The following is a 121,896-nucleotide window of genomic DNA, read 5'->3' as shown; positions in this document are numbered from 1 at the left end:
AGACAAGGGGGTGGGGCTTTAGAAAATCAAGAGTTTCAAGTATACTTTCTATTTCCCAGGCTTAATGAAGATGTAGTGTAAAAATAAAACTTAAAGTGTGTGTGGAGGGGCACTGAGGCTGAGGAGATGAATTAACAGTTAAGAGCACTGGCTGCTCTTCCAGAGAACCTGGCTTCAATTCCCAGCACCCACATGGCGGTTTGCACCTGTCTGTGACTCCAGTTCTAGGGGATGACATCCTCATACAGACACATATGCAGGCAAAACACCAATGCACATAAAATACACATAAAGTAAAAATTTAGATTAAAGACAAAAACATAATGAAAGGAACTTGGGCAATAGCCAAGCTCATTCTTACAGGATGCCTGATCTCTGGTATACATTTTCCTGATGTTAAAATTTCTGAAATCAGGTTTTCTTGGGGGCAGAAGTCTGTTTCAAATAAACAAACCAACCTTGGTTTGGGTTTTCTTAGAACTTAAAAAGCACTGTGCCATGGAAGAGAAGCTGCCACCAGGAAGCTATCCCGGGAGCTGGGTATGGTGCTTTGAACCCACTGACCCAGCACTCAGGAGGCTGAGGCAGGAGGATTTCCCTAGACTACACAGAGGCTAACCTAGACTACACAGTGAGAGCCCATCGGAAAAAGCAAAATAAAATAAAATAATAGGGGTAGGAGGGAAGAAACTGAGGTTTCAGGAGAGAAGGAAGCCTGGCCCACAGGAAAGGTCATTTCTTTCTCCACCCAGAGTGACAGAAGAGAGTGACCATCACTCAATTGCACAAATGGGAAGGTAAACCGGAAAGACACACTCAGCTGAGCAGATCCTTCTGTCTTCCCACTAAAGCATGACACAGATTGTGGAAAACCCTGCACCTTATATGGCTGACCCCATCTTCAGGGCAGACTACAGTCATGGGCTCCCCCATGAGTCTTGCACCCTGGGGGGTCTCCTGAACTCATGGGAGCCTTAGAATTCTACCCACACTAGTCTGACATCCTACTCACATAAAATCCTCACCCAGAATCATCTGAGGAGAACCCAAGCAAGCCATAAAGTCCCTGAGAAGACAGACCCAATCTTACAAACACCCAAGAGCTTCTGAGAGGCCACTGTGGGCTAGGGATGGGTGTGTCTGCGTGCAGATGGAGCCCAGAGGCTGGGGTATGGGAGTAAGAAGGTACAAACATCTTCATAGTAAGGATAATACCCCCTCCCCAGGGAGGCATTTCACTCTGAAAAAGGAACCAACTAAAACATCACTTTATTTTTATAATATTAAAAAATAAGTCTTTGATATATAAAAACTGGCCAGAATTTTTTTTACTTGTTACATAAGAATTGTCCTCTTACATGTCCAGACTATCACCGGATCTTTGTCTCGGGTAGGAGTTAGGGTTAGGGTCCTGAGTATGAACGAAAGGAGGTGCTGGGGTCTGGGAAAGCACTCTGCAGAATAGAATACTCTCAGCCTCCATTTCGTAGAAGTCTGTACAGCAGGCTACAGATCTCCATGTACCTTTCCTGACGTGACCTGTGAGTCGCTTGGTGTGTAACAAGACATTAAAGACTGGCCTCTCCGTGACCTCACCCCAGCAGCCGGTCCTGGCAGGTAAAATCCCAGAAGGCAGAGATGTAGACAGGCCCCATCACTTCTGCAGGGGACGGAGGATCCTCCCTAGGGTGGCCCGCCCTGAGTCCTTCAGTCTGAGAGAGGATCTTTCCCCTGTCCCTCTGCCCTTCAGTGGGGTTTCTGCGTTGGCACTTGAAGCCCCAGAAGATTCAGGACACTTCTTAGAGGTCCTGGCACTGCTGGCCCTCTTCAAAGTGCCACTGTCCTTGGAGGCAGAATCCTCGGGGCCACCTTTGACCCTAAGCTGCCGCTGGGAAACTGTCCTGGTGATGCCGGTGGCTCTGGACGCAGGTGGAGCATCCGGTCGCATACACCGGGATGAGGAGGCTACGGTATTTCGAGCGAAGCTTGGGACGGGAGGAAGGGTTCTAGAGACACCTGAAGCCTGAGGCGCTTTGGCCTCTTCCTTGGGGCTTTCAGAGTCTTGTGAGTTGGGGCTGTTGACCTTGTTTTCTTCGGGTTTCTGTCTGGGGATGTTTCTGAGGGGCTTGGCGCTGGGCTTCCTGAACGAGGCCCTGGGCTGTCCCAAGGCCTCCTTCCCTGGCCGCCCACTCATACTGCCACTTGAGCGGGGCAACCTGGGCTCCTCTGCCCCAGGCCCACTCACGTGGGGCCTCCTGGGTGAAGTGTCAGAGGTCCCCCGTACTGAGCTCCTTCGTGATAGCAGTGTGTCTGTGCTGCTGGGTGTCTCCCGAGGGGAAGCCTTGGATGTCGGCTCTGGACGCTTCCAGGGCCCTGCTCCCCTGCTGGACTTGGAGATGGGCACCACTTTGCGCATGTGCTCATTCTCAGAGGAGTTCAAGGTTCTCACGGGCTTGGGTGCTGCCCCTTGGCTGCGCCGGGCGCTGATTGGCTTTGAGGCCCCCGGGGATGGCTCTTTGAGGGAATTTCTCTTTAGTGCCGTGATATCCTTTCCTTTGCTGGGTCTGTCCTTCGGAAGGCCACCCTGGCAGCTGGGCTCACTCTTACTGGAGTTGGGAGCAGGTACCTCCCCAGGGGGACTGGAAGCAGGGTTGGAGACGGTCTGGCTGCTGCCTGCCTCTCCAGCCCCAGAGGACACTGAGGTAGCCCCTTCTCTCTCTTCCCTCTGCTCTTCTGCTGGTCTGGAGTCGGCTCCCTCTGAGCAGTCCAGAGTCAGTGAGCAGTCTGTGGTATCCGAGACATAGAGCAGAGGCCCAGGATCCTTACCATCGGTGTCAGTGACAACCACAGACACAAGAGCCTCACTGCTGGGTTCATTAGAGACAGCTCTGTCATCCTCCCCAGCTGGGCTGAGACCCTCCTGGGGACCTGTGTCCCTGGGTGTGAGGCTGTCACCACCAGCTTCAAGGGACTGTGAGCTCTGATGCTCTGGAGACAGCAGCTCTGTGGGACAAAAGTCCTTTAGAGTCGGTTGGGATGCTTCTTCCAGGCCCTTGGGACTCTGGAGGTCAAACTGTGCCAACCCCGTGACCAATTCATGCTCCCTAATGCCCAGATCCAATGGTAAGAGAGGAGGGGTTTTTGTGGGACCCAAGCCCACAGGTTCACTGTTCCTTTTCCGGAGGATACTCGTCCTACCCCGTCCAGTAGGTGGGAAAGGGGCTGCTGGCTCCTCCAGCCGGGGTGTTGGAAACTGACTTTGCCAAGCCAAGCGTGGGGTTTTCTCCTGCTTCTTTGAGGCCTGAGGTTCATGTGCAATGTTAGGGTCATGGTTCTGCCGTTCGCTGGGCTCCATCCAGGCGATGGTGGGTCGGACCTGTCTGGGACTGCTCCGGGGTAAGCTGTTGAATTTGTTGGGGTCCTCAGGGCTGCCAGTGGCACTCTCCAAGAAGGTCAAGAGCTCGCGATCAGCAGAGATGCCCAGGGAGAGGCGAGAGCGGCGGGTGCTGGGGGGCCGGTAGGAGGGGCTGGTGGGCCTGGGCTTCAGAAAGGACGGCAGCTCTTCTGTGCCCTTCTTAGCTAGTGTCTGCACATCGTTCTCACTGCTGCTCCTGCCAAAGCCCCCGAGCTCCCCAGTCGTCCAGGAACGTCGCTTCTGCTCCAGCTCCCTCAGCCTCTGTAACTGTTTCCGCTCGTGTTCCTCCCGGTCATGGTTGTCCTAGGGGAGCGAAGGGAAGCCAGCGTGAGACACAGAGAGCGGGTGTGTGACACGAGGCCGACTCACTTTGAGATTTAACGAGAGGGGCTTTCACCGACAACCCTGGGTGCCGCCCCACACAGACTCTGCCTTTTGCACGTGTGTGTATACATGGCAGGAAAACGTCCCAAAGCAATTTAAGGATCTGACAAAGGGGCATGGAAGACTTGGCTCCAACAACCTGCCTACAGTTCTTATTTGATCCCTCGGCCCAATGTCCAGCTTCTAGTACGGGCTATGATTGTATATATGCACACAGTCTCAATTCCAGCGAAGTCACCTAGGCAATTGCAGAGAGATGCTAAAAGGATACACACAAAATTGCACAACCCAGTTGTGTGGCTCTATCCATACTCCTCTCTGAGTCAAGGCACATAGACCCATCAGCAGGACATTCTGTTTACCATTGATTTGGGTACATAAGCATATGCCAAAGACATTGAGAGACGCCTTTCACCATGTTCTCGGGGTGCTCCCTGGACCAAAATAAATGTACGAATATCAAAAATGCCCTGGTGGCTCTGCCAGCCACAGCCTGAAGCAGAAGGGATGGTTCTGTCCCTCGTGCCCAGGCCCATTCCCACAATCAGACAAGATAAACAGGTGTGCTCTACAAATCCTTCACCATTTATCCTGTTGGAAAGCAACGGCTCTTCCACAATGACACAGAACCCAAACAGAGACACCAAAGTGTCTGTCACCTCTGTGTGGCCTCGTAGGCTACTGCCCTGTCTATATCCAGGGGATTTGTTCCTGGTTCACCCTTGGATACAAATGTGAGGATGTTCAAGTTCCTTATGCAAAATGGAACAGAATTTGCACATAGCCTATGATGCATATCCTCATATACGCCTTAAAACAACTCTAAATTACTTATAGCTAACCCGGTATAAGAGTTACATATGTATTGTTTATGGCATGGCAAAAAAAAAAAAGTCCCTAGCATTTAGCACAGATAGAATTTTAAAAGACTACTTTCAGTTTGTGGTTGGCTGAATCTGCAGGCGTGGCTATGCAGAGACGGCTGTATTTGTGTTACAATTCACGAGTTTCTTTTGGGTCCTGAGGCCCACGCAATCACGCAGTTACGCCGACACCTCAACTCTGTTATTGTGAGCAGATTTTATTTGACAATACGTTTCCTCTTCCAGTGGGTTTTCCTTTCCAAGTTCCTGTGGAGAGCTGCCTGGGGAGTCTTGGCTCTCTAGGGTCCCCAAGCTTCCCAGCCTTCCCATTTTAAGCCTTCACATAGTGGGGGTGGCCCAGGCCCTAACAGTGTCCTCTCACAGGCTGGCAGCGTCCAGATGGAGTGAGAGCCTCAGAGGCGGTCAGTTTGGCTTCAGCCAAGCCCCATGGCCTCCCACAGCTGAGCTCACTGCTTGGAAAGCAGTGTGTTAACGTGGCTGCAGGCGCAGCTCCCTGGTCTCAGCTAGATGGAGAAGGGAGTGGATAAGGAACCCGAAGGAATTTTGGACTTGGAAGAAATGTGAACAGTTCCTCCAATAAATCCATGTATGGATAAGTCTGTATTCAAACAGCAATTGTGAGAGCCTCAGGTTGAACCCTTTGCCATAATCAAATGAGAGGCAGGTAATAAATAAAATCTGGTCGGCAGATGAACTGGGTCAGCCTCATTGGCTCCTCAGTGTCACCTGAGATACTGGATATTGAGGTACTTTTATTTATTTATTTTTCTTATCAACAGGTAAATGTTTCACTTATCACTCAACCTGGGAAGTTTTCTGGTTTTTGGATTCAACTAAGAGACCAGTGTCTGAATGGTTAAGGCAGCAGGCCCCCTCAATCTGGGAGACCTTCAAGGTTTTGCTCACTAAGGGCAGCACGGTCCTCATAGTGCCGATGCCAAAACAGTATGTGGCTTTGGAAATAGGCAAGAGGAAGGCCTCTCTGCTAGGTGACGCAGGCCTCCCTAGAGGCTGACACTTCCTCCTAGGGAGGGGCTGAGAAAAACAGTCAGGAGTACAGGAAACTTCCGAGACTCACCAACATGAGCTAGCAACATGCTTCTTGGGTATTCTGTATGCTGTACGATCAGCAAAGGCCACCGTGACAGACTCTTGATGCTACAGCAGAGCCACCTCCCCCTCATCCCTGCCAAGAACCTGCCATGACACCAAGCCAGATGGTCCTGAAACCAAAGAACTGATGACCATCGTTCTGCCATGGGCAGAGGACTGGGTCGGTAAGCAGAAAAATGAATATCTCAAGGACTGGAAGCAGGGTAGTGCCCACAGTCATACCTTAACTGCAGAAGCAGGGCAGTGCCCACAGCCATACCTTAACGGCTTTGTTGAACCTGGTACAGAAATCTCTGAAGATCTGGAAGCATTCATCCAGTTTCATTGTCTCTTTGTCTTCACAGAAAAAATCGATGAGAGTGTGAGCCTCGCCCTGCAGCTCCCGGTTCCAGAGTTCCAGCTCTGACAACTTTTCCACAGCAAACTGGAGGAAAAACAAACAGGGACCCATGTGGTAAACAGGGTCACCTGGGGTGGACACGCTGTCGGGGTTCAATTTCAGGTCTCTGCAAAGGGAAGGCTGCGAAGGCCACTCAGAGCCAAGAGGAAAATGAGTCTGCCCAAAGCAAACCTCGAGAGAACAAGGTGACCTCCTGCCTGAGGCCTGGAAGCCACAAAAGGAACTGAAGAAGCCAGGAGTGCTCATACACACCTATAACCACAGCATCTGGGAGACTGGGACTGGGGGATTAGGAGTTCAAAGCCCACTGGGTTACATAGCAAGACCCTTGTCTTCAAGTAAATATGAGAGCCTTAACCCATAGAACGTCATAGACCAAAGCTCACCTTTAAGAGCACTACAAGGAAAACAGCCTGCCGTCATTAAGAAATTCTGCTATATTTGTTTTTCCTCCTCTTCTTTGGGCCAAGGTCTCAGAAGTTAGCTTGTCCTGACAAGCTGCCTGTGTTATCTGGCTGAGAGAAGATCTATACCTAATTGCAAACAAACTCTACTGGGTTACTGTCCCCACTGACCAGGATGGAACCCTGGGATGCTACCAGAGACAGCTGTGCCCCACGCGCAGTAGGTTTGGGGTGTATCAGAACTCCCCAGTTCTGATCGTCAGGTCCGTTCCAATCCCTATGTTTCTGTTCGACTTTTCCTGACTCCTCTGGGATGTGTCAGTTTCCAAGGCCACCACAGATTGCAGTGATACTTAGACAAGTCATGTTGAAGCCGGCCAGAAAGTCAGTGCTGGCCACGATAGAAGGTCGCACGTCCATCTAGAAAAGGGTTTGTGATGTCCAAGGGTCACAGGCACAGTTCCCCGATAGAGGTTAGCGACAGCGTCTGCGCCATAATGAGGTAACAGAGTGGCGAGAGAAAGGGGACTGGATATTGGAGTTTCTGTGTTCAAGTCTGTTGCCGTTGCCTTGTTTACTAGCCTTGGATGAAGAAGGAATGTAGGAAGCATGTTATTTCACCAAAGGACTCTTACGTTTGTATTTTAAGGACGTCTAACCACAAACAAGTTCTTGTGGAGTGAGGGGCTGGGCCTAAGGTGTGGGAAAGAAACAGGTTCCCCGCTTTGGAGGAGGGGAGCTGCTGTCTGTGCACACTCAGCCAGCCACAGAGCAGAAATGGAAATTCCTGTCAGATGTGGCACCTCCCACCGGTCGACCACTTTCCCCTTAGTAAGCCTTTGCTTAACCCAGATACGTTCTAGGGGTGGTGGGGGACAACTCTTCAGCAGAGTGAAACCAGAGACAGTAACCATCTGAGTCAGTGGCCCAAGGGAGTAAGAGCCTTCCTGATACATTCTTTTCACTGGAGAAAGCTAACTCTTAGTCTGTCATTCTGCATGGCAAAAAAACAAAAAACAAACAAAAAAAAAAACCTAAAACAACAACAACAAACTCAGGCAAGAACAGCTCCCTCACTGTGGGAGAGCAGGCCTCCTGACACATCCTATGACTTCTCTGCAGACGCCGTGGGGATGGATGGATACCAGGACGGAAAAGCCTAACCGGACCCAAGTTGCCCTCGGCACCTGGGACAACCAAACATTCTGAACGTCAGCCTGAAAAGAGCCACCGCAGAGTGTGACGTCATAAATTCCACAGCACTCTGCACAAAGCTGGAACGAGCTGTGCCAGCCAAGGAGACCACAGCCCAGCAGCCATGGGGTGAACCTGCGCTTTCAGCACTGACTTGCTGACCGGCTGTGGGTCGAAGCCCCAGGCCCAAAGTGGGGTCAAAATGATGACATAAAGTTGCAAAAAAAAGATGTGTTTATGTATCTTTCTGCCCAAAAGCCTTGCATGAGAGCTGGAAGGGCTTACCTAGCGTGTAAGCTCTGGGTTCCAATCCCTGCACATATGTACACACACAAACAAACAAACGCCATCGCCAAACAAATGAGAAAACCCACAAGACTTAAACAGCTCTGTGCTGCTCAAAGCAAAAGACGCGTGGTCTTTAGATTAGTGTCTGAGGTCTGAGTCAAGCCCCCTCCCAGAAGCCTCACGCACTACCCAGAAAATGTCCATCTGTGTAGCACCTTCTGTCTACACGGGTTATAAACAATGCTGAGGTTGGAGCTGTCACTTAAAGGTCCTGTCCTGGTCCAGCAGGAACAAGATTCTCCGCACTGTTAAAACAAACACTACCAAAAAAAAATGTTTAAAGAGCTAAAACAAGGTTGCCTCTGAACAGCAGCCCAGTGGTGAGTAGCAGGCAGCTGGGTCTTTATATAGAAGACTTCAATAATACATCTGGAGGGGTAACTCAGTTGAGGGTGTGTGCTTAGCTTGTACAAAGCCGTAGGTTCAATCCCCGGCACCTCCAGGACGAAAAGGTTTAGTATAAGATTGTAATACTTAAAGTAAGAACTGGACTGAAGAAAACAACCAGAATCTAAATTTCAATGTGTGGCGGTTCCTATTTCAGGATTCCTGCTCTGTTTTATGTCCCTGACCACGTTTATCGGAGATGGTGACAGCCCCTGCATTGCTGCTGCATGCCTCTCCTGGTCCAGCACCTGACTGCAGGCACAAGGCCTTGGGTTCCAAACCAGTGGAGATTTGGATGGCCTCACAGGCTCTTCTTGTCTTCTGCCGTGGCAGCTCTGCCGTGCATGGCTCAAGGGTCTCACAGGAGGCTAGATGCAACAGGACCAGGATGGAGGTATCACTTTGTTTTTTAAATGAGGCAGATAAAAGAAGTACATCAGACTATGTGATTAGTGAGTCACCCTGAGCTGTCCCAAACAGATCCACTCTACTGGTTTTTGTTGATGTTATTTGGGGTGGCTCCCGACACACCCTGCGGGCTGATGTGTTTGGGTGCTGATGGGCACTGGAGCCGTGTGCGCCCTGATGCCGTCAGAGAAAAACACAACAGGTACAATCGGTCTCTCCCCTCTACAGACACTCACGAAGGAGCGTCAGCCCAAACCCTCCAGTGTCAATGTTCTGCGGAACTCTCTCCAGTTATCCAAAAACATGCCGGCTACAGAGCCAAACCTCCAGCTGCCAGGCAGAGCCCCAGGGTGAGAGGGCTGCCAGGCAGAAGCCCTTCTTAGAAGCAGATTCTGAGATGGTCATCGCTGTCCTCTGCCAGGAGAGGACAGAAAGATCCTCGTATTCACTTGCAGGGAAACCGTGATCGAGCACTTGCTGCCCCCGCCCCCACCAATCACACAGACTGGCCTGCTGGACCAGGAGAGGGACTGACCTGGAGGAAGTCTTCCATCTGCCGAGTCAGCTCCTGGTCCCTCTGGATGTTTTCCTGAAGCGATTTTGTCCTGGCAAAGAGCGAGTGTAGCTCCGTCTCAGTGACATCCAGAGATAACCTGAAGACAGAAGGGGAGAGTGGGCAGCTGGCACCAAGACACCGTGTGGTGTGTGGCTGTGCCAAAAAAGACCCATCTTTGGCCAGGCCTGGGACAGGGAAGCTGCTGGGATCACATCTACTGTATTTAGATCCTGAGTGAATCACCTACCCATTAACACACAAGACTTAAGGAGAGCAGGCTGCCAGCTAACCCGGCCCGCGGGACTGAGGGAGCTTCCCACACAAGTGGTCTCAGCACCACCGGGCAACAAGCATGGAAACTAACCCCAGGGAGACTCGGAGCAGCCACTTTCCTCGTGGTGGGATGCTCTCACTCACAGCGAGCCAGGCAAGGGAAGCTGACATCCGCAGGGAGCCAGATCCCACCTCGGAGAACTAAAACATGGCCAACCATGCTGCAAATCAGCTGGGCTGATTGCTGTGTGTTTGTTCTGGCTATTAAAGGAAGATCACCAAGACAGTTTTGTCACTAGGAAAGGGTACAGGTGAAACTCAAAATCCAGAGGAATTTTGTACATTTGAATGCATCTGTGTTGCTATTATGAATTTTAGGGTTTTTGTTGTTGTTATTGTGCAAAAAAGTTTTCTACTTCTGCTGGTCTTTGGTGGTACACGAGTCTTAACCTAAGGACTAATTCTACTTTACTTGTGTTTGTCATTCTCCCTCCACTTCAGATAAACAAACCTGACTGGGAGAGGCTCTTTCACGACAAAAATGTCAAAAATGCTAACTCAGAAGCATAACACTAATTTCCTTCATATATATGTAATGTTTCTATAGTATTAATATAGCAAAAACATTTAAATATTAATTTCTTTTAGGAATTAAAAAAAGTTTGTATCTTATATCTGTGTTTTCTTGGAGCATCATCTGGGGATCAGTAAACACGAATTATGAAGCATTTAATCTTTGCACTGGTAATCCTCCTGTCTGGAAGACCTATTATCAGTGGCTGGATGTCAATAACAGTTAGGTACTGTCTAATGACAGCACTAGGAGCTGTGGTTTATTTCCTTATGTGTAGATGGTTCATGCTGTTATGGCTGGCTATAGTCACTCAAATAGTAAGGACATTACATAGTCAGCCATGGTGTTATCTGCCTGTAATTCCAGATACTCAAGAAGCTGAGGCAGGAGGATCATTTCAGCCCAAGGATTCCAGTCCAACCTGGACAACATAGTAAGAGCTCATTTTTTAAAAAGTATATAATATTAATTTGGTTGATACAAGCAGTGGCGAATTGAGCTACCTCATCAGAGGCAACTGTGGGCATATCTTCCCAATTCTGCATGGAGTACTTCTCTGCTGGTGACCAGAACCCAGCCAGGCTAGCAGTATTTAAGGCCTGGATGGCAGCAGATGTGAAAAAACCAAGACTCTTTTCTTGAGGAACAATTAACTGCAGTGTTTACCGGAGGATGCATGGGCCTATTATAAGTTAAATAACAGAAAGGAGATGATAATACATACACAGAGATCATTGTTGCATTGAAGCATGCATCTATCTTAGGTTTAGAAGCAAATTAGAGTAATGTAATTAGGGCTTCATGCTTGGTAGATACTTTCTCTGTAAAGCTGAGTGACTAATTTAGAATCAGGTCCTTTCACGGGCCTTGGTGTGGTTCCAAACTCTTTGAATGCAATAGAAAATAAATGTACCATGTTCGAGTCCACAGGGAAATAGTGATGTTGGCCCTATAAGTCTGATCTAAACCAACTCCCAAGGTCGTAAGCTGTGCCCGCTCAACCTCTTGGGTTGTGGGAGGGATTTGAAGTTCAGATCCCCATTTTTTCCTTATACAGAATGGTGTTCTTTAGAATAGACTAAAATGGTTTCTTTTAGTCTAAAAATAACCATTAGTTTTTCAAAGTCTCCACATTTCAAAGGTGCACACACACTTGCAGCAAACACACGGAAAAGAAGAACAAGAGAAAAGATCTCAACAAGAGAAAACGTTTCAGAGTCCAGCCTGGAATCTGAGAGTACTCGGCCATTTCCATGGGAAGACGGGCAAGGAAGCCAAGCTGCTGTTTGTCCCTGTGCTCACCTCGATGTCTCCTGCACGTGCTGCAGCTTCTCAGAAAAGTGTAGAAGGATGGCATCTTGCTTCTGGGCTTCCTGGAACAAAGACAGATTCTAGTCTTCCTGGGAGGGAAGCCTCATTCCCTTAGAGCTTCAGGGAGCTATCAAAACAACACTTAGTTTTCAGCTTGCTACACTGAGGGCAGTTCCCCGAGACATGGACTTTGACATTCTTCCTAAGATTTACCAGAACTGCCCTCCACTGTTCAGATACTTTTAACCTTCCCAAGACAAACGATCCCCACGTGAAATTCAACTCAAGTGCATTGAAACTCAATGGAATGAGGCAGCAGCTTAGCACCCATTGTTCCCCAGAGAACCCAATATACCCTGCCTAAATGGCAGGCATCTTGGTGAACGTGCTCCTCGATGAAGGTACGGGATGCCTCTGACTGTTAAACCAGTTTGCAAGCCAACTTTAATGAGAGGCATAGAAGCCCAGGCGGTATCTGGATTCTTCAGCTGTTTGCAGGCTGACTCGGGAGGGGTGAGTGGGAAGGAACCAGTTAGAGGATGCCTTCCTACAGGAGCAGGGCCCAAGCCACCTAGAGCCAAGGCCCACAGCTGTCAGAAGTGCTAACTGTGTTTCAGGCTGGGTAACTAAACAGTCTCTCACTTCAGTGCTTTGGATACTGACTTTTCAGTCAAGTACTGAAGACTAGAGGCTGGGCTGGGGAGACTGCTTGCCCAGCTTGCTAAGACCCTGGTCTTCATCCCCAGACTCCAGAGAAAAGAAGCTACGGGCAGGAGACTCCAGATCTTACAGTAGCAGACAGTACTCTAAGGCACAGTTCCCAAGATACTGGTCACAAATCGGATTCATCTTTCATCAAGGTTTTCACACCTAGCCTTCTCCTCTCTACCCCTATAGTGGTTATCCCTGCCAGCTTACACCAGACAGCTATGGCCAGGATGTCTCCTCAGACCTCGTTCTTGTTTTTCTCCAACCCAGTCTTCACCATGTCTTATTTTCTTAAAACAAAAATCCTGGTCATGCTGTTACTGCGCTCACACTTCTGCCTGCTTTCCGTGACCTCTGACCTTTGAATTCTTCCCTACGTTCTGAATCCAGCCTCACTGCCTCCCTTGTCCAGTCCCCTCCATAGCTCGAACTGGGGAATCCACAAAGCTTCTAGAGACAGAATCTTCTTTGTATATGTCTTGTCTTTTTCCTGATGGGGAAACCATCACTGTCTCCACTGGTGTGCACAGGGGGTCTTCCGCTCTCCACTTACCTGAGCGACAAAATGCAGAAGATTCATCCCAGGCTTGTTTGCTCTTGTGTCCGCCAATTTGAGTAAAGAAGACAGTTTAAATCCTACAGCATTGCCAGCATACCCTCCCTAAAGAAGGCAAAGCAAGAGAAAGACATGTGTTGAGCCTACAGACAGACAACCAAAACAGGCACCCGTCTTGTTTTGGGCTCTACTTACGGCATTCATGATATTCCCGGCCTGGAGCACCAAGTGTAATATCGAATGGAGCTCCTCACACGACATCAGCTCTGTCAAAAGGAGCACACCACTGCGCCTTAGAAAGCCGTCCCATGCATAGAAGGCAGCTACCACAAGCTAGTTGCAGCATGCCTGAAGCAAGCTCTGACCCCAAAGCAAACCCACTTTTACTACAGTCATGCCTGTGACAATAGACATATAATATGACCTATGGCCTCGTGTTTAGCTAGGGACCAAACATGTAGGGCAGTTGAACACTACACAAAGCCATTCGCTGACAATTTTCAAGTCCCAGGAAGCAGAGCACCCCGAGGAAACACTGAGCCGTGGAGACTCCTCCCTGTCAGCAGTTCATTCCTTGGCTTTTTTCTTCCTTCTGCTCACTGCCATGTAAGAGTGTCTTTATGAAACATGAAATCCAAGAGCCAGCAACATTTTGCTTAGCCAATGAGTTAGGAAAAGATAGAAAATAAACAAGCCGGGAGGTCATGTAAATAACTTGCAAACCACTAACCCTCAAGCCCCTGGTACCCAAAACATCTTTCCATCTTATTCAAAACACATTTCCTTCTGGATTGGCTGACGGCTATAAAAGGGAACTTAGGGTAACAGATTAGTAAACTAATTCTTTCTTTTAGTCACTTCCTTTAGCGTATATATATATATATATATATATATATATATATTTATGATTTTTAAAATTCATTTCACATACTAACCACAGTTCCTCCCATTCTCCCCCTACCTCCTTCCCTGCCCCATCCACTCCTCAGAGAGGGTAAGGCCTCCCATGGGGAGTCAACTAAGCCTGGCCTATCTAGTTGAGGCAGGACCAAGCCTCCCCCACCCCCACCCACATCAAGGCTGAGCAAGGTATCCTACCAGTAAGCTAATTCTTTATTAACACAAAATCTCTTATACATGTCTATAAAGAAACCCAACTGAAAGTACACATTTGGGAAGCTGAACCAAACAGCGCAGTTATTAAAGTGACAGCGCAGGTAATAAAATGTCACCTACGGTATTTGTAGGTCACTATTCTCCACTAAGTCTGGTATTACTTTCAAAACATTACGTTTGGACCAGTGCCTGTATTTTGTTATCTAAGAAGGCCAGTTTGGGAAGGTTACGCAGATAAGAAACGTTTCCTCCATGCCCACGAATTTATATTGCTCAATACGAAAACAAGTGCTCCCAACGCTGTTTGAACCAGAAGCTCAGCCCTTCCATGGCTGCAACAGCAAACAGCCTCAGAATGGGAAGAAACGAAAGAGGCCTCCATACTGGAAAAAGAAGAATTCCTTTTCTTATTCTTAGTGCCGCTCCAACACAAAGAAAATGTGGTGGGCTGGAGGGAGGGCTTTCTCTCACCACAGGCAAGAGCAACTGAACAGGAGCACCAAATAGGAGTAGACAGGTCCAGAAAAACCAGTAAAGAAGTAACTGGGAGGGAACCAAGCTGGGGAAGCTGAAGACGGGAAGGTGGGTGGACCTGCCGGTGCCAGGGCGGTGAGTGCCAGGAGCTGTAGCTGCCAGCCTACCCTCTCAAGACACACAAAAAGCCAGAGACAAAGGCCCCAGCCCCTCGGAGGCTGGGCAGGAAAAGCTCAGCTGTTTTAGAAGTAAAAGGATCAGCTGACCCATCTCAGCTGTGACAGATGTTCACGTGCTGGAGTCTAGGAGGGTGGTAGGTGGGAGAAGCCACGGAACAGAAACCTCAGGCGCCGTGGCAGGAAAAGGCACATTGCCTCAGCCTGGAAAGGTCTGCCTGCTTTGGGAAGACCAGTCCCAGTCAGCAGAGAAAGGAAGGTGAAGACGGTCCAGGACACAGGGACTGTGCTTATGTGTATCACACATGTGCGCATGCTACATACTGTACCACACTCACCAGCATCACACTCCTCATACTATGTACTAAACTCCACACACGATATATTGTGCACACACACTACCTACTAAATACCACAAATGCCATAGCACCACACATAATGCAAACATATGTTATACCATATGCACAACACACTATACTCCACACAGACATCACACACACACACACACACACACACACACACACACACACACACACGGAACACGGAAAGCTAACCACGTTGAGAAGCAAGACAGGTTGCTACTTGTAATGTTTGCTCTGAAGCCTGAGATGAAAGAAACTTTCTTCCACGGAAAGATAATATGCAAATTGATGTTCATTACTTGAACTTCATCCCTCCTCATACCTTTTTCCCTTTCTAGGTGATCCAAAAATGGGATCATCCATTTCCAATTTCATCTGAATTTTTTATAAGAGACCAACAGCTCCCCACACTGATGAAAGCAGCCGTGCATGGAAACACACCACCAGTTACCTTGTGTGGCCGTTCTTAGGACTGTTATGTCTTGGTACAGGGAGGAGCAAGAAGGCAAGAATTCCTTTTTTAGCACCATGGCTTCAATCCGAAGTGAATAGCTAAAAAGCAATACGAAAATAAAAAGTTCAGTAAAACTGTAGCAGGCGTCAGTAACGACCCCGCTCCACAGAGGCAGTGGCCAGAGAAGCAGCCTTACTTTGGCACCTGAATCAAGCCGTACAGAAAGGAATCTGCCAGAGAAAGCTTGGACACATCGCCGTTAAATGTCTTTAACTTCTTAACCTAAAAGGCAAGAGAAAAGGGGAGAAGAGGAAAAAAAAAATCATTGATCAAAATTTAAGATTAAAATTCATTTTAGGATCATTCTAAAAAAATTAATGTTTCAGTGCTAAATTCGAATTAATAAAATGTAGACCTAAGAAAAAAGAATCCACACCTACTACTGTATTATTTTTTCTTTGCTTGCTTGTTTATCCATCTTCGTATCTGGGGATGAGCCCAGGTCCTGAGCATCTAGCCATGCACTGTACCACTGAGTCTCAGGCCTAGCTCTACTGAGGGAGGGGTAAACGATGTGGCTGGGACTCAAGCTGAGAGAGAACCTGATGAACAGGTGGAGGGATTTCCTAAATTCTAAAGGCACACTAGTGACCTCCACACCAGGAGAATGGACATAGCCTGCAAGAACAGACCTGGAGCTCAGGCCGCCTTCCCTGGGGAAAGGGCAGGTAAAATCCCCAGCCAAATCCACGTTTTCTGACCTTGGCCACATTTCCTATAAAGTCTAAAAGAGCCTTGGGCACCAGTGGGGAGAAAAAAATAGGTTCTTTCTTGCTGTGGAATAAACTTTTTGTACACTTTAAATATATATTGTTCTCACTGTTACTAAAGAACTGATTGGCCAATAGCTAGGCAGGATTTTGGGGGCAGAGAGAATGCTGGGAAGAAGATAGGCAGAGTAAAAGAATTTTGAGGAGGGGGCTGGAGAAATGGCTCAGAGGTTAAGAGCACTGATTACTCTGCCAGCGGTCTTAAGTTCAATTCCCAGCAAACACATGGTAGCTCATAAACATCTGTAATGAGATCTGGTATTGTCTCCTGGAAAGTGTATATATAATAAAATAAACAAATTTTTTCTTAAAAAAAGAATTTCGAGGGGGCACAGAGAGGAGGAGATGAACTTGCCATACTGGGAAAATATACCAAGCCACGTGGCAGAGCATAGATAAGAAATATGCGTTAATTTAAAATACAAGAGTTAGCTAGTAACAAGCCTAAGCTATTGACCAAACATTTATAATTAATAATAAGTCTCTGTGTGGTTATTCGGGAACTGGCTGGCAGGACAGAAAAGCCCTCTTACGTTTTCTCTCTCCATGGCTGAACTAAGTAAACCCATTCTTTTCTTTACTAATTTCTTTCAAAACAAGGCAGCAGGTTGTAGGTCTAAGTGACAATAACCATTGTTTTTTACTTGTTCTTTTTGTGTAGGGTTTTGCTCTTTAACCTGATCTCCAAGTCTTGCTCCTCCTGCCTCAACCTTCTGAACTTTAGGATTACAGACATGTGTCGTGTCACCTGGCTACTGTTTCCCCTGCCCCCATTGTTGGGATAGAGGTGTGAGAAGCATATGCTCCACCACTGGACTACCTCAGCCTGGACTACGCCATTGAAGTGAGTACAGGTCGGCTCTCCAGCAGGAAATAGGGAAAAAAGCTTCTGCTGAGCAATGGATATTAAGATACCTGATTATGATGCAGCTAAGGTATAGAACTGACCTGGATGCTGATCAACAAACAGGCAAACAGATAAAGAAAATGTGGAATTATAGTCAACAGTGCATCATTCAGGTATAGAAAAGAGTGAAAGCCTGTCTTGCATAACAAAATGGATGGAACCACACGGCATTACAGTAAGCGGAATACGCCAGACGTTGACAGACAAGTACTGCGGATTCTCCGACCTATGAAGAAGCTAAGAAATGTCTTGACTGTAGAACAGTGATGAGCAAGGCTGTCCAGGGGAAGGGAAAGATGGACAAAGGGATGCTGGATTTGATCAGCACACACTGCTGTGCACCTCACACAGACCCCATCAGTACACACAAGTAACACCCTTAGCCAAAAGTAAAATACCGAAAAATGATCTGTCCAATGAAAAGACAGATAAATAGTCTATACAGTATGAAGATCCCATTTCCACAAATCAAGATGTCTACCCCTCCCCACTACAGTTGCCAGTCACTTTCCTCTTTACTTGCTCGTCATTCTAGTTATTTCCACTTATCTACACTGAACAGACTGCTATTAAAAAAAAAAAAAACAAGATGGATGAAGGTTTTTAAACACACACGTATTCCCCTCCTGTGGTAGAGCTCTGACGTAGGTAGACAGATAAACAGTTGGTAGATGGACAAACAGCAAGCAGAGGCAGAGGCGAGACAAAGCTCAAAGTGCATCAGACAGAAAAATCCTGCCTTCTTTTATTTATTTATTTATTTATTTATTTATTTATTTAGGATTTCTGCCTCCTCCCCACAACCGCTTCCCATTTCCCTCCCCCTCCCTCGATCAAGTCCCCCTCCCTCATCTGCTCGAAGAGCAATCAGGGTTCCCTGAAATCCTGCCTTCTTTACACAGAAAACTGGACCAAGCTGAGAGCAAAATCACTTCTAAGAGTCTTTCTCTTAAGTCTGGTTGCAACTAACCCATGCTTACTACTAACTGGTGACCAGAAGTACTGACCAATTGTACACCTTCCTTAATGGAAAGGAATATCTTTCCTGGGTTCTCCACTCAGGGTCTTAAAAGGCTAAATACAAGGTCTATCATGGAGCCGCACTCCAGACCATGGAAGCCTCCTCTTCCACCCTCCCATGATGCCTGGCAACATGAGTTCAAGCCCTCGGAAGCAGTGCCAGCTGGAGCCTGTCCTCGTGGTACCCAGCAACCCAGGAGGCCCAGGATGAGTTCCAGGCCAGCTTAGGCTGCCTAGCAAGACCCTGCCCAGAAAACTCAGACAAAAAAAAACCCAAAAAGAACGATAAAGGAGAAAAAGTATAGAAAATTATAGGTTTTATAGGTTTTATTTTAAAAAACCCACTAGTGGACATATTTATATCAATTATGTGAAAATCTAAACTCTAACAGCACAGATTCACTCTCTAGAGTTAGGTGTCTCTCAAAGATGCTTCTCTGCTTCAGCTGCAGTTCTCTAGTGCTGGGACGAACCCGGGCCTCACGCTTGCTAAGCAAATACTACTAGGAGAACACGCAGCTACAACCGGATTGTTGGTTGTGTGTGTGTGTGTGTGTGTGTGTTGGTCAGGGCAGAAAACAACCTTTTCAAAAACTACATTTGACCCACTTGCTGAGAGCCATAAAGTGATTTTACCATTTTTGTTTTTGTTTTGTTTTGTTTTTTAAGCTCAGGACACTTCCGGTTTAGCTCACTTCCAATCAGTGCCTCACTTGTGAGCTGAGACAGCCCTAGGCTGCATTCTGATTCCTCCTGGAGGAGAGTTTAACAGTTCACTACATACGCGCAGGGGCTGAGTGAAGGCAAACCTTTTAAAAACCCCATACTCACTACGTGCGAAGCTTAGAAAAACAACTGCACAGATTTCAGTCTGAAGCAGAAGAAGGGCTCATTCCCAGTAAACTAAGCACTTCTATTAGACATATGCTAAACTGGCTGAGCACGGATTAATCTCCTTCACTTACGCAGAAGGCCAAAAATGTTTATAGATCTTAAGGGACTGGAGATGGAAGACAAAAATGTAAATGCCATGTATATAGTTCTTCATTCTGGTTCCCAGCAAGCCTTGTATTCATTATGAGGGATTACTGCGCCTCCCCCGTGGCAGGGAAAGGAAGAGGCAAGGTGAGCAAACTGTAATTATTATGTAGTCTCATCGTCATTATCAGAAATCACGCCCTCAACACTGCCAGGCATAATTTTGCTGGCTGAGCCAAGGGCCTCTCATTATGACCCCTGCTGTGCCCAGTTTCTGTCAGAAGAGCCAGAACATACTCCGGGGATTCACAAGGCCGAAGAAAGAGTGGCTTCCTCGTCCTGTCCCATTCCACTCCACAGCCTTGGAAAGCCAGGACTTCCCACAAACATGCCGCCTCCAGAGGAGCTGGGGCCGCTCCAGCCTTCAGAAAGTGCTGGGTTCCTCCTTCAGCACAGTGGGACTGACCACCAGAGCATCAGCCCACAGCAGGAGCTGGGCCAGTCAGGCTGGGCAGCGGCTCTGGCCCCTCCTCATGCTCATCCCTGGCATGGGAGCCACTGGCAGACAATAGCACACGCAGAACTTTTATTCGGGGCCCGCCTCTTCCTCTGAAAGGGTAAACCACACACTGGAAGAGAGATGAACAAACGTGCCAGATCAAAGATAAAGTGAAGGGCAGAGAAAATTCCTGATGACAAATTAACCTTGGCTACGGTTGGGCTGTCAGCTGAGAAGGCAGGGACTGGGGGAGAAACCAGCAGTTTCCGCTCAGGGTTTTCAGCAGGCTGATAAGGTTATGGGATGATAGCAGAGGTGGTGAAAAACCCGCGAGACCACGTGGTGTGAGGCACACCGTTTTGACAACCTTTGCCCTTCCTTCCTTCAAGAAAGGTAACTACTGCTCAGGGCCAAAGAAAATTAGGGTTCAAGTCCACCTCTCTTGTATCACTTAGCCACCCAGAGACACCGTGTAACCTGCAGAGCCAATGCAATTGCAAATGAGGACTATCCCATACTGTTCCTGTAAAGAGGAAATAAGGAAAAGGCTACAGAATAATCATCTCTGTGATGGATGAGCTTTCTCTTTGTTTATCCCTGGACTGAGCCCTTGAAATGTAAATGGTAAGTTCTTTCCTGTGCTAAAAACGAGTACTGTGTTCTATCCTGGGCTAGCGGTCGCTATGCATGCACAAACATTGATAAATGCATTTCTGCCAAAGTTCCAAACCTCTCTCACTTAGCTCAGCTTCCTCCCTGACCTCATCCTCCTCATTCACCTCCACCAAAGACAACCAAGATGCTCCAGGGTCCTCACGAGTCTAGGCAGTACCACAGATCACAGAACATTCTCAAGGCAGCGTCTGCTCCCTCTGCAGCCCCTTTGGCCGGCAGACACCCGGCAGTTCCAGGAGAGATGACCTGGCAGGGTGTTTCTGCTGAAGTTGAGTGTGAAGGGTGTGGAGATGCAGCCAAGAGGCAGTAATGTAAACAAGAAGTGTGCCAATATTGTCGCCACACATTTAGACTGAGGAAGACCCTGCACAGGAGACTGTGTGCTCTGGCCTGTGTCAGAGAGGTCCAAAGACATCTCAGGATTCTACTCCAGGCTTCTTTGCTTAGCTCACCAACTGGGGCAGAGGACCTGGGTGGCCACGATGGCTCTCAGGTGCTTTTCCCACAGTTGGCCCTGGACTGTCCTGTTCCAGTGACACCTCACAAAACTCAACAACAAAAAGACCCTTTAAACAGAGGCACTCAGACAGCGATTCACGCTTTCAAAAGACTGGACACAAAAAAATGCAGATATTAAGACAGCAGTTCATCACGGCACGAAGCTGGCGGCCTCCCTCAGGCCTCATGCCTGGCTCTCATTGACCGTGAGGAGCCTTCTGAGCCCTTCTGCACGCACTGTCTAATTCGATATTCCCTTTCAAAAAAACGATGCGATCACTTAGTGAGCACTCAGAGAATCCTAAGGCGGGTGAGGAAAGAGGCCATGCAGGAATACAGCTTCAAAAGCAAATCAGTCTTTCCCCGCCCCTTCGGTGCTGGAACTCAAATCCAGGACTACACACTCGGGAAGCATTTGAGTTGCATCCCTGGCTGAAAGCAAATAATCTTTTAAAGCGCAAATGAAACGGGCCCTACTCATCCTAGCAAACACACTTAAATCCCCATCCTTTACACAGGAAGAAAGAGGAAGGACCATGGGTCCTTAAAACCCTTAGAGTACGTTAGTAAAAGTCATTAATTCATCTGGACTTAAGTAACTTACACTTCGTTTGTAAACAAAAGCTGGGGCAGAGAGGGCATTCCACCATCAGACACACATGAATTAAACGAGAGCCTCCAGTTACCCGCTAATCCCACTATGAATTTAGAACCCCCAACATAAACAACACAACTCTCTCTCTCCTCTCTCCTTTCCCTCCCTTTCTCTGTCTCCTCTCTCCTCTCCCCCCCCCGTTATTAATGGCATTGAAGTCACCTTTTATAAATGATATCTGGGATGGGGGAGGGGTCGTATGAGGAGTCAACAGTATTGGAAGACAATTTATATATATATAAAAAAAACCCTTGTCTTCTTGATTTATTTTCTTGCAGAGGGAGGGATCAGGCTAGCGCCTCATACATTTGAGCCACACTTCGTCCCAGCCTTATCTGTTACTCACAAAATGTCTCCTTTTCCTTTTATTCACAGACATAAAATCTTTGATAAAATTACATGCTGTTCTAGTTCAGCATTCACAAGCATATGGACTTGTGTAATTTCTTATTGAGACTTTCTTCAGACCTAAAGGTTGGTATCACCCCAATGTTAGATGGTTTTATAAAACCCCTATCCTAAGGCCTAGGGCCAGCGCTTCGGCTCCGCGGAAGAATGGCTCTTTCCTCTAAGTCCAGTGTGTGAGCTGAATCTGGTCCTTGAGACCCACAGGAAGGAGAAAGGAAAGAACCAATGGCGCTGCCCACTGATGTCCACCAGGGGAGTGCCATGCCTTTCACTCACCCCGACACATACAATAACAATAAGTACACTTTTAAAAGTTTTAAATAGCTATTCTCTTTTCTCTTATGAAGCTCCTAACTACCCAGTAACCAACTAACCTGATCCAAACAGAATTAATCCCTTCCTATCACTGAGAACTTTCTGTGACCACAGCATCTGCCCCTTCTAGTGCGTTCCACAGACACACGGACACTCACCTACATTTACACTATCTTACAAGGCATAGGTATCATAACCTGGGTTCATGCTAGGTAAGGGTCAAATGTTAAGACGGTGGAAAAGAAACCTGAGATTTATTGAGCTCTCGTGTGCCAAGTAGCATGCTCGCTGCATCCACAGGGCTTACTCATCTTGGGAACCGATGAGGTAAGGGTCATTGTCCTCATTTACAGGGGAGGAATCTAAAGTTCACAGGTGTTTCTCAGTTATGGGACAGAGCCGTCTGAACAGACTGACTCCGTAGCCTGGCTCATTCTATTGGACTGGCCACCTTTTTCTTTTCTCTGTGTCTCCTCTGGTCCTGGAAGGACAGGGCTCTGAGTACAGGGGCCGCTCGCTTTACTCATCACTCTAAAGACCCAGAAGTCCAGGGGCCAAGTTCCTTACCTCCTCGGACTCCGGCAGAAACTTAAGCATTTCTCGAAGCGTCTCTGACCCGTAATGCTCACTCTTCCCTTGGTGGATGTCTTCTACGATGGACTGAGGAGACCTTGGAAAGATAAAGAACTGCATTTGCTGGTGGGACACGAGCCTGTGGAAATTAAAGCAAGCATCTCCTCTCCTCTCCTCTCCTCTCCTCTCCTCTCCTCTCCTCTCTCTCTCCTCTCCTCTCTCTCCTCTCCTCTCTCTCTCCTCTCTCTCTCCCTCTCTCTCTCTCTCCCTCTCCTCTCTCTCTCTTCTCTCCTCTCTCTCCCTCTCTCTCTCTCTCTTCTCTCCTCTCTCTCCCTCTCCCTCTCTCTCTCTCCTCTCTCTCTCCCCCCTCTCTCTCTCCCTCTCTCCTCTCCTCTCTCTCTCTCTCTCTCCCTCTCTCTCCTCTCCTCTCCTCTCCTCCTCTTCTCTTCTCTCCTCTCTTCTTCTTCTTCTTCTTCTTCTTCTTCTTCTCTCTCTCTCTCTCTCTCTCTCTCTCTCTCTCTCTCTCTCTCTCTCATGCTTCTTTTTGGTCCAGAGGCCCCACCAGCTCCACTACTGGAAACCACTCTAAGGTTTCTTCCTCCAGAAAACATCCCCAGGAATCGGGGGAAGACTGACAGCAGCACCCGCCATGGGATCTTGGGGGAAGATGGATGTAAACTTTGCCTGATGAGGGGTTCGTGAAGTCCCACCTCTCACTGAGGCACTATGGACGATTAATGGGTACCGGGGTGGGGGTCATTTTCCTCAGTGGTATAGCCACCGATAAGCTGCCCACGTTCCTGTAAATAATCCCTCGCTCACGTAAACAACCATAATTAAACTCAGTAGGTTAAAAATAAAAGATCAAAGTCAAAGAAGACTTGTTGGGGAGAAGAGTTTAGGGGGTGGGGGAGGGTGATGAGAGAGGGTAATGGGGACGAAATGTCCTAAATTCTCTATATATGTATATGAAATTGCGAAAGAATTTAGAACACACACACACACACTACTTTCTTGACATATAGGTCCTACATGGACATCACAGGGCATTTCTCCCTCACTTCAAGATTGTGAGATCACAGCAAAGGCAGACGCTTGCATACCCACGGAGCCATGCATCTAGGAAGGACTTGGAGGAGTTTGGAATGCCCCTCGCTCAGATTCCAATCTGAACTTCAGCTCAGTCACACTCCCCTGGTGTGGATGTGACTAAAATTCCAGACGTGAGCAAAAGTCTTACTTTTTAAACTGCTTAAGAAATATCCCAATGTTCATACTTCGCTTCGCATCCAAGACGTTAACCTGGAAAGAAACAGATACATAAAACCCCTTAAATATAAATAAAAACAGCTGAGCGGAGGCGTGGCAGCGCACGCCTTTCATCCCAGCACCTGGAGGCAGAGCGGACCGATTTCTCAGTTCCAGGCTAACCTGGTTTATATAGTGAGTTTAGAACAGCCAAGGCTTGTCTCAAAACACCAGAACAACTAAGTAAAAATGAAATAAAAACTGCTGGAAAAAACAAGAGAGTTAAAAAACCCATGTTGTGGGATATTTGTACACTGTGAGATATTGCCGTTGGATACCGACAATACAGTGCTGGGATTGGTTTAATAAAAAGCTGAACACTCCGTAACTAGGCAGAGGGATGGGCGGGACTTCCAGGAAGAAAGAGGAAGGAGGAGGAAATGATCGAGGCACGGAGAAGAAGCTGGCCAGGTGCACCATGAGCAGGCCACACAGAAGGAGACCGAGGTAAAAGACACGTGGTAGAACATAGCTAAATAAAAATACGCGTTAATTTAAGTTATAAGGGCTGGTTAGGAACAAGCCTAAGCTGCAGGCCAAGCTTTCATAATTAATAAGAAGTCTCCGTGCCATTATTTGGGAGTTGGCTGGCGGGACAGAGAAAGACCCATTACAAACCTGTTAAAGTATAATACTAATGTACAGGGAACAATTTCCGATATGTAAATCTGGTAATTAACACATGCTCTTAATATAGCTTTATGGATATTCTTTATCATCTCTCCACACTTTTATCAGAACGTTGTATTTATTTCCTTAGCAGTAAGAATGACGCTTACCGCTGTGTGTGGTGGCACACGCCTGCGGTCTGAGAGGAGGAGTTCAAGGCTAGCCTAAGCCACTAAGTGAGTCGGAGACACGCCTGGGCTACGTGACAGTCAACCTCAATTCTGCTCCCACAGCACTGTAAACAAACAAATTCCTTTCTGGACTGGGCGGTTCAGTGGTAGAGTAAATTATCCATCACATACAAGACCCTGGGTTCCAGCCCCCGAACAATACATAAGACATGTTTATTATACTAATATACACATTCAAATAGATAATATTTTTAATTAAAACTTTTCTTTGACATATAGCCCATACTTAAAGGCCAAAGTAGATATATTAGCATAACAGGAATCATATGAGAGTTGAAAAGGCAAAATAAAGGAATGACTTTTGATTCACAGACTTAAATCATTCATTCAGGAGAAAGTAAGGAAGTACCATAGCCACGGTGGCGCACACCTGTGATCCTAACACTAAAAAGCTTGTTGCAGGAGCATTGTCAGAAGTTCAAGGCCAGTCAGAGATTGCCTCAAAAAAAAAAAAAAAAAAAAAAAAGAAAGAAAGAAAGAAAGAAAGAAAAGCATCCTACATTTTGTTTGTTTGGAAGTTTAAAAAAGTTATTTCACCAGGAAGCCTCAGACCTATACATTTATCTCCTCATTTTTCTGTCTCTGAGTTAGAAGGTATCATGTAAGATGCAGTTTTACTGTGTAGGCCAGGCTACTCACAAACCCCCAGCGATTCCCTGCTGGGGTTAAGCATGGGCACCGCCAGGCCTGGCACCTTTTGATTTAGCGAATCCTGATATAATTATCCGGTTGTACCATCAAAACCCGGATTGGACTGTAACAAGTTTTAAGTGTTCAAAGAAGATCATATTAAACTATAGGTTACAACTTCTGGAGGCCTGCTGGGAAGAGATCTTTACCTCTAGAAGTGAATACCCAGAGAGGAGGATGGAAGATAGGCTAACACTACTGCCATCTTTCCCATACGTCTTTTGGGAAAGGGGGGGGGTGGGGCTAGAAGAAATAGACACAAATGGAGATTCATTGTGAACAAAGGAGAATCAGGCTTCAGACCAGATTCTGCATCTCGGGGTGGCTTCAAGTTTGTAAGCAACAAGCAAGACCGTTAATGTCACTTCCTGGCCATCAGGTTAAAATTTTACCAAGTATGGCTGCCTCCTTTTGAAGACTAATCTTGAACAATCTCATTACTTACTAACCTATGGGTTTATCTGATGTTAACACAATCACCTGCCAGCCATAAAATAAGCTTCCAAGCCGAGAGGGCGCCCTCCTTATTGGAATTCTACCCGAGGACTGCGGTTCAAGTTCAACGTGAAGGAGGAGAAGGAAAGGGGCAGAAAGCCCGAGAAACCCAACACTCTAGGGAGGAAAGGTTCTGCTGGAATGAGAAGCCTCAATTTATTAAGACAGAAAACTGCTCATTAAAACTTGTAAATTAAAAAGCCACAAGTACGGACATGTACACCGAGGAGTTGTGTTCGCCTTTACCTAGAATGGAAACAGACCTGTTGTCTAATTCTCTCACTAAATTGCCACCTCTTGCTGTGTTTGACCCCGGACCGGGGCATCCTTCCTCCCCCTGCACTTCCAGCTCCACCCTCATCCTGTTCGCCCTTCCACCCTCCGGGGCTCTGGATACTTGGCATCCGTCCAGAGCCACTGCGGCTGGAAAGGCAAGGGGAGAAATTACTCTTATTATCCCTGTTTGACAGATAAGGAAACCACCTCAGAGATGTCATTTGTGGCTTTCCCAAAGCAGAGCTGGGACAGAATGCTAGCCTGCTTGTCTCTGATTCCTCTCCCTTTCTGGTTCCTGTGAGTTTAGCACTGGTGGGTCTCAATAAATGTAGGCCCCCTGGCACACTAAGGTGGGGCAGTCCCTCCAGAAATGAGGACAGGTCTGTGAAAAGCAGCCAATCACAGTCTGGCCAAGTCTTGGGGCACCCCTAGAGTTGTTAGTGTGGGATGCCCGGTGACATCATGTTCTCACCATGCAGATGAGCTTCCAGGAGCCTAAGCCACCCCAGAGAGGCAGCCAATATGCTCAAGTCAAGGGCAGCTGGAGCCTGTAGGAGATGTCCCCACAGTCCAAGCAGTTTCTGAAATTGGTCACAGTCAGCCAGTCGCTAAGGAAAACCCTGAGCTGGCCATGGCTGATCAGCTTACGGAGAAAACAAAGGCCAGCACTTCACCCAAACAAGGAACAAGAGACAAGCGATAGCACTTCAGGACAGCGCCTGTGCTCAGGCACCTTGGGCTTCACCTAGTGCCTGATTCTGCTGCCTTATCAAAGGGGATCCTTAGAACAGTTATAAAGGTGTTTGTTAAAGCCCTTCAAAGAGGGTTATCACGGCCCATGTAAGGAGCTTATCTCACTTCCCAAACGCTGGCTGCCACAAAGCTAGTGTTTCAGCTGCAGAGCCCTTGAGGACTGGGCTGAAGCCACACACAGTGGCACTTGAAAGGGAGCCCAGACGGCTGTAAAAGTTAAGTCAGAGGGGACAGGCTGCTGAAGCTGGGGATGTGCCAAGCCAGCCACGAAGGCACTGTCACCTCTCCCTCCCACCTGGATGTGACACCAGCCCCCTCTCCTCTCTCAGACAGGCATAGAACCCAAAGTCTGACATGCCCTGCAAGAAAAGGGCCCTGCCACGATGCTGAACCCCCAGCCCACCGTTCCCATGCTTTTTCTAAGCAGCAGTCATTACAAAGCCCCACCTCCCGTATCCTTTACAGGAAGGAGAAACTGTTTTAGTTGTAGGGAACTGTGTATAATATTTAGCATCGTGACCATTTCTAGGTGTACGACTCAGTAGCACTGCGTGTATCCACGTGATAGCTATGATACCACCCAGCTTCAGAGTGTTCACATCTTGCAAGGATGAAGCCCTGAACCAATTAAACAGTAGCTGTCTGTTCCCACACCTTGCCCTAGTCAATGACCCTGGATGGTACTTTCTATTGCCATGAGTTTTTGCATCCCCTTTTTCTACCTTGTGTGCGTGTGTGTGTGTGTGTGCGCGTGTGTGTTCATTGGTCTGTGTAGGCCAGAAAACAACCGCCTGAGTCAGCCTTAGGAACACGGTTCGCCTCCTTTGAGACAGGGCCTATCATTGGCCTAGAGCTCACCAGTCAGGCTAGACTGGACAGGGTCAGTGAGCCCACGTTGTGAGGATTACCGGCATGAACCTCCACACTCAGCATTTTCATGGGGTCCCAGGGATTGAACTCAGATCCTTGTGCTCTGGAGGCAAGCACTTAACTGACTGGCCTACCTCTGTAGCCCTTCAGGTTCCTCTTCTAGGCAGAATTAGAATTCCCATGGGTGGTGGGCTTATGTCAGTTAGCAAGTTTTCAAGGTGGAAGAACAAAACGTTCAGTCACTTGGCGTGTTGTTCCCTTGGTGGTGTGTGTTCCCCTGGTGGCGTGTTTCCCTGGTGGTATGCTTCCTTGGTAGTGTTTCCTTGGTGGAGTGTTCCCTTGGTAGTGTGTTTCCTTGGTGGTGTGCTTTCTTGGTGTATGTTCCCTTGGTGGTGTGTTCCCTTGGTGGTGTGTTCCCCTGGTGGTGTGTTTCCTTGGTGGTATGTTTCCTTGGTAGTGTGTTCCCTTGGTAGTGTGTTTCCCTGGTAGTGTGTTTAGGTTTTGTGGTTTGGGTTTTTGGTTTCCTGGTGCTGGTGGTGAATCCTGGCCTTAGCATTACTAAGTAAGATCTTCAACCTCGAGCCAAATCTCAACCTTTTAAACCGATTTCATTTCACCATATGAAAGGGGGTATCCTTATATATACCAGTCACCTAAAATGGAGGCTCAAAACCTGAAAAGCAAATAGATTGCCTTGCATATATATTGTTTCAATCTATACGCTCTATTTCATTCTACAGGTCTTGAGTCTGAGCACTTCCCAGAATCTCAGAACACACTAGGAATGTAGTCATGACTCCAGGAGAATGACCGGTTCTCAAACGAGGGCGTGGGAGGATGAAGCAGCATTGCTCAGGGATCTGGAAAGAGCCATCACCCCGGCAGCCTCCCTCCCTGCTCCTGACTCCTCCCTTCCCTCTTCTCTCACTTCATCTACAGTGCCAGCATTCACTCACTGTCACTCGTCATGGGGAGCTGGTGAGCTCCAGTTCTGACCAGTCCTCCCTAGGACAGCGGACCCTTCCCCGCGCTGGGTCATTCTGCTTGTTTGAGTCTCCATTGGTTTTCTTTAAAGTTCACTGACTTGATAAACCTTAGTGTTATCCGTAAGCATCACTCTAGGGGGTTAAAGCAATGGCTCTGTACTTAAGAGCACTTACTGCTCTAGCAGAGGACCCAGGTTCAGTTCCCAGCACCCACATGGCAGCTCCCAGCCACCTGTAACTCCAGTTCCAGGGATCTGATGCCCTCTCCTGACCTCTGAGTTTTCCTGAATGTATGTGGTGCATGCCCAGACATGCAAACACATGAGTGAATAAATAAACAACAAAAATAAAGTATTTTTTTAAAAAGAACTGCTCAGATTGCAAAGGGAGATAAAAACCCAAGTAACAGCTGCGTTTGAGAGACAGAGACTCAACTAACCCCAGTGCTGAGAACTCAGGACATCAGCAACTGATGGACAGGAACTTGGTTCCTTCTCAGGGATGGCATCAGTGAGCTGTGAATTGAAGTCTGAGCTGAACCTTTTATTAGGAGACCCATATATATCAGTGTATCTCCAATTGCTTTATTATAGCTTAATTACCATGACACCATCACATCTGTGATCTCCCAAGTTAATTTTTAGTAACAAGCATATGAGGATGGTAGCATTTCATAACCTTCTGCCCCCAGTTTACTATTTTAAGTGCTGTGCCTTCTATGCCTGCCATTCCCAGACCAACATCTTCCCTACCCTCCAGCGAATTCTTCATCCTCTGGGGCAAAATGGAACTTTCTAGTAATGCTCTTGTGAGCCCTTTAAAATGAAAGCCAATCATATACTACCAGGCCACTTCTATGTGATGTTATTATATGACAAGGGACCCAACCTGCTCCTCCGCACGTCTGAACCTCCAGAATTATGGTCTGTTATAATGTGCTAGTGTCCCGTGTCTGGGCTTGGAAGCAGGCCTCCAAGGAACACACCACTCAGCATGTTCTCCAGGGCACCCGGACGGAGGGTGAGGACTATTGCTTTTGACCCTGGACTCCACTCACGGCAGGGTGAGCTGGAAGATTTATGGCTGATCTTTGTCAGAGAGTAGCCCAGCTGAACTATAGCTTCTATAGGAGATGTACCCGTCAGAAAAGGAAATGGCACACACCAGCTCATTTTCAGTCATGCTAACCGTAATGTAAGATATTGGAAATAACCCCCAGTGGTCTCTTCGGTGGCAATGTCAACTAGCACGAGCTGAAAAGGGCCATCCTGGCGCTTGGCTATGATAGCTTTTTAATATGCTGTCCCTTACGGTCAGACCCACAAGTGTTTAAAACACCATCTCTGCACCCCACGCTCACAGCAGCCACATTCACAAACAGCGGAAGCAACACAGCTCTCCAAGGAAGGAGGGATTTATAACCGAATGTGGGATAAGCCTACGGTGTAATATCGGTGGACTTGCTGGTGCCAGGCACATGCCGCAGCTTAGGTGAACCTTGGGGACATCAGGTTAAGGGCGATCAATCAGCCATGAAAAGACAAAACGCTACACGGATCTACTTCTGTGGGATACCTGGAGTAATAAAACTCACAGAGACAAGAAGAAAAATGGAGCTGCCAGGGGCCAGGGTTGCGGGGGGGGGGGGGGGGGATGAGAAGCCCTTGTTAAACGGGTATGCAGCTCAGGTTTGTAGGGTGGGCGGGTTTGGGAAATGAATGGTGGGGTCTTCACCACATTATGTATGCACTCGATATCCATTCAACTAATAGGTCAGGTAGTGAACTGTATATGTAATTTACAATGAAATATATACTTTTAGGGCTGAGGGTTCACTCACACACACACTCTCACACACACAACTCACACATTCACACACATACTCACACAATCACTCAGACACACACACACTCACACACACACACACACTCACACACTCACTCACAGACTCACTCACACTCACTCACACTCACACACACACTCTCACACACAACTCACACATTCACACACATACTCACACAATCACTCAGACACACACACACACACACACACACACACACACACACACACACAATCTGTTCCGCAGTAGCACAGGTTTCCAGTCCCAGCACTCCTGTGTAAAGGTGGGAAGCAGAGACGGGGCAGTCTCTGGAAGCTCATGGGCCAGCTGTCCCGGTATTGAGCTGTGGCGAACAAGAGAGCCCCTGCCTCAAAGGGTCAACGGAGAAGTCCGATCTCCACCCACGCGCCACGGCATGCCAGCGCTCCTCAATGCAAATGATAGGCAAACGCACGCAATTTAAAAATAACTCCTGCGAAAAGGAAGTTAAAGAAAAAACACACACGCCTATGGTGGAGGCTGTGGTGGCGGAAGAGGGTGGACAGAAGGACATGGGCTCCTGACCTTTGCATCTGGCTTGGAAGCGGACAGCTCTGTTTGTGTCGTGACTATTACGATTCGCACAGCTTGCCCGTTCCCCCTCTCAGGGGCTCCACCCTGCTCTTGGCCTCTCAGGTGGACAGCAGTAAGCTGCCCTTAACACCCTGAAATTGCCCCAGTTCCTCTCAGCTGAGGGCTGCCTCCCCAGGGGCACATCAAGCTGAACCCCTTCTGCTCTAGGTGTTTCTCTGGGACATACGCCCCAAGTCCACACACACACACACACACACACACACACACACACACACACACACACACGTCCAGTCACCTCAGTGGGGAGAACTGGGAGACAAGGGTGAGACGTGACCGGCTGTGCAATCAGGAACCTCTGCTGGAGCGGGGCCAAGGCCGGGGCACTAAGGAAATGACTTTTGAGTCCCTTCTGCTACTGAAAGGGCAGCTGACCAATGGAAGGACAGACAGAAAAGCTTGTGATTGGTACTGGTGACACCACGGCCTCTGGTGACCCACTTGTCCAATGCACTTCATAGTTTATGAGACACAATAACCCTGGTCCCTGGGCTCCCTGTATCTGATAAGAATGCTCGCAGCAACTTCAGGGGGATCGTACAACCAGCTTAAAAGACACTCAGGACCTGGTGGAGGGAGTTAACATGTTCCTAAGCCAGGAAGGGAAAGAGGTCAGCAGTGTTGGCTCAAGAACTCAATAACGCAGGGAGTGATGCTTTGCCCCAGGCCCCTCCCACTTTCTTATCTAGGCGACTCCATCGATGACCTATTTTCTCTGCTCCTTTACAACACATTTAAAGCAAGGGACTTATATTTAGTTGTATATGTGTTTGGTAACCTAACGGCTGTTTCCCCCTTCACAATAACACATTTAGTGTTAACTGAAAACATGCTTCATTAAAAAAAAAAAAATCTGTCTCAAAATAGCTTGAAGCTTGGCTCTTTAGAAACCCGTCTCCACAAAGGCCATAACTGAATTCGGAGATCTGAGACAGGGAGGCCATCTCCGAACACATTGCTGAGGGCACACGGATGGGAAGGAAGGACTCCCAAGGCCGCTTATCACAGGGCATTTGACCCCGGATGGCCCCAGCTCATCCCAGAGAGCTGAGCTCCGGCAGCTCAGCCTTCCACCCCAGGGGAGACCCCAAACTCTAGGCTCCAGCTGAACGTCTCTCCCAGAGAAAACTGCACCACGTTCGCTAGCAACAGGGTGGTGCTACGAGGCCAGAGCCCAGCAGCCCAACACATATGTTCTCTGTATGAGGTCACAGTCCATGGGGATGCCTGGGAGGATCCCACGCACGCGCACTCCCTACACTTTCCTGCAGTTTCCAGCGCATCTCGCTCGCATGCTCTCAGGGAGATCTCCCAAATTATCAGAAACACGCAACTCCCACACAGAACAGCAAGGCCCCTGCCCCCTCCCATCCTCCCATTCTCTCACCTCTTCCCGGGCATCCCTGAAGGATGAATTTAAAGATCCTCCTCTCCTGGGGAGAGAAGCCTTGGAGGTGTCTTCTTGCTGCCCGAAAAGCTCCTCGATGGTCTTCTTGTCGATCTGGTAGTGGCGCTGCTGCTTGGCTGCTAAGGTCCAGATGTTGGTCTTGCCACGCACTTGCTCTTCTGGAATGGTTTTCCAGAAAAAGCTTCGCATCCGTTTCTTCTTACCCAGGGAGCTGTAGCCATTCACGTGAGCAACCGGGGGTAGTCCGGGAGGAGGAGGAGGGGGGATGAGAGGTCCCCCAGGAAGTGGGGGTGGAAGAGGAGGAGGTGGGGAGGGGGAGAAGGCCTCCCCTGAATGTGGGCAAGGTGGAGGTGGAGGTGGTGGAGGAGGAGGTGGAGGAGATGCAGAGGGTGATGTCTGCCCAGTCATGAATGCAGCTGCCGTGGCAAGAGTCCCATTTTCTTTATCGTTGGCCAGGGAGACACAATTCATAACATGCATAGTACTGTTGCCTTCTAAGGAGCTAATTCCTTGACCTTGGAGAAGCAGACACAAACATCAAACTCGGGTTGTACTTCTGGGCCCACGAGTCTGCTGCCAAAAGAGAGGGCAATTGTGCCTCATGTCAGCTTCCAGACCTGCGAAGACGGAGCAAATTCAAAGTCAGTGCTGGCAATGGCTTTCTCGCCAGCTTTTTCCCTTCAGGTACCAGGTGGCCCACATGGGTAGGTCTTCAGGTCAAGAGAATATCTCGAGGAACACTGGAACAAACTTGTATTTTTCTAAGTCCAAACCACATTTTGTTTGCTACTCGGAAAAACTGCCAAGGAATCAGCAATAAAACCAATTTGGAAATCTCCCATTAATCAATGAAGCATGTACGTAATAGTGCCTGCCATACGATCAGGAGTATTCCCTTTATGAATAAACGACTTGTTTACCAAGAGGTGCCTTCTTCTCTTGGATGATCTATCCCAGCCCTTGGGGAAACTGCCCAAATTGCTGAAGCGTTAGGTGCTTACTTAGTGACCCTGCCTCTTTCCAGTCTGGACACGTTTTCTCCAACCACTGGGTCAAAAGGCATCTTCCATGTTGAAGGGAGCAGGTGGGGCACTTAGAGAAGACAATAATGACCCAGTTTGTTTCCCTGGAGCCAGGGTCACCCTGTTCCTGCTCCACAGGGTGATGCGGATCCCCAACTAGAGACAAGGGTGCCAGGCATATTGCATCACCTCACTAAACCTCCATTTTCTCCTCTGTAAAATTACAGTAATTCAATGACTCCCATCACCCCTTCAAATGCTGTCACCTTAGAGTCTAGAGAAGTCACTCTTCAGAGACCCTAAATGGGTCACCCGCCTTTTGCACAACTGTGACACTATTACAGAGAGGCAATGCACCTGGACACACTGCCCCTACCAAGTTCACCATGTATCTAGCCCCTCTCCACACAACTCACTTATCTTGGAGACCTGGATTTGCTTGGACCTACAGATGTTTGGTTTTGGCTTTATATGTATGGTTGTTTCTAACCCAATTCAAAACAGGGTTAAAATAACTACATTTCTCATAAGGAGGAGAAGGGGTGAAAATCTGAGGAAGGAGCTTTTTACATGACTTTCCCGGCTATAATTATCCACTTAGGTCATCATGGTTAGAGCCTCGACTTGCAGACACACGTGGATCCCACAGCGCTGGGTTACACAGAAGGAAACCATCTGATATCGCTAATTCAGACATTATGAAACATTATACATACTACCACATGTAATAGGCAGGACTTCCTGGGGAGCAGGAATGGAGTCTGGGAACATTTTCTCCTCAGAGCCCAGCTCCTCAACTTCTCAGAGCTGCAGTCTGAGCAGAGGCGGGGGATGACCTCACCTATGTTTCAGCATTTTTGATCTGTGAAATAGGAGAATACCTTTTCCCCCAGCTTGTGTAAGAAAAATGTGCTAACTCAGGAATGTAGTTAACTATTTCTAATAATTGTTTATGTGCGCAGTTTCCCTTTATCTTTGCTACACGTCTGGGGAGGGCTCTGGATAGATGGCTCAGTGGTTAAGAGTGAACACCACCCAGCACAACCTCCTACCAACAAAACCTTCACCAACTAATTCATTCTCAACCTCTCTAGGCTACTTCACCAACTAATTCATTCTCAACCTCTCTAGGCTACTGCCCAACAACTGTACACCCCTGTCATGTGACTCCAGCTCCAGGGGATCTGACACTTGGGCCTGTAGAGGCACCTGTACTCAAGTACACATATACATGCACATACATACACATACATGCACTCATATACATACGCATGCATGCATTCATGCAATGACACACTTATACGCACATATACATGTAGTTAAAATAATAAATCTGAAAAAAACCACCACATCTTGGGTTTATGGATGAAATGCCAAAGTCCTGGCTGCTAGAAACTTATGTAACAGCTTCACTTTGCTATCAATGGTTGTAAATAGTGAGATTTCCCCTCTTAATATTCAGTGGCTACACGTTAAGTTGTTCATCTCTCCTACACAACAAATACACTTACGAAACATTTAACTGTCTGAAGTTTGTTTATTTATTTTATTTGTGATGCTGAGGAAGGAGCCGGGCCCTTTTGCATGCCAGCCAGGCAGTCCTCCATCAGCTGCTGGCTTATAATCCTTTCTTATTTACTTTAGAGCTGGGCATTCAACCCACACGCTAAGGATGTGTTCAGGCCCTGGCAATATAAGTACTGAATAGAAAGTGACATTCCCAAGTGTTAATTTGATACTGTAAAAATGATATCCTGTGTACAATTCAGTGGTAACAGTGTATTCAGTTGTCACCACTGGGTACTATCTAAGTAACATTGTAAGTATGTATCTAAGCTGACTTCTGGTTCAGTGGTAACAGTGTATTCAGCTATCACCACTGGGTACTGTCTAAGTAATGTTGTAAGTATGTATCTAAGCTGACTTCTGGTTCGCTAGCCATGGAACTGGCTTTTAGAAGGGGTTTTCATAATTATCATCAGGGGCATAACTAGGCTGTCTTCACAGTTGGCACCCCGAAAGCGATCGTGACTCACTGTCAATTACAGTTTATAGTCACATTTGAACTCCTCTTCCTTCAAGACTGTGCAGGTACTTCTGGCAGTTCATTCTTACATATTTCATACACTGTCTGTGCATGGAATAACCCTTGAAGAAGCTGCAAACTCTCCAGTTCACTTCTGCTTCCATATATACCGATGTATTGATACATCATCTCATGCCACCCCCGCCCAAGTGCTGGAGACTGAACACGGAAGCTGCATGCATGCTGGGCAAGTCCCCTAACCCAGGGCCCTGAATTGGATCCCCAGCACTGGGAGGTGGAGGGAGTTGAGGAGGGGGTAAATAATATATTGTCTGACTTGGGAAGTAATACTTCATTCTGTATCAGCTAAATAGACTTAAAGGTATGGGATTAAAGCCCTCAGTGCATATGTAGAAACACTAAGTGAAGAGGTTGGATATTCAAAGGTGGTGTGACGTCATTAATCTTCTGACATATAGCCCCCAAAGGACTAAGACTTTTGAGTACTGTCCTGTGCACCACCAAGTACCAGATAAAAACTTGCAATAGTTACAAAGTAACACACAGGAACTGCACATTGATACAATTCTGTAACTGCTTCCCACCCTGAGAGAAGAATGCTACTTTAACAAAGGAAAATGTATCAACTGTCCCTGGTCCTTTTATCTGGCAACCCCCACCACATTCAAACATCTTAGCTCCCCAACAGCGTCCAGTGAGTCAGCTCACTGGCAATGATTAGTTACATGCAAATGCTTTTATTCCCCGCTACTTCAATTCTGCATCCCTGCTCCCACTGGGCAGGATTTCCAATGTTAAAGAGGTGACAGGAAAAGGAGGGCACAGATACCATTCTAACTCCTTCCGGTCATGTGGTGTGGTGTTAAAATAGAGGAGGCACAAAAAATATTCTATTGCACTGTCCACAGTAGAGATGACACTGCACACTCTCAAGGACGCTGGGAGAAATGCAGGTGATGCCGACATCCTGACAGATGACACCCCCTTGCCTGCTTCTCGCAGTTGGCAGTCGGCACCAGGGACAATGGGTCAGCCCGGGTTCTGTCTGGGAATCATCAAGTATCCCATCACTCTCCCCAAGACAAACAGAGGCAGGCTTGTCTTTAACATCTCCCCAACAGGGGGACCTCAGCAGCAGGGAGGAGGCTGTTGAATGAAGGGCTGTCACAGACTCTCTGAAGACAGAACCCATCTTCGAGTCCTCTGAGTGATAACCATAGTCCCTCAGAGGTGGGGTTGCTGTCCCTCCCTCTGGAGAGGATGCTGCTCAGTTGAGCATCTTCTAACTTGGATTTCAGCATTTCACCTGAGCGTAGAATCAGCCAGCACACAGGGCTTGAGTAAGAATGTCCCTAAGAGTTCCTAAAAGTGTTGTCTGGCTCTTGCTTAACTGCTACCCAGGGCTTTCTTAAAGGAGGGCCGGCACCGCTCTGTTCCACAATAATAAAAAGTGACGCGGAGCCAGATGGCTTTCCTCTTGCATCCCCGCATGTCACAGATGAGACCTGGGTTGGAAGGGCAGGCCGTGCAGCTGATGAATTGAGGACAGGCAAAGGCTGAGCTACACCATATCCTTAGACGGGAAGAGGGGGATCAGGGGTGGGGAATGTTCCCTTCTTTCTTCTCATCCCTTAAGGAACACGCCTCCACCCCGACCTGTCTTTTCAAGCCTTTTCTTGGTTAAGACAGACTGTGAGTTTCCGAGCAACACAGGCTGGCTTGACACTTCAGCGGCAGCAAGAACCCATGATGGCAGGTTTAATCTGTCACATCATATAAACAAACATTCACAGCTGCGGGAGGTGCCTGTTTCTGAATGCACATTTTCGGTTTCTTCTCTCCCAGTCCCCAAACTAGGAAGAATAGGCACGGGAGTGCCAATGGATGCTCCTGGAGAGACAGAAGCTCCAGAAAGACAACTGGGGACTAGATAGAGCGTCTGCGGAGGGCCCAAATTAAGGCAGAATTTCTTTAAACACTCGCTTCAGGTCTTTAAGAAAGTCTCCGACCAGAGAGGGGAGGAAGCAGCCAGGGCACCATTTCTTTCCAATCAGAATGAAAACATTTATCTCCCAAGTCTTTGCCCACCACTTTTTTTGGTCCCTAGTACCGCGGATCCACTCACCAAAAGCCCCCCCCCCCCCCCCCCCCCGGTTTCGCCGGCTCCTACTGTTCTTAGCCAGTATCCCCGAAGGCCACCAGCGTCCAGCAGCCTCGCAGCCTAGGATCCCGGGACAGCAGGAGGGCTCAGGGTGGGCCGTCCCGGGTCGCGCTGGCCCAGAGGCCGCCTTATCTGGGCTGGGAAGACGAGCGTCGAGGCGGAGAGACGCCCACACGCGCCGCGCAGGCTCCGCGACTAGGACAGTGGGAACAGCCCTCCCGAGAAGGGTTCGACCCTATGTCTCCCGGAGGGCCCGGGACGCCCCAGTCCCGGATCGCTTAGAGGCCACTGGAATGTCCGCGCCAGCTGCGCAACCCCTACGGACTTTCCCGGTGCCGCCCCGACCCGACCCGACCCGACCGGACCCGGGATGGCTCTCCCTGTCCCCGGGGTCCCCGCCGGCTTCGGGCGCCCAGCTCTCTGTGGAGTCCAGGGTTCGAGAACCCGTGGCCGCCAGCCGCTTGGACTACCGCTGCGGCGACACCGTGTGGTCCCCGGCGCGGGCTCCGAGGAAACGGGCTCACGGCCGCACTGCGGCTCTACACCAAGAGAGAAGGGAAGAGCCCGCGACAGAAACGCAAAAAGGGGACTCGGGTTGGTGGCTGAGACCCTGGCACGCGCAGGGACCGGGGGTGACAGCCAACCCGCCGCTTCTTCCCCACACTTCCACAAGCGCCGGCTCCACTTCGGATGTGAACTTCCAGAGAGGTGTGCAGGCGTGGGAAGCCCCACACCACGGTGGTAGGGGCGACTCCTCGCTGAGAGGGCTCCTGGACCTGCGCGACCCTCGCTATCCTAACCCCAGAGATCCCACCCGCGGACAGCGACTCACCGAGCTCGGGGTCAGCCCGGCGCGTGTGTGCCTCGGGGCACAGGGCCTTGAGCTCACGGACCAGGTCCCCGGAGTGGGGTGCAGAGCTCCCTCTTCCCCGCATCCTCCCCGTGCTCCCGCTCTGCCCGGCATCCCCTAACCTAGCCTCGCGGCTCGGGCTCCGGCTCCAGTCCCGTACTCACCGCGCCCGCGCTCCCGGCGCCCGCGCAGCCTCCGCCCGCTGTCCCGGCGCCGCCGACTCTCCGCAGGACTGCAGGCCAGGGACCGCGAGGGGGCAGGGCGGCGCGGAGGGGCGGGGCCGCTGCAGGTAACAATGCTGCCTACCCGGCTGCTCCGGGAGCCGGCCGCAAAGGGCAGCACGCCCTTTCCTGCTCAGCTGCCTCCCTCGCTCCCCCTACCACCCGACACCGTGCTCGCCCTAGCCAGCTCCGGGCTCCTGAGACTCGAAAGCCGCTGCCCAGCACGCAGCTCCTGGCACCTGAAGCCCCCGGCGCGCGGACAACCACAGAGGGAGATGGAAATTGCTGCAGGGCGAAGATGAGCCCTGCGGTCCTAGTGGAACAAGGGAGCGAGGGGGAGGCGCCCCGTTCGCTACCGAGCAGGTCACCGCTTTCCACAAAGAAACCTCTGCGGCAGTCTCCTGGACACCCTCCCCTGCGCTCACGCATGAACACCCCGCACTCATTCGTAGGCACGCACGCACCTTCTTCACACACACACAGACCTCCGCGCGCCAGAACGCTCAGCTCCACAATAGTTTCTCCCCGGAGAAATGGGTAGCGCTAGGGGAGCTCCCTGGCGGTCCAGAGCATTCTGACGGCCAGGTCCTCTGTGCTGCACGCCAAATTGTTTTCCTCTCCCTCCCCTCCCTTTCCTTTATTTTCTCTTTTCTCAATGATGGTAACAAACTTTTCAGATTTATTAAAGAAAAAAAAAGTATGGCAGACCTGGCTGAATGAAGGAGCTCTGTCTGCGAACTGGGAAGAGTCCGCCCACTCGTTGAAGGAAACAGGGAAGTCAGTCTAACCGCATTTTTTTTTTTTCCAAAGTGACTTGCGACTACGCCAGGCAGAGAGAAGTTGAGTAGTCAAAGAAAACTTATCCTGGATAAACCGGCTGCTGGCACCTCAGCTGCTGGGGCGGGAGGCGCCCTCTGCGGGGAATGAAGTCATCCTGCCCTTTTCTGGGTGCGCCCAGATAACCGAACAGCGCTTTCCCAAGCTCTGAGGACGGACGACTTCCAGCTGATTCCACCAGGTCCCCAGCTCCTGGACTCCGTGACATAATTCCTCGCCTCCTACCGCGAGCCTTGCATAGGAAAAGAGAAAGTACTAGTTCCAATCGTTCCACTATCTAGACCCCCAAACGGTGCCTGCCTTTTTCTTGGCCTTCTTGATGAGTTTTGGCCATTAATATAGTTCCCGATTCAACACGTCCACCCACAAACACTGAAAATATCAATGCCGGTCTTGGGCTGGGAGCTCATGTCAATCCAAATGAATATTGATTGCTTCCCAGGTCAAAGAGTAGCAAGTGTTAAGTGTGAGCTGCAAGACAGAGTCTTTTCCCTTTTCCCCCTAATTTTACTATTTATTATTATTATTGTTATTATTATTATTATTATTATTATTATTATTATTATTATTATTGAGACAGAATCTATGTAGCCCTGGCTGTCCTTAAACTCTCTCTGTAGCCCAGGCTGTCCTCCAACTCAATCTGCGTGGGTCACCAGGCCAGTCCTCTTTCCCCTTCTTTAGGCAGCCAGACCAATTCCTTCCTTCACTGTAGCGAGAGAGCTGGCTCTCAGAGCAGTCCCTTTCTGCTGCCTGTGGACCAGCTACTCCAGAAGCTGAGGCAAGGGGATATTTTGAGCCTTAGATACAACACGGTGAGATGAGAAAAGAAGGAAAAAGCCACTTCAGAGGCGTCAAGCCCAGTGGCCCTTCCTCCTCCCTTTGGCCTTTAATCTCCAGCTCCGCTCTGACCCATGGGCCTCTCTAGCCCTCCCTGGTGACCCTTCTTCTCCTCTGAGTACAGTCACAAGGCTCTTACTACCCTTGATCTCCCATTGTCCATTATAATCCCATGGGAATCATTTCTGACTTTACTCTGGACGCCTTCTGGAAAGAAAAGCAATAAAATATGAATAACCATGGCCTTAGGCTCCCATCCTTGGGAAGGGCCCAGGGAAACGAGAGCCGATCGCCTCCAGTTATACCAGGGACTTAAATCCACATCCGACTGGTGGTGGTGTCACAGTCCCGATTCAATGCCTGGAAGTCAGTTCACCTTCCCCTTAAAAGCAACACTCTCCCCTCATTCCTTTTCCTGACAGCGGGCTGAGGAGGCTAAAGTGCCAGCCTTGGTTCTTTGCCTTAGGCCCACGGCCACCATGCTAACTCTGAGTAAGACTGTCTGTCCATCTGCTGCCCACCATGTGTGGGGCACCCCAGGTCTTACTATCAATCTTCTGCTTTGTTTTCCACCCCAGAGAGGTATAACCGGACACCTATGTCCTGAAGCTCAGAATTCTTCCCCGTCTTCTCACCAAATCTGCCCACTCACCCAGAAACTGTTGCCAGTTGCTGTGTGTGCAGGTCCACCTCACAGCTTCCCATATCTGTCTCTAACCTCCTGTAGAGTCATGTGTACGCAGATGTGACCTTCAGTCTGACAAGGCAGTGGCACCCTGCATCTCCTGCCATTTGGGCTTCCCTTTCCTGGAAGCAGCTCGGTGTGAGGCCCCTGCATGGACAGGTCTTGTTTATTTCCACTTGCTGTTCTTCTGCACAGTAGATGGTCTGATGGAGCTGGAAGGGGCACAGCTCTCCAGGCGAGGGAGGCAACACGTTCATATACTGTCCGCCACACACATGCACGCATGCCCTAGGCTTGCTGTGACCAGCAAAGGGCTTTGTTCCATCTATGCTGGGAAAATGTGCCGGCCTGCGGGGAAAGCTCAGAAGGCTCCTAAAGCAGGGTGCCTGAAGTCACCAGGTTTGTGGCTGAGAGGTAGCTGCTGCCGCTGCCCCTCGACATGGAATGGAGGGTACTGTGGCCAGCATCTAGTTACTTAGCATGGCATGGGCATCCCCCAGGACCAGCAGAACATCCTCTGGGATATTCCTTGTTCTCTGTGCAGCTTACTCTGCCCTCTTCCAAAGTGGTCCTTCCAGAAAGTTCTAAAGTTACATGCCTGTCACTGAATGCATTTTCTCCCTTCTGGCTTTGACTTCTGAGATGCTCTCAGCTTGTTTTTTTTTTTTTTTCTTTCATAGAGAGATTGTATTTAATCTGTCATTAGGAATCACTGACTGAACAAAATGTTCAAATCGGCATGACTCAATTTCGGCATACATTCTAAAGCATATCTCATCATTAAAAAGCAGAATTATTTGCTAAAGGAGTCAATTTAGCCTGTGTGCTGATTCCACAGGTCCTTGGATACACTGAAGTCAGCGCCCCAGGCATGCATTTGAAGCAGCAAGCTGATTTTAAGTCCCCCTTTCCCTCGCTCCTCCCACATGGCTTCTCCCATTTTTATGATACAGACTGAGGTTTGCTTAGCTCAACCTTCTCTTTTTATTCTTTATTTCCTTTTTTCTTTCTTTCTCTTTTTTTCTTTTGGTTTTTCAAGACAGGGTTTCTCTATGTAATAGCCCTAGCTGTCCTGAAAGTAGCTCTGTAGATCAGGCTGGCCTCGAACTCACAAACACCTGCCTCTGCCTCCTGAGTGCTGGAATTAAAGGCGTGTGCCGCCACCACCTGGTATTACCTAAACCTTTTCATCTTATTCTTCCTAAAAGATATGCCTGATGGGGTCACTTGTTCAGATTACAGGCTGTAGTAGCTCTGCCTCTTAGGAGCCGAAACCGCCCAAAGGAACAAATGGCCAATTCTGTAGTTAGACAGACTGGCAGATAAGCGAGAGACTTGAAGACGGGCACACTGTTTCCTCGGGAGGGTGGAAATCTCACAACAAATAGAACCTGCAGGTTGTGGCTGTCAGTCTGAATGCAAACTTGATTTGAAGATCTTAAAGGCAAAATGCAAATGCCATATTCCGATAATCGTCCAAACAACTTGTGAGGTCCCCCATTGTTATTCCGCATGTTTATTTTGTGGGTGTGAATGTGCACGTGCCTCGGTGTGCCTCTGATGGTCAAGGACGACATCAGTCGCTTTTCTCCTTCTATGGCCTGGGGCCTAGGGATTGAACACTGAGTCACAGGCTTGGCTCCAAGTGTCTTTAGCCACTGAGCCAGGCTCCACTTGCTCTAACGCTTTTCCGAACTACCAAATGCCATCTTATTTCCTCAGGTTACAGACTTTAAATAGTAAGTCGTCTTTAAATTTGGGAAACGTTGGCTGGGCTGTGGTCATTAAGAGGGTAGAACTCTGGTGTGTCAGACGCTAAGTAACGACTTGCCAATGCACTACACAGAAAGAGCTTTCTCCAGGTTCATATCCATGGCAGCGTCAACGATGTCTCCCTTGTTATTGTGCAGGTACCTGTCAGTAAGTGGTGCTTTGTCTGAGATAAGGGTCAAGAGATTAAAAACAACTCTTACCCAACACAGGACTGAGGTAACAGATATCTGAGGACCCTTGTCCCTACCTGCCTATGGAGCCCATTTTCTCCCCTCAGGAGTGTGTGAGAGTTCGGGATGGTGAGGACAGAGGAAGAGAAAAAAGGAGAAAGTGATAGTATTGTTACAGGTTGGATGTGCTCAGAAAGCCTTCGCCCATTCCTATTGTTTTAGTTTACCCCCAGTACAGCACAGCACAGCACAGCAAGGCACACACGGCACAGCACAGCACAGCACAGCACGGCAAGGCACAGCAAGGCACAGTAAGACATGGCACAGCACAGTACAGCACAGCACGGCACAGCACAGCACAGCACAGCAAGGCACAGCACGGCACAGCACGGCACGGCACAGCACGGCACAGCACAGCACAGCAAGGCACAGCACGGCACAGCACGGCACAGAACAGCAAGGCACAGCACGGCACAGCACGGCACAGCACAGCACAGCAAGGCACAGCACGGCACAGCACAGCACAGTGTAGCACAGCACGGCACAGCACAGCACAGCACAGCACGGCACAGCACAGCACAGCACAGCACAGCACAGCAAGGCACAGCAAGGCACAGTAAGACATGGCACAGCACAGTACAGCACAGCACTTTTCTTATCCACCTCTCCAAACAAGCCAGTGGGCCTGGATAAGAAAGAAGTTAGAGTGTTTGCCTGCAGGTTTATTTTGCTACTGGCTTTAACTTTTCGAACTGTTTACCCTTTCAAGAAGCTAGAAGAACAAATAGAGTAATTTGAAGCTGTAACTCTCACAGTATAAGCAGTTCCCAAACAAACCAAGGAATCAGCAACAGAACATGTGTGTGTGTGTAATGCTATGTGAACATTTTGAAGTGAGGTAGAGGTAGGAGAAAGGATCGCTTATTGATTTAGTAACTTTTAAAAAGTCTCTTTATGCCCCTGGGAATCAAGGGTATACTTTGGTGAAACAGCTTGGGAGACAATGCTTTTGTAGTCAGTCTCTGTTTTTAATAAGCAGGTTTAATAATCATACTTAGGCGACGATAGCAAATAAGACCAGCCCATAATAATCTGCCTTTTGTTTTAGCTTGCTTTTGGCAGTGTTTGGAATGGACCCCAAGGCTCCACGCAGCCTAGGCACCAACCAGAATCCTAACACTTCTCAAATGGACTTCGCTGCTGGAGCTACTGGTCGAGTTTAGCCTGACACTGGGTACAGAGAGAAAACTGACGAAATGGTCAACATTGTAATTAGCTCGTATTGACACAGTTCCCTGGGCCAGGTCAAGCTCAGGCTGAAAGGGAGCTGGGTTTGTTGGTGTTAAAGCTAAGTTTCTAACTTACTGGCTTCCTTCTGAAGGGAGTCCTAAATACTTGACAATCAGTATCTCAGAGTGATGATGGAAAACATGTCCTCACATTCCCAAATTTCTTCCATGTACCATTTTGTGCACACAATCAATTTCTGTGTGCATACAATCAACAGCCATCACACTGTGTACGAGATAACAGGGCAAGCGGCATTTGTACAACGGACTCCACTGTTGCTTTCTCAGGCCTCGGCTACAGCGGAGAGGCTTGAAATGCTGCAGAGCTTCTAAACCCCAGTGCCCCAACACACTTCAGCCATGCTTCCTGTGGGGTGATTGATGCACACCCTTATTCTGGGTGTCTTTCTGACAAGAGAGGGAGGGCAGTGGATCCAGGGCAAACATACCTATAAGAGACATTCGACACTATGATATGGAATTAGTTTTATATTTATGCTGAAATGGCAACACACGCACATCCAAACACACACACACACACACACACACACACACACACACACACACGTCAGTTTCTCTTCCTGGGAAAACAGCAAACTACTGTGAATTCTTAATTGGGGATCCCAAACACATACAGCTTAAAGAGTCTAAAGACAGCAGAGGACAAGGGTCGGCGCCCACACATCTCCATCTCTGCCCCCCATTCCCCACCATGAGGACAGGCCGTTTCCCTTTGTCCTTGTCTAAGCTCCATGGCTTCTGTCTGCAAGAACATCAGTTTCTGAGGCGGCTGTTTGCTTACTGGGCATAACTCGGCCTGACCTAAAGGAGCCCATGGGGAACGGGGACCCTGGGGTCTCCATGCTCACAGTCCAGGGGCTACAGAACAACCCGATGGCTCAGGGTCCTTTGTTGTATGCAGAGGTGGGGTAGATGCATCGGGACAAGTCAGACAGCTGGAGCAGGGATTGGGCATCGAGGGAGGCTGGAGCTGAGGGGATTCTGATTCACCTCACAGTTTTTATTAGCGTCTAGAGTCTAGATTCTAGGCTTTCAACAAAATCACACACTTTCGGCCAAAGCTGTTGAGAACAACAGGGACTTTATTTATAAATCCTAGGTGTTTTTGGATGTGTCTGCTGTCATGAAAGCCAGTTTCTGCTGCACTGTGCTGTGATAAAGGACTCATCTTTCAGAACTGTTTTCAAGGTCCAGAGAGCCATTTGTAGAGTCTCTGGTCTTCCTGGGTGATCTCTGTGTGCCTGCATTTATACTTCAACAACGGGGTGGCTACTGGTCAGTTTCTGTTCCTTCTGAAGGATGGCAGTGCTCGGGTTGGCCTCTAGATGAAAGCCAAGATCAGGTCACAAACAGCTCAATCTCCTCACACCACCTCCCTGGGAACCTACGAGGATGAGCTGATTCTGCCGCTTCACCTGCCAACCAGACCCTAGTGCGAAGGAAGCTGGGCTGGGCAGAGGGAGAAGAGGCAGTCTGCATGGTGGCCATTATGTGACCGCTCACACAGCGGGCACAAGACCGCCCCAAACCAGTGTGCCCAGCATCGCTCAAGACAGTCGCTATGCTCTGTTCTAAAGACACTTCCATACTCCTGTTGCGTGCTATCACTGTGTATCCGACACCACGCCATGTGAAACTCCTGCTAAAGGCTAGACAGGGGAGTCCTGGATTACCCTACCATAAAACAGCCAGAACCCTTCCATTAAAGTTTGCCCCTGAAGTGAGCTATCCAAATTCCCAGGAAGAGGGTGACTCTCCCAGAAGCCCACTCTCCCTCGTGTGTACCTAGACTCTGTAATAAATGTACCAATATTTTTGCCTGGTCTCACTTCTGCATTCTTTCTCTGGGAACACTGGGAAGAAGTGTCTGTCTGTGTTGTCCTTGAGAGCTCCCTAGCTGGAATCTGTGGTGACAACTACACTGGATAGAAGGAGACCAACCCTGCAAGCATTATCTATAGGACTGACTGTAGTGGGGGGGTGGGTCTTAAGCCTGAAAGCCTACAAAGAGAATATTGTGCTCCAAGATTGACTGATGTAAGCTTTACTGGGGCAGCATGGATGGGACTGTGTTCACAGATCACGGTGCTAATAGCAAAATACATGCCACCCCAGCATCCACAAGTACAGAACTGCGACTTCCTATCTGGTTAGCTAACTGCTTCTAAATTAAATCACAAACAGTATGTTCTCCATACTGATCTTTCTCTTCCTGTTCCTGTGACCACCCAACGACACCAGTGGGCCTTCAGCCGCTCAAGGCGAGAGGCCCAGGAATAGGAATCCTTTTTACCGAGGATGCTGTGTTTTGACACACAAGCCACAGGGAAAGCTACGAATGCTCAGACCAGTTCCTGTCTTCCACGGGCCTCGACAGTAGGGAGGCAACCATCGGACAGATGCAGGCTCTTTGAAGCAGGATATAAAAACATGAAGGCAACAGTCAGCCATCGTAATATTTTATGGTGTACTGAACGAATGTAGGCTTGCACGGGCTGGTTAACGTTTCAGAAGACATGCTGGTGCTCGACCCAGAGCCGGCAGCCCACGGTGGACCGAGAAACAACACTGGCTCTTGCTCTCTCGTGCGTGCGCGCTCTCTCTCATAGAACGTGGGAAGGAGAGCGATGGAGACCAAGGACCAGGGCATTTCACGTGGACCATCTAGCGTTTTAAAGTTACACCCAAGAGAGGAGAGGACTCCCGACATCAACTGAAGGGAGACGAAGTGTGCCCTTGGGAAGACAGCTGTCTGGCTCTTCACGGCTCAGGGCTAAACTGCTTCCACAAGCCCTGTGGCCAGCTGCAAAGAGGACAACCTAGGAGGAAAATATTGTAATAATGAAATGTCAGCAAATTAATGATCATGAATGCTTCCTTAGTCGGGTGAACCCAATTCACTACCACCGAGCAGAAAGTCACAGTAAAAAATAAGCTCAAAGAACTGACTGGGCAGAGTTCTTCCTGGAATAAACCAAGGTCACTCAGGAGGTCGGCAGTAAGGAAGTCTGACTTGTGTTGAGGGGACAAAAAGGCCGGTTCTCATTGCTCTGCTCGTGGGCACTAATGGCGACTCTCAAGTCCTGAAAACCCCAATGCAGCACAATAGCCTCCTATTATGTCACTGTGGTTTTGTTTTAAGAGGACAAAGGGGCAAGTTAGGACCGGAGCCCTCTGCGAGGCGCTAAGGCTGCCCTCTGCCTCCCCTTGTGAGTTCAGGCACCATCTCTGTGCGCCAGGGCTTGCTTTCTTTTGTCATATCACTAGGTGTTCATTTGCAGTTTCTAACTCACTTCTCTCATCCGACAGCTGGCTTGCCAGGAGGAAAACGCTAACTAAACATCCTGAGGGAAAGCTGCTCCTTTGGGGGGCAAGGCGTTTAGGTGGTGGTGAGTCTATCAAACCAGTCACGCACGTCACCAAGCCATACTACAGACCCTTGGACTGTTTTTTATTTTTATTTTTTAAGACCCCCGCACAGGAAACCTAAACAATGAATGAGAGTCTGTCCTCCCAGGAGAGCTGGCTGGCATCAATTCAGGAACCCTTGAGTCCTCGTCAGGGTGTTAGTGGGGCCAGGGGATGAAGGTCAGCAAATACTCCTGACTGTTTAAGCTCAGCCACTTACTGTGCCTGTGATAGGCACTGGTTCTATGGTAACCATTGCCATGGTTAGACCTCTGTGCTCAAACACTGCCTGGGCTTCTGTGACTCCTCTTACAAGTAGGAGCCAGCTAGGACATTTGGATCTGGAGCATGTTTCCAAGCTTAGCCAGTGTGTGTACGTGTGTATATGTGTGTGTGTGTGGATGGGGGTGGACGGGCGGAAGAGGAGACCTGTGGGAATGCACACATTTATCTTTATAGAGTTAGGTTGCTTTATTAGTTTATTAGTGTGAATTAGGTAAAATCTGGCTACCTCAAAAATTACCCTTTTAGTTGTAAAATCAGTTTTAAGCAAATTATTATAGCTAAATTTTAAGCAACTAGAACGTTAGTGTAGAAAAGCGCTATACTACATGTTTGCTCCCGAGCAAAGAGCACAAAACTGAGACAGAAGAATCATCCTAACTGAGCTAAAATAAAGTTAGTTTCGTCTTGGGCCTAATTCCCCTGAGCTTTCAAATAGCTAGTCTGAGCTGAGGAGAAACGAGGGGAAATACCTCGCATAGGGAATTCTGCGCCTTTGCGTGACGATGCTGCTCTCAGCTCCGCTCTTCACACGCTGGGGTGGGCGGTGCGGGTTCTAGAATCTTTATGCGTGGAGCAAGGAGTCTCATGGACTATATTTAAAAGAACAAGGCTCATTGCCACCATAGTGGGAGAAGGAATCCTCCTGCATTTCTAAATCAAATCCACACTTAAAGAGTTTAAACCACATATATATCCTACCCGTCTCTCCAGTAGCATTTTGTCATATTTAAGAAACCTTTTCCTGCCACTCACGGGTGTGCATGCCATTCAGTTCAGCACTCAGGAGGCAGACGGTGGTGATTTCTCGAGTTCCAGGCCAGGCAGGGACACATAGTGAGGCTCCGTCTCAAAACATCAAGAAAAAAAGAATTTTTTTCCATTTTCCCCACATATGGTCATGCACCGGCGTGCTGCAGTTAGCCTTTCAAAGCTCGTGGGCACACATCTAAAGCGTTCTCCCCTATAGTGGCAGAGCTAAAAACCCAATGCAAAACCTCTCCCAGGACCAAACACACTCGACGTCTTCAGCTGTTCTCCCGTTTTATTCAGCTGTCTGTGGACTGCAAACCAAGTACAAGGTAAACAAAACTGCGTGCATGCACGCCTTCCTCAGGAGGTCAGTGTCTAGCCTAGTAAGTACATATTGCTCCAGGAAAGTTATAATTACCCATCCCAGTCTCTAGAGAGCTTCCTAACGTAGTCAGAGGTCATTAGAGGGAGGATGAACGTGGAGAAGTAAGCTGTCTACAGGGCTTGGCAGGTGAAGGCATTTGCTGCTAAGCCTGAGGGCTTGATTTGGATCCCTGGAACCAAATGACTGAAGAACTGGCGCCTGCAAGCCGTCCGCTGCCCTTCGCGCATGCTGGAGTGCGGATGTGTTCATGCACAAAAATAAGTCAATGTACAAAAAAAAATCAGGTGAGGTAGCATATATTTCTCTTATTTTATTCCTTATTCCAAAAACTCCAGTATTTCAGATCTTTTTTAAGAAGCTCAACAGAACCATTTGCCTCTTTCCCTATCTCACTGCATGCCGACCCTACATGAACAAGCAAAGAGGCTTTTGTTCTGTTTTTTTTTTTGGTTTTTGCCTCCACAGTGAGCCTATAGTTCCTTCGGCAGCCACTTCAGACACCAGAGCTCCAAGAGAACATGACAGGGCTCACTTGTCTGTTTCTGTCTACACTGGCTAGGCCCACATTTCACTCTGACAAGATTTATACAAACACGTGTGCACACCAAGCCAGAAGCAGAGCTGTAAGCCTGTCACAGAGAGTCAACCTTAAAAGCAGCAAATTAGTTTTGAACTGTGTGTGTGTGTGTGTGTGGTAGAGAAGGATGTCTGACAACTTCCTTCGTAACTCCCCACATAAGCCTTCGAGAGGTTCTTTCCCTGAACCTGGAACTCACTGAGTCACCTAGACTGGTTGGCCGGCGAGCTCCTGGGACCTCCCTGTCTCCATTCCCCCAGCACTGATGTTACAGATACAGGGCTCCATGCCTGGCTTGTATGTGGGAGCTGAGGATTTGAACCCGGGACCTCACGCGTGCACAGAACGCTTTCCTGACAGCATCTCTGCAGACCCCTAAATGGTATCTAACTCCTCTTAGACCTTTCTTGTGACTCGTTAATTCCTGGCTGAACCACAGCTGTAGAAAGGTTGTTTGAATGAGTTTAAGCTTAAGTCTTTAACAGAAGACTGTTTCCTGAAAAGCATGTTTGGGGCCAACTAGAAATTTGAGGTGCTTGTAGTTTCCCTGGACAGTTTCCCATCTGTCACCCCAATTCCTGGCTCTGACAGCAATCGGTGAATTGAGAACTACGGTGTTAGGACTCGAACTGGGCCTAGTTTCCTCTCCCTGTGTGGCTAGCCTCCTCTTTCCACATGCTCTTCCTGATTGTACATAACCCTTGGCTTCTGGGACATCTGGGAGGACCACCTGACAGTCCATCACGAAGAACCATTTGTTCAAGAAAACCTGCGGAGCAGGAAACCTTCAAGTGAGAACAGAATTTAGTGAAAGTTGTTTGCGTTTTCTGTTTAATAACATCTCCTAACCCTGGGAAACTTCTGAGCTAATGCGAAATTAACTGGCTCTTTGATCAAAAAGCAGCTTATTCACACCCGGAAAACCCTAGGTCAACATAAAAATGTGTAATTTTAAAAAGGGCAATCAATTATTTATATTTTATTTTTGAAGGTATCAGAGTATGTTACATTTATGTGGGTTTCCTTGAAGGCCAAAAAAGGGGGTTGGATCCCCTAAAAATAGCATCATAGGCAGTTTACAAGTTCCCGACATGGGTGCTGGGAACCAAATTTAGGTTTTCTGGCAGAGCAGCAAGTACTCTTACCTGCTATCTCTCCGGCCTCCCTCCGTCCGTCCCTCCGTCGGTCCGTCCCTCCCTCCCTATGTTTGTACACACCTGGGCAGGCCTGTGTGTGGAAGCCAAGAACAACTTGCAATGGTCTCCTTCCACCACCTGAGCAGCAACGTTGACACCGACGCATCGGTGTGGCGGCACTCACCTTTCCCAGGTGAGCCCTCTCCTCTGCCCTAGGCTGCACTGGGTTAGAAAGTCTGCCTTTCAGAACAGCTGTTGTGAGAGACGGCTCCGTGGTGAAAACAGACTTGCTGCTCACCCTGAGGTTTGGTTCCCAGCACCTACATGATGGCTCGTCACCATTCCTGACTCTGGTGCCAGGGAGGGCATGCCCCTTCCTGGACTCTGGGGCCACCAGGCACACACACAGTGTACATATACACATGTAGGCAAAACACCCGTATCACTAAATAACTAAATCTAAAACGAACCATTTAAATGCTGTCTGATGCTGGGCCTGCCGACAATCCCTCCACTGGAGAAGCAGAAGCAGGGGGCTCAAAGCCATCCTAGACTACACAGCAAGTTCAAGGTCAGGGAGGACCTCAGGAGCCCCACCCCCAAACTCCACAAAGTAAAAATAATAAATAAAATGAAACTTCTGTTTAGTTTCATACAAAGCAGCATTAGGTGGATTTTGGCTTGAGATTATTAGGACAGAACCTCCCACAGTTTCTGAAATGTCCCTAAACATACTCCAGCCATTTTATACCGCATGCCTATACAAAGCTGCATTCTTGGCGTGAGCGATTAGAAAATGCAAATGCCGATCAGCTCTGAAATGATGCTGCCACCCTGCAGCACTGGATATTTGACTCTCTCCCGCTAAAAATGAGCAGGCAGAGTCGTCCCATCACGTCAATCTGTACCTATCTTCAACAACCTGGAAAACCGTCATACCAAAGAACCGTCTTAAATTCCATGTCACGATTCATCAATAAATGGCTGATTTGTATCCCCATCCATCTCCAGTGGAAGGGTGAGGAAGTTGGAGAGTAGAAACAGTTAAAGAAACACAGCAGGATGGTCTATCACTGCTGACTTTCAAACCACTACCGTATCTCTCTACTGACTTAGAGCTCATTCATTCTCTCCCAACAATTTAGCAGTTTTCAGTATACGTGCCCAGATTTTTATTTTTACTTTTATTTTTGACGTGTCCAGATTTTTGCAGCACTATGGGAGATAGTTCAGAAACCCCTAATGTCGTGGGTGATGTATGAGACGGAAAACACGGTATCCTGCAAGACAGCAGAACTCCTTATCTTGCTCAGGAGGGTTCTGGTGCTTTCTGTGGGATTTCCTAGGCAGACAATGGTGCGTCTGGAGCAGATAATGTTTTACTTCTTCATTTGCTCTCAGTGTGGCCTTTATCTCTTTCTTGGCAGTGCCGCACTGTATATACTGACTTGTGCTGATGTAGAATAGCATTGCTAAAGACACAATCTTTTATTATGTACGATGTAAAACATAAAGTGCTAGATTCGACATTATTATAAGTTCATCTACAGATTTTCAGTAAGAAATTTGATGGAATTTTTGTCATGAATAAATGTTAGGAGAGAAGAGAGGGAGGGAGGAAGAAAAGACAGACAGCTGTACAAGGTGCTACCAACGTGGTTTGCCCATGGGGGATGGAATGGAACCTCACGATCTTAACCACACTGCTTCTGCAGGTCTGAGATCCCTCTTAGATTCTATTTAAGAGAACAGGGGCTGGACGGCGGCACAGGCCCAGGACAACGTCACTGGCAACCTCAGCACTCAGCCTGAGACGGGAAGCGGAGACAAGAGAATCGGGCAGAGCTCATTGGCTAGCTGGCCTGCAGCAGAGTTTGGCAAACCGTTTCCTTCAGTGTATGTTTTCCATGAATATTTCTATTTTAATGTGAGAAAAGCCATCCCTCACTGTCCCGAGGTACCATGCACCAAAACTCCTCAGATCTTGTTTATCCTTTATCTGTTTCTAGACAGCAGCCACACAGAACCATCTTTAAAGTGTGTACGCACCCCGAGGGCCCGTGTTCTCCTCTAGAAACAGGTCCTAGGCTACACTTACTTCTTTTGCACATGTGCCCACTACTCAGAAATCACTGTTATTTTTACATTTCCTAAAAAAACAAATCATTAACCCATGATGGTGTTGTTTTTTTTTTTTTTGTTTTTTTTTGCTACAGCTGTTGAACTGTGGTGAGACTGGACATGTTCAGCTCAGAGAGATGCAGATTGAGAAGAAAGAATGACTCATAGACCATAACAAATTAAGTAAAAGAAGCACCATTTCTCTTTGAATCTCAGGAAAAAAAAGGTATATTTCTGAAGCTCCAAATAGTTACTTCTGTTTAAAATTTATGAGATCAGGGCAATAAGATAATGCAGAAGAAACTTTAATAAGAATACAAAATTCACACCAGAGGCACGCTCTGGAGAGTGTGAATAACCATCACAAGTAGCTACTCTGCTTGAAGAATAAAATAAGGCTCTTTCAGAGTACAAATACAGGAGGGAATGATTTAAAACAGGGTCATGACTTATAATCACATTACACTGTATTAAACACTCCAAATAGACATATTAATAAAAGGCCAGCAAAGAGGCATCTGGACATGTACAACACATTGTACAGGCTACAAAGGTCACGTATAACAGTCATTTTAAGTACTTCATTTCAACACAATAGAAATGAATAGATAAAGTGATAGCTCTCCAAATGCTCATTTATATGTACGACAAAATCAAAGGAACTTTACATTTAAACAAGATTACCTCACCGAGGAAGCCCCCACAGTGGACAGGCGGACTGCACTATAAAACAGTGCTGGCCTCCCCTCCTATGGCCTCCGCACAATCTCTTCATTACCCAGGTGGGAAAAACTCCCCCCAGCCCCATTCTTCAAAAGGAGTTAAGAGAAACAAAAGACTCCAAGTTGGTTTCACCAACCGCACCCCAAGTGTGGTTTCATGAGGACCAAGAATCCCAGCACCTACTGTGCTCCTCTCCAAAGAACAGACACATCACACGCTCTCCGTAGGGTTTCCCCATGGTTTCTGTACAAGGTTGGACAAGATTCCTGCGTCTGAGAAGGCACGTATCTGTGATTTAAGGCTTAACTGTAGTCATACATGGAAGTCAAGGAACATGGTCTGGAAATTCTCTTCTATCACAGCGGAATTTACCCCGAACTGCTCTCTAACCTACAAATCACTACTCTAGAACCACTAAGGGTTTCCATTCCTATGTCCACATGTAGAAAACAAAATAAAAAAATCCACCTCCCTTAAGTAGGTTTCATAATAAATCAAAATTGCTAACACAACTGTCAAATTCCTAAGTTAAAACACGTCATAGAAATTATGACAGTGTGATTCCCAGGTCTTTAAAAACACCTAACCAAGTTATAGTGGTGCAGATCAATTTTTAAAAGGTGTCTACCACAATCTATGAGCCAATCAATCATTCATTCGAGCGATCCCTTCTGTGGACGCTGCAGGACGCAATATAACTTACTCTGCAAAATAGCTTTCTTTCTTTAATACACAAACATGAACTTCTCAAAGATGTTGGATATATTCATATATAAAATATCTGACTTTGATACAAATCATGTAAACCTCCTTTGAAAAATTACAGCTGGTCCTCGTTTCTAGGACCAAAAGCCTTGAATTTTTATCTTATCAGTGCAAATCTATATTAAATATTTCAAATTATAGAAATAGCCACCAACCTTCACAATACAAAAAGGATTTCTCAAAAAAGGAAAATTATTGTGTTTAGAATTATAGAAATTATGTAATCATGTTTACATAAAAATCACCTACCTTCTGTTCGGATTTAACAGCTCAATTGTTAGGGTATGAAAAGGGGAAAATAAAAGCTATCCGTGCAAGAGTCACTGCAACGGTGTTCCCTCACCGCTCCCCAACACCACTCCATTCTGCCTAGGCTATCAGCTGTTTAACAACACCCTGCTCGCTCCTTTCCGGGTGAGTTTACTGCTCTTCAAGCCAGGACGGGGCGTCCACTCCAGGGGTTTTCAACTTGACGTGGAACTGCTTAAGGGTCAGTTCAAGCTGCTTCTGATTCCCCGCAAAGTAGGCAGCAACAGCACTGTGGAAAAGGACCAGCTGATTGCGCAACACCTTCACCTGCGGACAGGGCGGGGCGACAGGCAAGCGTTAGAGCAAGGCAGCAGACCACGCAGTGAGACTTACCACACATACACACACAGACACACATACACACACATACACACACAGACACGCATACACACAGACACACACATACAGACACACATACACATACATAGACACACACACATACAGACACACATACACACACAGACACGCATACACACACAGACACGCATACACACACAGACACACATACACACAGACACACACATACAGACACATACATACACACACATACACATACATACATACACACACACAGACACATACACACATACAGACACACACATATACACACAGACACATACATACAGACACATACATACATACACACACATACACACACACATACATACATACACACACACAGACACATACACACATACAGACACACACATACACACACAGACACGCATACACACACAGACACACATACAGACACATACATACATACACACATACACATACACACACATACAGACACACACACACATACAGACACATACACACATACAGACACACACATACACACACAGACACACATACACACATACGCACACATACACACACACCTATCCCTTTTATGAAGATGAAAGGTAAACACAAAAAGAGCTTAATTACAGAACATATAAAGAATTCAGTGAGATGTTAACACCCCCACATTCAATAGGCAAAAGATTGAATAGATATTTTACCAAGGAATATAAGGCTACATGAGCTCATGAAAAATGCCCCATATCCTGCTACTAGGAAAATCTACATTAGTCCCACACCGTGACCCCACTGGTAAAGATGAAAATGACTAAACTTCTCCAGTCTGCATCTGTGAAGCGGAGATGTTCATCAGTCTCTCAACAGTTAAACATACGATCAACCTGTAATCCAGCTAATCCACGCCTAGGTATTTACGTGAGGGAATGAAAACATAGGTGCACACAGAAGACTCACACTGACGCTCAGGGCCAGGCTGGGCTAGAATTAGAGTCAGGGGTTGATTCACTTGTGATAGCTCCAAAGTCAAAAAAACTCAATCAACCAATAGGAATGAGATGAATTGGGGTATTCCCATAAAAAGGAGTAATGTTCAACAGAAAGAAACGAGCGACTGATACATGCAACATGCACGAATTTCAGGAACCCTGTGTTCTATGAAGAAACTGGAAGGGAAACATGCAGGCTCTTCCTAGGGCTGTCTAACCATGACCACCAAGGGCTCAGAGTAGCTCTCCACCTTGCTATGCTATTAAAAGCACTACTTGGCCTATGCTCTTGCATTTCTATTGCGAATTGAATTATATAGCAATAACGGGCTGATGTGATTTGATTGTGAAAGTCCAGTTTCTTTAACTGGTCACTTTAATGTTGTTTGGGCCACAAGTGTTTCTTGACTTGAAATTTAACTCCTAATAATTTCCAGTGAAAGAGAAGACAGGAAGAACATGAAATCAATTCAATGCAGAGCGCGGCACCCACGGCACCCACGGCACCAGGGAAAGGGAGCCACACCTGCAGATTTCCATGGAAGCCACAGTGTCCTAACGACAGCTTCTTTCCCTAGCCTTGGAGGAGGCGACACCGGAACACAGGCAGACACTGGAGAAGAGATGGCAGCTCACAAGCTCTGACTGGGCATCTGTTGTGCCTAAAACACCTCCCATCCCACAGTGAAACGGAATCCACACAGCCACAGAAAGGTGCACTTTAGGACAGAACTCTACTTGTGTTTTCACAACAAAGCAATGTGATACCCAGAGCCACAAAAGCAGCCTCCACAATCGAGGAGGTGGACATGTAACACCATCTAAAGCAAGCACTCTGGGCTGTCCCTGTGGAAGGCGGCAGACGGCAGTGCAAGGCTTTGAAGCTGCGATGGGAAAGCAGCACAAAACGCCTCCCAAATGTAAATAAAGCGCAATCTCCCACTCAGGTCCGCACCACAGACTGCTCTTCCTCTGGCAGTTTTAACTGCCTCGTGTGCTGAACCAGGTCAGCTCTTCCTGACAACACGGAGCATTGTAATTACACACGTGTTCAGTTCTGGTAGTAATGTCTTAAAAAACATAAATTTAAATAAGATCATTAACTCATTTATCCACTCAAAAATTAGTAAATCAAAGTCAAATCTCAACACATTTACTGACTTAGAACCAGGATGGCTTGCTTTTTGCTTCGTTAGCTATCAGCACTATGGTATGACGGACTAGCACTGCAGGGACTGGTACCTTATGGAGGACTTTGGTTATTAAATAAAGAGACGCTGGGCTGTGATGATCGCTCAGCGGGAAGAGTACTTGCTGGGCAAGCACGAAGGTAAGTGTTCAAAACCTTAGCACCTATATTAAAAAAGGAAAAGAAAGAGAGAAAAGAAGAGAAAGCAGGGCACGGTTGAATATACACCTATAACACAATCCTGCAGGGGGAGAGACCTTGTCTTAAAGGAATAAGGTGGAGGGCACACAGCAGCATCCCTGAGGTCTTCCTCAGACCTCTGCATGCATGTAAGCATGCTCAGCACTCCTCTCCCCAACTCCCCGCACACATAAAGAAAAACCATTATCAAGTAAAAACAGTAATCAAGTAGAATTAGAAGAGCAGTCGCTAAACAATTTTAAAATAACTTTTAAAAATTTTATTGCAGGCTGAACATCCCAATTTGAAAAAAGAAATCTCAAATACCACAAAATCCATGTTAAGTGCTGACTATGACACCAGTGGAAAGTCCCACATGGGACCTCACGCATGATCCAAACGCAGGGCCACTGAAAAGCCATACATGGAAATGTAAGAAGGCATATATGAAACTGGAATAAATTCTATGTTTACAACCGGGTTCTTTCACCACAGTGACTCCTCTCTCTCTCTCTCTCTCTCTCTCTCTCTCTCTCTCTGTGTGTGTGTGTGTGTGTGTGTGTGTGTGTGTAAATATTCTGAAATATAAGAGAATCTGATACCCAGAGCACTCTGGTCCAAGCAGCTACCAGGAGACGGTATGCACATGGGATGCTGTGTAGGAGGAGAGACTGCTTGTTGGTTCCTGCTGCCCAAAACAGAAATAATCACACAGAAACTGTATTAATTAAATAACTGCTTGACCTATTAGCTCTAGCTTCTTATTGACTAACTCTTACAAATTAATTTAACCCATTTCTATTAATGTGTGTATTGCCACGTGGCTGTGACTTATCGGCTAAAGTTTTGGCGTCTGTCTCCTGCGGGGCCATGGCTTCTCTCTGACTCTGCCCTTCTTTCTCCCAGCATTCAGTCTAGCTTTCCATGCCTAACTAAGTTCTGCCCTGCTATAGGTCCAAAGCAGTTTTCTTTATTAATCAATGGTAATCACAGCATACTGAGGGAAATCCCACATCAATGCTGGCCTTGTAATGACTGCACTATAATCATACAACAAATTATAACACCACATAGAAGTATTATTTTACAAAACCTGTTTCTTGTGGGGGGATGAACAGAGGATTGAACCCAGGGTCTTACAGGTTTTGAGGCAAATGCTCTACCACTGAGCCATGTCACCAGCCCCTTGAAGAATCTTCAAAGAAAAGAAAATGAAAGAAAAAAACAAAAACATCTCAGCTTATAAAGTCAAGAAATGCCTAAGGCTAGACCTCCTGAAGACAGACTGGAGAGTGAGGAACTTGGAAATGCCGCACCCCTGGACGGCTGCATGCTCTTTCACCCAGTGCAGCCTGCCAGCACTCACAAGACAATAAGCATTTCAGAAAACCTATAAGCAAGATTTTGAAACTAACACTGGTGGCAGAACACGCTCTGGAGAAGCACTGAAACTGGAGCAAGGATCTAGCATAAAGAATAAGTTTCTAAAATTATAAGAATAATACAATATCATACCTGCATGCGTATGTACCTGTGCATGTATGTACATTTGTATGTGTGTTTGTGTGTGTGTGCGCACTGCTAGGGATGGAGCCCACAGCCTGTGCATCCCTAAACTACTACTACCTCAACATTAAGCTTTCGTAAGTTTTTCTGTATCTATAAAGCAGAGCAAAAATTTCCTGAACTACTATGTTTAGAAACTTAGTGGTTAAAATGATAAGACAACAAAAGCAGAGACTTGGAACAAGAACAAAGCGGGTAACTACTACAGACAAAAGTGAGCTGACAAACTGACAAACTTAAAACCTATCATCAGAAAGAAAGCAGTTTAAAATGAAATACACTAAATCACTGTGTGCTCAATTACAAAGACCTTTCATGAAGATCCGCCAGGGAACAAACCAGCTCCGATCTCCACGGAGCAGTCACAGCACCAGCTGCCCAGTGACCCCCACACACCACACAATGCTTCAATTGTCCAAGACAAGACAACCACCAACAGCGACTCCCGAGGCAGAGCAGAGCGAAGCGGCTTTCTTAGGGAGCATGCTCAGAGATGATGCCAAGTGGACACCTTCTTCCACATGTGAAGAAGGGGATGAGCACATGAGGTTACTGAAGTCCTGCAGGTGAGCACTGCCCCGGAGACAGCAAGGCTGTGAGAACACAGACCTCATGCCCACTAGGCAGCTGCTCAGCCTATGATTTATGCCTCCAGCCCTATACACCCCTTCTCATTCAGAGAATTAGTCTAACAATAGGTATCACCCAGTTAAAATAAGTTATTAATCTTAATAAATACAGTCACATATGAGGCACTTCATAGTAATTACTGGCTCTTCTAATGAGTCTAGGGAATAGGACTACTTTAAATACACCCGAATCCTGGAGCAATAGATGAGCTGAACATACAGAAAGGGTTCAGCAGGTCATCCTGCAAGAGGATGACCAACTACTAGGACACCAAGAATTAACTTCTTTCTCCACACCTCTATTTCAAAACTTGGTGTGGGAGGTCCTTCTGTATATGTACTGCTTTTATTGGTGAATGAATAAAGAAGCTGTTTTGGGCTTGCACAGGGCAGAATAGAGCTAGGCCGGGAAAACTAAACTGAATGCTGGGAGAAAGAAGGTGGAGTCAAGAGGAGCCACATAGCCCCATTGGAGACAGACGCTGCATGGAACCTTGCTGGTAAGCCACAGCCATGTGGCAATACACAGATTAATAGAAATGGGTTAAATTAAGATGTAAGAGCTAACCGATAAGAAGCTAAGCAGTGATTTAATTAATAGTTTCTGTGTGGTTATTTCGGGGCTGAGTAGCTGGGAACGAGCAAGAGGGCTCTTACAACAGATTGGCACCCCACGTTGGGCACCATTTGTTAAAATAAGTTATTAATCTTAATAAATACAGTCACATATGAGGCACTTCACAGTAATTACTGGCTCTTCTAATAAGTCTAGGGAATAGGACTACTTTGACAGAGCTTTCTGTCCAACCAGGTCCCACAGCCTTTCAGTCCCAAAGAAACACACAGAGGTCTACACAAATTACAAACTGGTTGGCCTATTAGCTCAGGCTTCTTATTAACTAATTCTTACATTAGACCATAATTCTTGTCTGTGTTAGCCCCACGGCTTGGTACCTTTCATCAGTGAGGCATTCTCATCTTACTTCCTCTGTGTCTGGGTGAGGACTACAGACTGAACCTTTCCTCTTCCCAGAATTCTCCTGTTCTGGCCACCCTGCTGATACTTCCTGCCTGGCTACTGGGCAATCAGCATTTTATTAAACCAGAACAACTGACAAACCTTTACAGGGTACAAGACCATTGTCCCAGAGCAAAAACTGATACTTTGTGTCTTCCTTGTCTGTGATTGATCTTTCCAGGGAGACATCAGAAGAACAGGCAGAGGCACAAGTGCCCCCTTGGCCCTCCACTAGGTCCCTGAAATAGCACATCATTAGTTCATATGCCCTTCAGGCTAAAGCAACAGTGGGCAGAGGAGAAAATTTATCAAGACACGGGACACTGGGAAAGGAGTGAGAGCAAGGAGACAATATGATCAAGTGTGGCAGAAAAGATCTCAATTTTCTCACTCATCAGGATGAGATTCAGCAAATTACAGATGAGTAGAATGCCAGAGTGAAAGATCTTAAGACGTGGTGGGCGGCCAGGAGGCAGCACGACGGCAGTGCCATGGGAAGAGAGCAGCTGAAGTAAGTGGTCAAAGTCTGGGACGGCGGGCAGGGCAGTGCTGCAAGGAAGGGACTTGAGTCTACGAGGGCACATTCTGAGTACTGTTTGCTCTCCAGTGCGCGCACGCGCGCGCGCGTGCGCGCGCGCGCACACACACACACACACACACACACACACACTCTTCTGAGTGCTGGGTGAGCATCTGCAGCCTCAGGTCCTCTGGCCGTGGCAGAGCATCTCAAGAGCTCATCCTTCTGAAGCCAGCCTCGACTACAGTCAGAACACATCTCAATAGACAAACCCTGAGTGCAGAGCTTTCCTCTCCTCAGGCAAAAATGTCTGCAGCCTTCTATACTCTGACTCGCACTGTGAGTGCCCTCCCTCAGCCTCCCCAACTTCCTTTCTGTTTAGGTGTGATCACATAGATTCTGTCCCCCCCCCACTGCTCTCTGTTTAGGTGTGATCACATAGATTCTGTCCCCCCCGCACTGCTCTCTGTTTAGGTGTGATCACACAGATTCTGTCCTCCCCCCATTGCTCTCTGTTTAGGTGTGATCACACAGATTCTATCCCCCCACCACTGCTCTCTGTTTAGGTGTGATCACAGATTCTGATCCCCCCGCACTGCTGTTTAGGTGTGATCACACAGATTCTGGTCCCCCCCCCACTGCTCTCTGTTTAGGTGTGATCGCACAGATTCTGGTCCCCCCCCCCCACTGCTCTCTGTTTAGGTGTGATCACACAGATTCTATCCCCCCACCACTGCTCTCTGTTTAGGTGTGATCACAGATTCTGGTCCCCCCCCACTGCTGTTTAGGTGTGATCACACAGATTCTGGTCCCCCCCACCACTGCTCTCTGTTTAGGTGTGATCACACAGATTCTGTCCCCCCCCCCACTGCTCTCTGTTTAGGTGTGATCACACAGATTCTATCCCCCCACCACTGCTCTGTTTAGGTGTGATCACACAGATTCTGCCCCCCCCCCCACTGCTCTCTGTTTAGGCGTGATCACACAGATTCTGGTCCCCCCCCCACTGCTCTCTGTTTAGGCGTGATCACACAGATTCTGCCCCCTCTCCACTGCTCTCTGTTTAGGCGTGATCACAGATTCTGGTCCCCCCCCCACTGCTGTTTAGGCGTGATCACACAGATTCTGTCCCCCTCCCACTGCTCTCTGTTTAGGTGTGATCACACAGATTCTGGTCCCCCCCCCCACTGCTCTCTGTTTAGGTGTGATCACACAGATTCTATCCCCCCACCACTGCTCTCTGTTTAGGTGTGATCACACAGATTCTGTCCCCCCCCCCCACTGCTCTCTGTTTAGGCGTGATCACACAGATTCTGGTCCCCCCCCCCCACTGCTCTCTGTTTAGGCGTGATCACACAGATTCTGCCCCCTCTCCACTGCTCTCTGTTTAGGTGTGATCACAGATTCTGGCCCCCCCACTGCTCTCTGTTTAGGTGTGATCACAGATTCTGTCCCCCCCCCACTGCTCTGTTTAGGTGTGATCACACAGATTCTATCCCCCCCCACTGCTCTCTGTTTAGGTGTGATCACACAGATTCTGTCCCCCTCCCACTGCTCTCTGTTTAGGTGTGATCACACAGATTCTGGTCCCCCCCCACTGCTCTCTGTTTAGGCGTGATCACACAGATTCTGCCCCCTCTCCACTGCTCTCTGTTTAGGTGTGATCACAGATTCTGGTCCCCCCCCCACTGCTGTTTAGGCGTGATCACACAGATTCTGTCCCCCCCCCACTGCTCTCTGTTTAGGTGTGATCACACAGATTCTGCCCCCCCCCCCACTGCTCTCTGTTTAGGTGTGATCACAGATTCTGTCCCCCCCCCACTGCTCTCTGTTTAGGTGTGATCACACAGATTCTGTTCCCCCCCACACACTGCTCTCTGTTTAGGTGTGATCACACAGATTCTGGTCCCCCCCCACCACTGCTCTCTGTTTAGGTGTGATCACACAGATTCTGTCCCCCGCCACTGCTCTCTGTTTAGGTGTGATCACAGATTCTGGTCCCCCCACCACTGCTCTCTGTTTAGGTGTGATCACACAGATTCTGTCCCCCCCCCCACTGCTCTCTGTTTAGGTGTGATCACAGATTCTGTCCCCCCCACCACTGCTCTCTCTTTAGGTGTGATCACACAGATTCTGTCTCTCACTATTTTAAGAGCTGTACCCTGAGCAGCTCCGTAACATTGTGCTTAACTAAAAGCAGGCTCTGGAGCCTCTAAGAGAGGTCTGAACTAAACCTCTCTTGCCCTAACACAGACCAAGAATGGAATACGCGAGGACCTTTCTGAGTGCTTGTGACCTCAGTTTTTCAAAGACACAGGGTTGCTCCTGGATTCTGCTTCCGTGCTCCTGCGAGGTGTAGTGGCTAGGAAGGGTTTACGTCAGGTGAAGCTGCATCACAGCTGGCTGCGGTTACTTGTTTATGTGCCGTGTTTATGGAACATGTTTCTGCCCGTGTGGCTTATCCACCAACTGTGGCCTGCCTTTGTGACTCCTCTTAACCCTCAGAGTATAAACTGTCAGATGCTCTAAATGGTCTGAGATTGAACGAGACTCCAGTTCACCCCACTTATCAGTTCACTCTCCCAGGCTCCACTGCCTCTAGAGTGGGGAACACTCTGAAACATCGAAATTGGAGATGACATAGACAGAAATATAACATACAAAATCCTTGCTAGCAAGTGTCCTTTGTTACAGACTACTCCCAGACCAGCATCCACTGACTGACAACTTCATTCAAGGAGGGTTTCTCGGAGGGCAAATGAAAAGCAGCAGCCATGGGGGGAGGAAACGGGCAAGCTCTACAGAAAGTGAAGTTGTGTAGTTTGGGAGAGTTCGCAGCAACCTGCCAGAGGACTCGGCAACACAGGCTTGAGAGCATGGGAATACACAGAGGTCCAGAGAAAGACTGCAGCAGAAAGTCCCACAAACGAGCCAGGAAACACAGTGGAGATCCCTCTCCTCCTTACGCCATTCTTGACCTCATGCTCAGAGTGAGTTCTGTCCCTTCAGGAGAAACTAAGAGCTGGGGGTACAGGCAGGTGCTAAGGGAAGTTAACTTCACTGAGCTAGTGTTGTCAGTGCAGACAGAAAGTCATCCAGGGTGCGGAAAGCCTTGGACACTATGCCAATGTAGAGCCAAGTGAAACAGTCACCATTATATTCACAAAACAGTTTTCCTGAACAGAACATCGTGGAAAACTAACTTTTAGGTAAACTTATGAACCTGAAGTCTTAAACATATTACAAAATTCTGATTTCATTTACTTAAATATTTTAATGAAATTTATACTTTTAAAAATACAATTAATTTTTATTTTTTAAAATAATTTGTGTTTTATGCACATTTGTGTTTTGCCTGCATATATGCCTGTGTGAGGGTGTTGCATCCCCTGGAACAGGAGTCACAGACAGCTGTGAGCTGCCATGTGGGTGCTGGGAATTGCTAGTCCTCTCAAAGACAAGCCAGTGCTTTTAATCCCAGAGCTATCTCTCCAGTTCCAAAATTTAAATTCTTAAAAAAAAAAAAACTGCAAGCAGTGATATTCTTAGCTTATTAAGGAAGAAAGGCTGGGGGCAGAATTCATTGGCAGAGACTTTCACAGCATGTTTAGGGCACTGGCTCACAGTTCAGTTTCACAAAGAGAAAAAAAAATCAGGATTTTGTGCGCATGCACGCGCACACACACACGTGCTGTCTGCATGTATGCCTGCATGACAGGAGAGGGCACCAGATCCCATTACAGATGGCTGTGAGCCACCATGAGCTTGCTGGGAAGTGAACTCAGGTCCTCTGGAAACACAGCCAGTGCCCTTTAACCACTGAGCCTTCTCTCCACCCCAGGATTTTAAGTTTAATTGGACAGAAAACCAGGAAGTTTTTTAAGTTAAGAATTATTTAAAAATCACCCTCATTACCAAATGACTTTTCGGTCACACATGACGAGCACATGAATCACCATAGGAGCGCACTGCCAACATGAGATGTCAACACGCCAAGTCACAGCAAGACCCCGGAGAGCTTACACGGAGGAAAGCTGATGAGCGTCCACTCTGAACTCTTCATCAGAGAAACCAGCGCCACCACCCCACCACGGCACCGAGACACTGTGGCTCACTGTGGATCCACTCAGCTCCCACACTGACCACGCAACTACAACACAAATCCCCAAACCTGGAAAGCCCACTTGGGAGATGTTCAAGGCTGGCAGCCGCTGTGCAATGTGGAGCCAAGGAGCTCACGACACAGCCACTCACAGAGCAGGCACGGTGCAGCACCACGGTAAGAAGCTTACGCTTTTCTAAGTGAATCCTTTTTGAAATGGAAGGCCGGAACTGTTTCTCTTTCTCAAACATATCTGTTGGGACTAATGAGTCCTGGCCTTCAGCTGCTCTTCCCTCCTAGCACTTTCTAATTGAAGTTACTAGAAGCTGTGCCTAGTTAGAGGATCAGAGGATGGGATTTTCACCTGTTGGCCATTCACTGCAGTGTATTTAAGCCTGCATGGTGCTAATAAAGATGGGCTTTTTGGTATCAGTGTTTAAAGGTCTGTGTTCTCAACCTCCAGCCCCTTGCCCGAAGCTTGTGAACCGAGGTCTAGCGCATAGAGCGCAGACGGGGGCCGCGGTGCGCGGTAAATATGCATCAAAAACAAGAAGTTCCAAACCCCACCCCACATAAAAGTCGGCCAGTTCTAACCAAGAAGGATAAGGAGACAGGTGTGTCTACACGTGACTAGCATGTCAGGGTGGAGACAGGAGGGTCAGACACTCAAGGTCACTCACCTGAGTTCAAGGCTAGCCAGTCGGGGCTACGTGAGACACTGTCTCAAAAACCCAAACCCCAAATTTCCAACTCCCAAACCAATCAGACAAAAATATGCCCTTGGGAAACATCACTTTATTGAAAACCTGAGCACAACTGACAGACAGAACTGGTGTGCCTGGTGCGCCTGCCTGAGACACAGCCTGCGGCCATCCCTACTCATCTGCCACCAAGGGCTCTAAATGTTGGGGAAGTGAGAGCTGGATAATTCTAACTTCAGAATCAACACACAATTCAACAGCTCATTTTGCTAATGGTGTATAGTCCATCTTTGTCTCGTTTCTGAAGGGAAAAGGAGGCAATGTCACAACCACAAACACCGATCCCATCCCCAACCGCTTGGGTTTAGAAGAAAAAACAGCAATGTGGAAGGCATTTAACCGCTAACGGGACAATGTGGAAGGTATTTAACCACGGACAGGAAACACCATCACATGTGCAGAGTTTTCTTCATGTGATTCCTACATTTTTAAGAATGACTGAGGTCACTCGTGTGCTTGCGTCAGCTCACTATTCTTAGCAAAGAACTGATCATCAGGTTTGACAGCAAAGCAGGGAATTACAGACTCAGGCTACTGGAAAATAGAAGTCTATTTTGGGACTTATTTAAAAGATCTTCTAACTGTGTATATTTTTCCTTTCTCCTTAAAAGTACATTGATTTTAAACATCGTTTGTGTGTGCACACAGATGCACTGGCACACACGCCCAAGGACAACCTGCAGTAAATTCCCCTTCCGCCGTGTGGGTCTCTAGGACGAAACTGAGGTCCTTAGGTTCGGTGGCAAGCATCCTCACCTACTGAAGACTGGTTTTTGTTTCTGTGGCTTTTTAGGTGGAATCTCCTCATCTCACAATATTGTCCATGTTGGTCTAGAACTCCGGATCCTCCTATTCTGGCCTCTTGAGCGACTGAGATTACAGCTCTTTCTGGCTTAGGTAGAACATTTATATGCATCAAAAGTTTTAATATGGCTGGGCGTTGTGCCATAGACCTTTAATCCCAGCACTTGGGAGACAGAAACAGGTGGATCTCTGAATTTGAGGCCAGCCTGGTCTACAGGGTGAATTCCAGGACAGTCAGGGCTACACAGAGGAAGCCTGTCTCAATGCCTGCCCCTTCCCAATTTAATATTTATCACTTTCACTCCTGTTTACAGCTATATTCCCCTAAGTAATTGATTTTATTAACATTTCCATTTTCCTTTATGCAAATAAATAAAACACGATTATGTATTCTTTCTTTGTTTCTTACTAAGTCATGGTACCAGCCTGGTACAATGTTATACACCTATAATCCAGAAGCATGATCATGACCATGAGGCCAGTTTGAGCTGCACAGGGAGACTCTGAAGGTACCAAATACAAAGCTACTTATACTGAGCTCAAGAATGTTCTGGGGTCTTTCCATCAATAGACTCCTTCTTTGTTTCTTAGAGTTGTAAAATACTCTAATATTTGAACAAAATGGTTTATTCAGCTAGACCTTTACTGGTGATCAATCTCCCTCCCTCCTTCCCTCCCTTTCTCTCTTTTGTTCGTTTGTTTTGTTCTGTTTTGTTTCAAGACAGGGCTTCTCTGAGTAACACTCCTGGCTGTCCTGGAACTCATTCTGTAGACCAGGCTGGCCTCGAACTCACAGAGATCTGCCTGCTCTGCCTCCCGAGTGCTGGGATTAAAGGTGTGCGCCAACAGGTCCAGCCTGGCGATGTTTATCATTTCATGTCACAAATAACGCTGCCACAGGCCACGCCCCTTCCTCCTTCCATCAGCAGTCCTGGTTTCAAGTCATGAGGATTCCATCACCTCTTGTAAACATTGATGTCTGTGTCTATAAATTACCGCTGCTGTCAGCTTTTGTGAGGGGCTGCAGCTATTACGGAGACGCAAAGAAGAAGATAACCAAACAGCTCAGGAAATCTTGTGGAAGAAGGGCCACAGGAATGTGAGACCCCAAAAGGGGCGGGATGAGTGTTGCTCAGCTCCACCCTCCAGAATGAAAACGTCCTTCCTGGAGGGAGCACAGACTCTCGGGAGGCTCTGGGACACCAGCCCTTACTGCAGAGGTATCTGTGTCCCCACATCCATTGCTTCAGCCTTCGCCATGGCTACAAACAGAAGTACCTCGTGCCCATCAGCAGACGACTAGATAAAGAAAACGTGGTACCTATAGTCAATGGAATTCTACTCAGCTGTGAAAAAAATGAGATGTTTAATGAAACACCAGAAATCATTAGGTTATGTAAAAAAGGCAGAATAAGAAAGACAAACACTGCAGTCTGTCTTACAGGGAAACTAGATTTAAATGTGTATGTATACATACACACAGATACAGACACACATAAACGTATATATGTACATGCACACGTAGTTATACACACACTTATAGACTAAGTCGTCTTCTAACACTAGACTATACGGCCTGAGGGGAGCAATTATACTCAATTCTCATTTACTGGGTGACATCAGCATCTGTAAGGCCACTTGAATAGCAAATACTTGATGTTTTTCAGTGAAAAGCAAAGAATAACAGCAACACAAAATCACGAAGTACATGATGAAATGAGCGACAGAGAAGGGGTTTCTCAGAAGCCAAGTGAAGGTGTATCATGGCTGAGCACCACAACAGCTCCTTCTGGGCTCGCCACCACACACTAGCTGCCTATGTACTCAGGAATCTAACTCACTCATTTTATTAGAAAAAAGCAAGATCCTTCATCTCCTTTCTTAGTCTCACTTGACTACGTAAGTGACTATACCAGGTACTCACAGTCCAGAGAATCAGTGACGTGGATACCTTTAAGCACACGCCAAAGTTCTCTCTCCCTCCCTTCCTCCCTTCCTTCCTCCCTCCCTTCCTCCCTCCCTCTCCTTCCCACTCTCTCCATCCCTCCCTTCCCCTTGCTCTTTTGTTTTTGACAAGAACACTCTAGGAATATGCTTGTAGAATGCTGGCCCACGATGTTCACTGGCCCCTGGGTTCACTCTCCAGCACCACACAAAACCAGCTAGTGCTACTGCCTAATATCTGACACTCAGAGGTAAAGGCAGGAGAATCAAAAGGTCAAGGTCATTGTCAAGAATAAAGTCTGAGGATTCCTTTGTTGCTAGTACATACTACGTCGTGGTAAATACATTCCTTAAACTCTGGCGTAACCATCATTTTAAATCCAGAGGTCTGCGCTGAAAACAGAGACTGTGGTTTAGCAGCAAGACACTGGGTTTGGATCCCAGTACTGTAGGAAAAAATAAATAAAGAACCCCACAAAGTGGCATTGCCCTTGAGGGTATGTGTGGTTAAGCAAGGGATGTTTGGTTCTCTAGCTTTTCCAAATCCTAAATTTCACAAGTGCTGCACTTCCCGCTACTGCCAAGTATGTGCCCAGTCCCAGGCACACAGCACAGCAGCGCATACTGCGTGTTGACCCCGTTAGGTCTTCTCAGTCTCCATGCACTTCCTTCTGCCCGACCATTTTACTTGGCCTTGAATTTTTCTCCGAAAAATTAAACTCATAATCCATACATGAAGTAAGGTGGTAATACATTGGAAGAGAAATGATATTTTAGTATTAGAAAAGAAATTCTTCCCAGCACTCACTCGGGAGATACAGGCAGATAGGAGAAGAGTCTGAGTTTGAGGCCAGCCCTCCAGAGCTAGTTCTAGGACAGCCAGGGGTACACAGAGAAACTCAGTTTCAACACACACACACACACACACACACACACACACACACACAACACACACACACACACAACACACACACACAACACACACACACACACACACACACACACCACACACACAAGAAAAGAAAAATTCCAGGACTAGGGAGAGAGTTCAGTGGCAGAGGACCTGCCTGACACATAGGAAGGAACAAAGAAAGCATGCCCAAAAATGTTCCTGTTTTCTGCAAACCACTGAGTACAAACAGCTACTGTCACTCCAATCTCTGACTCAGATTTTTAAGAAGAAAAGTCCACATTTCGAAACTAACTCACTATGTTACTTCACGATAGACCCAATGTGCAGTCTATCTTCCTCTGATCCTCCGCCATCTTTTAAGTTATTATATTAAGCTCTTACGGGCCTGAGCTGACAAGGGCCGTGCTATCACACTGGGCAGTCTGTCTGAAGATCTACTTAGTCCTCTTTTCCTGCCGCTGCGTTGTTTCCAGGTGAGTATTTTCACCCGCAGTTTCTTCAAAGATGGAATGACATTTCTAGACTTGGTAGATCCCTAAGAAATATATTATCTGAGGGTTTTATGGCCACCGTGAGTTTCTAAGGAAACATTACAGGCAACAAGAAGAGAGTAATTTAGCATAGCCCTTTGGTATCATGAGGGAGAATATAAATATTAGTTTTCTGGGAGAAGTAAAGAGAAATAATTGTGACAACTTAAATCCTCATGTCCCCAGAGGACCATGTGTTAAAAGATTGGCTGCCAGCCCACGGCACTATTGGGAGGCAGTAGAATCTTTAAGTGGGGCCTAAAGCCAGGTATGGGGCACAAGCCTGCTTAGCTGATAACTCAGGCTCAGAGCTGATCGTGAATACAAGGCCAGCTTTTTTCTATATACCAAAACTCTGTCTCAAAAGTAAAGCCAACAGCTGGGTGTGGTGGCAAATACACGAGGCAGGCTGATCTCATGAGTTCCAAGCCAGCCTGGTCGATATAGCAAGTTCCAGGACAGCCAGGGCTACACAGTGAGCCCTTGTCTCAAAACAACAACAAAGCAGAACAAACCAAACCTACCACAACTAAAGGAAGGAGAGAGAACCAATGCAGTGGTGGGGCCTATTAAGGAAGGAGGGTCACGCTGGCTGCCACAGTGTGAACAGTGCTGGGATCCACTACCTTCTTACCGAAACCTCGGCAACTGTGAGCCCCAGCCGCCTCCTCACTTTAGAGAGCAGCTATCTCTGACGTCACACCAACTTTAAGAGGGCACCCGGAAGCAAGTACGGCTGAAAACAGCACAAGGAAAGGAACTGCTGCACGCGAGACTCACACTCAGGGCTGAGCACACCTACTGCACTGTGCTTGTTACCGGCTCTCTCACGTTCAGCTATGGTCTCCACATAAAACTCAGAAGACGTGTCAGACACAGGAACTGATCCTGCACACACAGGAAACTCAAGGGCTGAGGACAGCTAGGTAGTAGATCATGCACCCATCACGTTGAGAGCTTGGATTCGATCCCGAGCACCCAAGGAAAACAAGCACACAGCAAAACCAGCACCAGCCTCTGTCTCCTAATGCTAGGCTTTGAGACACGGGCCACTAAGCCTGGTAAAAGCGCCTTTATTTAATGACTTATTAACGACTTCAAGTACTTGCTACCAACATCGATCTCAAGATCAGAGTTAACACAAGCATTTTCTGACTCCCAGTTGTTATTTACGAAAGCACAAGACAGTAGAGTTGATGATTTTCATAACAGAAAGGCTAAGTCTATGTTTCGTGTACCTATAAACTCAAACTGATTTAAACAAAATTCCTTCAAGCAACTGTCATGAAAAGTTATTAGAAACAAATACTTTCTATTGATATTTTAAGTGATTTTTAAAAAATCCACAGAAAGCAAAGAATTTACCTTATTTTCTTCAAGAAACTTCAACTTGACAGAAACATCACTACGCATCTTATCGTATTTTTCCTTGTGTATTTGGAACAGATGCTGTGACTGCTCAATTTTTGGTAGAGTGCTTGCATCACGTGGTCCAAGATTCAGTTCTTCCAAATCAGTGCGATACGCATCATATTCAATCCTGAAAAGAAGAAAAGCTACGATGCAGGCCAGAAAACACTGAGACAGTCTGGAGATGGGCTAGAAAACAGCACTCGGCCTCATATGAACAGTAACACGTAAGTACGGAGGACGCACACACTGTCTATACTTGATGTATTTGAAATCATTACTTCTCTAAAAGTAAAGAGCTATTAATGTCCAAAAGGGGCGGTGGACCTCAGTACTAGAGTGCTTCTTTAGAGTGTGTGAGACCCTGGCTTCGCTCTCCTGCGCTGTAAAGTACACACACGCATGGACTCACAAGGAGCACATGGGTGAGGAGCTGCTTATAATCTCATCGACTATTGCGCCCCCAACCGACAAAATTTTCAACATTTAGCAACCACTTAAATTAAAAAAAGTTACCCCAACAGATGTCAAACCAAGTTCAAAAGTAGTTATCTATCCTTATTGCAAACTGGTTAATACCGATGAGACGGAGTGGGTGAGACCAGCCAAGTTCAGATGGCCGCAGCAGGATAGGAAGCGGAGTTACACTGAGGGTTACCGAGGCATGTCGTACACACACTTTAAGACGTTCTAACAGCTCTATGTAAATAATAATACTCATTTATTTTACCCTGCATGCAGGAAACACTACTGCTGCAACAGGAATGCATGCAGACAATTGCTAATGAACTACTTTACATCTGGGGCTGGACACGGAGTCTTGGAGAGCCACGGTGTCTGACTCAGCACCTCACACTCTAATCCACACAGGCCACATTTCAGGGTTTAACGGGCACACATGAGAGCGCAATGCTAGACGGGTGTCTGTCACAGTAGCGTGTAGACAGAGCACTGTGGCCTGGTTCCGTGAGGCGCTTTACTCCACCAGCCTCACACCATGACCTCAGCAGCTGCCAGCACCTCTGTCAGCCCAAGGGAAGAGCAGTACTGTATGGGGACAGGGACTTGTCCAGCTGCCTGCAGTACTCAGTACTCAATGGAAAAGAAGCAAGTGACTTCTAATTTAGTTAAAAAGAAAAAAAAAACCAGAATCAACAGAGTGATTCACATCTTCCAGTCCAAGAATGAATACTTATTTATTTTTGGGTTTTGAGACAGAGTCTCACTGTATAGCTCTGGCTGTCTGGGAACTTACTATGTAGTCCAGGTTGGCCTTGAACTCTTGGGGAAAATAAATTAATGTACGATATATATATATATATACATGTATGATACATTAGATAATTGTATGTACAGGAAGAAAGTGTACAAGGGGTAGTTTAAACAGAATATCAGCTTTGGGTGTTGATGGGCGAAGATTAAATCTTCCCAGGCTCTGCCTCTTAAATGTTAGGATTAAAGGCATGTGCTACCATACCCAGCCCAAGCCCAGTTTGTTTGTTTGTTTATTTTTGCTTTGTCTTTAATTTTTCTCTAGAAAGGATTTCTCTGGATAGCACTGGTTATCCTGAAACTCAGATATCTGTCTGTCTCTGCCTCCCAGGTACTGGGATTAAAGGCACATGCATTATGCCCAGGGTTTAAACCCAGTTTATTTTTAACTTGTACTAAATTTAACAACCGAGACCTTTCTGGGCCAGTGAGGATCATTTGTTCATGATACACTGACCCATGCAACAGTTCTCAAGTCAGCCCTTCTGGGTTTTGGGTGAGCTGATGAGTTTATCCAAGAAGCTGGTACCCAACTCCAACAGAAACGGCACAAGGCAAATCATTATTACAGACAGGGGATTGATTAGAGATCTGAGAAAACACTTCTGAGAACAATAACAGCATAATTAGAATTTGAAGGATGTAAAAGCTTACTAGGTTGGTGAAACTGGTTAGAACGTCCCAAGAAGAAAACAGTGAGGGCACAGGGAGATATTTGTGAATTAATTGCGTGTATTAGAATCAAAAATTAGTATACAATAATGGAAAAAGTTCAGTCAAGACAGTAGGCAGCCCCGTGGTCCCTGATAAACAGTTCAGATATAAGCCAGCAGAAACAAGTAGTAAAAAGCTCAGAACTGTGATCTGACCAATCCCATCGCTCAGGGTAGAAAGCTGAGTCTAAGGGTAAGAAGGGAGCATGGACTGCAGCAGATGAGAAAACGGGCCAGCCCAGACTGTGGGCAGTAAGCGATGAGTCCCAGAACTAGAATAAAGACGGTGGACATGAAGACAGACATCAAAACGGGCCAGCCCAGACTGTGGACAGTAAGCGATGAGTCCCAGAACTAGAATAAAGACGGTGGACATGAAGACAGACATCAAAACAGGCCAGCCCAGACTGTGGGCAGTAAGCGATGAATCCCAGAACTAGAATAAAGATGGTGGACATGAAGACAGACATCAAAAGCCAAGGGGGCAGGACAAACTTGGGAGCAAGTTAGTTAAACCCATGGGCTTAGAAGCCAAACCACCTTTTACTTGTTATCATGTCTTCACTGGAACTAGCTCTTGTAGACCAGGCTGGCCTCAGACTCACAGAGATCCACCTGCCTCTGCCTCCCAAGTGCTGGGATTAAATTAAAGGCATGTGTCACCATTGCCTGGTGTATTGCATTTTTTTGTGTTCCCATTTTTATCCATGACTGGGAACAACAATTAACACAAAATTTCATACACGTATGTATTATATGATGTTGGGAAATAATTAAAACTTTTAGAAAGCTCAGTATTAGAAAAGAGGAGCTGAAGCAAGCACACGGACAAAACAGCAGAGCCAAACTTAGACTAGTGGGATGTGACATCACCCGTCAACCCTCGGCTGCACTTTCTAAAAACTATGATTCACTGAAATATAAGCAAAGTTACAATATTGACCTTGCACTCTTTAACTTTGACACGCATTTTGTAGGTGGAATCAAAGCAAAGCTCCCCAGCAATGTTTCTGGAAGGGCGGGCACCCAGCCTTGCAGGACTGCGGGCCCGGCCTGTTACTCTGTGGAGAACAGGTCCACACTGAAAAGCCTTCCTGGTGCAGGTGGAGAAAAGCCATCACCCTTTATCTTCCCATATTGGACACTACGTTTCTTTTGTCTGCAACCAAAACCTTTAACTAAGCACAAATCATCTGCACATGGACCACATGGAGAAAGTCGATACCCACCTGGCGTTCTCATACTGCTTTACAGTCAGGAGTGTATCTTCAATGGTTTTATTCACCAGCGTGTTCACACTAGCAATGAAAAAATTAATGGCCCCAAGAAGAGTCTCTCCGTTTTTAGCCAGCAGCTTCTGGGTATCTGCATTATAGCCAAATTCTTCCTAAAACAGAGACGACATCTTAACCACCCACTAAGAAGTCCATGCTGTGACTTTGAAATCGCACACATATCACCAATGGGAAAATATGTGACTCGGGATCTATTAACAGAAGCTTTACTTATTCCGCTAATCTTTACATTTATAAGAATCTAAATTATAGCTAGCTATATAATTACTAAAAGTTTGGTAAACAAAAATTATCATTAGCCCAGACACACAGCTAAATCTAAATAATTTTAAAAGCTAAATTATTTTGCACTATAAAGGATATTTTTGTGTCTACATTTTGTTTCTATTACACTATAAGCACAGCTGTTCAGGAAAACGCAGCAGCTTATTAATCAGAGAAGTTAGAACTGCCAGGACCAAATTAGGTAATAACCAGTCAAAACTTTCAGACATAAAATAGATTGCATTCTTTTGTGTGTTTTGATTGAATTTCCTCAAAGTATAAGTACAGACAAGACACATTTCTTTGTAAACTTGGGAGCCAGGTGCCCGTCTTTCAGCGCGGGTCCTATCTGGGCACAGCTGAGGGAGATCCACTCAACACCATCTTCAGCTCGCTCTAGTGAACCGCACTTCAGCTCAGCCAGCACTCCAAACAGCTCTCTTCACGTGCGGCAATCTGAGCTTCCCAGTCCGAGTGGATTATTCAAGAGCACATCTGACCAAATAAAGTAATCCTGTTTTACTTGAATTCTCCATTCTGCTATAAAACACTTTAATTTGGGCTATAAAAAAAGGAATATAAAGTTAACTAGGAGATGAAAATTTAATATAGGTCTAGAGTTTTATAATTACATTTCCAGTTGATAAATTATTTAATAATTCACTAAGTATTAGGAGAGTAAAATTACATTATGCTAAAAAAACATCTTCCATTTAAAACAGGTTCATGTACTTTATTCCAGACTTGGTCTTCTACACTGTGAGCTGATGGCAAGTGCAGGCACATGTAAAAAGAATACTGCACACGTGCTCTCAAAACTCAAGTGTCTGAAACAATAGAAGACTTTCAAGTTCAAGACAATTGGAGATATTATAGGGCAAGACCCTCGCTGTCTCAAAAGCAAAAGTTTTGTCAATCAGTGGGATGGCAATAAATCACGCTACCGTCATGGGAGCACCTCTGTAATGAAAGGCGGGGTAGTGGGATGCTTATGATATTTTCTACAAACTAAATCATATATGAAGTAATAAAAGGATACAACACTTTAACCTCTAGAAAGTGTTAAAATATTATAATTGAGTGTATTTATTTTCTCTGGCATCCATTAAAAGGTAAAAGCCAAAATGGAAAAAAAAAAGTCAGCAAAGAAGAGGAAGAATACTATAAAAAAATTATCTTGACAACCAGGCATGATGGTGCACACCTTCAATCCCGGCTCTTGGGAGGAGAGGAAGTCGGCTCTCTATGAATTTGAGTCCAGTCTGGTTTACAGAGCTACATCTAGGACAGCCAGGGCTCCAAAAAGAAACCTTGTCTCAGAAAAACAAAACCCCAAACTACATTAATATAAACATAATGGCTAATAAAAACAAAGGAGCCCCTCTTACGGTTTAACAGAGCATGGGACAACATCAACAGGCATGGAGAGGAGGTGGGATGAGGACACAGTTGTGGTCGAGAACGTGGAGCGAGAGAAGCACACACAGCCTAGTTCCTACACAGAGAACTACAGGCAACTGAGTAATACCAAGAGAAGGAGGAACAGCCTTCCCCAGGGGAAAGCACCCAGTAAGGTATCCAAACCAAACGGTCTGCCCCAAAAATATACATACAATAACATTAGACAGGCAGAGCAGGTTGTAGTTATGGATTTAGGAACACGAACTCACAAACAAACACACACACACACACACACACACCACCACCACCACCACCACCAACAACAACAACAACAATTAATGAAAACTGAGGCCATGGATTTGAAAGAGATCAAGAAAGGGTATGTGGGGCAATTTGGAGGGAGGGAAGGAGGGAGGGAGGGAGGGAAGGAAGGAAGGAAGGAAGGGGAAAGTGATGTAATTATAATTATACTACAGTCTCAAAATCTAAGAAGCAAAAAGAAAAAGAAAAAAAAAAGAACAGAGAGACTAATGCAACAGAATAGTACCCTGGAAATAAATCCACCCATGCATACAACCTAAAGCAAATTGTTGTTCAATGGATCATCTAAAACTGAATTTCTTATTACTGTAATATATTATTATCTGTACCAAGTCTCCTATCCACGTCTCCAGGACCAAGTGATTTCCTGCTTTAAATGTTCTATTTCTACATGTTGGATGTCTGGCTGTGGAGGGTTTTTATCTTTTGCTCTAGGCAACACAAACAGCCAGTCATCCAAAGAGTCCTGAGATAGTAACAGAAATTCTCAGCAATGTTTCACGTGGCTTGGGATGCAGCAGTAGAGTGACTGCCTGGCATGCGCCACCCCTGCGTTTGAGCTCCAGCAGCATGTAGACAGAGCATGGCAGTACACACATGCAAACCCCAGCATTCAGGAAGCAGAGGCAGGAAAATCACAAGTTCAAAGTCATCCTTGGTTGTAGAGGGAGTTAAGAGCTAGCTTGGGCTAAAGATTTTGTTAAAACAAACAAAAAAATGTTTTGCTCAATATTTATGGAAATAAATGCTAAAAATAAGACCTTCGTTCTACATGTCTGCCTTGGAAATGATAAACACACTCTTATCTGAGTTGTACTGCAGTCCTAAACCTAATTTATCTTAATAATTTTAGTAAACGTATAGCACAAGTCAACTCAAACACGTCTTCAACATACCTTGAGATTGCTAAGAGGTTTTCACAGTAAATGACTAACTTACTTTTTATCCCACCTGTGGTGGTTTGAAAGAAAATGGTCCCTTAGGGTGTGGCATTAAGAGGTGCTACCTTGTTGAAGTAGGTATGGCCTTGGGAGGAAGTGTGTCACTGTGGGGCGGGCTTTGAGGTCTCTTTTGCTTGAGCTTCACTCAATGTGACAGTCAGTGCACTTCCTGTTGCCTGCAAGATGTAGGACTGACTCTCAGCTCCTTCTCCAGTACTGTATCTGCCTGCATGCCACCACGTCCCACCAGGACGATACTGAACCCCTGAACTGGGAATGAGCCACCCCAATCCAATGTTTTCCCTTATAAGAGTTGTAGTCATGGTGTCTCCTCACAGCAACAGAAACCCTAAGATATCACCAAAGAATCATCATAGTTATGGTTCTTTGTGGGCTTGGGCAGGTTGCCAACCTTTTTCCTTCTTGCTCACCAAGAACCTCCAGCTGGCATCTATTCCAGGTACAAATCAATCATTATACTGACGCCATCTGGGCATCATCTGGACCTTCTTAAAGACTGCATGACATCTTAAAAGAAAGCCTCGAAATTCCATTTATATTGGGGTTTGGGGGTATAGCTCAGGGGTATAGCACATGCCATTGGGTTCAATGTCCAGCCCAAACAAACACAACAATGCCAATTTTGCTAAGAGTTTAGCAAATCACAAATGGAAAAATTACCTCTCAGGACACTTCTACTAGCCCCCTTACACCCACAATCCTTAAGAATTATTTTAAATAATCTTACGTGGAGTTCTAGAGACTTCAAACTCAGGTCAGCGAACGCATCTCCAAGCTGCTTTTGGGTGTGCACCATCTGGAAGAGCTGTGTCGCCAGTGTCTGAGCCAGCTTCAGAATGTTCTCATACTTCTTCTTATTATCTCTTAATATATCGATCTGAGCTTCCAGTTCAAGGTCCACCGTCCTCGAGCCACGGCCTAGTTTCTCAGAGATGATTTGCCGGGTGCACTAAAATGAAAAGATATGCTTTGTTTAGAAAGAGAAAAAGAGAGAGTAAAATACTGCAGCAATGTAAAGTCCTACACCACATTGCATAGACCGGCTCTGTACCGGGAGTGGCCGTTAGCAGGCGGAACACTGCTCCCTTCCCAGGACCTAGGAAGATATTCACAGGCCTGCCTAAAACTACTACTAAGCTAAGGAAGCTCTGACACACTCCTAGCTAGTCTAACTAGCCAAGTGATTGTCCACACAATCACTTTCGGGTTTACTGCTGTTGGATAAAGCACTGGAAGCCACAGGGATACTGACAGTTCTGTAGAACAGCACGACTGTAAACAGAGGGAACACAAGACTGCCAAGACGGCCCTCTCTTACTGGTCACTTTTCTATCTCCTTTAAGTAATTTGCATGTGATTGGGAAGAGAGAACAGGGAGAAAGAGACGGGGAGGGGAAAGAAACAGGAAGAAGATAAGGAAGAGAGAGCAGAAATTCCCCAAGTTCAGCATAGTATAAAACTGTTGATCTATTCTGTCTTGGAAACATAACACTTTTTAAGAATGTACCTAATTTCAGAGAATAAGAAAGTAAGCTTTCTGCTGGGTGGCGGTGGCGCACACCTTTAATCCCAGGACTGGGGAGGCAGAGGCAGGCGGATCTCTGTGAGGCCAGCCTGGTCTACAAGAGCTAGTTCCAGGACAGGCCCCAAAGCTAGACAGAAATCGTGTCTTGAAAAATCAAAAAGAAGTAAGTTTTCTAGTAATACCTTTTTAAGAAAATAAAAATTGTATTCCACCATTCAAAGAATAATTGTGTAAGGTATCAATGTATTCTTCATCATTAAAAATATAAAATATCACTGAGTGGTGCTGACACTCCTTTAATCCTAGCACTCGGCAGAGGCAGGTGCATCTCTATGGGTTCAAGGTCAGCCTGGACTACAGAGCAAGTTCCAAGAGAGGTTCCAGAGATGCACAGAAACTCTGTTTCAAAAAAATCAAATAAGTAAATAAATAAATAATTTAAAAAGAGATTAAATTAAAAAATACAAATACAATTCTCGAAAAACCAAAAAAAAAAAAATCCTAAAAGGTAATAAAAAGCCAGATGGGGTGGCACACTGGAAAGCCTGCAGATCAGGAGTTCAAGACACCTGTGATCCTATCTTAAAAAAAAAAAAATACAAAAGAGCAAATGATGGGGGCTGGAGAGATGGCTCAGAGGTTAAGAGCATTGCCTGCTCTTCCAAAGGTCCTGAGTTCAATTCCCAGCAACCACATGGTGGCTCACAACCACCTGTAATGGGGTCTGGTGCCCTCTTCTGGCCTGCAGGCATACACACAGAATATTGTATACATAATAAATAAATATTTAAAAAAAAAGAGCAAATGAAACATCCCAGACAGCAGCAGCAGCAACAACAAAAGGTGGTAGTAAATCATATAACCTTTAAATATGATGTTTATTACATTTTCCAAAGTTCCAGGAAGAGGTGCGTGGAGGAAGACCTGAGTGAACAAGGGCACAGCCACGTCAAGGACCCCAGAGGCTCAGACCCAGGGGAAATGGCAAAGACTTTTCCCAGGAGGGAGGCTTAGAGGATGACAGACCCTTCCTCCAGTCTGTGTGTGTGAATTGAGTGTGTGCAGACCCCTCCTCCATTCTGTGTGTGGATCTGAGTGTGTGCAGACCCTTCCTCAGATCTGTGTGTGTGGATCTGAGTGTGTGCAGACCCTTCCTCCAGTCTGTGTGTGTGAATTGAGTGTGTGCAGACCCTTCCTTCAGTCTGTGTGTGGATCTGAGTGTGTGCAGACCCTTCCTCCAGTCTGTGTGTGGATCTGAGTGTGTGCAGACCCCTCCTCCATTCTGTGTGTGGATCTGAGTGTGTGCAGACCCTTCCTCAGATCTGTGTGTGTGGATCTGAGTGTGTGCAGACCCTTCCTTCAGTCTGTGTGTGGATCTGAGTGTGTGCAGACCCTTCCTTCAGTCTGTGTGTGGATCTGAGTGTGTGCAGACCCCTCCTCCATTCTGTGTGTGGATCTGAGTGTGTGCAGACCCCTCCTCCATTCTGTGTGTGGATCTGAGTGTGTGCAGACCCTTCCTCCGATCTGTGTGTGTGGATCTGAGTGTGTGCAGACCCTTCCTCCGATCTGTGTGTGTGGATCTGAGTGTGTGCAGAGAATGCCCACCACAGATTTCCCATCCAGGATGCTCACAGTCTGAAAACTGTTCCCCTACAAAGACCGCTCCTACTGTGCTAAGCCAGCTACACCAGTGTCCTCAGTCCATAAGTCCTGCCTCCTTGTTTATCTGCACGCATTAACCAAGCCTCCCTGCTCAATTCTATATAACAAACATGCTAAGCTCCTGGGGTACTGAAGTCCTTCATCAGAGAGCCCAGTCCACCCCATCCCAGCTGTTCTGTGTCTGTTCGTTTGTCTTTTCTTTATTCTCTTAATCAGGTCAAATCCCTGGAGCCATGACAAAGGATGAGGCAACAGGATTAATTAACAGCAAGAAAAGGTACTTAATGCCACGCCTGACGATCTGAGTCTGATCCCTAGGACACTCATGGTGGAACGAGAGAACCAACTCCAGCAAGTTGTCCTCTGACCTTCACAGGTGCACTGTGGCATGAGCCCATGTGTGTACACACACACAGAGTCCCTCTAAATAAATAAAACTATTCTAGAAGACAGAAGTCAAAATAGAAAAGTAGAAAAGTTTAAAGGGAGACACTGACTTTAAGGAGAAAACACTGATCACATGGCTATCTGGGCCTGTGACAAGACAAAAGGGATGGCCCTTGCTCCTGGAGTTCCCTGTTAGAGACTTCCACTATTTGCCAGTCAAAGCATCCTGACTTCTACTGCAGCCCAGACACGGAAATCTGCTGAGAGGCAAGATTTGATAAGGAGAATGCTAATGGAAACTGCTTCAGAATTTAAAGAATGACTTTAAAAAAGTATTTTATTGATGTGGGAGTCCTCTCTGTGTGCTGTGATTACCATTAATGAATACAGAAAATGCTTTAGATCTATAGCAAGGCAGAAATTAGGTAGGCAGGGAAAGCTAGGCTGAATGCTGGGAGAAAGAAGGGTGGAGTCAGGGAGAAGCCATGGAGCCTCTGCCAGAGACAGACAGGCTGAAACTTTGCTGGTCGGCCACGACCTTGTTGTTGGTGAGCACAGATTCATAGAAATGGGTCAAATTAATATGTAAGAGTTGGCCAATAAGAAGCTAGAGCTAATGGGCCAAACAGTGATTTAATTAATACAGTTTCTGTGTGATTATTTTGGGGCTAAGAGGCTGGGACGAACAAGGGGCTCCTTGCAACATTTCATATTTAGGAGAGATATCAACTATGAGAGCTTGAAACTGAGACTGCTCATGGGGGATGGGGGTCAAACAGGGCAAAGAGCAACACTGCCTCAAAGAGACGGGAAGGCAGGAGGATGGACAGACGGATTAAGACAAACACACACCAGAAGGAACTTCCAGTTCAGGTCTTGAATCCACCTTCTCAAATTAATTTCCTTACTTTCATTTGAAGAAATAGTTGAATATTAGGTTAATAAATAAAGGTTAATATCTTTAAAAATAGGTTAATACCCTGTTTTATTTATTTCTTTTTATTAGTCTGCTTTTGTTTCTTTTCCTAATCTATAATAGAGTTTTTTGTGAGGTATGAAAGTCACACAAGTGAAAGGATGGGAATCCCAAGCAGCTGGCGACTCGCCCTCCTGCAGCTACAGGATTACGTCAGGGGATTCCTGGGTAATTTGGTATGGACGAGATCTGTAGACAAAAGCAGTAACTGATAGAGCAGGTAAGGCAGCTGAAGGTCATGCTGTTCTGAAGACAACGGGGATCTGCTGACTAGGTTTAAAGTAACAATGACCACACCACAAGAGGACTGGCTGGCAATTGTAATCACAGTGAGAGCATACTAAAGATATGAACCAGGACTGAAAGCTAGGACAGAAGAAAAGAAAACAAAGGGAGAATCCCATAGGATCCAATGACTGATTAGATATGTAGGACCAACAAGAGGAAGGGATGAGGATTTCCACTTAATCAGTAGTTCTACTGAAAGAACATAAAGGCAAGCATCATATATCCCTACCCCTGAGAACAGAGGGGTGAGGACTTACACGAAATGCCTTCCGTGAGGACAGTGAATGTAGGAATTCCTTTTGGCAGAGTACTGCCAGTATTTCTCAGGCCGTATGATGACATGAACTAAACAGCTTTAGGAAAGATTCACGTAGCAGATTTCAAAGCACTGTTATCTTATTAAGAAAACTCGGGGGGCTGGAGAGATGGTTCGGTAGTTAAGAACACTTGCTGCTCTTGCAGAGGACCTGGGTTCAGTTCCCAGCATCCACACCTCCAGTCCCAGCAGGTCTGGTGCCCTCTCCTGACAGGCACAGGGCACACATATTTACACACAGGCAAAACACTCACACACACACAAAAATAAATAAATCTAAACAAAATTAAGACAACTTGTTACAGGGTGCTGGCCTAGCACACACAAGTTCAACCCCCTATATGGCAAGAAAGGTAGTATTTTTATAGAGGGTTTCAGGTTGTATTTTAAATCTATTAATTGAAAGAATAATTTCACTCTGCTTTAGTCCTGACACGTAAGAGAAAACTGCTGTGTGTAAAATGTAGACAGTTTTGAGCTGCCAATCACAGACTTACAGCCTGAGCTGTCGGGCTTTTCATCTGGAGGATTCCATGACTTGCAGCGTCTGATCAAAAGTACTAAGTGGATTTGTGGCTTGGATGGTTTGTAGTGTATCAGTGTGCTGTAGATGTAAAAACCAGCTTGTTTTACTGAGTTCATTAGGGGAACAGCTATGCTGAATTTATAACCTGGTGCTGTCTGTACAGTTATTACAAGATCACAGAGTTTCCCACTTCGAAGAACGAGTGTACTATACAATATCACGATGAGGCCACACTCAGGGGCATGAGTCTTTAGTCCAGGTAGCTCAGGATGCTGAACTCAAAGGATCCCTTGGTCTCAGAAAGGGGAGCCCTGGCTGGCCAATGACGTGAATTACCAGAAAAGGAGAATGGATGAGCACATCTACAGTAGCTCTACAGTTAAAGGTATTCTGAGACTTGTGTGTGTGTTGAGGCAGTCTCCAGATGCAGCCCTGACTGGCCTGGAAGGCAGAACAATCCTCCTTGGGCTTTGGCCCCCTAAGTGCTAGAATTACAGGCATGCATGCATGTTTGTTTGTTTTACATATGTGTATTATTTGTCAGAGTTAAGTGTTTTAGTAAGTCTTTTTTAATCTTTTGTATATTAAACTTTAAATTATATATAAAGACAAATAATGGAACCAATGTTTTATTTCCAAATTGCATGTCCATTTTTGATGGTATTTTCATGTTTGTATAAGAATGATAAATATGATAATGGGAATAACATATAAATGAAAAGTCTTGGAGACAGTTAGGGTAGAAATATTTAAAAATTACAAACCTTGTATGTGTTGAGACTCCATTTTCTAACAAGTTCTAATTTTTCCATTGCAGGATTTTTAATTTCATCTGCTAGAATTACTGCTCCACTTTTTGTGTGTGTTCTCTGGCCACCTGCATGATTATAACAAAAGACAAAAGCAAAATCCAGATAAACTCAGGGTATGAGAGAAAAAAAATGAAACCTGATGCCATTCACTTGAACTACGTAATCATAAAAAAAACCACAAAGGTTCCCACTGTATGAATGAGTAGAGCCTCTAGAACCACGTTAGGATAATTTCCTAATCACTTACAAATATTTCTGTCCATTAAACAAACATGTGGTTTGTCTAAATTTAGGAAACAAATTCTGCTCCAAACTTACCTTAAAAAACAAAAACAGTGAATGTCTGGCTGGTCTGTGGGACGCTTACTCTGTAAAGGGCCTCCATACCAGCGCCGGGCGCACGCTCAGATCCCTATACCAGCGCCAGGCGCACGCTCAGATCCCTATACCAGCGCCGGGTGCACGCTCAGATCCCTATACCAGCGCCGGGCACACGCTCAGATCCCTATACCAGCGCCAGGCGCACGCTCAGATCTCCATACCAGCGCCAGGCGCACGCTCAGATCTCCATACCAGCGCCGGGCACACGCTCAGATCCCTATACCAGCGCCGGGTGCACGCTCAGATCCCTATACCAGCGCCGGGCGCACGCTCAGACCCCTAGCACCACGGCTGGGTGTGGTGGTGCAGGTCAGTAACCCTAGCACAGATGGTGGAGAGGGGCTCAGCCGGCCTGGCTGATGTGATGAGTTTCAGGCTTAGCGAAAGACACTGAAGGGTGATGGTGTAAGACAATCACGGCTGACCTTTGGACTACACATGCACATATATGTGCAGGCACACACACACACACACACACACCAAGAATCAGGGTGGGTATACATTTTCTTCTCCCACTTCTTCCAATAGCCAGATTGCTTTTAGTGTAGCTTTACCATAGACCTAAGAATCAGAGCAATGCAAAGATAAAACGCTAATGCTATACAAAAAAAATGTGTGGTTTTCATGTTTTGATTTTGAAAGTGTCCCCTTATATGGCTCAGGTTAGCCCTGAGCTCATCAGCCTCAACCTTCCCAATGCTGAGATTACAGGCAAGTACTAATAATCCAGCCTATTTTCAGTATTTTGTTGCAATCACAAACTATCTGTATGCTGAGGCTGGCGAGAATACACAGCCTTCCCACGTGACCCACTCTCAATAACATGACTGTCAAAGTTCCCTTCCTGCTGGCAGGGGGCAGAGCTGCAAAGCCGAGAGGTCAGAATCAAGTAAGTGGACCTATACCAACCGGAGAAAAGAGAGAATGAATTAAAACAAATTACATTTTATTTTTTTAACCTTTAAAAATCATTAAATTTCAGGTCTGAGATGCAAACTAATTGCTTTGAAAAGACAGGCAGCAGCTAGAAAAATGATTTCTGTTATCGTTAGAGAAAGCAGCAGCAACAGCCATAACAGCCAGAAGAGCGCACGCCTAGAAACACAGAGCAAGCAATTATGCCCGGAGTTAGGCTGGCTGCAGCAGGAGAGGCCCTTCAGTCTGATCAGTGAATACCTGCAGAGACAGTTAGGTCACCTCCTTGTTGAGCCAGCTGACCAGCTGCAACCCTGCTGGGAGACAGAACGGACGGCAAAGGTGGCGCTGAGGAACCTGGAAAGGGCAGACATTAAACTGTAAAATCCGCTTCCTCCTGCACATGTGAGACATCTACTGACAGAGATCAACTGACAATTCCTTTAACACGGTCGAACACTGCGGTTAAGATTACAATTAATATGCCTGCTCTCCTGTGGGAAAAGATGCTTCATGTTCGCAAAGCAAGTGCTCTCACTCACAGAGCCTTCTCTCCAGCTCTAGTAGGGAATATTTCAAAGCCTATAATAAGATATTATTTCAATTACAATCTTCCCAGGTTTTCTGGATAAAATTTATATCAAATTCATTCATAACAGGAATGACTCAATATCTACTTTATATATAATTAGCAAGAAATGTACATATCCCATACACACATAAACAAGACAGCCTTCAGTTGTAATAGTATGAAAATCTGCTTACATTGAATTCAAGTATATGTCAGATCTAAAGAGACTACCACTATCGTTTAAATTAGAGATGTGTGTCTCTTTGAAGCTATTAAATTACAAAACTTAAAACTAGACTGGCTGAGCTGGGCAGTGGTGGCACATGCTTTTAATCCCAGCACTCGGGAGGCAGAGGCAGGTGGATCTCTGTGAGTTCGAGGCCAGCCTGGTCTACAAGAGCTAGTTCCAGGACAGGCTCCAAAGCTACAGAGAAACCCTGTCTCGAAAAACCAAAACCAACCAACCAAACAAACAAACAAAACCTAGACTGGCTGATAGACATCAATTAGTCTGAACAGTCACAATAAAGTTTACAAAGAATGAGGTTCAGGAGGTCAAACAGCTTCATATGGAGAAGTTCACAATCCACACAACAGGATCTCCACTATCAAATTAAATACTCAGTCACATGACATTTCAACAGGCTGTCCAGTCTAAGAGCCACGTTATACAAAGACCATCTCTATTGTCTAAGACACAGGGTTCCCATCATAAGGAAGCAGTAAACACAAGGAACCAACGACCAGAGTTCCGTGTCTGCTGACCTGGGGAACAGAGCTCTGCTGTTCTGTTCTTACAGCTCATACAACACAGGCCGTGTGTATAACGTGTGTAGCAAGTGATACAGCTTCCACACTAAAGGCAAACAGGGTGGGACTTCAGCTGTCTGCCTTGCCTTCAGAGGTGCCTACCGTTTTCCATATTTTCAGAACTGCAAGCCTTTAGATTTGTGGCTTAATTAGCCCTCCCAACTAAACTTAGCTATCAAAGGTGCTCACTAATTCCCACAAAATACTCTTAAGAATCCAAAATCATAAGGCTGGACATGGAGGTACACACCTCTATTCCTAGGACCCAGGAGAGGTCCCTGATGCAGGATTGTCATTTTGGGCCACCCTGAACTACACCTGACTGTAAGACCTTCTCTCCCAAAAGAAAAAACAGAACATAAAACTTTGTTGCTGCCTTTTAAGCTGTCCTAGTCAGCAATTTTAACTCCGCAGAACCAGCAGCACTGCAGGAGCTGCAAGCAGCCTGAGGAAAGTCTGTTCCCTGGGACACAGACTCTTTCACAGCTACTTATCTAGATCTCTGTCCCTCTAAGAGCTCAGGATTCAAAGGCAGAGGTGGAATCCTGCTCCCCAGAGAGGCTGAGTAGCAAGCAGCTCACCTAGCCCTTCTCCCCCCATCTCCAGAGAAATCCTTCTGTTTTTTTTCTCACCCCTCATAATAAACCCTTCTCCCCCAGGCTCCTCCCTACAACTTCCAGTCAGCTAACTGCTGACTCAGCCTCCCAACCACAGGTGAAATTTTCTTAATCAAACACATCTTTGCATCATTAAACAAATGTTCCAGAGCATAAGCAAAAGCAATACCCCTTAAAATGATATTCTACAACAAAACCTAAAGATCTTGCTAACTGACTAAGTTTGGTGGAATTAGCCAATTTCCTCTCAACAGAAATCCTGGCAGATGCAATGATTACAACTCTCATTTAAACAACAACAACAACAACTTGGACCAAGCATTTGTCCTTGTTAGGAGCTTGGGTTTACTTTTGACTGTGTTGTTACTGATCCTGCCACATTTTTGTTGTTGACCAGGTATAATTTTTAAACTTTAGCAACAAGTAGAAAAGTTTATTATTAATTATGTAATAACTAGTCAGCCTTGTGTCCAGAGAGCTAACAATGACCTAATACCTCTAAGTTTCTTCCCCTAAGACTCATGTCATTCATTCCAGTGCTCATTCCTACACACGTCTTAAGACAACAGTGTCTCCAGTAAGTGCTGAACTAGTTAAGTACACAGAATTCTCTTCTGAACTAGTTAAGTACACAGAATTTTCTTCTGAACTAGTTAAGTACACAGAATTCTCTCATGAACACACTGATCTGTTCAATAATGCATTGTAGGTTAAAACAAGGTTTATAAACTCAGTTCAAAGAGAGGAACTACTCCCATCAGCACAAAACATACTCATTTTAATTTGAGTATTAGAGAGTATTTACAAATAAGTGAAACTGGCTGGCATTTTAATGTTAGTGTATTGCACATTACAATGGCCATTTTAGGCCAATTACTCTACAACCCCGTTACTTACAGGGGAAAAGATTAAATCAAATGTCACACAAATAATTTCATTAAAAATAATGAAACTATCTACACAACACATCGGTTTTGTCATGAGACTGAACAGAGCCATGGTATCTGGCAGAGACAGAGTCCGGAGTGAGGCTGCAGTAGCCGTCTGTAAACATCAGGGGCTGTTATCTGAGTCGCTCTTCCTGAAGGACTCACGGAGCCTTTGCCCGACGTGGTCTCCAGGCAAACCTGGCAAACCAGGAGGTCCCATGTGGCCTAGAACTGCTTAGTGGTGGCTTAGCGCACAGAAACTGACTTGCTAAAAGAAAGGCTTCTGCAAAGCGACCGTTCAGTTCACCAGAGCTGATCCACCTGCTGCCGTTGCTAATCCATGACACACCCCAAAGTGTCTCTCCTCGACAGATCCGACCCATGTAGCCAGGACGCCATGTTGACACTAACATTTGAAACTGGGGCTGGGATGTAGCCTAATGGCAGAGCACTTGATTCGTATGTACAGGGTCCTGAGATCAACTCCCAGTACCACAAAAATAAGTATCAATTGATCAAAAACTGGTGTCAAATTATGTAAAGTAAGTCAATAAGCAATCATAATTTTAGGCATTTAGTCAACCCTTTCAGACGACAGTTTGCAGGTGTTAGTTCTCTTGTTCTATGATGTGGGTCTCAAAAACAGGTACTTAGGGTGTCAGGCTTGGTGGCAAGTGTCTTTACCTGCGGAAGCATTTTCATTAGCCCCCAAACTACTTTTTAATAAACATGTCTTGATTTTTGTTTTTAAGAGTTTTACAGATATACACTGTTAAAATACTGACATAGCTCAGGAGGCAGAGGCAGGAGGATCTCTGTGAGCTTGAGGCAAGCCTGGTCAACAGAACGACAGGACAGCCAGGGTTACATAGAGAAATCCCGCCTGGTCTTGAAAAACCAAAAACTAGGGGAAAGAAAAAGAAAGACTAGCACATTTGCTTCTGTTTTTATAAAGGAGGGGAAGTTCGGACAAGTGAGGATAAGGAGTAAGGGGAGAAGATGATCAAAACGTACTGTATGTATGTATGAAATACCAAAGAATTAATGGAAGATTACACTAAAAACCAATGAAAAGGCTACAGGCAAGTCAAGAACAAAAGATTTTCCCTTTGCATTAGAGACATATCTGCATATTCATGTGAACAATCACATACTTCTCAGATTGTGTGCAGGAAAGAGTCAGGGCAGGTCTAACTGTCTGTCCTTAAAAAGGCTGTTTACAAGACTGGCCTTTGTCCAGATGTTGAGAAGATGACTTTAAAAAGCTCCTTCCAGAGAAGGCTTGGGCCCAGGGCCGAAACTGTTCACACAAACAGTGTGGTTAAGGTTGAGTGTCTATAGACTTATGTTAAGTCTAGAATATTGAGGGTGCTCACAGGAAGCCTGTTGTAGAGTCCTAACAAAAGCCCTGTATACAAAGTGCTCAATGAGCTTCCCCCTAGCAGCTACACTTGGAGTTTGTTGCCACAACTCACAATGAAAGAGTTAACAGTCCCTGGCATCGGCACTAGGAGACCCTTGAAGCTGCTGCCTTACTGAGCACTGGTGGCTGTCCCTGTAGTAAGCCGTGGTGTGAGTGCTGGCTGAGAATGAACGTCAAGGTGATCTCACAATTTCCTATTTCTTTTGAAATCTATAATCTGTATTTATATAAATCAATAAAGTTACAATTTCTGTGGTTACAAGCTAAAAGTATCTAAGTTAATCTCTTAAAAATAAGTTTACAGCTTGATTTAACAATATTTTAAAATTATTATTAAAAGTATTCCTTAAGCATAAGCTGAAGGGGCTGAAGGGGGAGTGTGCGTGAGCTGTAGGCTGTGTCTAGTGTGTGAGCCACAGGCTGCATTCTGGAATGGTAGGCAGTAAAATTATACATGCTGGCATACTCACATAAAGACCAGGGAAATGATTCTTAAGTTATTTAAATTCAAGAGAAAGATGATTATGTTTATGATCACTTTTCATCACAGAATTTTTTTTTTTTTTTTTGAGACAGGGTTTCTTTGTGTAACAGTCCTGGCTGTCCTGAAACTCACTTTGTAGACCAGGCTAGATTCAAAACGCACAGAGATCCGCCTGCCTCTGCCTCCCGAGTGCTGGGAATAAAGGTGTACACCACCACCGCCCAACTCTTCATCACAGAATTAAAGAATTCAGCTTTTGTCTTCTTTAACAGAACTGGCACTTTCTGAGCCTCCCTTCCTCCACTTCAGTCATCTCTACAATATGTGGTTCTTACCTTGGGATGCGCCTGCGTCATTAATCCCCTCTTGGGTGCTGTCAAAGCCATGAGATGTAATCTGAGTTTCTGAGAGTCCAAGTCCAGATGGTAATGAACGCTTCAAATCCTTAACAACATTTGAATAAGAGAAAAAGAGCTTGGTAAGAGAGCTCATATCACACAGCATTTCAGAATTGTGTCTTTAACTACAATTCATGATATTTTTCTCTTTCTACAGATTATCCTTAGATTGACATGGAATTCTGTAATGATCAAAAACAGCAAGATTTGCTATTAGGTGGTACAATGTATGCCAAACACAACATACCTTTACACGGATCAGGTTAAGGTATCAGGACACGAAAGTTTGGAGAGATGGGAATAAGGGTGAGGCAGAATGCATCTCAGTCTAACAAAGACCCTTGTAGAGGAGGCAGGAAACTCTGGGCGGTCATTATCACATTACTGTCAAAGCAGGCAGGGCAGCAAGGAAGCATCCAGGGCCAATGCAGTTAAAGTCTCCACTGAGAGATGGGGGAGCAGGAATTAGGAAAAGGCCAGACAAAATAGGAAGTTTAATCCCAATTAAAAGTGGGTTAAATAGTAGATGTGATTGGTAAAATAGTAGATTGATGTGGTGAAAGAACTACTTGAAGAATATTAATTTGGGACACATGTAAGGACAGCTTAAGACTTAGAAGTTGCGGGGTGGTGGTGGCACACACCTTTAATCCCAGCCCTTGGGAGGCAGAGACAGGCGGGTCTCTGTGAGTTTGAGGCCAGGCTGGTCTACAGAGAGAGTTCCAGGACAGCCAAGGTTGTTACACAGAGAAACTCTATTTTCAACCCTCCCCCCAAAAGAAGTTAGAAGCTAAGGTCAAGACCAATCCCCTCCCCCAAAAGATGAAATTCAAGATTAATTAAAAGTAAAACGTGTGATGAAATTCTGCTACATGTTCAGTATCATAAGTGGAATAACTGTGTCTGGAATATACAACCGGCCTGAGCACAACACAAGATAGATAGGAGTGAGGTAAGCCAGTGTAAACACAGCTGATTTCCATAAGCCAGACAGGAGCAAGGTACGTCAGGGTCAACACAGCTGATTTCCATAAGCCAGACAGGAGCAAGGTATGTCAGGGTCAACACAGCTGATTCCCAGCAGCTCTACGCTGCTGCTGCTGGAATAAAAACATTTAGCACAGGTTAAGCGACACCTGTGACAGCAACAGGCTTTGAAGACAGCATTTTGAATGCTTGTTGAAGAACTTTCTCAACTCTGAGATTCCTCTAGCCCTTAAATGTACCCACTAAGCTTTTCCTGCTCAAGGCACTGGCAACCCTCAGCTCATTTTCTCCAATCTTTCCATTGTTATCAGCGTGGAACCTGGCAACAAACACAAAGTGGAAAAAATGTAATAAATAAGACTAAGTTTACCATCCTTACACTTCTGGGGAAAAGCATTTGCTCCGGATCTATTTTGAGAATGAAAACATTTCCCGAGGGTGGACTTCTAAGGAAGGTCTTCTCTGGAGACTAACCGTGAACCCATGCCTTTCTCTGCTTCGAGATTACTCTGCACAAACCTGACGAATGGCTGTACCACTAGTGTCCTTAGTGTAACCCTAAGCACTTAAAGAAATACAAGATCTAAAATTTACTTTTATTATAGAGACAGACTTTGCTATTCTACCTCATGCTGGCCTTGAACCTGCAACCCTTCTACTTCACTTCTGGAGTGCTGGGACAATACCCATGTCACTACATCTGGCTTAGCATACATGGCTTGTAACTGAACACACAAGAATTGAAGCTATTCCCACCTCGGGATATCCCTGCTTTAATACTGCTTATGATTATCCTTTTATATTCTGCTAAGCCATTTTAATAACTGAAATGTTAAAATTCTTTTTGTTGTTTTGTTTTGGTTTTGAGACAGGGCTTCTCTGTGTAACAACCCTGGCTGTCCTGGAACTCGCTTTGTAGACCAGGTTGGCCTCTGCCTCCTGAGTGTTGAGATTAATGGTGTATGCCACTACCACCCAGCTAAAATTCATTTTTAAGATTTTCCTCAAGAACAGAAGACTAAATATTCCTTAACTGACTCCTACTGGTTTTATGGCATCCGCAGCTGTATATAAACCTAAACTCTTCCCCTACTGTAGTGATTATCTGTTTTACTTTTAGGCATCTCTGCTTAGTTTTGAAAAACCCTGTTCTACTTATTCAACCATAACTCTCGTAACTTTCCAGCTAGACCAGTTACTGAGTGATGGAGCACGCCTGGGAACAGCTTCTCAATCCCACAGTCCTCAGCCTAGGCATTTCAGCACACTAGTATCTTCACTGGCATTACAGCAGGGTGTGTCTCAAGTGATTTGTTACTAATAGTGACTGAAACAAAGACATCAACTTCTGTGTGAAGAGTACTATAGTGAGGAGGCCGAGGTGACCTCTCCAGACTGAGAACACGGGGACCTCAGAAGGAACAAAACTGTTTAGCACTTTGGTTGTCAGGAAAGAGTCAGTTCTGATTCCAAGTGGATTCATTACTTTAAAAAACAAGAGCAATAATCAATTGGATGAATGGCTGCCACACTTGCTCTGAGGTCCACCCAGGCAATCCTGAGCGGGGAACCTGGCTCAGCCACGTAATGACCACGTGATCCCAGGCAGCTTCTCTAACTTGTTGAGTTTCTTTATTATAAAACGGAGATAACTGAGGGCTAATAATGCTTACCTCACAGACAACACACAAAGAGCACGTAGGACAATACCCTCTCGTATTAATTTATAAACAGAACTCTGTTGAGTGTTTGAAGTGGGATCAATAGAAGATTATATAAATTTTCATATGATTTAGGAGGACTGATTATTACTTTAGAAATGACAAAGACAGGAGAAGACACCAAAGTCATTAGTGTATCTCCTTATCATCTTCACAAACATGGAATTATAAGCACTCATCCTTGACCCATCGTTAAGTAATACACTTAACAATGCCATCTTAATTATATTAGGGCATGCCTATACTTTAAAACTAACATACAATTAACTTCTAATATTCACCGACTCTACCTAAGACACCTACAAAGAGCTTCTAAGTCTGAGCTTGAAGTCTTAAAAGGTGATCCTCAAGATGGGTGCGGTGCACATGCTTGTGAAACCCAGCTACCTGGGAGTCAGAAACAGGGCACACTTGAGTCCAGGAGCTGGGTGGCAGGAACACATCTCAGAGATAAGATAATAAATGAGCGTACACATTTAAAACATAAGATGGTACTATATGTAGCAGAAACTGCCCATAAATACACAAACATAGGCCAGTCGGTCTTTAAAGGTAGAGTTTGCTTCATACTAAGAACAAGGAATGAATGAGAGCAAACAAAAGAAGAGGACGAGGCCAGTAGGCAGATCATGAATTTCAGTAAAAGTGACTTAATTCAGAGTGGCAGAGATGCTGTCGTAAGCAGACGTGGAAACAAACAGAACTGGGAAGATGAAGTGGTCCTGCAGTCACTCAGGACTTCTGAAGATTCTCACATATTGCCAAGAGTACCACTCTGCACAAGTCTAAGGGACTCAAGCTCCTGCCCCGTGTCGTACCTGCTGCACATCAAATACAACGGTTTGATGTACACAAACTGACGTCTTCTTCCAAAGAGAAAGCAACAAACACCTCGTGTAGCAAGAGAAAAGTATGGGTCTTCCGTCTGGTTCCCTACACCCCAGATTTGCAGTTAAAATCACTTCTGAGGCACATGTGGGGTCAGGCAGTGACAAACAAAAGGACGGAGTGCCTTTCCTCCCCCTGCCATCCTCCTCTCCCAGCACAGGGGACAGAAACCAGGGTCCTGCATCTGCGAGACACAGATCTTCTGCCCCTGAGCTACACCCCCTACATGTTCTAGAAATCCTTTATATTTTCCCTTACCCACACAATATAGGACTAAAATTTAAAGATTCAGAACTTGCTTTTTTATTTAATTTCTGTTTCGACATCCCTATTTATTTTGACACAAGCCACTTGCTTTATCCACTCCATTTCCACAGTTTTCCTTTTTTCCATGGCTGTCACCTTGCATAAGTCATAACAACTTTTTAGAGACATATCTTTCAGTGAAGATAAGCTCGCCTTAGGAAAAATATGAGGACTTAAAAAAATCTGAACATATTCAAATGTCACTGGTGCTTAATCTGAACTATCACCTTGATAGGATTTAGAGTTGCCATAGAAATAAACCTCTGGGCATGTCTTCCAGAGGTTCCTAGATTTGTTCCTGAGGTGTGAAGACTCACAGGTAAGGCTGGTGCATCATTCTGTGCCTAGGGTCTCCACTGAACAAAAAGGGGAAATGAGCTGACCACCAGCGTCCATTGCTTCCGGCTTCCTGGCCGTAAGTGCAGTGCAGGCAGCTGCCTCAAGACTCTGCTGCCATGACTTCTCTGTGAGGACAGACGGTACCCACAAACTGTGAGCCAAAACAAACGCTTTCCTCCTAAATGAAGTAACTAACAGGAGTGGTCTACAGATTGTAGACGGGCACACTGGGACAGCTAAACTGACCTGAAAGATTAGCCACGTGAATCACTTTCTTATAAGAAGAACACTGTGTAAATCCTTATGGAGAGATAGTACAGTAGAGTGTGGGGATGAGGTGACGTTGTACAGGACTAAGCAGACGTGATAGCGGTCTCTGATTATATACACTTCTAAGTGATGGAAACACCATCTACCTTACTACTGATGGCCTCAGCCTGACAATGCTAGTACTTCATGGGGGCCAAGGTGCCTTGGCTCAACCAGCAGCAATCCTACAAGACGCAAAGCTCTGTCATTACAGAAAAAAAGCACAGCAGCGGAACCAGAGTGGTGTAAAATCCTGGAAAGGAACTAGCAGCATGATGGTACACAACAATCCGGGATGGAAGAGAGGAACGGGTAACTTGAGAGATAATACTCAGAAGTCTGCGTGTGTTAACCTGCCTATGGGGGGTGTTAAACTTCCTAAAGTAATACAATATAGTCCAGAGTGCACAGAATCTTCTAAAGTACCATCTTCACATAACTTGCCAGGTTTTTTTGTGCTCGAATGTAAGGTACTGCACAGCTTAGTAACTTGTTGAATATATGCTACTGCATGTGTTCCTGTATCTTACAAAGTCTCTTTCAGAAATGAGCTCATTCATAACCAAATGGATGAACTAAATCCCCACTTCACACTTTCATGTTGCTGGCACTTGATTCAAGCCTTAAAATGGCTTAAGCTCCAACTCTACTGAAACTACAGCTCAATACTGAAGTATTTAATACACTTAAAATGTTTTCATGAGCAATATGACACTTTAAAAAACTTCAATAAGGTTCGTATGTATTTTCAGCACCACCACATTCAGTTCAGACGCATTTCTAAAATGGGAGTCTGGTTGAAGTAACCGGTTTTTTACTTTGTTGTGGCCCCATCTACCTTTTATGCCGTGTGAACTGCCAATTCTGTGGTCCTCATACCCCTTCTGACCCTCGGCTGGTGGAATACTCCTCCCCCTTCTCCATTTGTCTGGCTAATCTTTCCACTCTCAGTTTGATAAGCAATTTCTCGGGCAATATTTCCTCCAACCACATATCAGCATGCCTTATTTGACCAAGTCTATCATTTTCCAACATGTTACTAAAAACAGCAACACAGGCAAACACAGCCCACGCAGCACAACCAGAGCACATGATGCTGTCACTCTGAAGCACACGCTTCCCGCCACACTCAGGTCTAGAAGCCTAGCTTCTAGGCCAGCTCCAACACAAGTACGCATTCATTCACAAACAGTTACTGACACCCCCATTACACACCTAGTATTTTTTGAGTAAGAGTTCTTGCCCCTCACTGCAATTACAGTCCACTCACACAGGCTTCCGGAGTGGCTATGTAACGCTAGCAAGTCCATCTGGGCATGCAGGGTTCTCTGCCTGCTGCAAAGGAGAGCAGGGAGAACCAACCTCCAAGAAGACCCCACCGAGCTAGTACTCGGTAATTTAAGTTCTGAAGACCCTACACTGTAACCCCTAAATTTAAATGGAAATTCTGTAACTTTCTAAAGGGTTTAGAGATGGAACGTGTAGACTATGCACTTTTGTTTTGGACACTGTTTCCCTCGTCTGACAATTGCCGCGGAGTTGGTGAGAAGCTTCACTGTGTGCGCCTACGTTTGCTTCTCTTCAATTCAAGGGACAACGTGCAAATGTCCAGTCACTAACAAACACGGTAACGACACACGCCACGTTTCATCTTTGCTTTCTACTCTGCTGTCTACTGTTGTCCAGGCTGGCCTTGAACTGTGTGTGTCGCAGAGAACGACCCTGACCCTCTGGCCTCCACCACCTAAGCTGAGATCAGCAGGTTCATTCCGCTTCACACAGCTGCTGTTTAGTCATTTTAAACAGCATCATTGTAAATAATACACAGTTCAAAGGCCAAAGAGTAACCCCACTTCTGTGAAGATTATTACACGTAGAAGAAAAGATGAGCATGTCTACTGAGGAGCAGAGGAGGTGCCTCAGATTCCACAGTGACTGTCACCCCTATCAAGGAGCCGAGACCACAACGCTGGTACAGGGATCTCCAGCATGGGCACTTCTACAAAAATCTCCACGGAAATGTGGATGTGGAGGGTGGACTCTCAGAGCAGGCCAAGGAATCAGATGAAAACCACAAATACGCTGATCTTGTCTATAGGAGAGTTGACAATTTCATTGCTTGTGCCACAGCGACACCAGCTGGCCAAACAAATCACTGCAGCTCAGTAAGTTACCACTGGGCGTTCAGGTGAGCCTTTGTTATGTAAAAGGCACTAGGAGATTCTAAATGAACAGGCATGAAGGAAGAAGCACACATGTGAGATCCCAATAGAACATCCCCATTGTCTTAGTGTGTGGGTGCACCCCTCGTGGTCCTGAGTTCCTTGCTCGTGCTCCGTCTCCTTCTGCTCCTGATTTGGACCTTGAGATTTCTGTCCGGTGCTCCCGTGTGGGTCTCTGTCTCTGTCTCCTTTCATCGCCTGATGAAGGTTAATATTCCTGAGGATGCCTATGTGTTTGTCTTTGGATTCACCTTATTTAGCTTCTCTAGGAACATGAATTATAAGCTCATTATTGGGATGTCACCAAGGCCAGCTGGCCTAGGTCTGAAAAAGCCTGGGATAAATCCGGACTAGCTGAACATAGCGGACAATGAGGAATACTGAGAATTCAAGAACAATTGCAGTGGGTTTTTGATCCTACTGCACGTACTGGCTTTGTGGGAGCCTAGGCAGTTTGAATGCTCACCTTACGAGACCTGGATAGAGGTGGGCAGCCCTTGGGCTTCCCACAGGTCAGGGAACCCTGATTGCTCTTCAAGCAGATGAGGGAGGGGGACTTGATCGGGGGAGGGGGAGGGAAATGGGAAGCGGTTGTGGGGACGAGGCAGAAATCCTTAATAAATAAATAAATTTAAAAAATAAAAAAAAAAGAAGCACACATGTATCTCTGAAATCTTTTTAGGAATCCAGACACACGAGATTGTTTTACTATTTTATAAACATATATAGTCTAACTCCAGTCAATACATTTGACATTTTATTTTTTCTATGGAATCATATCTTTATTAAAAAAAAGATTTGAGGTTAAACACAATTTCCTGCTCATTAACAAGGAAAATTAAATGAGAAAGTAACTAATATTTAGGCTAATATATGCCTAATAGATTTTGAGTATAAATATACTAGAAACAGTCAAAAGATGCTTTTGAAATATTGTTTCCACTCTTGAGGAAAGGCACACGACTAAGGTTAATTTTAATTAAAGGATATCAGATATGTAAGAGACCCATCGTCTTAGGGTTTCTAATGCTGTGAAGAGACACCATGACCACGGCAACTCTTAGAAGGAAAACATTTAGTTGAGGAGGCTCGCTTATAGCTTCAGAGGTACCATTACCATCATGGTGGGGAGCATGACAGTGTGCGGTGCTGGAGGAAGAGCTGAGAGTCTTACACCTTGCAGGCAACAGGAAGTCAAGTGAGACACTGGGAAATCTGATAGCCCATTCCCACAGTGACACACTTCCTCCAACAAAGCCACACCTCCTAATAATGGCCTTCCTATGAGATTATGAGGGCCAATTGCAGCCAAACCACCACCATCTTCACCAAGAGCAGGTACAGACTGAAACAAGCATTATGGTGCCGAGGGAGGGTGCACTGACTTAGGTAGATATTATTGCTTCTCCAGGGGCATCACCACTAGTAAAGGTTCACACCCAATATGGAAAGGTCTCCGAGAAAAACATCTTTTTCCTTTCTCTGCCTTCTGAAATGAAGTGAAATAACATCATAGGAGAATTTGATATTAACAAAGGGTAACTTTCAAATCAGCACGTTACTTGCTCTGGCTGCACAAGCAAAGTGCTTCCTCAGCACCACTCAAAGGCAAGACTCTTCAGAGCCATCAAAGGGCTGAATGTGCACAGGAGCCCTGAGGAGGAAGCCTGGAGCAGAGCTGCCAGACACCAGGCTGGGGCTGGTAGTTTTACCTGTCCTCTTTACTACAGTCAGAGTCTGTGGTGCTGTTTCCAGGACAGACCAAGAAGCAAAGCAGAGCTCAAAACCAGAGCCACATAAATGACCTAGATTAATATTAATAGCAAAACCTCATAGTGAAAGAAGAACACCCTAATTATTTAAAATTTTATAATATTTTATTTAGCATATATTTAAAATATATTTAGTATAAAATGCCATATAAAATCAGATTTATAAATACATAGTTTATAAAACTGTAGTGTGCATGTTTTGATACATAAGTACTATGAAATAACTAAATTACACAGTACCATATCTACCACCTTCCTTAGCTGCGTGAGTGTGCGCACGTGCGTGTCCTAAAATGCCCTGACTGTAGCAAATTTCAAGCATACAAATCACTACTAGCCATGCTACACGTTGTCTTCAGAATCCTCAAACTCTAAAACTGCCATCCTGCCCAGCACCTGCCCACCCTCCTGTTCTTTTTCTGTGTTTGGAGGCTTAAAAAATGACAACAAAAGAGATGCTCACTACAAAAATGAGATCACACATATTTCCCTCTCTGTGCCTGGCTTCTCTTACTGGGCACAGCTCTCTTCGGGGCTAACCCATGCTATACACAGGGAGACTCTCACTCCTTCATCCTCATAGTTATACTCTCCCCACACACAACTTCTGTTCTTAATTTTTCAAGGACACTCTATACACTGTTTTTTCTAAAGCTGTTACATTCCCACGGTGGTGTTTTGAATGAGAAAGGTGCCCATAAACTCATTTATTTAACTGCTTGGAAGGGTTGGGAGAGGTGTGTCACTGGGGGCACACGGTTCCCAGCAGCTCTTCCTGCCTCATCAGCTGCTGCTCCAGCACCATGTCTGCTGCTGCACGCTTCACCCCATGATGACTGTGGACTCCCCCTCTGGAGCCCAGCAGACTCTTCTGTATGCTGCCTTGGTCTTGGAACCTTAGCACACAATAGAAAACTAACTAAAACATCCACCAATTATATTTAAGGGTTCTCCACAATATCCTCAATATTTGTCTTATATTTATGCACTGTCTTTAAAAGACATACAGAGAGAGAGAGAGAGAGAGAGAGAGAGATAGAGAGAGAGAGAGACAGAGAGACAGAGAGACAGAGAGACAGAGAGAGTGAAAACGAGTAACATCAAGCAATAGCGCTAACACTGATGAAGGCCACTCTATTCCCTATTCCGCGTGAGTGACAATTCCCTCTGATTCTAATCTCTCGTTTCCTAGTGAGCCGGTGGTGTTGAGCACATTTTCCTGTCTTTGTCTACTGCACTCTTTCTGGAAGAAGCTGGCATCTGTAACTCAGGAGTACAACTGTATGTGCTAGACACATCAGGGGTCTCACCCTTGGCACAAGAAAGATGTGGGGGAGAAAGACAGAAACGTTTACTCGGATGCTTGGCTCATTTTTTAATTGGGTTGTCTGCTACTGACATATTTTGGACATTAACTGCATTGAATAGATGGTTTATAAGTATTTTTCCCATTCTATAAGTTTTCTTTTCATTTTTGGTCTACACAGCGAGTTCCAGGCCAGCCAGAGGTATTGAGTGAGACCCTGTCTAAGACAACAAACAAAACACAGCCACCTCTTCAAGACCACAGAAACCATATTTTTAGTTGTACACTTGTATCAACTGTCATTAGAGAATGTTGAATTGCCAAAATAACAAGCATCACTTTCATTTCTGGCCGTATAAGGCACATTACTCATCTCACTGACTATTAATATCCTATAGAAAGTCAGTATTTTATTATAGAAACAGAAACATGCTCAGGGTTATACTGTCAGAAACGACACAGATGAAATTTGAATCCAGATATTTCCAATCTCATATCCCTCAAAATGCAGTAAACTGAATTCCAAATCTGGAGGCAGAGCAAAATTAAATGCACTAGGCTTCAGCTGTGGCTCAGTGGCAGAGGCATGCTAAGCATCCACAAGGCCCCAGGTTCCGGCCCAGCACACACACGTATCAAAGAGATGCATTCATTCCGGCCCAGCACACACACGTATCAAAGAGATGCATTCAATCTCTCAGTTATACCACTCTCGGGACGTTGACCGCTTGGTGGCTTGAATGACACATGTCGCCCACAGGCTCATGGATCTAAACACTTGGTTCCCAGCTGATGGTGGTGTTGAGGGGGCAGAGCCTCGCTGGAGGAAGTACGCCACTGGGGGTGGGCTTTGCGAGTTCATAGCCTCATTGCATTTCCTGTTCTCAATTTACGCTTCCTGCTCCCACCTCTATGACATGACTTCCCACCTACAGTGGACTCTCTTTCTGGAATCATAGCCAAAATAGCCCCTCTTCCATAAGCCATTTTTGGTTATGGTATTTTATCACAGAAGTCAAAAAGTAACTAAAACAAAGGCAAAATCAAGCACAGTTACTTAAGAATTATGCACTTTTCAAAAAAAAAAAGCATTAGATGATGCTAAATTTTAAAAGGATATATTAATACTTATAATAATATTTAAAAGATAAAATACTACTCTAGCATTTTTCTTATTAAAAGTAAAAAGCTATATAAAATTATGTGCCAAAACTGTAAGATACACTGTCATTCTGGTTAATGACATAAAAGTTAGTTAATAATTCTGTTTTTATGTTGCCTATTACTAAGCTAAACAGCAAAGCTTATGATGGCCGTGGAGCTTAACCTTGGCAAATCGATGTCACAGACAACCCAGTATTCCTTGTAACAAACTCAGGTGACTGGCAAAGTCTTGTCATGATTCTTTGTGTTAGCAGAAAGCAAAGTGTTCTTACCCTGTGGTAGCCATGTTCATGGGAGTCATCGACTTCTCCATTACTAGTTACTGGAATTTCTGCTGCAGAATTTTTGGGAGACTCTTGAGCCATGTCAGATTCCTAAAAAAAAAAATAATAAATAAATACATAAATATAAAAAATTAGATAAATCATACTAATACCAAACTATAAAAGGTGCGTTTTTACGGCTGTATTCACATACATTTATTACCTATAATGATATGGTATGACTGAGATGAAGCTGATAACTCATCTCACTCTCTATGTTATAAGGTTATGACTGAGACAAGAGCTTCCTTAGCACTGGCTTTGGGTTTTGTTTTTTTTGTTTGTTTGTTTGTTTTGTTTTTCTTTTTATTTTTTTGGGACTATATTTTTCTGTAGCTTTGGAGCCTGTCCTGAACTAGTTCTTGTAGACCAAGCTGGCCCCAAACCACCTGCCTCTGCCTCTTGAGTGTTGGTGTGCGCCACCAACCCCTGGCTTGGTTTTGGCTTTTTTGAGACAGGGTTTCTCTGTGTAGCCCTGGCTTTTCTGAAACTCACTCTGGAGACCAGGCTGGCCTCAAATTCATAGATTTGCCTGGCCCTCCCTCCCAAATGCTGGGATTAAAGGAGTACTCCACCACCACCGCCAGCCAGCAAGCACTGTTATCTCTATAACCTAAAGTTGCTTTGCTCCCTGGTCCCCCATCCTCTCCAGTTGGCCCCTCCCACCACAGGCTCCTCTCTCCACACCCCTTCCGTCCCTCCCTCCACTGCTCCATGACCACAGTTCCTCCCCAGCTATTCAGCACCAAGGTTTCCACTCTTCTTTGGATCACAGTTAGAAGACTGCAGGTTATAATCTCCCGAATCACTGTAATCTCCTCCTCTATAGTTTGCTGGAACCACCTCCACAGCCTTGGTCCTCCTCCACCATAGCTTCCTCTTCCTTCTCCATAATCTGGTTACCTCCAAAACTTGCACCCTCAGGCATACCTCCACACACATTACAGCCGTCCCCAAATCTGTATCACTTTTATATCATCACATTCTGCGCTCCCACAAACATACACACAAATTGCGTCCTGGTCTTGGTCCTAAATTTCCACAGCCACCATAAGACCTCCTAAACCTCCACCTTCACTTCTAGAACTTGAGACTCCCTATACTTACGTAGACAACGCTTTTCTTACTTATGCATTTTGACCACTGATGGTTTGGTATTTTTATAATAACAATTTTATCCACAGATAATGATTATAAGATGCAACAAAGGCAAGACTCCACTTCCTTCCAGGCTTCCTATCAGAAATTATTTCAATAGTATCAATTTTCCATATTCTAACATATTAGTAACCTCTAATGTAGTATTCCTCAGGATCTCCCTCAATCCCACCATCAAACAGCTCCCTCACAGTCACAGGGGTCCAGGTTTTCCAGACTCCTCTCTTGATATGGAATGGAAGACTCAGCTATTCCATCTACCAAATGAGGCTTTGCAGTCTGGGCAGCATCAACCTGGGCCAAGGAGGAGTGGGTTACAAAGTGAAACTATCTTGTCCTTTCCTTGAAGGTTGCCTCATAACCAGAGTCTGTGAACTTTCCCCACGCTCCTAGCAATCTCTTAAGCATTCTTCTGTGGTTTCAGAATGTAAGCCACCAATGAAGAATTCACAGAACGGTTCCTTTTCTGTTTCCTCTCCAAAGGATCCGTTTTTAAAGTTTTCTCCACTGGGGACTCAGTTGCTTCAGCCTGCTTTCCAGTAGCTGAGCAAGATGAGAGACTTCCACACATACCTGGACACCCACACACGCACGCGCACACACACATACGTAGACACATGCACACCCACATGCACAAACACACGAGCACAAACACACATATGTAAACACGTGCATATACACACAAACACACATATGCAGACACACAAACACGCACGCACGCGTACACACACAAATACACACACATGAACATGCACTCACACACAGAAACACACATACGTAGGCACGCGCACACAAACACATGTACAGGTACAGGACTTGCTATGATGCTGCAGTAAAAACTTCCATGGTTCAAGAAACCTTGTTGCGAGTACCTGCACATAAGACCGCCTCTCTAATTTCTAGTTCACCATTTTCTTTTCTTTTGAGACAGAATTTCTCTTTGTAGTCATGGCTGTCCTGGAATTTGCTCTGTTAATCAGTCTGGCATCGAATATTGCCTCCCAAGTGCTGAGATTAAAGATATGGACTATGATGCCTGGCTTCTGTTTCACCGTTTCTTAAAAGTAGAGGAATTGTATTTCTTGGAAGTCCATAATCCACCCACAGCAACAATCTGGCAGGGTATGTGGTATCTCTCAGATCACTGTGCCCACCTATAAGGGAGTGACTTATAAAAGTCAAAAAAAGAAGCAAAAAAGTTTGACATCTTGCAAAATGTTTTACCAAAACAAAAAGAAAAGAACAGTTCTCTACCACTATGAAAATGGTTGCAGCAATCTAAATGCCATTTACAAATACCCTCTTCATCCAGAGTCTGAGAATCCCGAGGAATGTCTCTAAGTGAGCATCCTAACTTGGAAATACCTAAATAATGGCGATGCACCCAGTCACAGCGGAAGAGATGCCGACTACCATCTTAGATCTCTGAAACAGCAATGGAGGCATAACTGGTTTGCCAAGCCAGACTTCAGCCAAAGGTTATGGATGTCTCATTTGTTCATTTGTTTGTGTGGCTGGCCTGCTGCAATGCCCTCTCAAAGCTCTAATCCTTCAAGAAAAGAAAGCTTCAGGAAGGCCCTTTCTCCGAGTAACTGGGCTGGGGCTGGTTTTAGACTCAGCAGCAGAAGAGCGGAAACAGGTCTTCCAGTACCTTTATGAATGTTTCTGTGGTAACCGAAATGGTTTACCAGCGCTCCAGGTATCAGAATGCTAAGAAGCCAGTTTCGTAACTTAGGGTTCCTTAGTCTAATACGCAGCAGCCACTGTGGAAGCTTCACAGGTGAGGACATCAAGGTCTACAAAGGTTAAGGAACTAAACTGGACAATGCACATCCTCCTGCAAATGAAGCCCTGTGAGAGGAAGGACAGTGAGCACTGACCAGATGTCCGAGTTCTCTCTGCTTCATGTATATCAACACGTATAGCCGTGTAGCTAACGTCTGGCCTTGGGACCATTGTTCCTGCTTTTAGGAAATCTGCTGAGGTCAGTTTTATAGAAATTGATGAACTGGGATTCAAGCCTGGCATTCTTTAACCTCACAGCACACTACTTCTTCAAGGATGACTGAAATTAAATGATGTTTTAAAATTATCTAACCAAACATATCAACAATGCAAGGTTGGGGAGTTCTGTAGACAGCCTGGTGTGTGAAGTCCTCAGACCAGAAGGACAAGGTCAGCATCAGATCATTCTTTCTTATAAGGCAGTCACTGCAGCTGCCTTAGAGGGGACGCCCCACGTCAGTTCTTCAGCACGCGCTCCAGGCACAGCAGAAACACCACGGCTCTAGGAAACGACCCAGCTAGTGTGCCCTGCTCCCTTCTCCAGCTGCTTCTCAGACAACAGTCTCCCCTGACTCTTCATCTTCACCCAGGGGTGCAGAGGAAGGCTCCTCATTACCAACTTAAGCTCTAGTCTGTCTGATTCTTTCCATAGCTGCCAACACCAAGGGTTAAAATGTTCATGGGATATATTCCTAGCTTATTATATTTTATAAATCCTGAAGACAGACCGTGATGTAACAAATGACTTTCCATTTGACAACTGGGCACCTATGGTTGATTGACTGTCATAGGGACAAGAAGTGTAATTAACAAAGTTCATCCAAAGCCGAAAGATCACCTTAATAAGGCAAAAGAAACAGATATTAGCACAGGAAAACGTAATTTCTAAAAAGTGCTTAGAAAAAAAATAGAATCTTTATAGAAAAGATCTACAGTCTTTCCAATTATATAAGGCATTCATCACTGTTTAACAGTAGTTTAATTTATTTAACAATTTAATTGAATTTAATTTTAACCCAATTTGCCAATGAGCAAGCAAAAGTAAAGGTTTAATAAGCTTAAAGTTTCCCCAGATGTTTCTTAAATGTACCATATTTTTATGAAGTTCTCTGAAAATGCAATAGGAAGTACCCAAGTGCATATTTTTTTCTGCTTTCCAGTAGTTAATTTCCTACTGGTTTTGTAGGATTAAATTCTCGATTTCAGTCAATTCTAGATAAAAAGAAGAAGTGAGTAAAACACGCAAAGAGAGTGAAGAGAGAAAATGCAAATATCCCAGCCCAATTGTTGTAGCTCTGGCTTCAGACAGGACGGTCGCAGTGCTGAGTGCACTAATTATACATCTCAAGACAGGCCATATTTTGTTCCAATACCAAAAGCACAAATGCCTTTTGTGTCAAATGAAATTATTCAGATTTTTGTTTGCCCGTACAAAGACAAAGCAATTCTAATAAGCTCATAATTTAAATGCTTTCTGAGATTTCCTCCACTATTAGTACAATACAACTTATTAAAAAGATGAATACTTGCATTGCACACATCAATTCAGTATAGCTCCAAAGTACTGAGCAAGTCAACATGCCAAGTGAAACTGAAGGAGGACCTGCTGCAGTACTCGGGCACAACCAGGCCCGGCTCCTCCCCTTCCCATACCTCACAGACAGCTCTTCCCCCTGTGACCCTCGCTTCCCTCATACAGGGTGGTTACAGGGCTGGTGACATAGCTCAGCAGATAAGCAGGGTAAATGTATAGTTTCTCCATATACACTGAGATGGAATATATCTGATAAACTGAAACACCCACTCGAAATTAAATACTCAAATAGAATTATAATTGATTGTCTCTCAGCATAAGGTGTGTTCTATATCTTATTTAATAAAGAAACAACAGGCATTTGCGCTAAGATTGGGAATAAGGCAAAAATTTCCACCATCTTCATTATTATTCAACATTGTACCAGAAGCATTGGCCAATCCGGCCAGTTAAGAGAAATCACAATTGCTGGGTGGTGGTGGTGCACACCTTTAATCCCAGCCCTCAGGAGGCAGAAACAGGTGGATCTTTCTGAGTTCGAGGCCAACCTGGTCTACAAGAGCTAGTTCCAGGACAGGCACCAAAGCTACAAAGAAACCCTGTCTTGAAAAAACAAAAACAAAAGCAAGCAAACAAACAAAAACAGAGAGAGAGAGAGAGAGAGAGAGAGAGATAACAGAGTAATAATAAAAAGCTTTATCTCTATTTGCAAACAACAGGACTATCAGGAGACAACAAAGAATCAATGATAACATTAATTCAAAAAGAAAAGAATTCATTGAAGTAGAAGAATACAAACATTCGACTCAATAGCCTGCATATAGAACACTAATCATTGGACCAAATGAAGAGGGGGGGAAAAATCACACACACACACACACACACACACACACACATATAAACAAAAAAGTAACATATAAAACCTATATGAGAAAAAACTGGGCATGTGCAGACATCCCCTCTTCTTGGACAGAAAGATGACAACCACTGATAGAATAATGCATACACACTGCAGCATTCTCTGCAACCATAACACACTGAAAACTACCTACGCCTAGACACACAAAAGCAATTAAAACTATATAATCTAAACCAGGCCAAGTCCACTGCGCTGTTACCATTCACAAGGGTAATACTCAAAACCCTGTAGTTAAGTTTAAAAAGAAAAAAAAGAAAACCATGATGTTCTAAGTTTACAGTCTCGTGTTAGCCACATCTATAGCTATCCATGGCAGCATTTGGTACACAAGCCACAGGTCACACATATCTGAAACTATGTAACTGACCATTGAAAACAAAACAAAGTCTGACAAGCTACAGTTTTCTACCTTCATCTAAAAATAAAGGGGAATACAGAACACACAAGCAGCAAAACTCTGAAACAAAGGAGACAGTTTATCTACAGGGACAGGTGAGGAACAGAACAGAAAAGGGAAAGAAGGGAACTGGGGAGCTGGGAGCCAGCAGGATGAAGTACTGACACTTCTTAAAACTAACTCTGACTCTTAGAACTATAATAATGTTCACATATCCTTGAAAAATAATTTTAATGAAGGCTATAAATAACCAGGGTGTGTGTGTGTGTGTGTGTGTGTGTGTGTGTGCGCGCGCGCGTGTGTGTTTATGGCGCACACCTGTAATACGAGCATGCAGGATAATCAACTCAAGCCTCAGCACCCTAGGCTAGTGAAAGTTAAGACATACATTTTCTGCTAGTGGAATAGCTCAAGTGGTAGACTCTGTACTTTAAACTAGCTAGGCCATGAGCAAATGCCTACCCACTCTCTACAAAAAAATACACCTTTTCTGATTTTTATGCAAATTCAGCTATTTTTAACACTGTCTTTAAAACAGAATGATAAATTACCACTCTAAGATTACCACTAATGTTCATGCCCTCATAGGTCAGTTAAGCTATAGGGCAAAATGTTTTATTATTTCTCAGGTTCATCCTCCACAACCAGTCAGAGGTATTCATTAGCTAATGAGTGTAAGGAACAAACCCTTACAAAATAAATTACTAATTAGCATTTATGAAAATGCATGCAGTGTCAATGAAGTTTATAAGTCAATTACAGCTAGGTGAGATTCCCTAGCTTTTACTACAAAAATCACTTGATTTCTATAAACTGAAGAAAGTAACATATTCATATAAAAATTTAAGGTGGGAGGAATTTAGTGAGGGGAATTCTGTGTCCTACAAGTCGTAAAAACAATCGGCCTTGTTGGAACCCAGGGAAAATAGAGCAGTAGGTACTGGACCTGCCAGATTCTCCACAACCAAGAAACAGAAGACCCCGTGGATAACATGGAAACAGCAAAAGCCCAGGAGTCACAGTCTCTAGGATGCCCGAGGCTAGGGTTTAATACTAAGGATCTGTGAGACGATGGCTGTTGAACAGACATTTTAATTTGAGTTTTCAAACTAGAATGCCTTATAGCACAGGAGGACTGAAACAGTATGGCCAAGCTGAAGGCACAGTTACAGCAAGCTAACCGTTTGAGAGCTGCTTATCTTGGTAGATAAGGGCAGTATCTACAAGTCCTTTCGGACACTAATAAATTCAGTTCAGGTTGCTTATTAAGATAAATGCATCAATCTAAAACTTCAGAAGTAGAAGCTTTTACCAATTAGTTAATTCTGAATTATATGTCATAAAGAGAAACAACTGATAAGTTAACCTTACAGATAGTGAACAATAGTCAGCCCTACCACCATAACCAATTGTTAAAACAGGTAATAAAAATCAACTATTTGAAAAAGCCTTTTTCTTTTCCCCATGTGTGACAGAGAAACAACCTAAAGTGATAGGGTTCTCAAATCTGCATTATTCTCTGAAAAGGAAACTAGCTGTAAATCAATGCTACATTGTTGCTTAATGGGAGCTCTTTCTGCACAGCCAGCAGTTGGCAGGGAAACCAACCAAGAACCAGCAATACTCAGTGTCTGCTATTTGCTGTGACTTATTTCATGACAAGATCCAATGACTTCCTTGGTACTTGGTACTTTTCTCCCTTAGTAATCGATAAATGGAAAGTTACTAAGTTCTCCCGAACCGTGTCACATAAATCATCTCAAAATGCACAGGTAAAGTTTTTTCAGTAGAAAAACATTCATGGTAAGCACAGTCTAATATAGACAGATACCAATCATCACATATAAAATGTTTACATACATTCTGGTGCGTATACAAGTTAGCACACACATATATATTCCCTTGCTCTATCTCCTGAGAGACCCCCAGAAGCAATGGCGCTCACACACAGCCCGGATACTGGTTTCTAATAGCATTTCTAATTTCTAATAAAAAGGGAGGCTCCCAGGAGACTGTACAGTTCCAGGACCAAGAAAGGTAATACGCTAGATGAGCGGGAGCATCTTATAGAACAAAAATTAAAACCAAATGAACAACCACAAAAAATACTGTGGGGGGGGGAGGAAACGACACAATCTTCATAATCACAAGAGTATTTCAAGAAATCAACGAAAAGGGCTGGAATAACTACTGCAATAAAAAGCACTGCTGGTACTCTCTGGGCAGTGATAGTGCACACCCAACACTCAGGAGGCAGAGAGGGAGGTCGATCTCTGAGTTCGAGACCAGCCTGGGCTACAGAGTGAGTTTCAAGACAGTCAGTGCTACAGTGAGAAACCCTGTCTTGAAAGCCAAAAGAGAAAAAGCACTGCTGAATTATGACCCAAACTGCAAACCGTGCACCATATGTCAGGTAAACACAGGGTCTGCAGAAAGCTCTGCTGTTGAGAGTGTACTGCTTCCTCACAGATACTGGAGACTGGTCCCCAACACCTACGACAGGGCGCTCACAACCCCTGTAACTCCAGCTCCAGGCCACTGTGCTGCACTCGTGTGAACAAACCCACACACACACACAATTTTAAATAACAAAAAATAAATTTAATATAAATGATTAAATAAAGCAGTAAATTAGAAGAGAAATACCCCTTTACAGACTGTTTCCAAAGTTTTAATGAAGACCCCCCCCCAGGAAATAAAGAATAATTCCCCATTCTGTCTTTGCAGCACAGAAAGCTCTCCTTCTGTAAAAGGCCCTGTTCAAAGGGAAGGGCTTAGAAAGAGCGAGTCCACAGTGAGCAAATCTGACAAGGTGAGACCGCCATGAAGGAGAGCAGCAGAGGCGCCCTCACAGTGACAATCAGGAGCAGCAGAGGCGCCCTCACAGTGACAATCAGAGCAGCAACAGCTCAGTCAGTCACAGTGACAATCAGGAGCAGCAGGCGCAGTCACAGTGACAATCAGGAGCAGCAGAGGCACCCTCACAGTGACAATCAGGAGCAGCAGAGGCGCCCTCACAGTGACAATCAGGAGCAGCAGAGGCGCCCTCACAGTGACAATCAGGAGCAGCAGAGGCGCCCTCACAGTGACAATCAGGAGCAGCAGGCGCAGTCACAGTGACAATCAGGAGCAGCAGAGGCGCCCTCACAGTGACAATCAGGAGCAACAACAGCGCAGTCACAGTGACAATCAGGAGCAGCAGAGGCGCCCTCACAGTGACAATCAGAGCAGCAACAGCTCAGTCAGTCACAGTGACAATCAGGAGCAGCAGAGGCGCCCTCACAGTGACAATCAGAGCAGCAACAGCGCAGTCACAGTGACAATCAGGAGCAGCAGGCGCAGTCACAGTGACAATCAGGAGCAGCAGAGGCACCCTCACAGTGACAATCAGGAGCAGCAGAGGCGCCCTCACAGTGACAATCAGGAGCAGCAGGTGCAGTCACAGTGACAATCAGGAATGGCGCTGTCACACTGTGGTCCTCCCCATGCTAACCACGAGAAAAACACCAGATAAATCCCCACAGGTTACCATGAAACAGCAATCTAAAAAACTATCAGCTCATTGAAAGCGAGGGAGCCTGAGAAACTCTCTGTGCCAGGAACACCCGATGGCCGGATGGGATCCTGAACAGAAAAAAGACACCAGGAAAAACTGACACAAGGTGAGTAAGTGTGTCACACTAATTCAATACCCAGGGAAAGCTTATTACAAACAATCTAAAAACATTACACTATTTTATAAACTATTAGTATTTCATTTATGTGTATTTAAGAAACCAGCAATTTAGTTTACAATTTAAGTATTATCATTTTAATTACAAAATGTATAACAACTCCAATTCAAAATCTGAAAAAAAAACCATAAACTGAAATCTTAAACAGTGACAACTTAGGAGTAATTTAACTTTGGGTCCACATGCACCTACATAACATACACATAAACACAACAATGAATTACTAATAAATCGGGAGCTAGAAAGATGGCTTACTGGCTCAGAGCACTTTCTACTCCTGCAGGAGACCCAGCTGTGGCACACATACAAACAGGCACACACGCACACGCACACACGCACACAAATAAAAATAAATAAAGTGACCTAAAGGGTTTTTTTTAAGAACCAAAGGAGGCCAGCTTGGTAGACCAGAATTTGTCAGACTATGATTCAAGATAAGGCTGAAGAACTGTCACTGTTAAGGAATTCTCTTTTTACTCTAAAAGCAACGCAAGGTCATAAAAGAGCTGGGGAAAGGGCGAGGGTGACAATCGGTATATTCATAATAAACCACGCTTTCAGTGTGGATAAGGGATTAAAAATAAGCCCAAAACGGACAAAGATGAAGGCTGTAGACAGGTTTCAGGCAAAGGGACAGTGTGCAAGCTGAAGTAGTCCATGGTGGTAGGGAAACATTCAAGGGCCACTGCCAGTGTTAGTACTTGTTGGCACGTTCGTCCTTATCAAGAAGATGTGGGGCCGCTACACACTGTCAAGATTTCATATGGATGGAAAGGTCATCACTCACTGAAAACAGAAACGAAGAAAAGAGAAGCAATGTTTTGGGGGTAGGAGAGGAAAGAAGAGAAACTTAGTTTTGGATCTAACAGATTTGAGACATCTTTAAGTCTCCAGGAAGGGCATCACCCAGAGAGCGCAATGTCCCGATCTACAGCCCAAAGGAGACAGAAAGCGCACACGCCCTTACGAGAGCTGACAGCGTAATCCTAGAAAAGGAGCTAACAGCATAGTAATCCCAATGTGCAAGATCATTAGACGTAGACTTTGACCATCTGGATGCAGTTAAAAAGCCAAGAGAGGAAACGGCTGTTTTGTCAGCTAAAACAAAAACTGCTAAGTACCACGGAGAGACAGAAAACCTTCCTATTTTGGTTCATAATATACCAATTATGTAACAAATTACAGCACTTCCAAGTTTTAGCCAGGCTGGAAAATAAAAAAAAAAAAAATGCTCTAAATCTGCACTGTCCTACAGGGTAGGCACCAGCACAGTGGCCACTGAATTTTATCTAATGTCAAACAATCCAAATAGCCACAAGGGTAGAGGCTGTGGTGTTAGAGTGGAGAGGCTCGAAGCTGCCTTGTGTTATTTCATTTGATCCTCAGCTACATATTGAATTAGCTGGGAGTGGACCTGAGACCTGGGGGTGGGGCTGAGATACTGGGGGTAGGAGAAATTTTCATTCCACTGCTTGGAAATTTCATTTCAAGACTAAACAGTATAGGGCTGGAGAGATGGCTCAGCAGGTAGCCCCCCTTTTTTAGACGCCCCCAAAGTGGCAGTGCTACAACCTGATTCCAGTCACCACCCACCCAAGCTCATCCCATTCCACAGCCCCTGAGGAACTGTGTTCTGTGTCCACCCAAGGCTACATGAATTTCAGCCTTCCTCTATCCCAAATGATCATTCTGAAATGAATGGTCCCAAACTCACTATGCCATTCTTACAGGTTATAATACATACAATCCAGCAAACTTGCATCCATCGCCACAAAATACCCCATCAGTTACCAATCTACAGGCCTATGCTTCAGTGTGACATCCGACAAGGTGTTCAGCCACTAAAGAGGAATAGAGGATGTCTAATACATAATCCAATAAGGTATCTCTCCAATTCATTCCAAAATTTTTATAGTGGGAATATCCTAGGAACTATCTACAGTCATACACCTAAGAGCAAACCCTGGCTCCACCAGAATCATTCTAAGCAAACGCTCTTCGCTCTGTGGGTCACTTAGTCTCACAATCTTCATCTACAACACAGGTTCTCAGCCTTCCCAAAACTGCGACCCTTTCACGGTTCTCGTGTTGTGGCGACAAAATTACGTTCACTGCTGCCTCATAACTGTAACTTTGCTGTTATGAATCATAATGCAAATATCCGTGTTTTCCAATGGCCTTAGGTGACCCCTGTGAAGGGGTCGTGACCCACAGGTTGAGAACCCCTGATCTATAAATGGTGAGGGGGCGCGATGATCCTGACAGCACCAGGCATCACGTACATCATAAGCAAATAAATGTACCTCCCACTGTGGTGCGAGGCAGGATGTATCTACTAAACCTACCCTTAGCCGACAAGCAACTAGCTTAGCATTGATTGCTCCACCAAGTGAGGCCACTACACTGAGGGAAAATCATGTTATTGTTTGAAGTGAAGAAATTGCTTCTTCCCTTAGACTAATCATGATGAGCTGTGCAGGTAGCACTGTGTGAAGTGAGCTTCACAACTTCAACTTCCAAACACTTCACAATCAAGTCAGTAAGTAAATATGCACCCCATCTTCCTACAGGAGGCCCATGCCCAAGACAGACATCTCCAGCTAAAACAGGCGACGGAAGCTATCATTCCAACGCTGTATTCTGAGTCGCACTCAGAGGGCTGGTGACACTTAGTGGTGGACACATCAGTTTATAAATTCTCTATATTAGCAAAGCAATGGGCATAGCCAGTTATCCCCAAATAGAAACCTCAAAACCACAAATCAGGAACCAACCTGCTTCCTTCTATAGGTCCGGGAAGAAATTTAGAAACACGGCAGTTTTGACATAGTGAGATTTCAGTTCAAGGCTGTAATCTCTGCACTCTACTCTGCTTAACCCGCCCACCCCCCGCCAAAAAGCCATTTGCAATTTGGGAAAACAGGTCCACGAATAACTGGTTCCATTAGATTTAACGAGACACTAAACCAGTGCTTTTAAATCTTGCGGGATATAAATGTCTTTTAAGAATTTGAGAAAAGAATGCATTTGCCCAGAACACACACACACAAACTTTGTACATAATTTCTGGGGTGAGGACAGACCATCACTGGTACCTGGAGGCCCCAATCCAGGATGAAGGCAAGGATCATGCAAGAAAAAGTAACATTTTATCAACATGGAAACAAAATAGCTCAGGCAGAGCCTTTCACTCAGAAAATACGAGTGGAAATACGCCGTTCTCCTACATACTACGTGTTAGACTTGGTAGTTAGGAGACAGAGTTGATCTTGTTGAACAAGAAAAACGAAAGGTAAAAGGAGAACAGCCAGAAGAAAAGTGCAAGTGCAATAGTCGCAGTACTTGCTGTAAAAGAGCAACCACGAAATGGCCAATTCCTGCAGCCTCCGGAGAACTACCCAACGTCATCACTCGGGTGCACCTTCCTTTGTCAACCAAGTCAAGTTCACAAATGGCAAATGTGAACGAACACACCCTCGCAATTGTGAAAGCAACGTGTTGATAAAATGCCCTGAAATTCTTTCATTCCTTATTTTTTTTTTCTGATCAGATAAGAACCAAGTAAGTATAGTTCAGGAAAAAATAAAGGAGTGACGAACAAGATCCTGAGAGGGTGGCTTAAAGGATCTGCAGGAAGTGTAAAGTACAAACTTCTTAAGATCCGAGGACTCATGAGGAAGATAAGAACAAAGCCAAGGAAGCAATAAAAAGGAAGAAAGTCTAGAATCTAAACACTTAAAAAAAAAAAGCTTCCTCTCCTAGACACGTAAAGAGTAGTAACTTGGCAATGAGGAACGCACCAGAAGGCAGGGCCACAATTTCCTTCTCCAAACTCCGGCATTCCTGGGGCGCCCTGGCCAGCACTCGGACTTGGAACATTTCAGGCAGGACGCCTGTCAGCACCCGGGTCAGGCGACCTCTCCGAGGGGCTGTGGCTACCTCCCTTCCTCCCTCAGCGGGAGAGAGCAAGTGGGGGACGCGGGGAAGAGGGGACAGCAAGGCGGCCCACTCGGACAGAGTCCACTCTGCCACCTCCTCCCACGCACAGCCTGCAGAGCGCAGCGGGTGCCGCCCCAGGGGCCGGTGCTGCCCCCTTCACCCAGGGCACAGTCAGGGGGACACGAGGGACCCAGGAGCGGACACGACGGCTCCCAGGGGGTGGAAGTGCCCCGGAGCGAGTTTGCAGCGAGCAGCCGGAGGCGACGCCACCTCAACCCCATCCTTCCCGCCGCGGCTCCGCCCTCACCTGCCTGTCAGCAGCCGGGAAGCCGGCAGCGCTCGGTCGCGGGCTCTCCCGGTTGCAGCCCTCGGGAATCCGGTCGGCCCGGGGCAGACGTGAGCGGAAGCACGACCCGGAGCTGGTCCTCCGTCCCTTCCCCCACGCACCTCGGCTGCAGCTGTCAAAGGCTCCGGGCGACCGCCCGCCGAGGACTCTTGCACCCGCGACCTCTCACTCCGGCCTCCGGCGCCTGCACCGCAGCCTCGGAGCCGGAAGTGAGAAGACCGGAAGTGCGGGGTCTCGGGCCCGGGATCACCTCTCTGCTCTCGCTCTCTCCAGAAGCCGAGCTGGGCGCCGCCACGTCTCGATGGTGCGCGCGCGTCTCTCCAGGGGCTGGGTCCTCCCGGCTCCGCCCCGGGCTGCGGCCTGGGTGACTACATCCGGGAATCCGAGCCGGCCGTTGCCGGGGTAACCGGCCGGCGGGGTCGAATGCAGAGGCTGGTTCGAGTGCAGGAGATGGCAGCGCTTCGATCAGGAGTCTCCTAGCCTCTTCCCACACCCACACCCGGTGCCCGGACGGTGGAGGTGGACGTATCTCACCGCCACGCCGCTACCGAGGAGCAGAAGCTTTGTCAGACACCGCAGAGGACCGAAGCAGGGAGGAGCGGAGAGGAGCAGCCGGCCGGGGACTGCACGGGAGCCTGACCCTTCGCTTTCCCCAGCGACCACCGCATTCCTGACGGTCCCTGCAGAAAGACCCGCATCCGTGAGCGCGCGATGGCAGCTCTGTTTCTGTGCTCTCCCGCCCGGCTCGCTCTCTGACAGTGGGCCCCTAGTTCTTTTCTTTGCTGCTCCTCTTCTACCGGCCACCCAGTTCTGCTTTTTTTTCCTCTTATCCGCACCACCTCTTAAGTAGATCGCCTCCGTCCTGTCCGCAGAAACCGCTCAACTGTCCCTTCTCCCAGAGCGCTTCTTGGTCTTTTCCCTCCTGTCTTTGGGGGTAGCTGCAAGAGTCCTCCCTCCCCAGGACCAACTGGAAAGAAGGTGACATTCAGAGGTGGTAGACAGAAATATGGCAGAGCACGCTTCCAAGGAGTTTCAGTCTCAGTCTCTCTCTCTCTCTCTCTCTCTCTCTCTCTCTCTCTCTCTCTCTCTCCCTCTCCCCCCCCCCCACGGTGTCTTCCCCCCAGGCTCGTTAAAAGTGACACTATAAATATTTACATAATAACCGCATACTTTTCGACCCTAATTAACGGTGTTGTCTTAGATTTTTAGCACATCTACCCTTACAAAAACAGTGATGACATTCCCAAACGTAAAGAGCGAGAATTTTTAGATACCCAATTACTTAAACCCTAGTAGCTATTCTGCAATGTACTGTGAATTTTCCTACTCAAAGCCATCCTCCTGAGTTGGAACCCATTAGTCTTCCCCCTTTTTAGGAAGGGCCCCCAATCTAGCTAACTCCTGCTTTCATTGCATAGGAACTCGATAGGACTTTCAGCTAAGTGCAAATGTTATCCATCTCCAGGGCTACTGAAGGGTGACTTGAAAATCCTGTCTCCGAATGCCCAGATGTGGATGAATGGTGTGGACAGTTAGTACTTAGTAGAACTGGGTGTTTCCCTCAGGATCTCTGAGGGTGTCTCTGAGTTTGGGGATACTTGGCACTTGTATTGGTTATTTCTACTTTAGTGGTATAGTATCTTTGGGAACTACCGATAGTTCTTATGTTGAATCTGACTGACTTGGAACTAATGCTCATTTCTCCTTAATAAAGATATTATTCGTTGGTTATTCTACATAATCATCAATCCTGTGAGGTGCCGGTACTCTGCATGATTAGTCCGTATCCATAATATTGTAGTGAACAGGAATATGATGGGGTTAATTAACCATTCCATGATTTCTGCTGCCCCAAGGGAAGCACAAACGTGAGCCCATCCTAAGAAAATATTGGGGTCTGCTTCAATTAATGATGGAAAATTGCAAGAACCCAAAACAAAACAAAAAAAAAAAAACTTCTGTTCATCATTTGGGCCAGAGAAAGCAGATGTTTGTGTCCTGTGGATCTAGGGAAATTTATTCACTCCTTTTTTCCCTTTCTTTTTGTGTTTCTGAGCTCAATCCTTTTACCAACTGAAAAGCTTTTAAATCTATGTCTACGGAAGTGGAGGCTTTATTTTCCTCTCCCTCCCTTTTCCTTCCTGTCTTCTTTCACTCCTTTTTTCTAATTTTCTCCCCCTTTTGCCTCAAAGACTTCTGTCTGCCAATTCTCCTCCCTCTCACCTGATCAGAGAGATAAGATGAAAAGATTTGCTGTCGTGCACGATCACAATGTGGAGGTGATTTATTCGCCTTTGCAAAGTGAGATGCTCTCTATTCCCTGGGCTTGTGGAGTGCTTCCGTAGGCTGCCTGTCTTTGATTGTGTAATCAGGAAGAAGAGAACAGATGAGGGGCTAATGCTGTTATTCCATTTCGCGTTAAATAAGTGTCTATCAGACTTAGGTCTTGAATGTTGCATAATGCTTATCAATGCTATTTTCTCAAGAGAAGAAATTGCTACATCCAGATCTTGTCTGAGAATTCTGATAATAGGTCAGAAATTCTAGCACTCTTCTTCAATAGCTTTCTGTCCGTGGAGCGAGATGTAGGTCAGCGATCACACAGTGTGGCCTTCAGGAAAGAAGTACTTTAATAGAGGGTGCTGGGTGACAGGACACCTTGAGAAGCTCCCAGGTGGACAGGGTGAGAGGTGAGGGTGTTAGACTTTCTAGAAGCTTCTTTCTAATAGGTACGTCCACAGCTTCCCTCAGTCATGTATAAAGTACCAGATGAGCTTAGTGGTGTGAAGGCTTTACCCACAGGAGCCTTTTATTCGTGTATGATATGATATCATTTGTTGTTATTGATAATGAGAACCTTCCTGTGTGACTGTTACTTTTGCACTCAAAGTCTCTGGTTGGCCTTGGTGGCGTCCTGAATACATTTGATCTCCCTACCCTGGTGTGCAAGGCTTGCCGAGGTCTGGCCCCAGTCTTGCTTTCTCTCGGGGAATCTCTTCAACCAAATCAGAACTCTGTATATCTGGAGTAGGAGTGCTCACTTACGCTGGGCAGTGGCAGCACATGTCTGTTTTCACTGTCTCATCTTCTCTGCAGAAATGTCTTCATGCCGGGGCTGGAGAGATGGCTCAGTGGTTAAGAGCATTGCCTGCTCTTCCGAAGGTCCTGAGTTCAATTTCCAGCAGCCACATGGTGGCTTACAACCATCTATAATTAGGTCTGGTGCCCTCTTCTGGCCTGCAGGCATACACGCATACACACAGACAGAATATGGTATACATAATAAATAAATAAATAATTAAAAAAAAAAAAGAAATGTCTTCATGCCTTTCCTGCTCATCCTTGGCACTGAGCTCAGCTCTCGCTTCCCTAAAAACCCATTTGTCCTCCCTGTAGGAGTTCATTTTTGCCACCTCTTTAGCGCAGTCCTTAATTCGAACCCCTGTTGGCCAGCCTTATACGACTGACCCTTAGTCCCCCCACCCCGTTCCCCTAAAAAGAGCCAACTTAAATTATGTTATCAGGCTTGTACTGCAAGTACTTTCGCTGCTGAGCCATCTCATTGGTTCCCTTATCCTTTTTGGCAGACTGCACTTTGGTCTTATTTATTCTTTTGTAACCATCAGGGAGTTAACACTACTTGGGTTGTAGACATATGTAATGTGTTGCACACCAGGAAACTTCCAGAAGACCAGCCACTGCTGCTGTGGAGAGCTGTGATCTGGGCAGATTTAAGTGGGCTTTGTTGCTGTCTAGTAGTGAAAGACAAGTGGGGGCTCTTTCACTGTGGGAAGGGGCTGGGCCTCTACGGAGAACTGTAAACTGCTGAGAAGACCAGAGTCATTTATGGCTCCCAGACTTTCTGAATGGGAAGACTGCCAGTGTTATGTCTCCCAGTGCTCAGTTCTCTTTCACAGTCTGGTATGGAGAGAATATTAGAATTTAAAAAAAGAAGGGAGGAAATGTGGGTGGGGAGGCTGAACTTTCTATTCTAGCAGGAACACAGCGTTTCTGCTGGTGTCTTTTTATCCATATTTCCCTTCATTTAATCGACAGTTGTTATTAAGAATCTGTGGATGGCCGGACTGATGTAATTTTCAGTATTTTCAGGCATGTAGATTCATATTTTGTTGTTTAACTTATGTCATAGAATTTTCTTCATGTCATTAATTATGATCCTTCCAGCCAGGGATGATGGTTTATGCCTGCTAGGCTTCTTTAAGCCTCCTTATTCCCCCAGGGAAAGGTGAGTGTGCTATCCGCCCTTTCCACAGCCCCAATCAGACATGATAGGGAATCTAGTAAAAGCAGGAACTCAGTTTATTGCTGTGAGCGGCTGCTTATAAAGGTTAAACAACACCTTTTGATGTAAGGGCACCTCCAGCCAATGGGAGGCTTTACTTTGTCCTACAGGCCTCGGACTCTAGGCCCTGAGCTAAGCCAGGCTTTTCTCTGCCCTACAGGCCTCGAGGTACAGGCCCTGAAATAATTTTGGCCCAACATCTACCTTTATCTCAATGATAGAGGAGGCCGAAACTGAAAATTTGGAGTTAGCCAAAAAAATCGTTCAATAGTATAGTAGTATTTCAATATATAGATATTTCTTAATTTATTTAACTAACCTTTTTGTAGTATCTTTAGATTTTTCCAGTTCTGATATAATATATAACCCAAAGAATATTATGTGCCATGGAGAATATAGGCTGACCACCAATGACTTCCACCTTCCACTATTCCCTTCCTATAAACATGACGGAATAACATTCCCATAATCATCACCTGCAATGGGATTTTTACAGGAGTGGTTAAGGTAGCTAATTAGTTGGCTCAGAGTTACTGAAAAGGGAGCTACTCTGGGTGACCTAACAACGGGACCACACAAACCCTTTAAAAGCAATGAGGAGAGGAAGTCAATGTCAGAGTATACAAGAGCCTGGACAGGAGGGATGTTCTCTGTTGTGACCAGGATATGGCAGACATCTCTGAGTGTAGAGAGTGATCCCTGGACAGGAGGGATGTTCTCTGTTGTGACCAGGATATGGCAGACATCTCTGAGTGCAGAGAGTGATCCCTGGACAGGAGGGATGTTCTCTGTTGTGACAAGGATATGGCAGACATCTGAGTGTAGAGAGTGATCCCTGGCAGCAGCCACCAAGTGCTGGGGCTTCAGCAAGGAATTAAGCCGTGAATGACCTCAGTGAGACTTGGGGGTTGTTCCTTCTCAGAGCCTCTCAATAAGAGACTGGCATCCTGCTGTCTGCTGTGAGCCCCTAAAGACCTGGTTGAGTTCCCTGG

The 121,896-nt window shown here is 45.9% G+C and overlaps 2 protein-coding genes across 5 annotated transcripts; both read right to left on the bottom strand.

The window, feature by feature from the left end:
* Positions 1-1,119: 1,119 nt before the first annotated feature.
* Positions 1,120-39,260, bottom strand: Fhdc1 (FH2 domain containing 1). The gene is made up of 12 exons (XM_041658879.1): positions 39,216-39,260; positions 32,951-33,588; positions 24,096-24,157; positions 22,850-22,952; positions 15,694-15,779; positions 15,495-15,595; positions 13,111-13,181; positions 12,913-13,020; positions 11,643-11,713; positions 9,473-9,590; positions 6,056-6,220; positions 1,120-3,718 (listed from the first exon to the last, which is right to left on the bottom strand). Exons 2-12 carry the CDS (start codon positions 33,449-33,451, stop codon positions 1,655-1,657), a joined length of 3,450 nt encoding a protein of 1,149 aa, XP_041514813.1. The 5' UTR covers positions 33,452-33,588; positions 39,216-39,260; the 3' UTR covers positions 1,120-1,654.
* Positions 39,261-53,838: 14,578 nt separating this feature from the next.
* Arfip1 (ADP ribosylation factor interacting protein 1) lies at positions 53,839-116,915 on the bottom strand. Of its 4 annotated transcripts, none has more exons than XM_041659268.1 (9): positions 116,567-116,915; positions 102,739-102,840; positions 91,390-91,498; positions 86,482-86,577; positions 84,877-84,989; positions 79,160-79,381; positions 75,419-75,576; positions 72,160-72,334; positions 53,839-55,613 (listed from the first exon to the last, which is right to left on the bottom strand). In XM_041659268.1, the coding sequence occupies exons 2-9, from the start codon at positions 102,829-102,831 to the stop codon at positions 55,458-55,460; spliced, it is 1,122 nt and encodes a 373-aa protein (XP_041515202.1). In that variant the 5' UTR covers positions 102,832-102,840; positions 116,567-116,915; the 3' UTR covers positions 53,839-55,457. The 4 variants fall into 4 exon arrangements, with proteins under 4 accessions (XP_041515202.1, XP_041515203.1, XP_041515201.1 ...); XM_041659269.1 differs by having other exon boundaries at positions 116,703-116,915; XM_041659267.1 differs by having other exon boundaries at positions 116,563-116,914.
* Positions 116,916-121,896: the final 4,981 nt, after the last annotated feature.

This window comes from Microtus oregoni, unplaced genomic scaffold (assembly GCF_018167655.1).
Source record: "Microtus oregoni isolate MIOR12 unplaced genomic scaffold, Mior012 000010F_ref0000083, whole genome shotgun sequence".
In the NCBI taxonomy this organism is placed as follows: Eukaryota; Metazoa; Chordata; class Mammalia; order Rodentia; family Cricetidae; genus Microtus; species Microtus oregoni.
Note: the sequence above shows the minus strand (reverse complement) of the source record. Positions and strands in the feature narration are given on the sequence as shown.

What these genes read in the sequence shown, in the direction of transcription:
- Fhdc1 (XM_041658879.1), bottom strand. Translation starts at nt 33,451, where the DNA reads ATGCATGTTATGAATTGTGTCTCCCTGGCCAACGATAAAGAAAATGGG. An exon ending in TTTCTTAAGCAGTTTAAAAA is followed by an intron (nt 22,953 to 24,095) that starts GTAAGACTTTTG and finishes TATCTTTCCAAG; the next exon opens with GTCTCCTCAGTCCATCGTAG. An exon ending in CCTAAGAACGGCCACACAAG is followed by an intron (nt 13,182 to 15,494) that starts GTAACTGGTGGT and finishes TCCTTTTGACAG; the next exon opens with AGCTGATGTCGTGTGAGGAG.
- Arfip1 (XM_041659268.1), bottom strand. Translation starts at nt 102,831, where the DNA reads ATGGCTCAAGAGTCTCCCAAAAATTCTGCAGCAGAAATTCCAGTAACT. An exon ending in TGACCTAACTGTCTCTGCAG is followed by an intron (nt 84,990 to 86,481) that starts GTATTCACTGAT and finishes ATAATCATGCAG; the next exon opens with GTGGCCAGAGAACACACACA. An exon ending in AGTTTCTTGAAGAAAATAAG is followed by an intron (nt 55,614 to 72,159) that starts GTAAATTCTTTG and finishes CCCTGTCCGCAG; the next exon opens with GTGAAGGTGTTGCGCAATCA.